The sequence below is a fragment of the Miniopterus natalensis genome, chromosome 19, assembly GCF_054644295.1.
Source record: "Miniopterus natalensis isolate mMinNat1 chromosome 19, mMinNat1.hap1, whole genome shotgun sequence".
Taxonomy (NCBI): domain Eukaryota; kingdom Metazoa; phylum Chordata; class Mammalia; order Chiroptera; family Miniopteridae; genus Miniopterus; species Miniopterus natalensis.
The window spans coordinates 21,358,844-21,474,629 of NC_142099.1; the positions used below are offsets into that span (position 1 = coordinate 21,358,844).

General features: G+C 44.0%; 5 protein-coding genes and 1 long non-coding RNA gene across 7 annotated transcripts; 3 read left to right on the forward strand and 3 right to left on the reverse strand.

Moving 5' to 3' along the window:
• Window positions 1-29,607: 29,607 nt before the first annotated feature.
• Window positions 29,608-38,798, reverse strand: GLUL (glutamate-ammonia ligase). 2 transcript variants are annotated; one of them, XM_087828322.1, is made up of 7 exons: window positions 38,639-38,798; window positions 35,866-36,044; window positions 34,400-34,561; window positions 32,797-32,943; window positions 32,277-32,404; window positions 31,879-32,078; window positions 29,608-31,310 (listed from the first exon to the last, which is right to left on the reverse strand). In XM_087828322.1, exons 2-7 carry the CDS (start codon window positions 36,029-36,031, stop codon window positions 30,992-30,994), a joined length of 1,122 nt encoding a protein of 373 aa, XP_087684448.1. In that variant the 5' UTR covers window positions 36,032-36,044; window positions 38,639-38,798; the 3' UTR covers window positions 29,608-30,991. The 2 variants fall into 2 exon arrangements, with proteins under 2 accessions (XP_087684448.1, XP_087684449.1); XM_087828323.1 differs by lacking the exon at window positions 38,639-38,798 and adding an exon at window positions 37,476-37,495.
• A 303-nt stretch (window positions 38,799-39,101) lies between these two features.
• LOC148090916 (uncharacterized) lies at window positions 39,102-45,904 on the forward strand. Its single transcript, XR_015716113.1, has 3 exons — window positions 39,102-39,156; window positions 44,748-44,869; window positions 45,605-45,904. It is a non-coding gene; the product is annotated as an uncharacterized LOC148090916 (long non-coding RNA).
• A 66-nt stretch (window positions 45,905-45,970) lies between these two features.
• Window positions 45,971-46,876, reverse strand: LOC107546290 (transmembrane epididymal protein 1-like). Its single transcript, XM_016224662.2, has one exon. The coding sequence runs from the start codon at window positions 46,874-46,876 to the stop codon at window positions 45,971-45,973; it is 906 nt and encodes a 301-aa protein (XP_016080148.2).
• A 9,579-nt stretch (window positions 46,877-56,455) lies between these two features.
• LOC107546291 (transmembrane epididymal protein 1-like) lies at window positions 56,456-57,361 on the reverse strand. The gene has a single exon (XM_016224663.2). It carries the CDS (start codon window positions 57,359-57,361, stop codon window positions 56,456-56,458), a length of 906 nt encoding a protein of 301 aa, XP_016080149.1.
• A 12,851-nt stretch (window positions 57,362-70,212) lies between these two features.
• Window positions 70,213-71,069, forward strand: LOC107546293 (transmembrane epididymal protein 1-like). Its single transcript, XM_016224664.2, has one exon. It carries the CDS (start codon window positions 70,213-70,215, stop codon window positions 70,984-70,986), a length of 774 nt encoding a protein of 257 aa, XP_016080150.2. The 3' UTR covers window positions 70,987-71,069.
• A 3,668-nt stretch (window positions 71,070-74,737) lies between these two features.
• Window positions 74,738-113,001, forward strand: RGSL1 (regulator of G protein signaling like 1). The gene is made up of 24 exons (XM_087828188.1): window positions 74,738-74,750; window positions 77,539-77,621; window positions 79,389-79,463; window positions 80,713-80,842; window positions 82,303-82,407; window positions 83,387-83,548; window positions 84,614-85,578; window positions 87,794-87,856; window positions 88,283-88,505; window positions 90,608-90,715; window positions 93,264-93,369; window positions 96,300-96,493; window positions 97,872-97,989; window positions 98,408-98,522; window positions 100,042-100,182; window positions 100,362-100,488; window positions 103,772-103,943; window positions 105,698-105,836; window positions 106,018-106,142; window positions 108,368-108,477; window positions 109,122-109,214; window positions 110,265-110,331; window positions 111,226-111,393; window positions 112,578-113,001. Exons 1-23 carry the CDS (start codon window positions 74,738-74,740, stop codon window positions 111,260-111,262), a joined length of 3,471 nt encoding a protein of 1,156 aa, XP_087684314.1. The 3' UTR covers window positions 111,263-111,393; window positions 112,578-113,001.
• The last annotated feature ends 2,785 nt before the right edge of the window (window positions 113,002-115,786 follow it).

Below are 115,786 nucleotides of genomic sequence, written 5' to 3' on the forward strand. Positions count from 1 at the left end.
CTGCAATTTCAGAAGTTTTAAGAGCTGTTAAATAGCCATTAATTTAAAAATTATAAAAACTTACAATTAAATAAATAATATTACAAACAAAAGTAATATTCATTGCTTTCTAATTACTTAACACTTTATTTTACTATTTACTACATTTTACTACTGTTTATGTTCTTATGATTACTTATGTGTATGGTACAAAAACTGTATGATGTTATGCTATGTGTATGTTTTTCTGACTCCTCATTCCAAAGTAGTTGAACCACTGCCAAGCAGTCTGCTAGAGATTTTATTATACTACATCCTTGTCATCACTTGCTATTGTCAGACTTTAAAAAATTTTTGCCCATCTGGTGGCTAAAAGATGACTTTCCAATACCAATCTAATTTGCTCTTTCTTTGTTTTTAATGAGGCTTGTTATTTAGTAAATTTTCCTAATGGCCCAGCTGTTCTGGCCCTGGTGTTTAAGGCAAAGAAAGGGAAATGAACCACCCCAGCTTTTCTCACTACAATAGAAATTGTGTGACTCACTTTATTATCCTGAGTTATGTGTTTGCCATGTCACTGGGTATCAAAAATACCTTGAAGTCCTAACCTGACTTCAGTTTCTAATCATCTAATACCGATCTTATGGGAGTCAGTTTGAATTGGGGACTCTCTTCAGATAGGGTGGGACTACCCTCAGTGGGTTTTCAGATTCTCTCTCTCACCCAAGGGAGAGAGAGAAGGTGATGTCATTACTTCATTTAGCATTTTCAGTATGTATCAGGCCCAGGGATTAATTAAGAACATGCCCCTACTTTTCTGGAATTTGCATTCTAGTGGCACAAAGTAGTAATTGATGGTTTACCCCAATTCCCTTCCCTATCTCTCCAAGTCGCTTGGCCCTTCATTCATTCAACCAGCGTTACTGAGCCTATGCTCTGGGCCCCGGCGCTGTGTGAAGTGTCAGGGCTATCACTGAGGAGTGTTGCCTCCAGAAAGCCTGTCTGACAGCTTGCCTTCAAGGTTCCATGAGGAATCAGCCCTTTAAGGGAGGAATTAACTGAATAACATTTTCGTAGTGACCGCTTTTAACAGCCATGTTTCCCAAACTGTAATTTACTTGAAATCAGAAGCACTCTTCAATGCTTGTTAAAAATGAAGATTCCTGGCCCCCAAGTCAATGAGCTACTGATTCAGCACTTTCACAAGGTCTTAGAAATTCTGATTCCCCACTGAAGTTTGAAAGCCACTGTCCCCCTAAAGTCACAATAGAGAATGTTAGAGCCAAAGGGGCAAAAGTAACAGATACAAAACTGCAGATCAGGCCCCATGCTTAGCAGGTGAAAACCCTGATACCGCGGCCCTCTGTCCAATGTTCCTGGCTCTAAGGAGACATGCCCAGAGGGAATGTGAAGCAGTGAGCCTCACTGTGCCCACTGTGCCCATTGTGCTGAGGTCAGTTGGTCAGTTCATGAATTTTGCTATTAGGATTCCCTGAGGGAGATGGCCTGCATGACCACTCTATATGTCTCCGGACATCTGTCCAGAAAGAACACACCTGCTGAAACATTCCAGCCCCTAGATGGCCCCTCTTGGTGGTAAACAACATTAACTTACAAACACAGCATGCTTGGAGCCCCAAAGGGATCTGGATGGAGAGCAAAACAAGCAAAATGGACTGTAGCCAACATGGCCAGGCTGGGAAAAGTGGCCTCTCCATAAGGCTAAGACAAGCAGGAGGGGCTCTTAATTCCCGAGTTCCTGAGAGGAGGATCCCTATCTCTTAGCAGGTGCTTCATAAATGCAAGATGGATGTTGAAAGAAGGGTGACAAAGAACTGAAGTATTTGGAGACACGAGACTGTGGGAGGAGAAGGGCCTCTCTGTATAAATTGGGTCGTCATGTCCTCAAGAACAGAACTCTTAGTCCACTGTCTTCCCACCACACCCTCCCACCAGGAGCCCCTGTGTTGGCCTCCTATGTGACTTAAATTATCCCAACACTGCTTTCCAGGCACTACCAGTTGTGTCAACTCCAGGCTCTGATCAAGGAATGTGGGGAAAAGGAACAGAGAATGAAGGCACTTTAACTCATGTTGAACTTGATATCTGTGTTGCACTAAGGGCTTCAAAAAGAATTTTTACTTTTGTTAGCCCATAATTCTGCTGAAAACTCTTCCCTGGTTGACAGCACTGGCTCTTTGGCAGCTTATAGGTGGAGGTTTTTAAATAAATATCACCTCCTCCAAGTTATTCTCTATTTCATCATTTTGTTTATCTCCCTCAGAACACTGATCACAATCAGTAATTGTCTTATCTTCCTGTTTTGTGTTTCTTCAGTCTAGAATGCAATTTCCATTAAGACAGGGATCATAACCATCTTGTTTAGCACTGTATCCCAACACTGGGAAAAGCAACACAATTTTTATTAATGAATAACAATTCTAAGGCAAGTGTCACTAGGGTACAGAGAAAGTGACCTGCCTAACCCTGAACACCTGGTTAGTGGCAAAGCCTGTATTAGAATCTGAGGTCTCAAGCTCCTAGACCAATAGTTAGCAGGATGCCAGGACTTACCCCTGTCCTGGAAAGAAAACTCAGTGACCTGCCTGCATGGGAGGGAAATGAGGGAGAGTCTGACAGAGGCCAAAAATCAGTCAGTCTGTCCTCTCTATAACCACTGTTCCCAATTGCTTATTCTGTGCTTGGGACCTGGGGTAGAGAAAACAGTTTGGGTCCAACCTGAGGCATACCCAAGGACCCATCCTCCTGCCCAGCATCACTTTCTGCCTGAGCCTTGCTAAAGCCCAGAGGTGAAGACTCAAGTCAGTGGGACTGTCTTAGTCAGCTTGGGCTACTATAACAAATACCATAGACTCTGTGTCAGCTTGGGCTACTATAACAAATACCATAGACTCTGTGGCTTAAACAACAGAAATTTATTTTCTCAAGTTCTGGAGTCTAGAAGTCTGAGATTAGGGTGCCAGCCTGATAGGGTTCTAGTGAGGACCCTCTTCCTGGCTTACAGATGGCCACCTTCCTGCTGTATCCTAACATGACAGAGAGAGGAGGGGGACTCTGGTCTCTTCCTCTTCTTATAAGGGCACTAATCCTATCATAGAGGCTCTACTTTGATAACTTCATCCAAACCTCTCAAGGGTTCTATCTCTTAACACGATCACATTGGGGGACTAGGGCTTCACCATATTAATTTGGGAGGGGACACAAATAACTCAGTTCACAACAGGGACCCAGAAAGTGGCAGCCTCAGGGCAAAGGAGAGCCAAATGTGAACCATCTGTGATCCGCAGCCAAAGGTGAGAAGAGGAGGAAGCAGGAAGCGAGCAGAGTGTTGAATTTCACCCATGGGTTACTCCACAGCAGCCCTTGGATGGTTCCCATGGGCGTCCCAGCCTTGCCAGACACCATGGGGAATGAAGATTGTTCAGCTGGACCCCATTAGCAGGCCTTGTTTTCCATTCCAGTTTGCCGCTGACCTGGCACCAGCTAGCATGCTGCCCCAGGCTGGGAAAGAGCAGGGCACCACCTCATGCTGAGTCACCAAGATCAGGGACCAGGAAACTTATATAACAAGGCAGATTCTATGTGTTTGTACAGTGGGCCCAAGCTCCAGGGACAGGAAAGAAGGAGGTGAGGCTGGTGCAGGGGAGACTGGCTGATTTTGTTCTTGTGTCTGGCTCTCCCTTGGGGCTGTGAGTCTATCTGTGCCCAGAGGTTGCTGTGGCCCCAGGTGACTATGAGAGGCCACACAATGTGGCAGGACTCCTAGGGGTTACAGATCCAGATTAAAGAGAACAACATGGAACTTGAGCTTTAAGTCAGCAGGGCACAGTTCCCCTGCAGCCTGTTCTCCAGGGCCTGGGGAATGTTAAGCCTGTCCAAAAAGAACACAGGTGGCAAATGAAGAAATTAATAAAAGTGTGAACTCCTCAACTGTCTGAGATGCCTTCAGGGTATTGTTACAGCCACAGGAGACTGGGCTGCAGTGACATAGAACTATGTTTGTTGGGTAGAGAAACAGCCTGTGGGCTAGAAAAATGCAAGTGGGCAGCTGTTTGAACTTCACTGCAAAGCTCCTTTCAGTCTCAGCCTTTACAGATGACAATTAGGAGACTGGCAATGGTAGGAGACACTTCTGAGAACTGGTGGAAAGGGAATGTTTTTCTCTGTAAGAGTATTTTTCCATCCTGGACCTTCAATTGCTTCTGAAATAACAGCCCCCCCAGCACCCCTCACACACACTCACACACACTCACACACTAGTAAGATGTGTCAAAGGCAATTTGTCTACAAATGAAGCAGTTCATCCTTTCCCACCAAAAACTAAGTGTATATTACTTCAGTGGGAGTTTTTTCCATGTGCACACAATTTCTTGGCGTCTGGCTACAGATGGAGTGACATTATGTTGTACTATTTCAGCTCTGTGTTGGGTGAGAGAAGAGCTACCTTCAGAATGAGAAAGACCTGAGTTGAATCCTACATCCCCCTTGGATTATCTGCCTGCCTCTCTGAGCCTCAGCTTCCTCTTCTGTAAGACACAGTGGTCATAGTACTTAGCCTCACAGGGTCTCTGTAAAGTCTTTTAAAGGACACTGAGAGCTTTGATCTTCTAAATCCCTGGGCAAATATTTGTAAGTGTTTTTTATTAGTATTTTTTGTTTATGTTTTTAATCCTCACCTGAGGAAATGCTTTGGGAGAGGAAGGAAGAGAGATACAGAGAGAGAAACATCGATCAGTTGCCTTCTGTATGCTCCCTGACTGGGGATCAAACCCACAACCCAGGTATGTGCCCTGACAGGGAATCAAACTGGCAACCTTTCAGTGCATGGGACAATGCTTAACCAATTGAGCCACTCTGGCTGGGCTTTTATTAGTATTTTTTATTGGTTAGAAAATTATGAGAGAAAGTAGCAGAAAGTGAGAAGGACATGTTTTACCATGTAGGGATAATAAAAGGAATAGTGAAAGGACAGTGTTTGTTTTTAGGAACAATTTTTGGTCCCACTCATACACACAAATAATCTGATTTTAAAAACAAAACACAACTATAGCCAAAATACCCAGAAAAAAATACACATTTATGAAGATTTTACACAATTTCAGGTTTATGGATACTCTGAGGACCAATATAAATCTCAAAATAAAAGCCCTATAACATAAAAGGATTAGTGCTCACAAGTTCTATACCTGCCTCTTGGGAATCCACAGGGGGCAAGGAGACACCATCACTGAAAATCTTCAGCCATACAAATACTGTCTCCTCTAGAGGTCAAATACCCTAGTACCCTTTTCTCCCATGTCTCAGAGGCCAAAAATGATTTCTGGGAACTGAACATTGGTTGTTTGCACGGTATAAGGCTGGAGCTGGAATGTGAGTGTCCACTGTCTGGACACACCTCTTCATCCATTGCCTGGAGGGTCTGTTAGGGTGGGTGCTGAGGAGTCCAGCTTTATGTACTACCTGGCTAAGAGAACTGAGGTTGGGTGCTAAAAAGGGAGTGGAGGAAAACACAGGCAATTTTTCCATCACCAAATGTTTCTTCTATCCCTCTCTGTGGGGTGATGCAGAGATTACAAGGGGCAGTGTATTCTCCTCACACACCCATGACTTTGAACCCTGGGCCCAGACTGGCCCTGAGAGGCAGTGACTAGACTCCCCAGATCACAGAACATGAGACTATGAGCCTCTACCCTGAAAACTCCTTCAGAAGTAAGACTCAGTGCTCCCTTCCTCCATCACTCTGTGCTACTTCCTCCATGCTCGATCACTCCACAAGGGTATAACAGCTCAGTGTACTGAGGCTGAGAGAAACAAAAGGGGTCTGGGTAAATGTTGTATGGGAGCAAATATTTCTGATGCATGTGGGGCATTCATCATGAGCTTATTCTTCAGGCAAGACTCAAGAGAGGCCTTTGGCAGAAAATCGAGCTTCCTTCATTGGCAAAGTGGTCCCGCTGCTTCTGCTAAGTATTTTCCCATCATGATTTACTTCTTTAAGTCATGGCTTAAAATGCATTTGTGAAAATCTGTGTGTTGGTCATGTCTAAACAGTTTCCCATCATGTTTCCATCATGATTTACTTCTTTAAGTCATGGCTTAAAATGCATTTGTGAAAATCTGTGTGTTGGTCATGTCTAAACAGTTCCTTAAACCATTAACATTATCTGATTCTATTTCATCTGTCAAATAAACTAGCAGGAAACAGGAAGCTTAAGAAAATGGAACAGGACAGATACAAACTGGGAATGAACTGGGCCGTATGATATCCAGAAGGGATGACCTGGATGGAGGTCTTAAGAGGCCTGGGGGTGTGAGCTGATGCCATACATTGTGGTTTTGAGGATTTGCTTCTATCCACTTTTATTTCAGGGTCTCTGAGGATATCTTGTCACCTAGTTTTGAGCTAAATGTCATCCAAGGGTTTTCAGTTTTCATTCTAGTTTCTCTGTTATGTGGGGATTCAGAAATATTCAAAAAGCACACTGCCCCTGTTCTAGTGATTTGAAACATCACATCATGCCGCTTCTCAAAAATCCTGAAGTGACTCCCTATTTCACTCAAAGTAAAAGTCAAGGTCTTTTTTTTTTTTTTTTTAATGAGTAAAGCTTCTATGTGGGGAAAATACATTGCCTTTTTTTTTTTTTTTTAATATATCTTTGATTTCAGAGAGAGGAAGGGAGAGGGAGATAGAAACATCAATGATGAGAGAGTCATTGATCTGCTGCCTCCTACATGCCTCCAACTGGGGATCAAGCCTGTGACCCGTGCACGTGCCCTGACCTGGATTAGAACTGCAGTCTCCTGGATCCTAGGTTGATGCTCAACCACGGAGCCACGCCTGGCCAGGCAAAGCCAAGATCTTTACAGTGGCTCTGTAGGATCAGCGCCTCCCCCAGTACTCACCACTGCTCTGACCCCTTCTCCCGTACTTCTTTGCTTTCTCTGCTCTAGCTACATTGACTTCTTGCTGTTCCTGGAACATGCCAGATATATTCCCACCTTTGAACCTTCCTATACCTTGATCACTCTTCCCTCAGATATGAGTTAAGTTAAACCTGTTAACCTCTTCCTTCAAATCTTTCAAATCTCCTTCTCAATGGCATCTAGTCTGACCGTTTTCCAATACTGCCAACTCCCACCAGCACTCCTGATCCCCTTTACTCTGTCTGCTGTTTTTTTCCATAGCATTTAACATCTAACATTAAACATTTTACTCATGCTCATGATTTATTGTCTACCTTCCCCTTGCTAGAACATGAAAGCAGAAATGTTAAGTCTGTTTTGTTCTCTTATGTATTGTCCACAAGCCTACTGAGTAAATGAGTACTGAGTGCGGCCAGGCAGAGTTTGTCCCTAAGCCTCATGGATTCTCAGAAGACAGTGTCAAACATTCTTTCTAGGACTTCTGAGTTCAGCCCAAACCAGAAATAGCACCCCAGCCATGTGCCTTCTAGCATTTCAGCACACTACCTCCTCATCGCCCTGGAAGAGCAGGGGAGCCTAGAGTGCTATAAACAGAGACAGTCTAGGCCTTGAGAAGGGGCTCAAAGGTAGGGAAGAAGAGGAGAGTGCTTGACGATCTCCCTACCCCTGGGCACCAGCCAAGGCCTCGCAGTGTGCTGGGCTGTTCCAAAAGCCTGTAACCTGAGTCGGTTGAGTCTTGTCCCTTTGTATGGAATCCGGGACTATTACCTTACATGGTGTTTTCAACTTAGTCTCAGAACAGACGTTACATTGCCCATCTTCTAGCTGTTCCAGCATAACTAGAAGCCAGGACTGATCAAGCAAGCACTGGTCTCAACAGTCTTACCTTCTAAGCAAACTAGTAGGTCTCAGGTGAGCAGGGCCCCCTCACTCCTTTCTCAAGACAAGGAAGCCTAAAGTAGAGTCCATTTTAACAGGGATACCCTGCACCAGTCTCTCCTATACTCAAACTAATCTTGAAAATGCTCTCTCAGCTTGGATGCCTGAAGGATCATTGTTGAATTAGGAGATTGCAAGACTATTGCCAGGGCCAAAAAAAATAGATAAAAGGTCAAAATTGAAGGCCTTTTCCAGCCCGAAGCTTGGGATCTCAGCTCTTTCTTTCAGATCTCTATATTCTGGTGGAAACTGCAAACACAGAAACCAAGATTAGATCCCATATTATCTCCACATTGTCACAAGGTAGGGTTGTGTCAGTGTCTCCTCCCAACCCTTCACTGTCCTATCCTCAGGGCAGTAAAAGAAACATGTTTTATAGCCCTTTCTTCTTTTTCCCTCCTCATTCCCAGCTGATGGATGGATATTCCTTAACTGGTAAAAATGAGTGGACTTCACTCCATCAACCAAGAGTGGGCCAAGAATCCTCAAATCACAGGAGCCTGAAGCTCAGATCACCTTACAGGGTTTCCAGCATTCTCTTGAACTTGGACCAAATATCCAGTGGTCTCCACCACCCCAACCAGCCTCCAGGGCCCCCAACCCAGCTGAAAAAGGGACTACTATGTACCATGCATAGTACATACAATATGTATTCTATGTAAGACCCTTGAGATAAACACCATGACAAAACTGATTTCATTGAGATTGAGTGGCATATCCAGGTCACGCTGCTTGGAAAAGGCCCCACCAATTTTTACTGCCTTAAGAGATTTTCCAGCCAGCCTGTGAAGATGTGGCCTCTGTGCTTAGGGATGTCAGAAACATTTGCCTCTAGGTTTCTGAAATGTTAGGAAAATAGGACTTCTAAAACAGGGAAACCATGCATCCTGGTTTTTCCAGAAGAGTTCTGATATCCCAATGTAATGATTAACAGTGCTCTCTCAAAATTGTCTTAGTTGGAACAAGTTACATAGTTACCCTATCAAAGATAGACCAGGAGCAAAGGAATGAAAGCAAACAAACAAACAAAAAAAACTACAAAAATAATTGCTCAAGAGGTCACAGAGCAGTAAGCATGAAAAAAGCTTAGTGTTTTGATGTTCTCAGGGTCTTACCCCCCCCCCCCCACTAACTTCTGCCGACTTTGCCTCAGATGCTCCCTTCCAAACTGCTCCTTGCACAATGCCAGGGCCATGACCTCCAGGACAGGAAGAAATGAGGTTGGAACATGCCAAAGCGTTCTTACTACCCCAGATCATCTTTCCAGTTGACCCCATGTTACTATGAACAAACTAATTCTCCAGGTAGGAGACCTATGTCCTTCCAACCCTAACAAGTAATGGATTCTCTCCTATCAAGAAGAAATCTGAGAGACTACCAAGGTTTTAAATGTCCTGCTAGGGAAGAATGAGAATGTCTTTGACCAAAGCTTTTACTCCACACTGGGGCTTCCCCAGAAACTCTCCTCTATCATATAGTGGAATGACACGGTGGGGGGAAAGCAGATATTTAGAGATCTGGGGTTTGTGTTTTGGTTTTTCTTTTTTTGTTGTTTTTTTTTTAAGTATATCTTTATTGATTTCAGAGAGAAGAAGGGAGAGGAAGAGAACAATAGAAACAGTGATGAGAGAGTCGTCATTGATCAATTGCCTCCTGCATGCCCCAACCCAGGATCAAGCCTGCAACCCGGGCATGTGCCCTGACAGAGAACGAACCATGATCTCCTGGATCCTAGGTCAATGCTCAACCACTGAGCCACACCCGACTGGGCTAGAGATCTGAGTTTATATTCTATTAGCTGGGAGACCTTGGGTAAATTTCTCAACCTCTCTAAGCTTCAGCTTTCTAACTCATCTGAAAAATGGGTATAAGAATGCCTACTTTGCAAAGTAATTGCAAAATCCAATGAGATTATGTGTAAAATTTCTGGCACATGACAGCCATTTATTAAGAGTGATGATGAGTTCTGGCCTGGTGGTGGGGCTCAGATGGTTGGAGCATTGTCCCATATATTGAAAGGTTGAGGGTTTGACCCCCGGTTGGGGCATGTATGGAAGGCAACCAATTGATGTTCTCGCACATCAATGTCTCTCTCTCTCTCCCTCTCTCTAAAAATCAATAAGCATATCCTCAGGTGAGGATTTTTAAAAAAGTGATGATGGTGGCTGTGAAAGTTATCTTTCACTGAATATAACAGTAATGTTTTTCTCTGGGCGTAGAAAGAATATTCCAAAGGTATAAACTCCAAAAGGAGTAAGCAAGAAATATTTCTCAAGCAGCCAGAAGGGTTGAGAGGAAAGGGTTCAATTATTTAACTGATTCAAACTAAACTGAGAATTATCTGCCAACTAGTATGAGCCAAGTAAGATAACAAATACTAGGGATTCTAGGGTTCATATAATGAATATATACATGGGTTCGTGCCTTTAAGATGCTCACAGCCAAGTGGAGGGGCCAGATTAAAGGGGGACATGTGTCCTCACTTTACCATACCAAGCAGAGTCGTAAAAAACACTGTTGGGGCAGAAGATGAGAAGAACCAGTTTTGCTTAGCAAGTATGTGCAGGAACCTCACTTGCCTAAGTGAACCGATCCTTGATAGCTAGGCAGAGTTTCTAGGCATCTGACAGCATGTTTAGCTTATATTTATAGCTATAGATACATATAGCAATTCCTTTTTATTAACACAATTATGCTATGAAAACTTAAATATCCATCAATGGAGGAATGTTAAAATAAATTGTGGTACATATCTTTATACCAGAGTTCCTGCATATCCATTAAAAATAATAAAGAAAAATGTGTATGGAAACATGCTGGCAGGGATTTGCTTTAAAATACTTTTCCATAATAGAGTCAAAAGTAATCATTGGGAAGCACTCTATGTTCTCATATGGAAATATCTTCAAGATATAATGTGAATTAAAAGAAGTGAGGAACAGTGGGAGGGCTACATAGTGGAAAAACATAATTTTTTTTTGGTTTACATATGCAAGTACTGGAATAAAGAAATCATTGAACGATACCCAAGAAATTAAAGTGGTTCCATGGGGGCATGAATAGAGGAGTCAGGAACTAAAAGGAGGAGGGATAAGGGTGGGAGCAAGACTTTTCATTGTGTACTTTTGAAACTTTAAGCCATGTGATTATATTACATATTCAAAAACTTAACACAAAATAAGGGTTCATCAGATAGAAAACTAATCTGTCCTAAAAAATTTAGAACATACTGTAGCCATACTTTCGTCCCAACCTTGAAAAGAACTCATACTACTTTCACAAAGATTATCTCATTTATCTGCACAAAAACCCTGAAAAATTTTAAATGGGCATGTGGGGGAGGAAGCAGGAATTTCAGTCCGATATAGGCTGGGCACATCTTATGAAACAGGAATTAGGTTTGTTTTCCCTGGCTCTTAAGGGGTAGAAAAGGCTCAAAGTATAACAGTAGAGAGAGAGCCTAATGAGACTCAACAGAAAGAATTTTCTAGCACAGAAAACAATCTAAGGAGGCCTCAGGATATAGCAAATCCCCTGTGTAAATCTTAGTGGAGTATACAATTTAACATTTTTCTAGCTTTGACCGGGCTAAGTCCAAAGGTAGACCTGAATTAAAGATTAAAAACAAAAATCCTCCACCACCACATTCTTAGATGCAGCTATCTCAGGGGGCATAGAGAGTTACTTGGCAATAGTTATAAAATTTTAAAATGCTCACATGCTAAAACCCAGAAATTGCATTTTATGGTGACTACACACACGAAAGAGGCATCTGCATAAGGATAACCATTGCATCATTGTTTTGCAATAGCCTAAATTGGAAGTCTGTGTGTTGTTGAAGAGGGGGTTAGCTAAATAGAGTATTATATATCTGTATTAGGAAATACCAGGAAGGAATTTGGAAAAAAATAAAAGACAACTGGGGAAAGCGACATCTAATCAAATAATAGATTGCCAACATATATGACTGAATTGGGGGGAAAAGGGAAATTGAAGGATGATCCATGCAATATGATACAAGTGTCATTTTTTTTTAAGAAAAAATTTCATATTTTCAATGAGTACACATATGAAACGTATAGGAAAAGTTTGAAGGAGAACAGAAGAGATAATAATGTTCACTTCCAGGGACTGGGAAAAGGGATGGTGAAGAGATGGGGCTGTCAAAGGGGACTTTAGCCTTCTCTGTAATGTTTTAAATTTTTGCAAGGCAAGTGGATTTATGGATCACTTCGTTAAAATAGTTGCTTTAATACTGAAAAGCAGTGAAGGAGAGAAGGCATCATCTTTGCTTAGAGAGTTCACAATCTTTTAAAAGATCGTTATAGATCATACTGAAATATATTCTATAGCAATCGAATAGTAACAGCTAACATCTGTTGAGTTCTTATTATGTACCATGGGCTATACCTTTATTAAATCATTTAATCCCGACAACCACAGAAGTAGAAATAATTACTATCCCTACTTTATAGGTGTGAAAACTGAGGCCCTGAGTGACTGGACCAAACCCAGAAAGCTAGTGAGTATAGAGCAGGGATTTGAACACATGTGTTTCTAATTCCGGAGTTTAGCCTCTTAGCTACTCTGCTGTATTGTCCAAGTATAGAGAGAGCATAGATGATCTACAGTGGTAGAGCTGGGACTTGGAAATATTCTGCTATGAGAATCCTGACTTGATGTTAGGTGTTGAACTCCCTCAGTTAAAACCCTCACAGCCTCTTTTGCACACAGGGACAGCTATGTGACATGGTGCTGGCCAATGAGATGCCAGCAGAGGATGTTTGCAGAAAAGCTTGTTAAAGGGGCCAACACAGCTGGTTAAGTGCCCCTTTGGCCTCTTGCCCTTCACCATTCATCCCTTTTTCTTGCCTAGAACACAGAAATTATGCTGGGAGATGCAAAAGCCGTCTTTAGACCACGAGAAGAGCCACTTACTAAAGACGGTGAAGCACCAACATTTAAGGTATTTGGTATATCCTGACATTGCTGTGTAGCCCTGGGTACTACCTCTGACTTCTTATCTTATGTGAGAAAAATAAACCTCTTTGGGGTTAAGCCCACAGTCACGTCCATACTGACAAAGGCAGTCTAACAAGCACAGTGGGGCCTAGAGAGGCTCATCCTTGGGAAAGGACCAAGATGCCTGAAAGGTCTTAGCCTATCCTGCCTTTGAAAATGTAAAAGAATTGTTGCTCTACTCCAAGTTCCCCTGGGACCACCAGCTACACCTGGCCATCGGGCAGAGCCCTCCAAGACACAGCAGAACATGGAATGGAGCCAAGGAGCTTAAGATCTCCCTTAAGCAAAAACATAGGGCAGAGCTGAGTATCTGCAACTTGACTCCAGTGCTGGGGGCTATAGATCCCATTCTACTTATAGCAACAGCAAGTGCAAGTGCAGCAGGGGGAGGGGCAGGGCTTTGGCAGCTGTTTGTTTTCAACCAGCCTGGGCAGCTCCCTAAACATTTGTTTCAAAAGTAGGCAAGGGAAGGGGACATTCTGGGGGTAGAAAAAGGAGTTTAGAAGAAGGGAAAAGAATGGCACACACCCTCAAAATGGATTATTGATGTCTAAACTCTCCCCGGGTTATATTTCCCAAGGCAATCTTGGTATTGTCAGGTGGACAAAATCTCCCCTATCCTGGCCCAGGAAAAGATCAAAATTCAAAGTACAAGTTCTAATGAATACCCATTGCTTTGCAACATCGTAGTAAAAAAATCTAAAAATATCATAATTATAAATACAAGTATAAATCTAAAAATACACGTACATTACCTCTTGAAGGCTCATTATCTACATCTGTTTAGTGAGAGTACCCTACCTCTCATGTAGAGAGGAGCTGTGGAAATCAGATGAAAACTAGCTGCATTTGAGTGCACACAGCTCAATCTTGGAATGTAGCTGGCCGGCCCTCAGACTGCTGGTCACATCTGAATTTAGGGAGGCATGCAGCCCTCTCAGGGAATGCCTGAGCAACAGCAAGACTCCCAGATAGAGGGTGTTAGTGGCAGTAGCTGGTTGAAAGAGAGGCCTGGGCTATTTGAGTTGACGCTATATTTCCACAGCAAGCACACTGTTTTTTGGTTTACTTTGAAATTTGTTTTGACTTAAAAATTCTATTTTGTCATACTATAAACCTTCTTGTTAAGAGATTTTAATTATAAAATGCATTCTCATTAAACATTTAGAAATGTTAGGAAAATCAACCATAACTCCATCATTTAATTTTAACATTTAATATAGTTGTCCAGGGTTTTCAGTGCGTGCTTTTCTTTGTTTTGACTTTGGTAAAAACTATTTAACTTAGGTTTTGTCTGCTCATAGGACAAAGCTGCAAATATAAGCCATATAGATATTATATAGAAAGAAAGAGAAACTGATTTTAAAAAATTGACTCATGATTGTGGAAGCTGGGTAAGTACAGAATCTGATGGGATAGGCCCGCAGGCTGGAGATTTAGGGAAGAGTGGCAGTTCGAGCCTTGCTCAGGGGAAGTCAATCTTTGTTTCAATTAAGGCCTTCAACAGATTGGATGAAGCCAACCTACATTATTAAGGGTAAACTGCTTTACTCCAAGTCCACCAATGTAAATGTTAATCTCATCCAAAAACACCTTCACAAAAACATCCAGAATCATATTTGATCGCATATCTGGGCACTATGGCCCAGCCTAGTTGGTACATGAAATTAACACTTGTAAAAAAAGCTTTAGAAAGGAGAGTTATAAGGATCAAAAGGAGCTCTGTATACGTTGTTTCTCATACATTAGCAACATTTGTGGAAAGCTTTTGGGAAACTACTTCATGTGTTCAACATTTTGCAAGTTAGCTTAACTCCAGGAGGAGTTTTCTGGTAGGCTGTAGCAGTATGTGTGAAGTGAGTTTACTCTCTCAGGTTAGCAAGCCACACTGCTTTTCTTTAGGTTATATAATGGAGTTGGGGGCAAGCAGAGTTGGAGACTGTGGTGAGGGGGTAAATTATATGACTTCCTTTGGTGGGTCACAGCTTGAAGGAAGCAGGCAGGACAGTGATATTCTATGCCTCCTAAGATAAAGATATATTTTTTTAAAGAATTCATTACTGATTTCAGAGAGGAAGGGAGAGGAGAGAGACAGAAACATCAACGGTGAGAGGGTAGATATTGATCGGCTGCCTCCTGCACGCCTCCAACTGGGGATCAAACCCACAACCCAGGCATGTGGATAATGAAATGTTCTTATGTGTTCCTTTAGACCATGACCTCTGGAAAGCATGCCAGCCCATCCCTGATGCTCTGACAAAGTCTCATCACCCTCAGGAGAGGGCTTGAGGTGGCCAAAGCAAAAAAGGAAATTAAAACTGTCAACAGTGGAGAAAGACTTCAGGGCAAGGAGAGGATGGAAGTTGGGGCCATGAGCCCTGCTATTTCTGTCTTCTGAGATTACCAGCATAGCTGGCAGGCATCTCTATCAAGAGAAATTTGCAGAGCTTGAGAGCCAGGTCACATGGATCTGATGAAGGCACAGCCCCACCCCTGCCCCACCTCCCAACACGTGTCATCAGCAACCTTAGTCATCCCCATCCAAGATAGAGGTGGCCTAGAAGGAAAGGTCAGTTGATTTAAATAGCTGTGGCATCCACAGCAACTTTCCTGGCCTAAGAAAGAAAACCCAAGCCATGAAAGATGACGTGCAGATGGTGCTACCTATGGCGAGGGGACAGAAAGGGAGACTAACAAGTATTTGTTAGACACCTGCTGTGTTCCCTACTCATGTGCTTTGACACGTCCACACAGTGGCCTTACCCAATCCTGAGGGCTGTACATCATTGTAATGTTATAGGTGATGAAAAATCTCAGCAAGATTAAGTGATTTGCCCACAGGTAATAGGATTAGATATTCTCCTTCACTGACTCAGTGCCATCGTAGATGTAGGGCCATCGTGCTAAAAAGTGTAGATTTTTTTAAAAGATCATAAATGCATGATTTTTTAAAAGCTCCAAACTGTAGAGAAAAACAATCACAAACAATTCTCTCCTATTCTTGTCTAGAGTAAGTTACTACCATCAGTACTTGTAGATCTTTCCAGGAATAGTCTATGAATACAGCCAGATAAGAATGGGTCTCTGAGTATGTGTGCTTATACACACAGGCAGACAGACACACACAGTAAAATACAATTATTTTTTTTGCACACCTTGCTTTTTTAACTTAACAATATAGCTCCAATTTCCCTATCAGTACATAGATCTACTTCATTATTGTTAGCAGCTGCATAATTCCTATGAATGGGCCTTATCTAACCCATTGGTTCTAATAGTTTGCTAATATAAACAATGGGGCAATGATCTTTCCTGTACATGTTTTTATGCACATATGCAAGAATATACATTCCTAGAACACTTTCTAGGACAAAAGGATACGTGCTTAGCAAATAATGATTTGCCAAATTGCCCTCCCAAAAGGATTCCCAATTTTTACTTCCTTTAGCATTGTCTGGTTGTCAGTGATTCCAGCCTGCCAGAAAGGTTTGGAACATCTTCTATGCTGTATCTGACAGAGCCAGTGCCCAGACCCAGGACTTCTGTTTTATTTTAATTTTATTGATTTCAGAGAGGAAGGGAGAGGGGGAGAACAAGTTGAAACATAAATTATGAGAGTCATTGATCTGCTATCTCCGCCCCCAGCTGGGTATCCAGCCAGCAACGGGGGCGTGTGCCCTGATTGGGAATCAAACCATGACCTCCTGGATCCTAGGTCAATGCTCAACTGCTGAGCCACGCCTGGCCGGGTGGGACTTCTGTTTCTAAGTCTAGTGTTTATTTTTCCTTTTATGCAAAAGTCACCTTCCACATAGTCATGGTCTAAAGGAGGTGGGAGAAAGTCAGATTTTAAATGAAACAGGAAGGATAATGTCTATCTTTGGAACTTAGCTCCTTAGGAGTAAGGAAAGCAATACAAATTTTGAACAAATCACTAAACAACCTGAGGTCCAATGGCCAGCCACATTTCTGAGCCTCGAAAGTTCAGTGCCTGTGTGGAGTTAATTTAAAATGTTACCTTGTCTCCACTGGATCTCCTTAATGTCCTCCCTGGGACTGTCTGACTGGCAATGTTTCCCTGAGTGGGTTCAACAAGCTTTGCCTGCCTTCCCTAAAGTTTGTTCTCCAAGAGTGAGGGGTCTTGTATCTGCCTGCTCAACTGGTTTGCAAGATGAAGGTACCCAGAGTATTGCTTTGATTCATGCCATAAAAATGGGGGGGTGGGGGGGGAGGGCTATAGGAAAAAACTTTCTACAGAGACTTTTTTTTTTTTTTAGTCTGAGAATATTTTTTAAAAGTTTTCAGGGTTAGCCGCTGTTTTGGTGCTGGTTCGTGGACATTTTGAGTAGCATGTTATCTAGATTTGAGAATATTAGTTCCTTGAAATACTTCAAGAAAGAAGAGTTCATTTCGGATGGTGTGGCTCTGTGCACCAAGAAGTAGCCAGTTTGATTCCTGATCAGGGCACATGTCCAGGTTGCAGGTTCAATCCCTGCTGGGGGCATGCAGCAGGCAGCTGATCCATGCTTGATGTTTCTCTTTCATTGAGAATTCTCTCCCCCTTCTCCCTTCTGCTCTCTAACATCCTTCTAAGAAGTGTAGAGCTTGTGAAATGGAAAACCTTTGGTTCTGCAGAGCATCATAATGGGTTTAGTGTGTAGGTTTGACCCAGACATTGTAGAGAATGGAGGAGCTCTACCCTTCACTCAGAGTTCTTTAGAAACGAGGAGTGCTTGCATTCTGAAACTAAGAATAACAATGAGAATATTGAAAAACATCAAATTGCACAACTCTTTTTCCAAAAGGAGACTTCTTAAATAATCCTTTAAATGATTTTACTTGGCATATAGTTTTGTGAGTGTGAACATCTTTAGAAATGTCATGCCCAATATGTATTAGCAGAAAAAAATGAAACAAAACTGGTTAGAGCTTTATGTATGTTATCTCATTAATCCTGACTACAAACTTTATATGCTATGTTAATCCCATTCTATTGGTGAGAAAAATAAGGCACAGAGAGAAAGTAAATTGCCAAGATCACATAATAGTAAGTAATGGGACCTAAAATTAACCTAGGCCTTCCATCTAATTCCACATCCCAAACTCTTTTTAGTACAACATATTGAAAATAATAATTGTAAGGAATATAGATAATAAACACAAATGAGCATGGTAATATTATGCTAATTATGATACTTGTGATGACAGAAATCCTAAGATTGATGTGATAGAATAAAACAAGAGGACAGAGTAGGGGGTTTAGGTAGAATAATTAGGAAAGGCTTCTCTGAGAAGGTGACAGTTGAATTGAGCCTTATGAGAATCTGACAGCTCTGCTTGGAACTTGAGGAAGGTCCTCTTCTGACTGAAGAAACAGCACCCGCAGAGGTCACAGGACATAGGATTGAGCACAGGAAGTAAGGCACTCAGGTCTGAGACAAAGTTATAAAAGTAGGAAGGGTCCAGATCAATTCTGGGCCTAATAAAAAATGGAGCTTGAATTTCATTACAACAATGGTTTTCCATTAAAAAGTTTAAGATGGGACACAATCTGGTTTAGGTTTTTAAAAGAATACTCTCCTTGCTGCTGTAAATACATTAATTAGAGTTGAAGGAGAAAGATAATTTGCAAGGCTAAACTAGAAATGAGAGATGATAGTGACTTGAACTAGGAATGCAATGGTGGAGGTGGATTAAAGTGGAAAGAGTCAAAATATAAGTAAAACACAGGATTTCCTGATGAACAAGATGGGAAGAAAGCATGCCCTCAAGGAGTTAGAGAATTCCCCTCTACCCTTCTTTAGGTCTTATGGCTGGACTAATTGGAAAATAATTTGACAAGACTAGATAAACAGGAGAAAAATCAAAATATGATGCTCAGATCATAAAGTGAGGCTCAAAGAAATTATCAATCTAGACACCTTTACATGCTTTTTAAAAAAGAAACAGTACATGTGTGAGAAATTGACAAGACAACAACAAAAGTTAGTGCTCATTATGAAGCAAGGTTTAGCTTAAGTAGTCAACTAGTAAAGGATTTTACAAGGTTTACACAGGCTTCTTTGACTCTGGGTTTGATAACTCTTGTGATAAAGGTTATCACTCAGCCCTCAGAAGCAAGGAGGGCACCGTTCACATGGAGATTTTGTGTTTGGAGAGAGGAGAGTCAAGAGAGTTCTTGCAGCATCTACTGCTTCTCAGATTTTAACTCAATAATCAATATGCCACGTGGGATATCTTGGGGCTGCCTGTTCTGGGCCACAACAATGCCCCAAATGAGGAGAGATATCAAAATGAATTGCTAGGTTTGAGGAACAGTGGATGGAGCTAGAGAAATGGGGAGGAAGAGTCTTAGAAAGGGTGCTCTGAAATAAAGGGCTCCATATTGGGCATATCTATTAGACACCCCTTGCGGTCAAGTACATAGTTTGCTCTAGAAGTCTAGGGCTCATGGGGGAGACCTGGGCTGGAGATAATAACAGAGACATAATAAACTGAGGGTTACCTGGGGAAAGATGTACATTAAAAAAGAGTCTAAGATGGAGCCCTGGACACTCTCCAAAATGTGAAGATTGGAGCCAGTCAAGAGAGGAGGAAGAGCCAGTGAAAGAGATTCAAAGGAGGGATCAGGTGAGATTTGGGAGGTACAGAGGAATTCAGAAACACCTGGGAATCCAAACGCTCTGGACTCATACCCAGCTGGCCCAGAAGAGAAAACTTTGCCATGAAGGTGCTGGTCAAGGCAATGAGATGGAAGTAATAAGTTAGGACAATAGAGAGTCTGCAGATTACAAGCCAGACTTCCAGAGAGCACAGTGGAGGGGTCAGGTATGGGAAAGGGAGGAATAAATTGGCCCACATTAAAGGATCTATGGAGCAGCATAGGTAGGTCTGTGCATAGGCATTACATAGCCTTATTACAAAGCAAGGTTTTGCCTGAGATTTGGAGCTCTGGCTGGATTGAGGAAAAACAGGGAGGGGTGCCTGATGGAATTAGTACTGGGTAATCATTCCATAGTTTGGTCCAGAATAGTCCTAATGCATGAGGGAGGAGGCTAGGCTTCGTAGCAACAAGCTCGCTCTTGCAGCTTGGGGTATTATGATCTGCACTCTCCAATTATAGAAAATTACTCTTGATGAGATTAAGTCGCTGCCAGGGGGAGAGTGAACCCAGGTCCTTAGAATGAAACATCAGGGCTTTGCTCAGTACTCTGAAGCAAATAGTTATTTCCTGAACTTGATTGAGAAGAATCATTTGAGGTGGTTCTTAAGAATACATACTTCCCTCTCTCTGTCCCTGGAGATTCTATAGTTAGGTTTACAGTGGGGTCCCCGCTTCTAATAGTTTTTCCCCTTACGGCAGTTGTGGAAAGAAAGCGTCAACTAGGCACACAGAACTCTTCGGTTAGTTTGGAATTTTAGAGGATCATCTTTTCCGTGGTTGTAATGTTTGAGGAAAAAGTGGAGAGGAGATGAAAAGTTAGTTCTAGCTTAGTCTAATGACTCCCCGCCAATTAAAAACAAATAGCATACAAATAAGTCCTTTGCTTTTCGAAAAGCAAAACTTACAGGGTCAAGGAATACACTGACTGTAGCAGTTGACACTTCCAGTTCTAGAAAGCATCTGAGAGACATCGTATTCGCTTCCATGTTCCTTTCCTTGAACCTCTTTCCCCCTGGCATTTAAGGACATCTTGATGCCGGAGGTTGCCTCCTAGCTCCTAGTACTTAGAAGTGGGAGGCCCAGGAAACAATCATGATGGAAAAATCAAGCTGTTTGTTTTCCTCCTTAATCCATCTGGTTCTTTTAGCCACTTTGGCAGCTCCTTCAGAATGTAATCCACTCATCGTCCTTCCATTGAAGTCTTTTCAGATCACAAAGAGAAGCTATCGGATCTGGCCTGTTTCCTTCGGGATCTTCCTCTTCTCCCCCCCCCCCCCCCCCCCCGTGCACCCCTACATAAAGTCGCTTCCCAATCAGTTTTAGTTAAATATGTAAAATGGGAAATTCCACTTTACAAGGGAGAAAACTGAGGCGCCAAGGAGCTGCCCGAGTGAGGTAGAGGGAAAGGGCTGTTCTGAGGTAGAAACGGCTTCCCCGAGGTGGAAGCCTGAGATGCAGGCAAAGGAGCAGGCAGCGAGAACACAAGTCCTAGGATAGAGCTGAGGCCCTGTCACAAAAAGTTAAAACAAAAGGACAGGCTCTGTTGGCCTTGTAAATCATACAGGAAAGCAGAGTCCCTACCAGGTGAAGCAGTTCACGAACGTACGCTTTACAGAGAGGAAGGGGAGGCCGCTTTTATCGCAGAAGTTCCCGCCCATCCAAATTTCCAATTGGTCCAATTTTATGCAAATATCGTTTCCAAATTCTTCCAGTTCTGATTGGTCATTACGGAGCAGTTCTGATTGGCTGGTTTAGATGCAAATAAGATACTGTTGTGCAGTTCTGATTGGACGTGGCAGGTCTCGGTCCAATGGTCGAAAGAAAATGAGGGCTTCCTTGCAGTGGTTGACTCAGACTAGGGCGACTAGCAGAGCTCGGCGCTGCAAGTTCCGTCTGACTAGGCCGACTAGTAGAGCTCGGCGCTGCAAGTTCCGTCTGACTAGGCCGACTAGCAGTGCTCGGCGCTGCAAGTTCCGTCTGACTGGGCCGACTAGCAGAGCTCGGCGCTGCAAGTTCCGCCTGACTGGGCCGACTAGCAGAGCTCGGCGCTGCAAGTTCCGTCTGACTAGCCTGACTAGCAGTGCTCGGCGCTGCAAGTTCCGTCTGACTGGGCCTGACTAGCAGTGCTCGGCGCTGCAAGTTCCGCCTGACTGGGCCGACTAGCAGTGCTCGGCGCTGCAAGTTCCGCCTGACTGGGCCGACTAGCAGTGCTCGGCGCTGCAAGTTCCGCCTGACTGGGCCGACTAGCAGTGCTCGGCGCTGCAAGTTCCGTCTGACTAGCCTGACTAGCAGTGCTCCGTGCTGCAAGTTCCGTCTGACTGGGCCGACTAGCAGTGCTCGGCGCTGCAAGTTCCGCCTGACTGGGCCGACTAGCAGTGCTCGGCGCTGCAAGTTCCGCCTGACTGGGCCGACTAGCAGTGCTCGGCGCTGCAAGTTCCGCCTGACTGGGCCGACTAGCAGTGCTCGGCGCTGCAAGTTCCGTCTGACTAGCCTGACTAGCAGTGCTCCGTGCTGCAAGTTCCGTCTGACTGGGCCGACTAGCAGTGCTCGGCGCTGCAAGTTCCGCCTGACTGGGCCGACTAGCAGTGCTCGGCGCTGCAAGTTCCGCCTGACTGGGCCGACTAGCAGTGCTCAGCGCTGCAAGTTCCGCCTGACTGGGCCGACTAGCAGTGCTCGGCGCTGCAAGTTCCGTCTGACTAGCCTGACTAGCAGTGCTCCGTGCTGCAAGTTCCGTCTGACTGGGCCGACTAGCAGTGCTCGGCGCTGCAAGTTCCGTCTGACTGGGCCGACTAGCAGTGCTCGGCGCTGCAAGTTCCGCCTGACTGGGCCGACTAGCAGTGCTCGGCGCTGCAAGTTCCGTCTGACTAGCCTGACTAGCAGTGCTCCGTGCTGCAAGTTCCGCCTGACTGGGCCGACTAGCAGTGCTCGGCGCTGCAAGTTCCGTCTGAGGTCCTTCCCTGCATAGAGCACAGGAGGAGTCCCTGCCAGCATGTGATCCCTACGCCCTTATTATTTATCAAATGTGGGCCTTCGGTTGACCATGAAGAGTCCATCTCAGCAGATAAATTCCTGCTCGAGGTTCACATCAAACGCTTCTTTCTTTCCGGGGTCCGCACGTTTTGCACCAGGAGGCACTCAGGAAGAGTCTGTCCAACCAAGAGCTGATTTCCAGCTGCTAGCACCAGAAAAGTGAAAGTCCTCCGTTGCTAGAGCGCTGGTTACTAGGGAACAAAGGACCCAGTGTTGCTTTGCTCTAAGTGTGAAGTAAGTCATGTCAGGATGTCATCATTCTACGTCTGCTGTCATTGATTAGCAGTCAGCAGCGCAGCTGTGGGGTCCGCTGGGGCCTTATCTGTAAGAACACATGGAAAAGCAACTACAGCGAGGGGACGTTTGGGCTATAAATACTGAGAGTTTGCGAGGGATATTTGAGACTTTCAGTTTGGGCCAGGCGACTCTTCGCTAACCTAAAAATTCTCCAAATACCCTTGGGGCATTCTTTGTTGCCTCAGCGAGACATCCTTCTGGATGGTGGCGATAAAGCCTCACCTGAAACCCCTAGAATCAGCCTTCCTACCAGCACTGGCGTCTTTGTTCCCTAGCAACGTGCTCTAGCAATAGAGAACTTCTGTTTTGCCCTGGCAGCTGGAAAAGAGCTCTTGGTTGGACACCGGCTTCCCTGAGTTCCTCCAGGTGTGAAAAGGTACACATCATATTACATTTGGACTTTATTTCTTCACCTCCCCTTGCCTAGAACAGTAATGTGGTTAATCTGTCATTTGTCTGGACTATGTTATTTCTTTATTTTGCTTATTAAGAAACATTTACCCTGTATGCCATTGGCTTGTGAAATTCCAACCTATACTAAATAAATTACTGGCAAATACAAACTCAGTGAGCATAACTTTTTCTGCCTCCCTCAAACAAAATAAAAACGAAACCCCTATCTTTGGCATCTGCTCTGGTGTCTATCCGATTTCCTGGGAAGTGGGCTACAGTGAGCTATCATCTTCTGAAATACAAAAAGAAGAAAAAGCCTTCCCTTTGGGGCTTCCTCCCTCACCGGCTCACGTAGTCAGCTCGGAGACTGGGTGAACGGAGACAATGTCATGCTTGTTTGTTTTCCACTAGGAACACTCAGTACTGCACCACGCCAGGCTGCTGCAGTCTCCAACAGGGACACCAGTGGGCCCTGGGGTGATGCCTGCAGGCAGCTGGCACTCAGCGAGTTCTTCTGCAGGGGGTGAACTAAAGGCTGCCCCCTTGCCCAGTTAAAATGAGGGGTAAAGAACTTTTCAGGTTCCACATCCTTTCACCGGAGACCGAGAACATATGAATAAGTAATACACGTTACATGCTCTCCCTGTCTTCGCTTCCTCTCCGTTGTTTCCTCTCCTTTCTCCTCCCTCTGGCTCTCTCCCCTTATTCTCTCTCCATTTCTTTGATGGTTCTTCCCCTCCCACTCTGTTATGACCTCTAAGTTGGCTCAGCATCACTGTTCAAGATCTCAGTTATATAATATGGCTTATGAAAGCAAAATAACTCTGTTGCCTGCCATGCCATGCTGGGCAAAACCCAGAGTGAAAAGAAAACACCTGGTGCTTGGCACCTCTCGGCTTCTTGGACTTTTTGCAAGACTGATCAGCAGGAGAGGGCTTACATGTTCCCAGGGCACCAAGTGTATCTAAGTCTCTCCTGAGACTAACTCAGTCAGGTCTTGGAGCTTTCCAATCTCTTCAAAGGCAAAGAACAAAATATGTCAGAGACAAGGGAAGGCGTGAGTGTTGGTAAAGAGAGACTCAACGGTTACATAATATTTTCAGAGTTCTAGAAGTGACTTATTTTAACATTGTCCCCCAGATGATGTCCTTGACTCCAGATCCTGATTGTTAAGGTAGAAATATTAATGTGGCCCCTGGGATTGCTGTGGCAAGAATATAGAAATCTTTGGGGGTTTCTGGGTTCATATTCTTTCTGCTGAGGTCTTGCCTGTTTTTCTTAAGTATCAGAAGGACTGATCGATCCATAGTCTTTTTTTTTTTTTTTTTTTGTCTTTTTTTTTTTTCAAGGATTAGAGAAAGTTTAGCCTAGGGAGAGGAGGGAATCGATCACTTTATGTGTGTATGTCTTCTCCAAACATTTTAATTCAGGCAAAATGTGGTTACAATGACTATCAAGGGCACCTCTGATGGGAGGGAGATATCTCACAGAGGAGCACGCAGGCTTGGACTTGTAGTGGGCTAATGTGAATGCAGATGTTGCAGCTGGCTGTGTTGGAATGCCTATAGGAGTCCAGTCTGAGAATCAACTCTATATGTATAAACACACACTTTGGGGCTTATTGGTCTCTGCAGATGTTGCCCTCTTCTTAACTGCTCCAGGCTCCCTGGATGGCTCCCAAAGCATCCTCCTGCTTTTTGGGCTAAAGAAAGGGAAAGAAGTAACCAACATTAGTCACTTTATGGTTAAATATTCTTATTACTACTCATACTAAAATGTTGCCTCATAAGTCTTTTTCCCCCAAAGAAATGTTGCATTGTTCACCCTCACCTGTTTGGCTCAGTGGTTAGAGCATCTTCTCAATTCAGGCCAAGGGCACATACCTTGGTTGCAGGCTCTGCCCCAGTCAGGACGAGGGCAGGAGGCAGCCAATGGGTGTGTCTCTCTCACATTTATGTTTCTCTCTCCCCCCCCCCACCCTTCTACTCTCTCGGAAAAGCAATGGAAAAAATATCCTTGGGTAAGGAAGAAAAAAGAAAAGATACAACTAGTTCCTTTCTTTCATACTTCTCCAACATACCTGACTTTCTGAACTCAGCTGTGACCTGGATGACAAATAAGCAATCATTAGTGGGAAGAGCTGTTTCATCCTTCTAGAAAGCAAATTCAACCCTGAACTGCTTCCGTTCACTGTCAGCCGTGACGGTTCACAACACGAACACAAATCTGGAAGGAATTTCAGAGCTGTGCATAGCTCACCTCAGGCTGCGGTCTGTAAGGATAACGTCAAGTTCTGTAAAGTAAATCATTCAATGCTAGCTGGTCTAAGTATGCTCCCAACTGTTTCCTCCTCAGGGAAGGGAGGAACTTGGAATAATCAACTGCTTTGCAGGTTATAACAATTGGGATGATCATCCCCAAAGGCCCTGCATTTGGGATGGGGAGAGGTGGTCATTTCTAGGCCAGGGAATTTTGACTTAACTGCAGGAGTGGGGCAGCTCATACACTAAGCATTAACACCTAAGATTAATGCTTGTGCATAAACTGGCCCTCCCCCATTTCCTTCAGCCAGTGATACTGGTAGTGACCTTTCTCTGACAATTTAATTCAACAAACATTTACTGAAGGCTTACTTGGTTAAGTGCCTTAATTGGGCTAGGCTATAATGTGTTTATATAAGAATGTTAATAGGCTGGCAGTTTCTGGATCCTAAGCCCACCTAGGAATGAGTCTGGTGGTAGGTTGTTTGGGGAAGAAAATTCCATTCATTTTGTGATCCTCTCTTGTGAGGAAGCCCTGGGGAAGTAGATTCTCCTACTGTACTGACTATCTCCTAAGGATAGCTCCTAATCTATTAAAAATTCCTTCCCAGAGAGAGACCAGACAAGCGTTCACTTCTATAAAAAACCTCCCCCTGCCCTCTACCAATCCGATATGGTTCTCTAGTACTATTTGAGTAGAGTTACCACAACAGCTCACATCATTTGAGGATAACTAGTTTGCAAAGCAATAGGACCTTTAGTCCCATAGTGCTTGCTGATGCCAATGATACTCTTAGCTACATGAAGAGGAAGAGAATTTCCATCCACTTGATACCTTCATTCTTATACTTGCACCAAAACACCAAAAATAGTGCATAGGTGGCCCCCATTTTTATTAAATTTGGAGTATCTTGAATGCTTCTTCCATGTAATGTCTACAGAGCAGTATAATAGCCACAAGGGAGCAGTTATTCTGAATTTTTATTGAAAGGCAAATGCAGAAAGGCTGCCATGCAGGTTTAGATTTAGTGTGTGCCCACTGGCCTGCTGACTAGGCCATATGGTGGAAGAGCTGAGCAAGCAGAGACAAGTTACACTCTCAAGACAATGCAAGTAACTCCATCTGAGACCCACGAGAAAGAGGACAACTTGCTGAGGTTCAAGGCCCTCTAAAAGCAATTCATCAAATAATAGGAAATGCATAGACACTTCCTCTGTAACATGGGATTAGGACATCACCCACCCCCTTATATCAGAGGGGCTCTGGGAAATGGATTATAGACAAATAGTTGACAGTGCCTAGGAAGCTCCTGTCTATAAAGCTCTGGAGAGGGCAGAATTAGAAAGGGTTGGCCGTAGAGCCACGCTTTAATGATAACAATAGCTTCTACGCCCTGCCTTCTTGCTCTTAGTGACAGCTTCTCAGCCCAATGAAATCTTTTTGTATAGAGCATTTGAAGAGATATTCCTAAGTTCCTTTCTCCTTTATAAGGTACTATATCTTTGGCAAAAGGTTCATGTAGGATACCTGTGTTGTGTATCTAATGTGTACATATATGCACACCTAAATATAGTATGTTAATATTGTGTATATTTATATGAGCATATATCTGAATACTATAAAATCAAGTATGACATTCTTTTAAATGAGTGGTAATTGAGCTAAAGGCTTTAAATGGCAGGGCTCTGATCAGCTCAGACTATTCACAGTAGCAGTTTACCTGATGCCTCTGGAATTACATGATGATTTGCCATTTTATGTTAGTTACAACTCATAAGGCAACACCAGACTCTTGACAGCCCACCTTCAGCCAGAATTAAACAAGCTAGCAGAGTCATTAAAAGCTCAGTAAACCAGAACTTTGCCTAGTGCCATGACTGGGGTTAAGACACAGCCAAACCACTAAGACTCCTGAGGGTTTGACACCACCCAATAGAGTTAGTTGTGGGCTTAGAGCTCACAAAACTGATACTGAAAAGTAATTCAATAAATAAGTACTGCAGGCACCATGGCAGATGTGGCTACAGTCCTGAGAAAGAAAAACAGGATCCCTGCCTTCATGAAGCTGTCAGAAAGTTCTATTGAATGATGAGCTTTCTTCAGGATAGCAAGTGACTTTGCACTTTATTGGTGTAAGGGCCAAGCAAGTAGATGGAATTATTTAAGTGCAGCCTTTGGTGAGACCGGTGAAGCCCCAGCACCACGTTTTTGCTTGGGAACTTCTTTCATCCACTAGCGTGCCATTCTACCCAGGAGCACAGATCTAACTTGTTACATGGCCCCCAGCAGTAACTACCCAAGGAGCTCCTTGGAGTCCTCTTTTTAGCTCCCTTAACATTCCTCTGTTAGCTTGTGCTGTCATCTTTTAGCTTTTATCCAATGACTGGCAGGATGAAATTAAGGAAACTCATGTTTAATATGGAGAGCTCCTTTTGTGAATATTGGCCTCTGTCTCTTTAAAGCTGACGGCTTGGCTGTTATTATTTAATCTCATTGATAACCCAGGGTCTGTTAAATGAGTTATAAAAAACACCTTTGAAATACAAGGGAATTGCACTGTGACCTGTAGGTCAAAACTAATTCTAGGCAATACCTTAGTTGTTACCACCTAAATCCTGATCATATTAACTTAGAATTCTTTTTCATGTAATCTTTGTCAGGGAATTGGTTACAATGAGCAAAAGCTCAAAGTGCTCAAGTCGTTGCCTCAATCTAGTGCTTGCCCTGTGCAGAATATACCCCACCAAGAACTGCAGGGTGACCCACGAAGGGAAGACAACTTCTGCCAGGGAGAAGACAAAGAGCTTCAACTGAAATAGGAACCGCCACATAATTTATCAGTAAAACCAGGAAAACACTGGTAGGGGGCATTCCTAATAATCATGCTGAGACAGTAGGTGCAAACTGGGACCATACCCAGCAAACTAATAGGTAAGATCATCCATCCTACTTTGAAAATCAAATTATGCCAGGAGCCAACCATCCTAGAAAAACCTGAAAAATACCTAAGACTAGAGCAAAGTATACACCTGCCCAAAGAAAACTGTCATTTGTTTGCTGCAACAGGCCCCAGTTACCTCCAAACTGACCGAGGACACCTTTTACGAACAGAAATACAACGTGGTGATTAAGGTGGGAGGTGGATGGGGAGATGGGGTAAATGGTGCTGGGGGGGGAAAAAAACAGGAATTACTATTCCCCACAATACCTGGCACGTTAGGTAAAAGTGTTGGATGAATAAGTGTTTTTGCTAGAAGTTATGCACACAACACTATGGAGGAGAGGGGAGCTCCTACCCTGCCTGGTGTATAAATAAACGAAGGCAAGAATAAGCCAGGATAAGGTGGAAGAACTTCCAGGTAAAGGGACAGAGGGCAAGGGGACAGAGGTGTCAACATGGAGCTTTTGGGGGGAATCATAAGCAGCACACTGGTCTAGTGCAAGGAAAGGCACACCCAGGGCGTATCTGGGCTGCCTGACCCTGAGCACACCCAGCCTCAGAGGGCTTTAACTAGGGTAGCAACGTGGTCAATATTTGCTATTTAGATGAATCACTGGCAGCTGGACAGAGGATGAAATAGAGACCAGTTAATAACAGAAATACTTCAGGCTGCTATAAAATTAAGGCAGAGGGGTGTTCAAAACAATATTACAGCATGGGGTCAAAGCCAAGCTCTGGAGCACAGGGGTGAAGGGTGGGTGTGGGAGTTCCTCTCTCTGCCTTAATCCAGAGATGCCAAATACCCGAAGTACAGGGAAGGGATGGTTGGCAATATGACTCAAGATTTTTAATTGCAAGAACAGGTAAACCTGAGCTTACTTTGCCTCTTAAAAACAACTCCCCATTTTTGGTAGGAGAATGAAATGGCACATAGGGATTTAAAAGAATCAAGTCAGAAGAGATCTTATAAATGTTAGGTTGATTTAGAGCTGCTCTGGGCAGTTAACAGTTTGTTTACGTCGAAGAGTTATCTAACTCTGAACATACTGTACATGGTAATGAGAAGTCGTCATAGCAAGAAAAAAAACCACAGGCCTGCCGCAGCCAACACAAAAACAGCCAGGAACAGTAGGGATGAAGGTGGGGTTTGTTTTTTTTATTATAAAAGAAAAAATAACTCCTCAGAATCTTAACGAACGAAAGGAATATTTCACACTCAGAACAGACACAGGATACAAAATTACAAGTGTTTAACCCCAGTCCTGTCCCCCTCTTCTCTAAGAGCAGATGGGAAGGAGACAGTTGAAGCAAAACAAGCAATTCTGTAAAACAGACTTCAAATCCCTACAAATATGATTAAAATCTAAACTTGTTTTGCTTTTTAAAAAATTTTAATATATCAAAAGGCCTGCTTTAGTGACATGCTAGTCCCCCAGAAAATAACCCAATACCCCCTTGTCAGTAACATACATGCTCAAGTTGACCAGCCAACTCATATTTCTAAACCCCTGTGCATACATGTGTCTTTAAACCAAAGCCACGGGGCCCAGGTGACTGCTGCTGCTATAATGTGCTTCCTCCTGTTAGTTGACCAGTGTCCACACCCTCCAGAAGGTGGGCAGGGTACAGAGAAACCCTTAAACGGTGGTGAGTGTTAACAGCGCCTAATAGCCAACTTTTCAAGCACCACCACCCTCACCCCCCACTCAAAAGGAGAGCCTTATTTCTAACCAGACTAATCACCTCAAACGTGGCTCCCAGTGACCAGAATGGTCTTTCACCTTTGAAAAAGCACACATATCTGCACACCCATATATATAATTTTTTTGTTTTTGCATTTAAATATAAAAATACTACTCTGATTTGTGTTATAAATGGAGGACCAAGCAACGAGAACTTTTTCTTATAAGGTAGGGCTGCCCATCTCATCCCTTTACGCTGAGCTTGTCTTCAAGTGAGGGCCTTTAGCCCCAGGCCAGGGAAGCACAGCAGGGTAAGAGGGCATCTTCCTGCCTGATCCCAACACTTTCCTAATTCTCACTTTAGTTAGGAAACTGGTTATAACCTTTTAAGAAATGGAACTTCCCACCAAGAGGGAATATCTAACCTAACCACAGAGCAAGCCCAGCGTCCCCACCCCCTTCAGCTACCTCGAAGGAAAAGGTCCTTCCCCTCCCTTCACAAATACTATGCTCACTGTCCAGATAGCTACGCCTGTTGGACAAACACCTGATTAAGTGAAGCAGTGGTTATGTTTCCCCGCCCCCCTCCCCACTAACACACTAGAAAGCTTCAGTGATAGGGGAAAAAAGGGGGGTGTGTCTGTGAAGAGATTAAGAACTTGACCCCTCTAACCTGGCCAAAGAAAGCAAGAGATATTAACTGGGCACAAGGACTAAAAAAAGACCTTGATATTCGGCCCTTAGAGTTACAGCTGTTATGACAATTGAGAGGGGCAAGAGTGGGAGCGGGATGAAGAATTAATTAGAAGGGGTTCGATGACTGCAAGTCTAGTCCACTTAGTTTTTGTACTGGAAGGGCTCATCGCCAGTTTCGTTGAGAAGACACGTGCGGATGAGAGCTTCTGTCACTGCGAAGGGGTCACAGTTGGCAGAGGGGCGCCGGTCTTCAAAGTAACCCTTCTTCTCCTGGCCGACAGTACGGGGAATGCGGATGCTAGCGCTACGGTTGGCCACGCCGGCAGAAAAGTCGTTGATGTTGGAGGTTTCGTTGAATCCAGTTAGGCGCCGGGCATTATCTCGGCCCCCCTTGGGATCGTAGGCTCGGATGTGGTACTGGTGCCGCTTGCTCAGCCGCTCGATGGACTCCTCAATGTACCTAGAGGAAACAGAAAAGGTGAGGGTCAGAACTGTCTCCCCAGGAAATCTGTCCTTCAAGGGCAGGAACAGGTCTGGATTCAAGAATGGAGTGACTTATCTATCAGAGACTTTTTCCAGTTTCTAATTCATCTCAACATGGCTCCAACAGAGCAAACACTGGCCTTGTTACTGGCGTGTCCCAGGGCTCAGAATAGTGTCAGGCATGCAGTAGATGACATTTGTTAAATGAAAAGATCCTGATCAAAAACTTTCTCTCACCCATAAGCATTAAGTTCATTCACATGCTTATACTGTTACTAATTTAGTTCTAATTGAAGATTTTCAAATGCCATTAATCTATGTCAACTTTTCCCTATCACCACCCTTGAATTTTATTCCTGGAGTATTTTTGGTACTTTTCAAATAGGACAGAGCGATAGGATCAAGAGAGGATTTTTGAAGCCAAGTGGCAAAACCTGAGGTCTGAATTGAGAAGTCTGGCTTACTACTCATCCCCAATACATTAAGTCCTTGGCAAGTACTCTTGCACAGAAAATAAGATGGCCCCAGCAGGAGAAGGCACTCACTTCAGACCGTTCTCCTCTCGCATGGCCTTGGTGCTGAAGTTGGTGTGGCAGCCCGCACCATTCCAGTTTCCAGGAATGGGCTTGGGATCAAAGGTTGCTATCACTCCAAAGTCTTCACACACTCGGTGCAAGATGAAACGGGCCACCCAGAGATGATCTCCCATGTCGATTCCTTCACAGGGTCCTATCTGGAATTCCCACTAGAGAACGAGAAGGTTGGCCTTAAAAATAAAGCCAACTGCTCACCCCAGTCCAAAGCTCTGAAACCCACTCTCATCTCATCTTGAGTCCATCCACCTCTTAGGTTTTGGGTAAAAGAGGGGTGCATCAGCAGCCCTTGCTACCAAAAGTCCCCACTTGCCTATTGGTGGGGAAAGCGACAGATGAGAGCCATTTACCTGGGCAGGCATGACCTCAGCATTTGTCCCTGAGATCTTGATACCGGCGTACAAGCAGGCCCGGTAGTGAGCCTCCACAATATCCCTGCCGTAGGCTCTGTCTGCTCCCACACCACAGTAGTATGGACCTGCAGAGGTATCAAGACGAAATGTCAAGAGAGGAAATTCAGAACATCCCTTTCCACCTAAGATGCATGGCCCAAGGTCAGCAGTCAGAAAGCTCTAATACTGGCTCTCTGGAATCGCTGTCCCTGCCTTTACCTGGAGGCGGGGCAGTAGGGCAGGGGGCTCCTCCGGGTCATAATTTCAGTGCAGCCAAAGGTTTTCCCTTAGTATCAATGGCTAAACATCTATGTTTGGATCTGGGTAACGTGAGGGCAAGTAGTATTCCAGCCAGTCTCAGGGACACTCTCATAGCTTTTTGATCCACAAGGAGTCACTGCTATCTCTGGGGAAATACTTTCCTCACCAATTAAGAAGCTGGGGAGGAACAAGTTCACCTCTCACCAAGGAAACTTACCTTGGGGCCCAGGGAAGCCATTTGAAGGCCAACCAAAAGGATGCCCATCTGTGCCCATGAGAGTATATTCCTGCTCCATTCCAAACCAGGGATGCTGATTGCTCACCATGTCCATTATCCGTTTACAGGTATATCTTAAATTGGTCTCTAGAAAAAAAGAGTCAAAAAGCCTTTAGAGACATATGGGCAAATACACTGAACCTCAGTGCTGATGGGGGAAAAAAGTTCTTCTGAATCCACGCAGCCAAAAAGTGTAGAGTAAAAGCTAAACTGACCCTGTGTAAACCTTCCTGGGTCCCATTTGCATAAAAGAGGAAAATGGAAGAAGCTATAATGAAACACTTATAGGGAGGTTCTTGAAAAACTTCAATTACAATCAAGTCACATGACAGTGGATCCAGGAAAGAGCCAAGTTTTCACCTTATCAACATGCTGGCTACCTCCTAGGTACCAAATGCCAGGCACTTAAACCTTCTATTCACAAGTCAGCTGCTTCTAGAGTCAGACTTACTCCTACTTTCTTGGGCATTTAGAGCCAAATCTACAACTTTTATTGAGGGAATCACTTGTGTATTGGGAGCCTTACATTCCAGGTGAGAAGATGAAGTGCTGAATTATACAGAATTGGCTAGTGCAAAAGAAAAACATTAAAATGAGATGAGCTCAACTGGAAACAATTTCTAAGCTAGATGGGAACTTTAAAATAAGTAAATACAGACTTATTACTGCCGGCTTAACTATGTCCCAGGACCCATTTTAAGAGATCTATATGAAACAAAACCTACAACTGAGCCTTCATAACAACCCTGAGAAGGGTATTATAAGTCTCCACTTTTACAAGTGAGAAAATGAGGCTCGGAGATGTTAGGTGGTTTGCCCAGGTTACAAGACTGGCAGCAGAGCCAGGAATCCCATGACTGTCTTGGCATCAGAGCTCACGTCCTTTACCATGATAGGATACTGCCTCTCAAAACAAAGGCAATGAAGGTCTAGAGTCACTATGTGATTTGCCAAAAAGTCTCACTGGCAAAGTGTACCAAGAGACTACCCAGAAGTGAGATTTCAGCTGGGTTTAAAAAGATGAATGGCTGAGAACCGGGAGCAATCGGCATGCCAGACAAAACCCAAAGGTTCAGTTACAGCAAACCTCAAGGCAAAAGTATGTTATCAATGAACCAAGGGGCTCATATTTTAGTCAGTGGACAGAGAAGAAAACAAGCTGTCTGGAATGAAGGAGCAACCAGTAGTTGATGTCAAACTGTTCTCAATTACTTGTACATATTAACTCATTTAATCCTCCAAACAATTTTATGAGATAGATTTTATTATTTTCCTCATTTTAAAATCAGGGAAATGAAGGATAGGGGATAAATAACTTGCCCAAGTTCATACCCAGTAAGTGGCAGATCCCGAATTCAAACGCAACATTCTAGTTTTAGAACCATGTTCTTAAAATCTACAGGCAGGCAGGAGGGCTATCTCACAGAGGACTCCACCAGCAAACAGATTTAAACAGTTTAGTCTTCCCATTACTAATTTTGCAATATCCTCTCCCTCTCCTTTAGAGCATTCATGAATTGGGGTGGGGGTATCCTATACACACCTGCAGGTTTGTGGTTGTACTTTAAGACTTCACAGAACACCAGCTTGTTGGGGTCCTTGCGGAAAGGGTCCCGAAACATGGCAACAGGGACAAGATACATGTCACTGTTGGAGCCTTCAGACTGTAAAGTACTAGAGCCATCAAAATTCCACTCAGGCAACTCTAGGATAAAAAGAGAGGAAAAAGTTAAAAAAAAAAAAGGCACAGCTATCCAGGCAGCACACAGCCCCTCCTCACCCAGCTACACCCTCTTTTCCAGAAAGTCAGTGATGCACGACTGCCACTATTAATATGCACACTCTGACATTTGCACTTAGCCCTACAGTCCTTTCTGAGTTCTAGTAAGACCCTTGCATCACTTCCTTAAAGAAGTAACAGTCACAAAAACAGCCTAAGAATGATGTTTCCTCCCTAAATAAGATTACTGGACACCAAGGAGACATCAGCAGTGAGTCAGTCATCATTTAAAATATTGAAATAGAAAAAACAAAATTCTCCAATCCCCCAGTAGACCATCTGTGTTGCTTCTTTCTCTAATTCATCCCTCACTGTGTCTATGGACTATCCTAGCTTAAGCTGTGCCCTTACTTTATAGATGAGGAAACGGACGACCAGGATGACTTATTCAAGAATGTTCCCACACCGCTTACCCACTTTTCCCACTGTTTTAAAGGCCGGTTTCTTCCTCTCTAGCTGACTGAGTTCTCTGAAGGCAGAGACGAAACTTTTACCTTGTATCCCCAGTGCCTGTCTAATACCTGCCACATAGCAGGGGAGCAATGTATGCTTTATATTCATTCACTCAAATGTGAAGTTGTCAGAAGACGAGGCTATCCTAAAGGTAGGTAAGAGGTGACAGTTTCTCTCCTCTGATCTCTTTCTAGAAGGACGAGGGCTATGGCTTCTCTAGACCAAAAAAGTGAAGGTTACCACTCATATAATGACTGCTGGTGGAACAAGTAATCAGATGATTTAAGAATTTCCAAAAGTGGCATCAACTAAAAACAAATGAATGGCTAGTCTTATTAAGAAACCACTTTAGGGTGTTTGCTTTGCATCTAGAACCCCAATGATATGAGTTCAAAACAGTATTCAAGGATTTGTAAAGTAGGTGTCTCAGTCAGGTTAGAGCAGTGATTAACAAACTAGGTTCCTGGGGGTGCCTTAAGCCAACTAAGTAAGGCTACCCAAGACAGCAAAGTCTCCAGCCCCCTTCTACCCTCTAAGCCAGACTTTTCAGCTTTTATCTTCTATATACTGAGTTACACCCAAGATTCCATTTAAATAAAGGGGTTCATCATTGCCTGCCATGCTTTGAGGCAGTGTAGGAGTTTAATGTTGACTGAAAGACGTCTGAAAAGCCCTGCCTTAGAAAAACTTTCCAACGTAGTGGCTGGGTCTCAGGTTGTTGCCCACCTTGATGTGGCTCCCACCCAGCATACACTCCCCACTCTGCCATCTCTCACCTTCTATACACTTGGGCTCACTGTCCAGGGTCCGGGTCTTGCATCGCAGCCCTTCTCCAGTACCGTCAATCCAGATATACATAGCTTGGACTTTATCCCCCTGAGGCAGGGACATGTACATCTGCTTGATGCCTTTGTTCAAGTGGGAACTTGCAGAGGTGGCCATGGTTGAAGATGCTCTGGTAAGAAAAGAAAAAACATTAAGAACACCAATTCCAAAATGATCCTCTGCAGGAATCACTCAATTAGGACAATGAAATCAAGAAGTCACAGTGAGAGTGGTGACCCCCTCTCCCTTTGGAAGTCACACACTCAAAAGCATATTTATTTACTCTGATTTCAGGGGGATTCAAGTTTTATATTAGACAAAAATCTCCTTATAAGCTTCCTCAAGCTAGACTCTTGAGGGCTAAGCTTTATTTTCTCACTGTAGCCAAGGCAGGGAATTGTTTTATTTATTTTTATACTAAGACACTGGGTGGGGGGGATATCCAAAACAAAAGATATAACAGTTCAGAAACATAAATTTACAGAACAGATATGGTGTTCCTATACAAGTAAAATCCAGCCACAGAATAGCTTGGCTGCTATGGTCTCTGGGTGAGTCTTCCCTTTGCCTGGCATCCTAGCGGGCGTGTCAATGAAAAACCCTTATTGAAGATTCCTCCAAATCCCCGAGAAAAAAACCTCACATTTAGATGGTAGGTAGAATAAAACAAGGGGGCTAGCTAGATTTAAAAGGCTGGTGGCTTCCTAAAAGAGCTGTAGTCATTATAGTCACCAAGATGTAAAAATAGCTGATCCAAGTTGGATTCTAAGATGCACACTGCCATAATTTCCAGCAGTCAGAGCCAAGCTTCTCGCTTCCAAAGTTAAGTTTGAGAATGACATTCTGAGATTCTACTAGAGAGCTTTCCAAGGAAGCAGGAAATTCCCACTTCTAAATGAAAAAGACGTGGAGTTTCAAGAGCCGAGGCATGCTAGAAACTGTAAGCCACCACCTCAAAATCTCGAAAAGAAAAGACACTCTGAAGCCACAAAACCTAAGAGGAATCGGTTCTGCCACTCCCTCCCCCCCGCAGTGGCCCAGGGTGGCTGGAAAGGGAACAAATTGTTCTCCTATGACTTGGGCGACTCTGAAGTACAATGACAAAGTTTCTATGGGCAACTGTCCATGTTTACCCGGCTGAAAACATGACCGCTTCTTCCAATATCTTCATCCTTCCCTTGGGGAAGAGGAACTCGCCTGTCCAGTCGCCCTTTGCCTACCAGGTCTAGAAGCCTTGGTGGGTCCAATCCCACCCTCACCCCCACACCTGCCTATTAAATCCAGAAGGAACAATCCCCTGATCCCTCCAGCTCCCAGTAAAAGCTACAACCCAGTCTCCAGCTTTCCTCCCACACATCAAGCCACACTTGCACCCACAGGCCTCGGCGCCAGATCTGCTTTTTACTCTGAGAAAAGTTGGTCGCCAACAGCCTAGCTGTTTAATGTATCAAGTGGTGCCACCGCGCGCCTAGATGGCCCGGTGGGGAGAAAAACGGGATTCTGAAGTTTTAAAGCTGTGTCTGCAGCTGCCGCCGGCTGGAGATCCTCCTGCCCGACTCACCCCATCCACAGAAGGTCAAGCGGATCGTAGGGGGGGTTGCTCTCCTTGGCCCTTCGCTTTTTGGAGTGGCGTTCGTGCCTGTCCTCCTTGTCCCTCTCTCGCTGGTGCACAGACCGGGGCTTTAGGGGCGACGGAGTGGGGCTTGGCGAGGGAACCGGACATGGCGAGGGAATGGAGCACCCGGAGGGAGAGGGGGAGCGCGAGGGGGTCAGGGCGCGATCGGGGTCGCATCGGAACGCGCCGGGATACGCAGACTGGTGGTTCAGGGTCTTAATCTTGACTCGAGATTTCTCTCCGGGGTTCACGGAGTAGGCGACAAAGCCAAAGCAGTTGGAGGGGGGCTCTGAGGAACGCGACTCCATGTCATCTTCGTTTTCGTTCGCTGTCTTCTTCAAGGATCTGCGGCTGGGGGAGGAGCCCCTCGTGCCACCCCCGTGGTAATTGGAATAATCCACTTTGAGAGCAGCCCTTTCCCACTGAAGAGTCTCGAAAGTTGGTGCCCCGGGGTGCCCCGCCCCTCAGGCCCCGGGCCAGATCTCAGGGCCTGGCCGAGGGGGCCATGCCCCCACGAGGGCCTAGACAGGGGGACCGCGGGGGCGTCGGCGGGAGGGACAGCGCGCCGCCGCCGCCGCCTCTACCGCCCAGGCCAGGCCTCTCCACTGGCCGCGCCCGCCGCCCCGCGGGAGCCCGGGGTCCCCATTGTTCAGTCACAGTGGCAGGCCCCCGGGACCGCGGGCGGGGATACCGCACCAACACGGCCACTCGCCTCAACGGAGGCCACGAGAAGATCATCAAGGCCACGACGATCGCCAAGGCCCGCCACCGCGGAGGCCGGGGGCGCGCTCTCGCGGGGCCGCCCCGCGACTCCATTCACCGTGCGCGCGACGCCGAGCGACCTCCAGGGGCGGCGCTCTGGGCCGCCAGCAGCCCGAGGAAGATCAAAACAAGTCCCCGCCCCCCTCCGAGCCCGGCGACAGGCGCGCCCCACCGCCGCCAGCCCAGACCCGCCGGAAGCCAGGGCGGCGCAAGCCCGCGAGACCGGCCCGCAGGCCAAGGAGCGGACTAGGGCCGGGCGGGGGGAAGGGGCCGAGCCCGCAGCCGGGCGGCGCTGCGCGGGGGGCGGCGCGCGTCCCCCAGGCCCCGGGGCCCCGCGCGCCGCTTACCTGGGGGCGAGCAGCCGGCGGGGCGGGCGGGCAGTGAGAGCGAGGTGCGGAGAGGAGAAGAGAGGAAGCTGGGGCGCTGCTCAGACGCAGGGTTCTTCTCCCATCCTCGGCTCTGCCGTCGGTCCGCCGCCCCGCACCATTTATCTGCGGCCCGGACCGTCCCCAGCGCCCTGATTGGCTCCCAGCGGCCGGCAGCCGGGGCGGATCGGCTGATGCTCGCCCGGGCACCGCGGCCATTGGGCGACGGGCGAGCGGGCGCCGCTGGGGAGGGGGCGAGCGCTCCCGGAGAGAAAGAAAGGAAAGCGCCGTGGGGGAGGAGCTCGAGAAGAGGGGAGGTGATCGCCGAGGAGAGGGGTGGTGCGGAAGGGGGGCCGGCTGCGTGACTAGGAGCGAGTTCCTGCGGGAAGGACCCTGCCCCCCCGGCCAGGGCCTGCCACCGCGGGACATCTGCGCAGCCCCCACCCAGCTCTGGAATCGCGCAGCAAACCGCCCGCAGCCTCCGCCCCTGCAGCCTTCAGGTTGGATCTTGTTGCAAGAGCCCTATCTTTCAGGAGGTCCTACTGCAGACCCTAGAGGTCCCTGAGGAAATTCTGACCCACCGGAACGTAAATTTGCCTTTTGTCGTTAGAGACACCTCCCCCCAGCCTCCTCGCGCTCATGTCAAGTTGAGGGGCGCAGGGCGCAGGGGCCGCAAAGCCCTGGGCCTGTGGAGAGCGTGGTGCAGAGAGGGGGTTGCCTCGGGTAGGCCTGGAAGAGCCCGCTCTCGGTGGGTTTGGGAAAGTAACCAGAACTCTGCGATCTCACATTTGTAGTCAACGTGCTGTGTGTACAGCACCATCCAGAGCGAGGACACTGAGGGCAGTAGAAACAAAGTCCAGAGACCCATCTGCCTGATTCCCCTTCTGTGACACGGAAAGCAAGTCTCTCAGCCTCTCTGGGCCCAAGTTTTTTTGTCTGCAAATAAAGGTTTTCAAGAGAGGACTTTTAGAGTTGCCCCCAGGGTTTGAAATTCTGTGTGCAAACTTCCCCAAGGGCAGCAGAAAGGACAGGGAAGGTCTTTGCATGCCCCCAGGGTAGGTAGAACATTTTGGATTCCTTAGACAAATCCTCCCTGGTTTTGCTTTTCAGGTAATTTATTGCACCTTCTTTTTAACCTGGAAAATGAGAACCAGTACCCTTCCTCCTCTCAGCCGTGCTGTGATCGTTGAGAAAATGTAGAGGCAAACACAACAGAGAAATGCATGCTTGTCAACAGAGGCACAATAGCTGTGTGTGTGTATACACACACTAATATATATACCAATTCTATTACTTAATCATTCTCTATTTTTATTCCCTGAAATCCACTTGATGGTATCTGGCCTTTATTGCATCTTTCAGGCACCCCAGTGTTTGAGACTTTGAGGTTTTTATGTTTGAAGACCAGGAAGTCATGTTTTCAGTGCCTTTGGAAGAGGAAAGGAAGAAGTTTGTTCTTCTGGTTATTTTTTGTACCACAAATATGGAAAAGAAATGTTGCCTGTGACCACACGCACACATAACTTGGCTTCTTTGGTCAACATCCCTCCCCTTTAAGAGTGTGTCTAACACTGTAGTGCTTTAAAATTACAGATGCAGCATTCATCTCAAAAGGGCTTTTGGTATGCTTCAGACAGGTGACATTCTGGACTGGGTAAAGTGCCTTGCAAGTATAAGGTATTCCATGTTAAGTCTAAGAGATTCCATGCTAAGTTTCAGTGCAGCATGTTGCAGTCTTACGTGGTTGTTGAAGGCTGGGGCCTGGGTTCGAGTCTGGGCTTTACTTCCTGCCAGCTTTGTGTTGGCTTAGCCACACGAAGCTTCAGTTTTCTTGCCTACAAAATATTGTAGGGATTAATTGTGACAGCATATGCAAGTAAATTAGGATAGTGCCTGGAACACAGTGTCTAGAAAAGTGATATGATTATTATAGGGTAAAATAATCTGAAAAGATTGGATTATTTCTTTCCCATAACAACCTATTATGCACAATTTTCTAACTCCCCAATGCTCCACTGCTAGTTTTATGAGAATGGGCTTAGATCTGGTAACAGTGAGCTGTCTTCAGTCCATTTCTTTCTGTTAAGTCTTGAATTTAAGTAGCTGAGGAGGGGGAGTGGCAGAAGTGAAAGGTGACGTTCTTGTTTTAAAAGATGTTGATTCCCAGATGCCAAACCACCTAAGCATAAACCAGAGCCTTCTGCTGTACTCCCCCACCTCCGTCCAGCACCGGAGGTGGGGATGGCAAGCATAATAGAAAATGGAAGAGTAGAAGCAAGTACAGGTTTTTTAGCCTATGGTGTATTTTGCCCTGTGAGTTCCTGCTTCCCTTGCTAGGTATCTTAACCTCCCTGAGTAGCTTATTCGTCCTGTGTCTCCCAGGAGCATCCAGGGTGCGTGTTCAATAAGTGATGCTTGTTGACCACACAGATATGACAGCGGCACCAAGAGGCCACGTGCTTTGAGCTGCTTTTCCAAGAATGGAAGTGGATTTGCTTTGGGCCACTCATGTGACAAGGGACATACTTTGTCAGGGCTAGCAACATAATACACGATTGCCGAGTCTTTCAGAAGGGAACAAGAGGCCTTGTCCTCTTTGCCCCTCCCTACACTTACTTAAACCACTGAAATAGGGCTCAAAGGAGTCCAAGAACTGATCAGGGAATCATAAAAGAGTATGAGGGAAGAAAAAGCAGTAAAAGGCCTCTTACTAACTAACTGATTTGCCCCCAGAAACCCTGACTGTACTTTTGGAGAAGTTAAAAGTAGAACAGCCTGTTTCACCCAGTTTGGGTTTGCTCTATCTGCTGCCCTTTGTTCTCCTTCCTCTTCTTCCCCAAATTGCCATCCACCCCTGTTCCCCGCCCCCTCTGTAAAAAGGGCATTAGAATGCTCGAACCCACGAACTCTTCCATCTCTTGGTACACTCAGTATCAAAACCGATGGGGCTCTGTTACATGTGCTTCGGAGTCAGGTTTTTGTCTCTTAGCATAGAGTCTCTATGTCTAAGGGGTGGGTGGAGTGGGAGACCACTATTGTAGGTAAAGATTTCGTTCCATATCTAAGAAATGGCCAGTGACTAAAAGCATTTCTTCAATGTCGCTCTGTTTTCTGAAATAAAGGCCTTGTCTCGGGTGGGTTTACCTGTGAGTTCACGTCTCAATTTCTATCTCTTTTGAGGGACTCATTCTCACTCTGCAGGTTAAAAGTCCTTAATCTGGCAGTTTGAGGTGCCTTCCCAGGGCCTGTGTGGTTGCCTTGCACTCCTTAGAGACAAGATTTGGGGTAGGGCTCAAACAGACCCAAACCTTCAGCCATACATATAGTTTGAGAAATGGAGTTTTCCCTGTACCTGAATGACTTCAACAGGCACTTGACAAAACCCTTTAATCAGGCTAAAGACATAGCTGAGACCCAAGCTTCAGAAACCCCCTGGAAACCCAACCCCAAATTGTCAACTATTTTTCTTTTTAAATGAAACAGTACCAATTCTTACCCGGCCAGTGTAGCTCAGCGGTTGAGCATTGACCAATGATCCAGGAGAGGGCAGTTTGATTCCCAGTCAGGGCACATGCTTGGGTTGCTGGCTTGATCCCCAGTAGGGGCTATGCAGGGGGCAGCCAATCAATGACTTTCCCATCATTAATGTTTCTATCTCTCTCTCTTCCTCTCCCTTCCTCTCTCTGAAATGAATAAAGACATTAAAAAAAATTATAAACAAAAACACAAAACAATACCAGTTCTTTTCAAAAGAGTAGACCATCATATAACCTTAAAACAAAAATCAAAAAGAAGAAAATAAACAGTCTTGGAAGTTAATGTCATTACCCTTAAACCAGATTTAGAGAAGAAGCTGCAGTTGGCCAAGCTTTCAAATTTTATTATACAATTAAAGGAGGAAAGACTAGGTTTCCCCTTAATTCAGTATCCAACACTGAACACAGAAAAATTGTTCTTTATATCCTTTCTGATTGTTTGATATTGTTAAGCTCAGGTTAGGAAATGAGAAGTTCAATCTCAGGTGTGTTTCTTTAGCCTGATTTTTGTTGAAGGCTCCTTGAAATCATTTGAATGCAGAGAAACCTCCATTTCCCAAACTGCACGTTATGGCTGAAGGTTTGGGTCTGTTTGAGCCCTACCCCAAATCTTGTCTCCAATAAGAAACTGCTTGGAGAGTTGGGAAGAATTAAATTCATCTCAGTTAACAACGGGAAAATAAGTCCTACTGAGAAAATTAAAGCCTTGCAATTCTGGAATTAGATCTTCACATTATTCTGTCTTAAGGGTGAGGAAACAGAGGCCGCAATAACTCATAGTAGCTTGCTGAAGTCACCTTCATGCAGTATTTCACAGCCTGTGTGCTTCCAAGGTACAACTCCCTTGAGAGCCTTATTGTCTTTCCCTTTCTGTAGTGTCAGGCTGTGGACAGTGCATGCCTGGACCACCACCTCCAAAACACTGAAATCTCTACTGTACCCACTGAGCAAAGTCCCAAGTGCAGGGACCAGTCAGTTTACCTCTTAAGGCCTACACTGTGGGTTTTAGTGCCTTCCATTCAGCAGACGTTCAGTATATTCTTTGCAAACAACTAGATTACCAGAAACAAAGATGCTTTATGGCAGGTTCTATTTAAAGGAATCTTTGGAGATCATATTTCATATTCAATAATTGGCCCCTGGTTTCAGTTTTGTGAATCTGGGATATTCACAGATAAAAACTGGTTCCTTATTCTCAGTGAATGTATGGATCTATCTTTTGTTCTCTAGATAGATGGGAGCACTGTTGAAGCTTATGAAAAAGTTTAGGAGATTCAGCATTGTGGTCAAAACATTACTCGGATTAGAGTGTGCCCGTTTTTAGTGGGTACTTTTCCCAAAGATGTCCTCATTAGAGTGTGCCTGTTTTTAGTGGGTACTTTTCCCAAAGATGTCCTCAACTGGGTCCAAGTCCTCCTTCCCTCATCCCTGTATTTCACATTCACATGCTAAATTTTCATGGGAAACAAACAGCCCCTGGGGTATGTTTTCTGGATGCTTGGGCAATACTAAGACTGGTTCTGTATTTTTCCTGACCTCCTCTATCCTTCCCCCACTTTTAAACCTGTTCTTGAGAGACTTGTTTACCAGACTGGAGAGCTAGAGACTTAGCTGGGGTGGTGTGAACATAGTGCCCTCTGGTGGAACTCTTGAGAATTATGTGTCTCCCTCCAAGCTATAGAGTGGGAAGTTGTTTTCTTGACTGGCCTTCAAGGGGAGGGCCTCTCCGTTGCATCTCAAATATAGTAAATTAATAGGTAACTTTATTGCCTATACTGGATATTTAAGAGGTATTATTTTGGGGGTATCAATTGATTACCAGAGGTGGCTTTGTGATTTAAAATTAAGCCTCAGGTGACTAGAAATGGTCAGCAAGCAGCACATGTGGTTTTTCGCCTTCTCGCATCAGTGCATACAAGAGTGAAGAGAAAAGGGGTACCCTCCAAGAAAGGTCATTGAAAAAAGTCTAGGAACCAATAGTGAAGGGGAAATGGCAAGAATCAGAAAACTTGGTCACAAATAAGTCTTATCCTCGGCCCTCACTCGGATTTGAGCCCAGAAATTTAAGACCCAGCCCGAAGCTGACAGTCAGCCAGACTCTCCCTCAAGGAAACCCTGGGGGTAGGGCTGGGGGGTGGACAGAAAGTGAGACATAGGCACACCTTTTAGGGGGTTCTAGAGTATTTACACTGTGCTGCTTGCTCTTTTTTCTCTTTCTCTTAACGATTTCATTTTGAGGATCACTCCGTTCTCCATTGCCATTAGCAAAATCACTGTGACCCAGAGGACATAGTCACTGGCTTGAGTCAGACACACCTGCACTTGAATTCCTGTCTTGGTCTACTAGCTGTAAGACTTGGGCAAGTCAACCTGTTGAGTTTCAGTTTTCTGGAGGTTCCTTGTAGAAATGCTTGTGAGAATTATAAAACACAGTAATTAACACAGTAAACAATTCGGAAACAGAATAGTGGATTTTGTTATCCCAAGAATGAAGAAGAGAGTGGGCCCATGACTAAGGAGATGACTTAGTCTTTAGGGTGATTGGTGTCTTCCAGAGTTTCACGGAACTTCAGACCTGTCTGGCAACACATTTAGAAGAAACGGGTCAGCAGAGATTTTGAAAGCAAATAAGCCTTTAATGAGCTTCACCTATGCTACACAGTCAGCTCATACATAGGTAAGTATGTAATTTGATATGGCAAAGTCTTTACCCTTTAGGAGCCTACATTTTAGGTGCTGAGGAAAGGCTTCCCCAAAGGGTAAGATTTCAGAAACAGAGCAAAGCAAAGTGTATCAGCTGTATGAGCAAATGAACAAGGTGGGTCTAGTATAGGTGCCTAAGAGTTTCCGGAACAAAGGGGTCAGAGTGGAGAAGGCCTCTTTGGGGGTGCTCCATGGTGTGAGGTTGAAGGTGGGTCTTATGCCGGGTTCCAAACAACATGATAAAAATGTGATTAATGTGATTCTGGGATGGCTTTCTGGGAGATAAGGGAATGAAATTTGCCAAAACTCATGGACAGAATCTAGTAAATTACATGTGCCAACGGGATGATGACGAACAAGGCAAGCTTTGGCTGGAATAGGAGTAACAAAATGTGAAGTTGGGGAAATATTCAACGTTTGGATTCTATAAAAATTTCAGTTTTACAAATTTAAAATGTTGCTATATTAAAGCATTAATAAAGTCTCACTTCATTAATTTGAATTTGGAATTAACCCAATCCTTAAAGAATTTGTGGGGTGGGGGCAAAAAAAGCACAAATTCAAGCTGTGTAAGCCCATTTAAATTCTGTTTATGCTATTTCCACGGATAGCGCCATTTTGGTGAGCAAACAGAAGTGCCCACTCTTCTTTATCAGGATAGACTTGAATGATTCTAGTTTTGAATTATAAAAAATCATTATTCCCTCAGGTGAAGGCAATCACTTGTGCCTGGAGAAGTAGCTGGTAGATGGAAGGACTGCTGGACTCTTCTCTTCAAAGGCCTCCCCTCTATTGCATTCTTTAACTCCCATGGCTTTTCTTGCACATTTATCTAGTTCCCTGGTCTTCTTTCCCCCACCTCACCAATCCCATCAGCATCCCTTTCTCAGCCCCCTCTCATTTCCTCAGCAATTAGAGCTTCAAGGACAGGAGATGTACCAGCAGATGGAGACCAACTGCTCTCTATCACGGCTATTACCTTCACTGGGGACCAAAGAGGCTACAACGCTCATGTCAGAGAACCTACAAGGAGGAAGAAGGGGTAGACAGTGTGCCAGGCATCCTAGGCCCTGTCTCAGGGCGAGCTCTCTGGAAGGAGAAGAGCTTGGTCATCTCTCTCCGGCTGCTCCACTTCCGGCAGTAATTTGTACATGAGTCCTTCAGTGCTCCCGTAATATGGTGCTTCTTTGCATCCTGTTAGCTTCAAGCTGGGAGCATAACAACGATGCCAAAAGAAAGAGATGCCATAGATTCCCAACAGGCACAAAGCATCGATCATCACATGCCAGCAGAAGAAGGTGGTGACGAACATGATGTCACTGATGTCATCATCCTGCCATGGATAGCCGGTGACTGGTTTGTACAGAATAAAACCTGCCTGCATCAGCCAGGAGCCCATCATCAGAAACAGGAAGGTCTCGATCATTGAGAGGTGAAATGCGTTGGGAGCCCACAGCTCCATGGTCAACACCAGCATCAGCAGGACCACCACCAAGATGAGTAGAGAATGAACCTGCAGCTCCACCCCTGTTGAATCTTGAACATGTGACATGAACAGCAGCAGGAGCACATAGAAGGTCAGGATCAGGGTACCTTTTTCTAGGAGTACACACCTCTGAGGCAGCAAGTTCTTGCTCGTGACATCTACGCAGCCACTGAGGGTGAGGAGGATGAACATGGTGAGGTGCTGCCACTCTTTGGGGTGCATAAATCTTGGTGGCATATCCCTGTTCATCAGTATCAACCCTCCTTTAACGCATCTGTTCTCATAAGCTATCAAGGTGGAGCCCGTCACTATTTTCAACAAACCTCGGTAGGATATTTCCCACAGCCTGGCCCATCTTCCCTTATTTCTTGGAGGACATGAAGGATTCAGGAGAGAGTCATTGAATATCACAGCTCTGGAGACCAGTATTGCCTGATACAGTCCGTATGAAAATAGAAACAGCCCCGGGTACACATGACCGATAAAGTTTCCCATTGAACTACAGATTGTTCTAACGAAGGAGAGAACAAAATTTGGGCACGTCCACAACTTCTGGGGCCACTCCAAGGTCTGGGCTTTGGAAAGAATTTGCCTTCCACCGTCTTTTATCATCTCACCCCACCCACTGCACCCCACAGAGAGGAAATGTTTCTTGAATCAAGCCTACACCTTTGGTGGCATAAAGCCTCTTTGTTCCATTCCATTCTGGTACATTGGCAACTGGCTTCTGCCAAAGAAGAAAGTTGATCAATGTGTTTTTAGGGGCTCCCCTCTATGGCCCTTGGGGTGCTTCAGGTCACACTTGTCCCTTTCTCCCATGGCTTCCTTCCCCTTGGGCGCCCAGCACTCAAAGCAGAAAGAGGAAGGACCACATGGGATGGAGGGTAGGGATTGCCGTGATATCCAGAGGAAGCCTATGCACTCACAAGCCCTTGAATATCCTTCAGTACCCCTCAGACATAAATTGGGTCCAATTGTAAGGTTTTCTTTCTGGACACATATTTATAAACATTTGGATATATAACCCTGTAATGCATACTTATCATCAACTGGCTTTTCTGTTCTCTTATAGACACATTCTTGAAAATGACCAAGCAAGCTCCCTTCACCTCCTCCCCTTACCTCTTCACATCTTTGCCCAACTCTTACCCCCACTTCGACACCTCTACTGGATCTAAAAAGCTTCCTTTTGATATGACTTTAGGAACAGTGGTGGTTTTGTAGTGAAGAAACCTAAGCTTGAGCTATGTTTCCCAGAATTCCCTTCCCTATATGGTCGCAGGTTGCACTGGCTATAAGAGAAGTTTTCCTGAGAATCTGAAGGTGGGAGTGAGGCAGCAACCTAAGCACACTTTGAAGCTGTAGGTCCCAGGCACCACTGTAGCTCATGCATTCGGTTAGTGGTCTGCTGGCTCGCCTTCTTGGCATGGCCGGAAGCCAGGCCTGTAGCTCCCTTAGCTTCTTTTAGTGTGAAGGGCACCAGCTGCTTCTGCAGGTCACCTGCCAGTGAAGTGTGAAGCGGTGAGAGGCAGACAGGCTCCATTTTGTCCTCATGGGTTTCAGTTTGTCCCTGCTCTTCCCTGCCTTCATGTCACATACTTCTTCCTGGCTGCTGCCACACTGACCTGAAATGATCTCAGGCCCATCATACAGCAGAGAGGCAACAGTTCCACAGACTTCTCCACTACAAATGCATAAGGTCTAGTAACCGTAAGACATCCATATTCCATATCACTGCTCCCATGATGCATCCCTAACTCATACAAGGAATTTAGGTATAATCCTTAAGATGCAGATACTGTTGAGAGGAGTGACTCCAGTGAGCTGGTGTCGGCCATTTGTATTTTAATGTGAATTAGCCCATTAGCTTCATTTATCCATTATTAGTGTCATGGACCTTGGAGTCCTAGGTATTGGCTAACAGCCAGATGAATATAAAGCAGAGGATGGTGGAAAACAAAGTACAGGGAATGTGAGGCATGCTCAGGGCCCACAAATGGTTCTGGGTGTATTTCAGGAAGCGCAGGGCATAAGAGTTTCTCTGGAGTACTGAGGCAAGAGGAAGTTTATCACTCAACATGAACCATGCTAACCGCAGTCTCCTGTAAAATCATCTATCCCCACAGTGCAAGCAATGCTGTGGAGCAGAGGGAGCACCTGCATGCTAACAGCGCCCCTGGTGGAGAGGAGGAGAATTCACACCCAGGTCACATAGCACTGCCTCTGAGCAAAATACCTACACTTTCTCAAGTCCACTTAATTCCAGAAAAATTAAATCTCTCTCTGCCCTTGAGTATGGCAATAATTCAGATTGCTTCTTCCTACTGAGGGATTTGGTGGGGATGGGGATTTGAGTGTGAAGGCAAGCAGGAAAAACAAAACTTAATTCTGCTTTCTGAAGGAATTTGCTTTTTATTTTAAATTTTAATTTTAGGTGATTTTATTCAATATATGTCATTGTAGAAAAAACATAAAATATCTAAGCGAAAAGAAGAATATTAAAAATCATCTGTTTTCAACAATAAAGATAAATTTTAAAAAAAAATCATCTGTAATCCCACAGTCTGGAGGTCACATTGTCGCCACTGAGGTATAGAAACAGTTTAGGAAGGCAGCGAGAGGAAGTGGAAAATGTGTCCACAGGGAGTCAGAAATCTGGGTTCTAAATCCAGTTCTCCCTTTGATTTACTAAATGTCATACCCCTTATCTGAAAAAACTGAGTGTTTAACTTTCTATTAAAGTGAAAACAAAAGGGCATGAATACTGCTATCCAGATGTGAGCATATTTATCTCCTGTCTGTTTTTCCCTTCTGGTGAATTTTCAAAACACGTGGAGAGCACTGTAGAGCTCAATGCTTAGAGAAAGGAGATCCAAAGTGACAGATTTTGTGAGTTGGGGAGGAGAGAATCCCGGGGGTTCTCTGTGGTTCTTAGATTTGCTCTGGGAGAAGCGTAGGGTCCATTGCTGCTCTAGGTATCAGCAGGTCTGTAGGCCTCAAGAGGGGCTGTACTTGGTCATTCTTAATGTTGCTTCTAGTACTTTGAGGCTGTGGTCCAAGTGAGGTGGGGGCAACAGAGCTTACCCCAGCTCCCACACTCATCTCCCCGGCTTTTCCTGGCTGCCATGAGCTGGTTGCCAGTGGCCAGAGGAGGAGAGAGAAGAGCAGCACTGACCCAACAGTGATGACCCAACAGTCGAAAATGGCCTGAATGAGGACAAGTAGCCCCACTTAAGGTCCCATCTGGGATGCTCAGGCCCCCTCCTTGGCCACACACCAACACTACATGTTCATTGAAACATGAACATCCTGATCTCGACTTTGAAGATAAGAATCGCCCATCCCAAGCCAGACACTGCCCACAAGTAGCCGAGAAGGAAGCCAAAGGGGGTGAATGATTAGCAGAACTGGCAGACAGTCCTGAGTCTGTGGGCACTGAGTTCCTGGGAAGCTGTTTCCTAAGAAAAGCTCAGCTTGACCACAGGAGGTCCTCCATGGCCTGGCTCCTCCACGGTGAGGCTCCCTCAGATCTTCCTCCCCCAGCTGCTTCCCCACATTCTTGAGGGGTCCCAGGCACAGCCACCACTAGTCTGGCATGAAATGCTAGAATGAGCAAGAAGGTCCTCAGGAATTTAGGAAACATGAATTTACTCCTGTGAATTCTGAGTACAGCAGGGCATATAAAAAGTATATCACATAGCTCTTATCCTCAAAGAGCTTGCAATTTAGTTGAAGGCACACACTTCTACATATGCTCACACACACACACACACATACAACACAGATATTAAAACACTATTTAGACTACCTCTCTTCTATAGAAATCAAGTGTCACATCTGTCATTTCAAATTTTCTAACAGCAACTTTAAAAAAGCATAAAAAGGTGAAATTAATTTTAATGAGATATTATATTTAACCCAGTGTATCTAAAATGTTATTTCAACATGTTATAAAAACTATAAATGGAGTATTTTATATTCCTTATTTCATACTAAGTCTTCAAACTGGCATGTATTTTATACTTACAGCACATCTCAATTCAGACAAGCCAAATTACGAGGGCTCCGTAGCTGTGTGAGGTTAGTGGCTGCTATATTGGATCGCGACGATTTAGACAGTGTTGAGTGAATTTCACAGTCTTAGTGAAAAAAACAGTTCATGTAGGATGTAGAAGAGAGAGAGCCACAATATAGACTTCTCATCGAGAAGAGCCACAATATAGACTTCTCAATGGCTGGGGGACTTCAGTATAGTGCTGTCTAAAAGCACCTTTTAATTTACCTCCTTTCTGTTTAGGAAGGCCTTCCTCATCACCATGTTCAGAAAATGATTGCAACTCACCTTGCTGCAAGGCAGAAATACATCATAGGAGGAGAGAAAGCCAGAGGCTAGGGGCTTGAGCAGAACCACACAGGGAGTGCGTCCATGGAAATCGGCAAAGGTCAGAGACAACAGGTATGTCCATGCACCAGACTTTCATCTTATTTCAAGTAAGGGTTACTAAGCCTTGGGGTTTGCCACTGATGCACCAAAACAAGGCTCAGGAGAGATGGAAAATAGCATTCTAATTTCTTAGCTTTAAAGGACGTATATGCTTTATTTCTCCTGGTGTACCAGCTCATAATTTTCCTCTTTGAAATTTTCTAATACTGTGAAATTTTCTATACTTCACTGCATAACCATGACTTAGGTTTCACTGTTTATATAACTGATTTCAAGTACCTTTCAACAATCACATCTCAATGGCTGCAAATTTCCTTTTCTTCTGGAAATTTTTGGCAAGGTGGAAGCGCATTCTTACCTTACCTCTGTTATATTTATTTCTTCCCTTATGACTAGGCTGAAGACAGAACTTAAGGACCCTGAGTCTGTTTTTCCATAGTTCTCTCCTCTTCCAAATCAGAATATGCGTCCCCAAATAAGGAGTTAGCTTTCACTCCCTCTTGTCCAGGATGCTTAATTCTGCAACTTAGGTATCCCACCGTGAATCTCAAAATTCCCCGTGGGAGATAAAACTGTCTGATCACTGTATTCTTGCTTCCCTCCCACAATGTAGAGGGTTGCTGGGAAGTTACTGCCTAGCCAGAGACCACATTTCCCAGCTGCTTAGAGAGTTTGGGCCAGTTGAACCTGTGTGGAAGCGATGTACATCACTTTAGGATGTGGCCCTTAGAAACCTCCCTCCTATTGCTCATCCTGAACGGGTACAGAGGACTATGAGGCCCAGAGAAGAACCAAGTCACAAGATGGGAGGACTTTGATGTCTAAAAGACCAGGTAGAAGTCTGCTTACTAACTAGAAATACTGGCATTTGACTTTATGAGTGCCAGAGAAATACCATTCTATTTTGTTAAGCCAATAAGATTTAAGGGTTTATCTGTTTTTAAATCAGTTAATTAATATACATTGTCTACCAACCCCCCAAGAGGCCCACTGAAAGCTCATGTAAATTCAATTCCTGACTATGAATTTTGATGCGACAAACATCCAAAGGGTTACATTGATTATTCCCACCCAGCCTCCTCCTCTGCCTTAGTATCTCAAAGTCTAGAATTCTCCTGTACTCTGCCCAAGCCACGGTTTCTGGGGCCCAAGAAACTAAATTCACAAAGGCTGCCTTATGATTATAGACACAGAGCATAAGACCTCGATGGACCTGAAGCTCCTCATTCTCATTAGGATCTCTGCTTCATTTTGGATACAATCTTCCAGTGACAGGGCCACACATCTTAATGAATGCAGTGTTTCTCATCCCCGAACCATGCTGGATAAACCTTCACTCAAAATTAATACAACCTGCATTAGCTTTCCATCGCTGCATAACAAATTAACTTAAATATAGGAGTTTAAGCAACACATGTATTATCTCATGGTTTCCATGGGTCAGGAATCCAATATGGGTTGGCTGGACCCCCTGTTCAGAATCTCACAGAGCTGAAATCAAGGTGTTGACTGGGGCTGTGATTCTCATCTGAGGCTCAGGATCCTCTTGCAAGCTCACTGGATGTTGGCAAAATTCAGCTCCTTGCAGTTCTAGGATTCAAGCTCCCATTTGCTCTGGTCTTCTGTGCGATTACTCTACTAGTATTTCAGAGAGGGTCCCAATAGGAAATAGATGGCAACCCAAATTGGGATAGTTCAAGGAGACCTTAAAAAGGTACTTCTAACATAGATGTGGGCTGAGTGTAAGGCAACCACAGGAATAGCTGACTAACAGTTGGAGCTGTGATTTCCTCTACGCTCCAAGGAACATGGGACAGAAGTTCCTGGTATGGGCAAGGACAGTGTGGTGGGTTGAGTGGGGGACTCTAAAAAGATATTTCTAAATCTTAACCCTGGAACATACGAATGTGACCTTATTTGGCACAAGGGTCTTTGCAGATATAATTAACTTAAAGATCTCAAGGTGAGATCATTTTGGCTTTAGGGTGGGCTCTAAATCCAATGACATGTGACTTCATAAGAGAAAGGCAGAGGGAGACTTGAGACACAGGCGCAGAGAGGGGAAGACAATGTGAAGATGGAGGCAGAGATTGGAGAGATGCATCTACAAGCCAAGGAGTGTTGGATATTGCCAACAGTTATCAGAAGCTGGGAGAGAAACACAGAACAGATTCTACCTGAGAGCTTCTAGAAGGAACTAATGCTGTCCACACCTTGATTTTGGGCTTCTGGCTTCCATAACTGTGAGAGAATAAGTTTCTGTTGTTTTAAGCCACAAAATTTGTGGTGACTTGTTAGGGCAGCCTAGGAAACTAATAACGATGGTGTCATGGTATTGGGGTACTGCCAGCCGAGGTGACCCCAGAGATTGGAGCTAAGAGAATGAAAACCCTAAATTCCTTCTCTTCTCCATCCTCGTGCTGGGGCTCATCATTGGCTTAGCATTGCCTGAAGCCGGAGGGTAAGGAAGCCAAATGATGTGCTACTGACCAGGGTGGTCTCCTGGGCGAGAGAGCAGGATGGTGGTGGAAGACGAATTTGGGGGACAAACTAAAAACATACAGCATGTCTTTTTTAGGCCAGAGGTAGGGTACTCTAAGTCCCAATTTGTCTGGAGCAGTTTGATTTTTACCTCGCATCCAGGTGCAAGAATTAATTTTGCCTCTCAGGTTTCCAAGTTTGAATGCTAAATTATATGGTCGCATTGGTTATAGGTTAAAATCCAACTGCATCATTATTCAGATGGAGACAGAGTTTGTTGTAGGGTATGTGAAGTGAAACAAGTCACTACACTCATCAATATATCCTCTCTCCTTGTTACCCTATGGTCCTAACAGGTGTAAGGAGAAAACTTGACAGATGTAAGGAGAAAACTTAAGACCTTATGAAGTTAACAAGAACACACCTACCTCCAAAACCTGGATCCTATATGCCCTATATTTTGTGCATTTCTCACTTCATTGTGAAGCTCTTTTCATGTCAGGACATACAGATCTCCCCTGTTCCTTTAAACTTCTGCATAGCACTCCATAATTTATTTAACCTTTCCTCTATTGACAAGCATTTCTTATTTAGAGTTCTTTATGGAAACAATGCTTCAGTGACCATTCTTGTACATGGTCTTTGTGTAGATGTATGAGTATTTCTAGGATATATACTATGTTAGAGTTCTTGGCTATGGACAACAAGACTTCATTCTGGCTAGTTTAAGAGAAAGGACTGTATTAAAATAAATGGGTTCGTTCACAGAATCATTAGGGGCTGGAGAAAGAGATTCCATTTTAAATTTGAAGGATCAGTGCCCAGAACTTCATTGTCAAAATGGGCTTAGATTGCTGCTTCTGGCACCAACCCCAGAACTATGGGGCAAACCAGCTTAATGCTGAAAAACAGGGGTTGACATCATTGCCAGTACTCTTGCTTCAGAACAGAAACCCCAGGCAGAGCTCATTTCTTTGCATTGCTCACTTTCTGAGTTGAAGTCCTAAGTGGGCATGTCTAATTGGCAACATGCCTGTACCCCAGCTAGCTCCAAGGGAGGCCAGAGGTTAAAAACAAAAATCTACCAGGAAGGCAAGCCTGGTAATATGGAAACTGATCAAAATGTTTAGAGGCTGTTTCAAAGGTGTAGTTAGGCTCACATGGCAGATGTCCACTGCAGGTAGCAAGAAGTGGAATTGTTTGCTGGAAGGATATATGCATTTAAATTGCGGCACACTCTGCCAAACTGGCTTCAAGAAAATGTAGACCAATTTACATTGCCACCTGCAGAGTGTGATAACCCTTTCCCTACATCTTCTCTGGCAATGGATAATATCATTTATTTAATACTTATGATAATTTTTGACAACCTGATAGTGAAAAAAGATCCTAATTTACTTAATTCTGCTTTTTTCTCAAAAAAACAACCACCAAAATTTTTTTTTTATTAGCCATTTGCTCTTTTTCTGAGCCCTAGACACTTATATCTTCTGCCCATTTTTATATTAGGTTGCATTTTGTTTGTCAATGTTAAAACATCTCTATATAGGGGGTACTGATTTTTTTTTCTTTTTTTGTCTGTTACATGTGTTGAAAATATTCTTCACAGTGTCCCTTTTATTTTTTTCTTGTGTCTTTTAGTTCTGGGAAAGCTCAATAAAATGGGTAATATTTTTAGAATTTTTTCTTGCTCAAGAAAGTTTTTTATGTCTTTTATTATAAAATATCTTCCTTTATATCCTTTAAAATATTTTGATAGTCTTGTTGTTCATATTTAACTTTTCAATCCATCTATAATTCTTTCCTCTGTGTTATCTGAGGTAGAAACTAAGGGCTCCCCCTACCCCCCAAATGGAAAGCCAGTTATTCCTCACATTAATTGAGGAGCCCTTTCTTAACATGTATTTAATCCTCACACGATATTTCTGTTTCTGGACTGCCTATTACACTATGTTGGTTTACGGGCCAATGGTACTTGCTTGCTCCTATACCAAAGCTTTAATTATTGAATATTTATAATGTATTATGAGAGTTGGTTAAAGCAATTTAATCCTTAAGTGTAGAGGGCAGCATTATAGTCCTCTGGAACATGCAGAGCAAATGAGGTGAGTAGGATATGACAGATTTCTGCTCTTAAGGAGACTGCCTTTAGTGGGTAAGGCAAAACCTCCCCATGAGAGACAATGTGAGAAACAGGACAAAGAATGTGTCGGCAGCATGGCAGAAATAACAAGGCAGATTTATATGAGGTGCTGATGAGTTCAGATCAAAAGAGCATATGAGAATTTTCTGGAGAAAGCATTGTTGGTGGTAGTAGTTTAAGATTTAATGCCAGGTATAAAACAACACTATAGTAAATATGTGACTGGTGATGGCTTTTTCCAAGCTGTACAATGTCTCTGGCACAGGCACAAGTGTAGGATAGAGTAAATTAGGGCCTCGGAAATTGCTGGTGGGGCTGGTGGTAGTTAAACAAGTAGCTAAGCCCTTGCTTTGGCTGGATTGGAAGTCAAGAATAAGAAACGTGGTAGCATTTAATGGAAATTTGGTCTACAGGAACTTGAAAAACTGTGATATGAAAGTACTAATTCTTACTGCAAAATGTGAAACAATGCTTATCTACCCAAATTTTAAAAATGTATAGATGAGATTCTTCTTAACTGCATCCAGGTGGGAGAAGTGAATTAGATGATATCTGTTTCTACAAGATAGTGTCACTTTAGCTGGCAAACAGAAACACCTACTACTGCAGTTTTGATTTATGAGAAAGAAGTCTTTATTCCTCGAATAAAAGCCCAGAGAAGCAGCTGGTGACAGCATGACTGCTGGACTCCGTTTTCCTCCATTCAGAGGCCAATCTTGGGTTGCATTCTGTAACTCCCATGGCTTTTCTTGCACATTTATCTAGTTCCCTGGTCCTCTTTCCCCCACCTCACGAATCCCATCAGCATCCCTTTCTCAGCCCCCTCTCATTTCCTCAGCAATTAGAGGTTCAAGGACAGGAGATGTACCAGCAGATGGAGACCAACTGCTCTCTATCACGGCCATTACCTTCACTGGGGACCAAAGAGGCTACAACGCTCATGTCTGAGAGAACCTACAAGGAGGAAGAAGGGGTGGACAGTGTGCCAGGCATCCTAGGCCCTGTCTCAGGGTGAGCTCTCTGGAAGGAGAAGAGCTTGGTCATCTTTCTCCGGCTGCTCCACTTCCAGCAGTAATTTGTGCATGAGTCCTTCAGTGCTCCCGTAATATGGTGCTTCTTTGCATCCTGTTAGCTTCAAGCTGGGACTGTAACAATGATGCCAAAAGGAAGACACTCCATAGATTCCCAACAGGCACAAAGCATTGATCATCGCATGCCAGCAGAAGAAGGTGGTGACGAACATGATGTCACTGATGTCATCATCCTGCCATGGATAGCCGGTGACTGGTTTGTACAGAATAAAACCTGCCTGCATCAGCCAGGAGCCCATCATCAGAAACAGAAAGATCTCCATCAATGAGAGGTGAAACACTCTGGGAGCCCACAGCTCCATGGTCAACACCAGCACCAGCAGGACCACCACCAAGATGAGTAGAGAATGAACCTGCAGCTCCACCCCTGTTGAATCTTGAACATGTGACACCAACAGCAGCAAGAGCACATAGAAGGTCAGGGTCAGGGTACCTTTTTCTAGGAGCACACACCTCTGAGGCAGCAAGTTCTTGCTCGTGACATCTACGCAGCCACTGAGGGTGAGGAGGATGAACATGGTGAGGTGTTGCCACTCTTTGGGGTACATAAATCTTGGTGGTATTTCCCTGTTCATCAGCACCATCCCATCATCAAGACAGAAGACCACATAAAGCGTTAAGATGGAACCCGTCACTATTTTCAACAAACTTTGGTAGGATATTTCCCACAACCTGGCCCATATTCCCTTATTTCTTGGAGAACATGAAGGATACAGGAGAGAATCATTGACTATCATGGCCTTAAAGACCACTGTTGCCTGATACAGTCCATAAGAGAAAAGATATAGCCCTGGGTATAAATGACCATTGAACTTTCCCATGAAAGTTCCCAATGATCTTTCTGACTAAGGAGTGAAGAAGAGAATTCAGAACTTCTCTGTCCTCTCTCTTGAGGACCCCCTCAAGTTTTGGGCTGCATATAAAGAGCTAACTTCTCCCTACTTTTATTATCTCTCTCTGCCCACTGCTCCCAGGCAGAATGGAAAGTTCTGGACAGAAGCCTACACTTTTGGTGAGGTGGGTCTCATTACTACATTCCATTCTAGTACACTGGGAACTAACTGACTTCTGTCAAAGAAGGAAGATGAATATTTCCTGGTGTGTACCTGTGAGAATGTGTGTTCTCATGAGCTCCGTGTTTGGGCATTTGAGATGTCTTTGGTCGTAGTTGTCCTTCTCTCCCATGGCTTAGTTTTCTCTGCTCTGCTCCAGTGCTTAGAGGAGCAGTGGAGAGGTGTGTGAACATGGAGATTATCCAGATAAAGCCTGGGTTCCCTATAAATATTTATACATCTGTTAAGACTCCTCACTGATATCTTTGTTCATATATTGTAAGCCAATATATTGTTTCTGAACAGAAAAGTTTATAAACATTTGGAGGTGAGCTCACACATATACATATTAAGCCTTACCTGACCTCTTCATTCTTCTGTAACAGATTTGGGGAACCACCAGGAAAGCCCCTCACCTGCCTCCAAATCTATCTCCACTGGACAATAGTTGGACCTGAAAAGCCACCTTTGGGATCAATTTTGGGATGTTAAAGTGTAATTTCTTATTAAAATATAGAGATATTGAGACAAGTACATTTATTGATCTACTTGTATTTAATGTGAATTAGCTCATCAGCGTTATTTTCTCTTAAATTATCATTTGCCATTGTAGAAAGTGTTCTAAGCACTAGATGACTACTGAAAAATTAATACATTGCCTTTGCAGAAACATTTGGAAAAATTCATAAGCAAAAAATTAGAGAAAAACAAGCACCTGCAATTCCAAGCCTGACGATAGTCACTGTGAACATTCTGCTGTAGAACCTCAGCTTTAGGAAGGCATGGTTGTGAAATGAAAAAAATAATGGCTGGCAATTGAGAGACCAGGATTCCAGTCCAAATTCCCCCCTGATTAGTTGAGTTTCGATTTCTCTGTTACAGAAAAGGAAGAGCTTTGGCATCTGTGTTGTTCTCTAAAGAGAGGAGTGAAGGGAGGAGGAGGAGGAGAAGAGTGGGTGGAGCAGGAGGAAGAGAAGAAAACGTGGGGCTATTGCATAGAAAGGAGTGACTTTGTTAGCCCCAATTTTTCCCTTTTTAGCTAGAACATCCAGAAAACTTCAATGAGTTGAATGCTTAGGGAGAGGAGTTATAGTGGGAAGCTGCGAGTACGACCCTGTGGTGGAGTAGACCATGGAGCAGAAAGCTCTGCTCTTCTCTTTGGTTCTTGTCTTTGTTCTCGGAAATCACTGAGCTGCTCTGAGGAGACATGGCCCTCTGTGCAGCAAAGTCCATTGCTCTGCTAACTATTTATCATCACGAAGAACCCCTACATGTTTCTGAGTAGCCCAGTTCTACCTAGAATGAACTGAAGGTGTCAGAAGTGGCTGTTTTGGGTCACTAGTAGTGTTATTTCCAAACATCATAGCTGTGGGTCTAAGGGACATAGTGGACATTGAGGGACAAGCAGATAGCATTCACTTCCTGACCGCCACATTTGTCTCCACTTGACCATTCCTGGCATCTGTGAGCCAGTGGCCAGAAGAGGAGAGAAAACAGCAGCACTGACCCAACAGTGATGACCCAACAGTCAAAAGTGGCCTGAATGAGGACAAGTAGCCCCACTTAAGGTCCCATCTGGGATGCTCAGGCCCCCTCCTTGGCCACACACCAACACTACATGTTCATTGAAACATGAACATCCTGATCTCGACTTTGAAGATAAGAATCGCCCATCCCAAGCCAGACACTGCCCACAAGTAGCCAAGAAGGAAGCCAAAGGGGGTGAATGATTAGCAGAACTGGCAGACAGTCCTGAGTCTGTGGGCACTGAGTTCCTGGGAAGCTGTTTCCTAAGGAAATCTCAGCTTGACCACAGGACAGGGAAACAGGTGAGGCTGAGAACTCTGAACTCCCCAATTCTATAGAACCTCCTTTTCTGATAGAAGAAAAAAACCTCTCCTCTCAGCTGAGAGATAAAGTCTTCCTCTGTAGAAATACCTTTCAATGATTGCACCTGGGAGAGCTCTGTTACCTGGGGACACCAGTCTTTGTAGGGCTCACTCCCACCACCCTTATTACTTCCATGTTCATAGCAAGAGTAGATCCCAATAATAGCCCAGGCAAGGATGTACAAGACCTGAGGCGGGAAGGGAAATCGATACACCAAAAGAATTGCAAGACCTCACCAATCAGTATCGGCAAGAATGTGGGGAGAATGGATGTGAATAAATTCAAAAAGTGTTTTACCACTAAAGTGAAGTGGAAGAGTTGATTGAGCCCCATTTATCAATTTGAGTTTACCTCCCTGAGATTCTAGGCTTTGTATTTGGCTTGAGCATCTGGGGATGGTGTAAATAGTCTACAAGGTTGGTCCATTGAAACCTGGACCCGGTGCAGTCTATAGTCAATGAAGTTGACCCACTGGAATTTCCCTGGCAAAGTCTGGATTAGCACTGTCAAACAGAACTTTCTGCAAAGATGGGAATTTTGTATAATTTGTGCTGTCCAATACAGAAACTTCTGGCCACTTGTGGCTACTGAGCATTTGAAATATGGGCAGTGCAAGTAGGAAACTGAATTCTTAATTTTAACAAATTTAAATTTAACCAGCCATGGAGACAGTGGCCATTGCATCGGATGGGGCAGCTCTAGAGTAAGGAGTCTGGAAGCTCAGGGAATGGCAAGGAGTCGTCCTTCATCCAAGTCTGCTCCGTCTGCCTCCTCAGGTTTTGATGCATAGAGTGCTTTCATTATCATTCGTTATCATTCACTTTTGAATAATTTTTCCACTTCTGTTTTTACTTTTCTTTTTATCTCCAAAATTATCTAGAACATCTGTTAATTTCCAAATAAATTTTATTCTTTTTTCTTTTATTATCCTTTTTATGTTGGTATTTTTTTCTGTTTTTTAAAAAACATAGTGCTTTTCTTCATAAATGTTCCATGAGAAGTATTCAAATATTCTACATTCCTATTAATGTTTATATAATATGATGATTTCTGAGGTGGGTGTCTTATGTTCTTTGACTATGACTCTGATATTTATTTCTCTTTTTATTTCTATTAGCTTTTATTCTACACAGATAGATGCCACTGTGTTAATGCATTAAAATTTATAATTGTTTTATCTTCTTGATGAATTGAATATAATAGAAAGAAGAAAATATATTTGTCCCTGTTCATTGTTAATGATTCTTATCTTTAGCTTTCTTTTGCATGATATTAGCACTATAATATCTGCTTTCTTTTATAAATTTACTAGAATTAAAATTTCCACTGAAACAAAGAAATGTCCATTAGAATTGAAGGTTATGGGAACTTAAGGTTGGTGACCCATTACTGTGTTTCTGTGTTCTCCAGCTTTTCTTACCCCTATGGCTCTAGCTTTGTAAAACTTTACAAGCAATCCTGCTAAATCTTGGCACCTTGACATCCACATAGGCATGTCACATAAGCTAAGCTGTCCTCGGGTTCTCATAGCTCCAATAGTTTATGTGACAACATCTATTCTTTTGTTCCTCAAGTAAGTTAATTTTTATATCTGAAAGTTAATAAAAATCACTGTTACCTCATTCAGAGCAGCACCATCTAACACAGCTGTTAGTGGTCAGTGTGTCTTCTTCCTGCTAAGAAAGACTAGGATATTTCGAGGTGTCCTAAGAAACAACAGGGTGAGGTGGTTAGTAGTATGGACTCTAGCAATACTCAGCCATGGACAGAATCTTAGCTTCGTCATCAGTTTTCTGGTTGAAGAAGAAACTTGCCAAGAAAGTTTAAGATCTCAGGAGCTTAAGAATTCATCAAATAGGTTTTTTTTCTTAACAGAGTTGGTCTTCTGGACTTGTCTCAAGAGTGGTGTACCTCATTTGGGGCCATATATTGTCATTTTTCATTTTTGGTATTCAATTCAACAAATGTTTGTAACAGGATCTTAACTGTAACTCATCCTTTGCTCTCTGAGTAGCAGCAGAGGCTTCAACGGCTAGTAGTAAAAGGGTTGGTGGCAAACCCCTGTGTCATTCCAAGGTGGTGGTGGGGTGGGGGCTGGAACTTCTGTGTAAGACTTCCAAAGGGAAGGCCTGGAGTTGTGCTTGGTTCATCACCCAGCTCTAGCCCATGGAGAAGTTGCAGTTGACAAGAGATTGGAAACTGAGGATTTCTTTGAAGAGACTTGTCAGTACCTGTGTGCTCTCTGTTCTCCATCCCCACTGGCTTATGGGAGGCATGAAGGTGCACTCCCCTCACCTCGAGCCAGGTGAGACGGGCTTCAAGGGTGCTATGTGGAAAGCAGGACACATGTTCTCTGGAGGGATGGAGAGGCTGTGTCTGGCTCTCCCCTGGGAGTCCAGCAGCAAGAGGCATTCATGGGGCCGCACCTGCCTGGTGCAGAGTGGGAGAGGCGGCCCCATTAGAGGGAGGTGCAGGCCCACCGAAGGAGACAATGGCTGTTGTGTCCAGGGTCTGCGTATGAACCCTGTGGAAGGCAGCAGGACAGAGCCTCTCCAAAGGTTCTTCCCCCAGGGGAACCTCTCGAGGAGTGAAGGAGTCTAAGGGGGCTGAGAGGAGGGGTCGAACGTGGCCATCTGGAGGAGTGGCATTGTCAACATGGAGGTGACCTCAGTTGACTCAAAAGAGGGTGAGAGGACAGGAGTTGAGACAGGAGTATAAACAACTTTTTTGAGATTTCTAATAAAGGGAAGCAGAGCGCTAGGGTGGTATGCGAAACACTTAGCACAGAGCCAAGCACATAAAAAAGGCTCAGTAGATGTTGGTCGAAGAAGGGCTTGATGACTTATGGGGGTGCTCAGTACATGTCTGTCTACTGAATACGTGCTAACAAAAAGAAATAGAGGCCTAGAGACTGCTCAGGAAGGGCTTATTGGCATCTTTTCTTTTGAGTCCTAAATGACGGCGTTAGAGGAGGAGCATAGGGGTGAGAGCGTGTTTCAGGCATGAGCCAAGGCACCAAGATGGGGAGGTGTTGGGGGAGGGGCGGCCTGCCTGCCAAGTCCCAGAACTTTTGGGGGAGCAACCAGACTTGAATAGAGACAGCTGGCAACAAGGCTGACAGAAGACCTTGAGTGCCAGACTGTGGCATTTATTTTGGGTCTGATGAATCAGTAGGGAGCCAGAGATCTTGAGCCATCAGGGACATAATGGGAATATAGCATTAATTTCTTTTTCAGACGACGTACTGTGTTTCTATTTCAAGGGTTGAAGTTAGGCAGGTTATAACTCGTGCTCCAGACAATCTAATGAGAAACACATGTTTTTATACTAACTCCAACCTTCAGTTTCTTCCCTGAGTGAGGATAATCCTGGGAATAAAATTCTGGGGATAAAGATTAATAGGAAATTGGAACTCATATTAGGGGCTTAAGGAAGGGCAGGGAGGAGGGGGTCCTCCTGAGCCTATGCATTGGATGCTGGCTTGAAAACAGGCTTTCTGCAGAAATCCAGGCATGGCTCTCCTAGCTGGCTATTAAGAGCAAGCTCTCCTAACTCAGGCAGGGACCTGTAAGTCTTAACAACCCCTCTTTCGTTTCCACAAATGAGGGTGACAAATGGTCACTTGGCTGGGTATTTAGAGTTAGGGTGATTCATCTGGTCACATATGGTACTGAGATTCTGACCAGTCTGGCTACCCAGGAGAATGAGTAGTGAGTATGGGTCTGAGAGGGCAAGTACCAGGCTTTGGGACTGCATTTAAATTCCAATCTTTCACCTCCAGGCTATGTGACCTTTGACAAGTCCCCGAACCTTGATTACTTATCCATCAAATGGGGATGATGCTTATTGTGAGGATTCCCTGGCTACAGAGTTTGTTGCATGAGAAGGATGTCTTTTACTGCCATTCATTTCTTTAAATGCCATCCAGTTCTGGCTAGTCGATAAATGCTAGGTAAATGGAGAACTATGGGAGAGAAGCAGCTGTACATTCTGGCAAGAACTTGACAGTTCAGCTAGCTAAGCCCCCTTAGCCCCAGATTATAGTCCACTCTTTGGCAATCCTATTTTGGTCACGTGTTCCAGTTTATAAGGAAAGCTCTAACTGGAGATTGCCATTTCTGAATTCTTTCCATTATTAGATTATGTCTCAATATCTTTTGATCCTGGGGCTATTTACACAGAGCAGTTAGGAGGGTGTGTAGCTGGAGGGAATGAGTAGGCAATGAAAATGTTTGTTAACCAGTGACTTTGGGCCCCATTTTTACTCAAAACTGTAGACTTCTATTAGGTTATCAACTGCTGGCTGAATGATGGAGACACCAGGTATGTTTCCATGGGTGTCAGGGCCTTGCTTGCCCTACTTCAGCATGGAAAAGATTCTGAGCCAGACACACATGGGCAGTCGTAGAAATTCAACATGGCCCAGGATGGGGGAGGGTCTGACCAGGAATGAAAGGTATTGTCCTAATTACACTGCCAGGGTGGCCAATAGGCCTTTTGTTCCAGAAGTTTGGATCTGCCTTATCTCTCAGGAGGGTGGACAGCTATGTTCTGAAAATGCAGACCCTGCCTGGTGGTGCACAAACTATTGAAGCAGAAGGGGTCAGGTTGGACCCTTTCTGTAGGAAACTAAAGAGCCAGCAGCAACCCGGCCTTGGAGGAAATCCCAGGGGTTGAGACAAGCATGAGACTTGGGGTTTGGCTGGAAGTAGATGCAACCACTCCTCTGAGCAGGACCTCAGAGGGGACATCAGGAGTCTGAGATACGGTCCTGGGGCCCATGCAAGGGGGACGTGTCTGAAGTTGCCGAGAGTGACTGTGGTGGTAGCTTAGAGTGGCCTCCTGAAGCCCCTGCTGGCTAGAACAGGGACTAGGCTGCATCCCTTGGGCTGCAGCACCAGAGATGGACCATCACCCCCCCTCGGAAGCTAGAGGAGAGGGGCATCATTGTTTTATCAACAGCAAGAGCTCTCTGTCATGTCTGTCTCCTTTATGAGTGGCTTGAGCAGAAATTTATTGTCTGACAGTTCTGGGGGCGAGGAGTCTGAGATCAGGGGGTCAGGGTGGTTCCTTCTGAGGCTGTAAGGGAGTCTGTTCTATGCCTCTCTCCAAACTTCTGGTGGTTGGTTGGCTATAAATCCTTGGCATTCCTTGGCTTCCAGAAGCATCACAAATCTCTGCCTTCATCTTCACGTGGTGTTCTCCCTATGTCTGTGCCCAGATTTCCTCTTTTTAGGACATCAGTCATATTGGATTATGAGCCCACCCTACTTCACCCACTGTGACCTTATCTTAACTTAGATAATTACATCGATAATGCTCCTGTTTCAAATAAGGTCACATTCTGAGGCACTGGAGGTTAGGACTTCAACATATGGAATGGGGAGCACAATTCAACCCATATCAGGGACAATCCACACAAGCAGGGTCAGCGGACACACTGGTGAGAGAGTAGCACCCCCAAGAATGTACTACAGAGTGTAATAGAGGAATCTAAAGAGACAAGGCTCTTTACCTCGCTCAGACTCAGTTTCCCCAGCCGTCACAGGGAGGGAGCCTCCTTTGCCTGACATGGCTGTTGTGAAGGTCGGACGAGATAATGTAGAGACAGCTTGGGAAACTGTGAAAATGTGAGCTTTCATTTTTATTACATTATTTCACTTTATTTCATTAATTAAAAACAATAACCCCACTTATTGAAGGCTGTGCTAAACTCCATTGCACTCAGTTCTCACCATCCCCGTGTGTGGTGGATTTCCTCATTTTATGGGTAAGGAGACAAAGGCTTATATAGATTCAGTCATTTGACTGAAGTCACATGGCTCTTAAGCGGCAAAGCTGGAATGAAACGCTGGGCTGTCAGGGTCCAAAGTCTGAATTACTTATTCTGAATATTTCCTGGTACTGCAGCTGAGTTCTGGGCAGTCGTGAGGCCAAGAAGGCGGTGAAAGAAAGAAAATATGCTTTATACCTAGGAGGAAGCGCCAGGCGAATGAGGACAGGAGATGGAGGTTTATCGTAAAAGCAAGCAAGCGTGGCGTTAGGGTGGGGGGAAAGAGAAATAAAAAGATGGATAAAACCTAGCCCATGCCCTGGAGGAGGCGGGAGAGCAGCTAACAGATGTGGAGGGAAAGAAGTCTCTGACCCCAGGGAGAAACTGCTTGGGGCGGGGGTCAGGAAGGGAGGAGAGGCTGCAGGGAGCAAGTGACTTTGATCTGCCTTGGAATGTGCCCCAGGCCATGGGCTCTGTTTTGAATACAAACTCTGCCAAGCTATGTGACCTTGAGCAAGTTACTTACATTCCGGAAACCTCCGTTTTTTAAACTGTAAAATGGAAATAATTGTTTGCCTTCTTAACAGCCACCTGCCTCTTCTTTCTCCCTAAAGAACCCTGCGCTTTGTTTTGCTAGTTACCCTCCCTCTCCTGTGTATCAGAGGGGGTGGGTCTGGCCACCAGCCAGGGTTGCAGGGACCGAAGCAGGCTGAGCTTATATATATTATATATATAAAACAAAGCTCTCTTTTCTGCCCCTGGACATTCTGTAAGGAATGTAGTATCTGGAACTGTGGCAGTATCTCAAAACCGTGACGGATGCCAATCTGAGGACAAGGCTAATGAGAAAGGCAAAGAGAAAAACTGCAAATAACCTGGATCCTCGATGACTTCATTCAGCCACTGTACAGCCAGCTCTAGGGCTGCACTAGCTCTGGAGTTCTCGTTAAGTTAGAGAATAAATTTCTTACTGTTTAAGCCAGTGGAATCAGAGTTTTCTCTTTGTAGCCAAAAACATCCGAAGTGATTTATTACCTGATAGATTTGTGTAGAATAAATGACACATTCCTATAAAGGGTTTAGCACTGTGAAATGTTAACAATTATCATTAATAGGACACTTTAATATGGAATTATATACAGCTTTCTTCTTTACTTATGTATGTCATGTTTCTCCAAATATACATGAGAACATTTTTGGCCAGAACCCAAGCTTCTGCTTCTTTGGTGCTCAACTCAGTTGTCAAGAAAAATGCATAGTAGATATTTAATATCTACTTCGTTTTATATATATTCCTACCATAAATGTAACTCTGATGGACAGTCTAACCCAGGTGTCCTTATGAGTTGGGTGGAGACTGTATCCCCAAGAATAAGTTTTATTTTGCCACTGAAAGTGAATTCCAAGATAATTTAATCTAAGTAGTTTGAAAGGGGGAAAAAATGGCAGACCTTTCTAAAACTGGAAGTCTCCAGAATCCCAGGCTGTCAGGGCTGGAAAGGACCTGTGGGCCATGTGGTCCATCTTCTTCATTCCACAGCTGAGGCCCAGAGACTGCCTCATGGTCACACAGCTAGAGGCCAGGCCAGGCCTGGAACACAGCCTCAGACTCCTGTGTCAATCACTTTCCTTTATTTGTCATTACTTTCTTGACTTTCTCCAGAGTCATCTTCCCTTACAACCTGGGTAAGGGGAAAACCCCTCTTCCCAGAAGTTGGGCTTTGGGGAATCCATGGGAATTTGTGGGAATCTGTGCATCCACTTCTTGCCGAGGTCACTCTGCAGAGTTACTGCCAGGGACCAGGTGGCCTGGCATGCGATCTGAAACTCTGCACCCTTTGTTGACTGTAAACATCATCCCTGAAGGGTCACTAAGGGCCAGGTGCTGGGAAGAGGCCTCTCCCTGTCCAAGCACTGATTAGTATCTAGTGTGGAGGGCTGGTAAAAGGGTACCATCTAGGTCAATGCAAAGGAGGGCATAGCACCTATGGGCTGAATGGCACTGTCCATCTCAGGGTGAGATTTGGAAGTTCTTGAAAGATTTTCTTCCAGTCTGTTCTAGGCTAGGCTGGCTCTGCACATGGCCTACCCTCACCCTCACCTACCCCATACACCACATTCACAACTTTGATAACACCATTTTCCATACCTGAATGCTCCTACCTTCTCTCATCTGCTCCCCACCCCCAAGTTGTTGACCAGTATTAGGAAACTGTTGTAGCTGGTACAGCAGAAAGTGAGGTGGTGTAGGACTTGGGGCTCACAGGAAGGCAGGATAAATCCTGAGCTGGACCAAGACCTCAGCTTTACAGATCCAGAAACTCAATTTTATCAGCCTGTTTGGGTTCTGAAGGACTGATTGGCACTAATACATAAACCAGAAGGCCAATTTATTCATTAATGTTAAAGGACATGTCTTTCCAGTGACTGAATTACTCATGAATGCTAATGAGAAACCCCCCACCAGCCATCAATGCTCTCCAACTAGTGCTCCACCCCCGCCCTTTTCCCTGGGATCAAAGGAGCTAGGGATAACTCAGCTCAGAACATTGACTCAGAGCACAGATGACCAATGAAAGTGTGGGAAAAATAAAGCAGGTAAAGGAAAAACTTGAGAAATTGTCCCTGTTACAAAAGGATTTCAATTCTATAATAGAGAACTTATTTTCTCCCAATGGTCTTTCTCCTTGGTTAGCACTGGAGAAAGACAGATAAAGTTTGTGTTTCTGGACTCCATATAGACCAGCCATTCCCCTTTCAGCCAACACATCCTTCCACCAGGAAGCCCAGCTTCAAAATAACTTATTTGCTCACAGCTCTTTCCAGCAGCATCTAGTCTTGAGGATACATCGAAGTGGGCATTTTAATGGCAGGTGGCGTGTGTGTGGCAACTAGTATCTCTTAGTGTGGGAGACTTCTGCAGAGACTATTTTATTTGATGATGACTCTGCTTGTCTCCCAATTCTGGGGAACCCTCATTTGGCCTCTTCTCACTACCACTGAAGCATTGAGCAGAGTGGGACAGATCGAGATCCAGCCAGTGGGCAGGCCAGAAAGCTGGGTGCTCCTGCAGTCCGGGGGCCCATCAGCCTAGGGGCCAGCTGTGAAGGGGGTTCACAGCCTTGGCCCACTCACACGTTTGCCTCATGCTGAGCTGGAGTTCTCGTGGACAGCCAGCTTGTGACTGTCTCAGCATATGCTTTGCTACCAACTAAGCCACTAACCATATGACATCCTGTGACTCACTTCTCTCTGGACTTCAGTTTCAGATAGGCTCTATGGTCTCCTCCAGCCCTAAGATGACCAACTTAAGTAATTTATATTTATAACCTGCTTTAAAATACATTTTATGGAATCCCGCAACTCCACACTTATCTCTGAGGAGAATGCGTCTTAGAGGAGGTAAGCACCTCGTCTTGAAACATCCACCTAGCAAATGGCAAACTAGGTCTCAAACACAGATCGGACTCCTCATTTTCTCAATCAATGACTGATAACGCCTCCTGGGACCCAGACAAGGAGGAATTTTTACTCATCTGGGTCCTTTGCTTTCCCCTTTCCTTGCCTCTCCCATCTCAGGGCCTGCACTGCTCTCACCCTCTTTGTCTTCTGTCTTCTTTCTGCTGAGATCTCCGTGTTCTCTCTCAACCTTCTCAATCTCTCTCCCCTCCACCTTTCCTTCCTTCTTCCTGCCCTATTGATCCCTTTCTGAGCCTCCTCCCTCCCTTGCCCTCTTTTCCTCCTGCATGCCAGCCTTTCTTGGCAAACATTGCTGGGTTCTGCTTTTGTAAAAATGTCGCCCCACACTCCTGGGTGAATCTGTGGGCTGGTGAGGGCAGAAAGATGGTGTCCAGGTAACTATTTGTCTGAACTTTATTTATAGTTCCACATATGTGTTCCCATCGTTCAGTTTTGTGTTTTTGAACTTCGACATTCTTCTTTCAGTTAACGTTATATATTTGAGGTTCCATGTTTGTATTAGTCAGAGTTCTGCAGAGGAACAGAGCGAATAGATCTATGTAAAGCAGATTTATTATGAGGAAGTGGCTCATGTGGTTATGGAGACAGAGAAGTCCCACCATCTGTTCTCTCCAGCTGGAGACCTGCTGGTGTCATTGCAGCCTGAGTCTAAAGACCGGAGAACCAGGGGTGCTGATGGTATAAATCCCAGTGCAAGGGCAGGAGAAGTCCTATGTCCCAGCTCAGTAGACAGGTGGGAAAAAAGGGGCAAATTTCCTTCTCTGACTTTTGTTCTATTCAGGCCCTCAACAGATTGGATGAAACCCCCCATATTGGTGCAGGTAATCTACTTTACTAAATCCACTGATTCAAATGTAAATCCTATAGATATACCTAGAAACAATGTTTAATCTGGGCTTCTCAGGAGTGAGTATTTTCTTGGCAATTCTCAAGTAATTGGGCACTAAGTGTGTTTACTTGCAGCTCTCAAGACTCTTTATACCCAGGGGAATCCATTTGTACTTAGTGTTTGTATGAGGTTATATGAGAGGCCTCTTAAGGGATGTGCTGTACAGTGTGTGTTTTCCGTGCTTCCTCTGAGCACTTCCTCACGTTCTGTGAATTTGGGAGGGAAGTAAGGAAGGTGGCATTGACATCAAGGACAAGTGGGAGGAGGCGCAAGAGGGCCTCATAGCATAGTCTCTGAGAAGGGCAGATGCCCAAGCATTGTGCTGGAGAATATGCTTATATCATTGTTTGGCAATGGTTGGTTAGTTATCAACGAACCAGAGCAGAAGACCGACGGAAACCATCACACCCACCCCACCATAAGTTTGGGTTTCCTCCAAAACCATTTCCCTTCTGAATGTGGATGCAGTGAGCTGGATAGAGGATATAAGTTGACTTCAGGAAGCTCTCTCCACACTCTACAGCCTAAGGAGGTAGGTCATTGCCGAGCCTCTCGCCTCTGCCTTTGGTCTGACCTGCCTTCAGTTCTATGGGAAACTTTGAGGGTCATCTGTACCCAGGGCTGTGTTTCTTCTTCTATGGACTTTATTACGCACGACTCGCTTTCAGGGCCTTGATATGCAACTGCCCCGTTCAGTGTCTGCCAAGCCGTCCTTGGAGCAAAGGGAGATGGGCCAAGCTGCAGCAAGTATACTATGTTGGGTTGGTGAAGATACTGAGCACCTGCATTTTAGTAGCCCAAGAGCTGCATAGCATTCCTCTACAGTTTGTACTTATCACCAACATGTATCATCAGAAGAATTTTTTGTACCGCAAGCCATGGCAGCACCTCACTATGTATATGTCCTTCTTCCTGAGCGGGTGTGTGGATGTGGTGAGCCAGAACCTGCTGCCCCAGAGGTGTGCTGCTCTGGAGCAAGGTGCCCAAGCCCTGAGCGTGTTTCTGCTTGCGCCCATGATGGTGTCTCACATACAGGACCTAGATGGAGTGGAGCTGCGGGCTCACATCCTGCTCACCCAGGCCATCTTCCTGCTGATGCTCGTGGTCATTGCGGAGCTCTGGGCTCCCAACGTGCTGCAGCTCTGGGTGATGAAGGCCTTTCTGTATATGATCGTTGGCTCTTGGCTGATACAGCTCGGCTTTATGCTGTACAAGCCAATCTCAGGCTATAAGTGGATGGACGATGACAAAAACGACATTCTGTTTGTCACCACCTTCTTCTGTTGGCATGTGGTTTTCATTGCCATTTTGATGATCTGGATCTATGGCTTCTCCTTTTGGTGGTATTGTTACATCTGTTGATGTCTGAACCTGAGAGAACCCAGAATGGTTCCTGTCACCTGCACGTTCTGGAACACCTGGCTGAGAAACTGAGGGAAGTGGAGCTGGCAGAGAGGAGGACCAGGCGTCCTTCCTTCAGAGGTCCCACCCGATGCAGCAGACTCTGCTAGGACAGGCATGCCCCCTTCGTGCCTTCTGGCTTCTCTCTGTCTCATTTGCTGAGCAGTGTGCCGAGGGAAGGTGAATGACACACAAGAGGCACGTGACTATGGCCTTCACTCTCAGCTCCCTTAGTATTTCCCCTACCTCCCCTCACTCTCCTCAGCTCCAGCCAAGGTGGTCTGCTCACCCTGCTCCCCTCTGCACTCCTCACTCGGCTCCAGGAGAATGTAAAAGTAAATGTACTAAATCCCGCCTTTGGGTCTGAATAAATGCCCCTCACCCACCACATAGAATACCAACTAGTCACATTTAGTACATCACAATAATTTACATACTGTATTACATCATAATAATTTGCCTCTCATAATAACCATCCCCTCAGCCCTCCTCTTTCTGGGCCTCTTTAATACTTATACTAAATTGGAACTGCCATTTTGAATATACAGAACTCTTAGAATTGTTACTGAGTTCTTTGTTTTGATTACTTTATAATTTGTCAAAAGGAAAGTCAGATACTTTTTTTTCAGCTTTGTTGAAGTATACTTAATATTTTAAAAACCACACATATTTAATGTATACATTTTGGTGATTTTTGGACCTATGTGATACCATGATAGCATCACCATGATCCTTAGAGTCAATGTCCTCTGCAGGGTCTAGCAGAACCGAGTAACACCCGGCACCCAGTGAGGCTCAAAGGGCTCATTTGTTTCCAGGATTTCTCTGTCTGTTTTCCCAAATGTAGTCTGTAAGATATTCCTATCTGTGCAGACCAGCCCTTTGCCCTGTACACACTTCAATCAATTTCCAAGTAGTAGACTCACTGGGCCCACTTCTTTTTGGTTTTCATGTATAATACAATCCAATGGCTTGTTTATTTCACATACTCTTTAATCCTACAACTACCCTATCAGGTTGGTTTATAAATGATAATATAAAATTCAAAGTAACTAGCTTAAGGTAGCTAGTCACTTTGCTATGTCACATAATGCCATAGCTAAGTGTCAAGGAGGGTTGGAGTGCTGAAGAGTAGAGTTAAATTATTGGGGACTTGCAAAACAGTGTCTTTATGTCACCATTCTTCTTCTGTCCTTGCTGTCCCCAGGAGATGGAGCATCTGTCAAATATTCCTCAGGTTCCCACCCTGGCAAGGTAGTCCAGATTTCTCCAGGCTTCCAGGCCTGTGGAGTTCCAAGCCTTCATTCAGCTTCTGCGCTTCTTCTTGGTCTTGGCGACCAGTGGAGCTCAGCAATTTCCCCTGTAGGTTCTGCTGTGTTCCTGGTTGATCCCTCTGGTCCCATCTCCTTGTTTCTCCCCCACAAGCTTGGGGATCTTTCCAGGCCTTGCCCATCCTTGCAGCTTCTCCTTCCTATAGCCTAGTTGAACCTCCTCTAGTGACCTGAAGTTGGGATGGCAGGGAATCTGCTATATTCTTTCCTAGTAATATGGTAAAACTCTGTTTCCTACTTTGTTTGGGCCTCATTTTTTTTAAACTGAGATTTTATCTCTCTTTTATACATATATGTTTTATTGATTTCAGAGAGAGGAAGGAGAGGGAGAGAGAGAGATAGAAACATCAATGGTGAGAGAGTCATTGATCAGCTGCCTCCTGCACTCCCCCCATTGGGGATCGAGCCCGCAACCCAGGCATGCACCCTGATGGGAAATCGAACCACGACCTCCTGGATCCTAGGTCATTGCTCAACCGCTGAGCGACATCAGCCAGGCAGGCCTCCTCTTTTTGATATTAAGAGCATATTTTAACCTAAAAAGTGATACTTTTTTGCTGTTATAATCAGACCTCATCTTGAGGCAATATCTTTCACTAATTAGGGGAAGTTATATACAAGGAGAGAAAAACAAAGCCCATGTATTGATATTTCAAGATATTATCACTGTGGAAAGGTAAACGTTGAAGAGATACTAAAGCTACTAGTTGACAAATCTATCCCATTTCTGAGGACTTTTGAGGTCCTGTTAGATACTGATGAGCTCATTTTTGTAGTAAATTAATGCTTAGAAATATTATGTCTCACAATATGTATCTTTCAAGTAAAATAATAAATATTAGCAGGGGCCTACAGAGCCATGAAGGATTATTAATGGGACCTGATATAATGGTGGAATGGACAGACTTCCTGTTTGGATGATAAGGGCCTTTCTGTGTTCCTATAGCACAGTACGTATGAGCACGTTGACAGTGATCCTAAACTGAAATGTACAACCAACTGAAGATAAATTTGGGGAAGAACAAAACCAAAAAAACCAAATAGGGCTTTGGAGAGAAAGGTGTCATCTTCACCATCATCCACCAGAGGGCACTATCTTTACATGAGCCCATAAAGGCACTTGCTCTCCATTTGGTATTGAACTATCCATTTAATAGAAATGAAAGAGGGAAGAAAAATACAGAAACAAGTGTTATCTAAGAATCCATTAATATAATGAAGGCCTTTTTGTTTCCTGTTAAACTTAGATGTGTGGACATGAATAAATACAGTTTTAATCAACAGATACAGATTATATTTATAGATCTATAAACATAAATACATATATAGATATCTATACATACATAGATATATACATATGTGTGTATCTCAAAAACACAACAGTGTCAACATATCCATTCAGCTAAAATGGCTACTTTTGAGCAATCTTATGAAAATCATCAAAATGCTCTTTTTTAGCTTACCACATAATAAGCATGCAATAAATAATTGGTGAATGTGTAAATAAAGAATCTGGTACAGTAGCATAGATGAAATGTCAGTTTAATTCTGATCTTGGTTTTGAAGGATAAGTAGGAGTTTGTTTGAGGAGTTCAGGCAAGCATTCTGAGGTCTTGTAAGTTCCTGGACTCAGACACCTAACTTGGCATTGCAGTTCCAGTGATAGGATTTCATTGCCCGGTGGTTTCAGAGAAAAATATTGAGTTTCTGCCCCCTAGGAAGGGTGGCCAAGCAAGAGGCACATGAAATTGTTTTATGGAAAGTTTGAGAATTTGCTTTTGAATTAATCTCTACTTTACAGGGCTGAGAATTAAATGAAGACAAAGTATAAACCCCAAGCCTAACTTCTTCATGGAAGGCATTTAGTTAATGTTTATTGTCTCCCTTTTCAAAGCCAATGGAAAGTGAAGTAACCCACAGCCAACCAGAGGAAACTATCTAGGAAGGAGGGGAAAGGATGGTAAATAAAACTTGGATCTCAGGTTGAATTTTCCAGCTTATATGAGAGACAAGTCATTACATATTCATTGAGTACCTGTTAAATTTCTAGAAGGATATTACATCCAAAAGACACATTAGAAATAAATGAAGAGATCCTTGCTTTCCCAAAGCATAAAGTCAAGTTAGAGATAGAACTTAAACTCAGGACTTAAACTATAATTGGACAACAATGACAAAGAACCTGTCAATGCACACAAAGGCCTGAGTATAGGAAGAGTCTGAGTCATTCAAGGGGATCCAGGAGATTGGGTCACATAAAGACTTATAGAATCTAGAACCCCTTAGAACAGGTGTCACTGTGCATTCTCAAAGAGCCAGGTTCTGTTGATGGGGCTAATTCTGCCCCTAATCAATCACAGCGGCAGGAAGAGCATGGCAACATGAGCAATGCTGGTGAGTCTCTGAGAGGGAGGGCTCTGAGGCTTTGAACCCCCAAATAAGGAAAATCGCTCACCTTCCCACTCACTAACAGATCTGAGTCATTTGGGGACACCATATGTGGCTCTTATTCCCCACCTCCACCCCCCACCTTATGCCATCACACTTTGAGCATAGGCCAGGACCCCCTTCATATGACAACTAAGGCAACTAAGAGGGAGGAAGTAAAATGTGAATCAGGCCATCATGTGTCATATTTCTTCCAGGTAGAAGGCTAGTATGAGGTTTAGGATTATCCAATGATTTCTTTTATTCCCAAATTAGTATTATTATTGTGTAGGATGAGTGTTGAAAGCCTTCACAATTTATTAGGAAGTTTGGAGACAGAACAGGTGAGAATGGAAAAACAAGAATGAAGAAATCATAGGATGAGTAAGGAGAAGTTGTGGAGAGCCTTATTACTAAACCCCATTAAGACAGTTCTGTTAATAGCAAGCCCTGTCATAGTCAAGCCCCTTGTCACCAGCCGTGTGTGTAGTTATGGAACAATCAATTGGGAAATTTCTGCCAAAATCCACTTTCCTGTACTCAAATGTCTTAATAATCTCATTAAACAAATTGATGCCAGGCTTTGTGACTGATAAACAAACAAAAGTCCAAAAGATTGAAGATCTTCTCTTGAAAGAACAATTCATTCAGCATTTATAGAACTCAGACATCGTGCAAACCTTTTAAATGCCTATGGGAAGAAAGATGGAGAGGCAAGGTCCCTATTCTCATAGTGTTCAGTCTAGTGAGGAATACAGATACATGAATGGATGAAAGCAATGACTTGTTCATTGTAATGATGGGGGGATGTACATGATAGTGCAGGACAGGGGCGATCAATTTTACCTTTGTAGTAGATTCTACCATGCTTGGTTCACCACGAAGATGCTACGTGGACCAGTTCTTGATAGATGACTAGAAATGTGTGAAGCAGACTTGGGCTGATAGGACATTTCAGGCAATGGGAATGCACCAACAAAGATATGGAGGTTGGAAGTGAGAGTACAGAGCATATGTAACAAAGAATGTCTTGGTTGGTCAACAGGAGGCAACATGGGTGTTGAAAGCCTTTAATAGCTTCTTTCCATGTAGATATTGTTTACTTCCTCTTTTATAATATCTGTGGGAAAGAAAGTCTAATTGAACATATGAGGATACACACAAGAAGTGGTGGGAGGAATTATATAGAAAAGCAGATCATTGAGCAGAAGTCCAAGGGATTTAATTTTAAGGGGTGGTGGGAGATGAGGCTGGGAGGGAACCTAAAAGCCAGATCTGGTGAAGCCTCAGATACTGTACTAAGGAGTTTAAACTTTACTTTGTGGCACATTGAGGAGTCTTTGAAGGGTTTTTAACAATAATATCAAAAGATTGTGGTGGCAGTGTGTGGAGTGTGCTTGGAAAGGAAAGAGACCGTAGCTAGGGAGTCCATTTTCAGAAACTGATGCAGCAGTCTGAGAGATATAGGGGCTTGACATAAGGGGGTGACTTTATGGATGGAGAAGAGAGGACAGGTTCCAGGCATATGTAGGAGAAACCACGTGGCATGGCCCTCAATTGCATGTGGGAGTGTTTGGGGATGGGGGAACAGAGAGCAAGAGAAGAAACAAAGGTGATTTTAAGGTTTCTGGTTTAGATTATTGGTGAGTTGTGTTTCTGGTAATGGAGATCAGGAATACAGGAAAAGGAGCAGGTTGGAAAGAAATAAAAGGTCAGATCAACTTTGAAAATATTGAGATGAAACTGCTGGTGGATATCTATGTAGAGATGTCCCATTGCTCACTGAGCATTTATAACCAGAGCCAAGGAAAGAAATCTGGACTGAAAACACAGATTTTGGAATTATCCACCTGGCACAAAATAAATAACTCAGGGAATGCTTATAAAAAGACCACCTGTAGTCTCCATGCTTGACTTTGTGACAGTAAACACTCATCTCCTCAGATGAATTTGGTTGGACAATGCAACAATCAAGCCTGTCAAGCCTGAGGGGAATCAAAATACTTTGTACAACCAGATCAATATTCAGAAAAGCTCTTTTTGGGTTTAATGTTGGGCCCAACCCAACAAGTTGTGATTTGACTGGAATAAATGTAGATTCCTGCCCTTGGTTTCTGAAAAGTGACTGGATAAATAAAGGATGGTGGAGTTGATAGTGTAATGAGAGAGCACCAAAGCTAACCCCACCTCCAGCCACACTAATACAACATACAATATGGGCAACAGTTGTTTATGCTCTTCCCTGGTAAGAGTGCAGAGTTGTGGGTGACACTCTATCCAACAAAAGAGGAACCAGATGGCAAGGGGGCCATGCAAGGGACAGTTGAAGATTTGCTTAGTGACTAGCCAGTGGGGTTGGAGATAAGCAGAAGGCAGTGATAGCTTCATAAACTTGGGAGCACTGTCCCACTTAAGATGGGATGAATTCTGTGATGCTTCAGAGGGCAGGATTTCTGTATGTGGAAAGAAGATAAAGGAAGGCAGTTCATAGTAGGAAGAGCCTTCCTAACCATTTTCTCTTTTCATAAATGGAGTGGCAGCCCTGTGAGGTAGCAAGCCCCCCACAGCTGGGGGTGGTGAAACCGAATGATAGTGCAGAGGAGAGTCCTGGAAATGGGGAGACATTGAGTTAGATGACCCCACATGCCATGGTTACCTGAGGTTTGGCCATGTGAAATGCCCTGTTCAGTTGCTTTCTTTTCCCATCCTGAGTGCAATCCTGGCTCATGAGGGTGTGCTTTTCCTCCCCATATAGAGATAATCGGTTCTACAAATCTCGTAATTCTGCTGGAGAATGAAATCTTTGCCGATTTTTTCAACACGTTTCTTTCTCTCCCGGTAAGTGTTCTCACTCAGACTTAAATACACGGGTTTCATCAACAGACAAGCAGTGAATCTCACTGAGCTTGTGTGCCTTTAAAAAAAAAAAAACTTCCCAAATCAAAACTATTTCAATTTGAGCAAGTAAATATGAATTCGAATTTCCTCTAAAATCCATAATCAAATTCCAAATCCCCAGCCTCCTTAATTGCCTTTGCCTGCCCATCACACCCTCTGCTGGTACCCAGTGGTCTACCCTCAGGAGCACACTTGGCATTCTCCCTCCTCTGCACCTTTCTTGGGCTCTGTTAGTTTCCGTAGTTCCACCTACCAAAGTCTTCACCATTTTTCAAATCTCTGCTTAAATCCTGGTCTCCTTAAGGAATTCCTAGGTTCTTCCAATGGGACTTATATTTCCCTGCCTCTGTGCCCCTTAGCACTTTGCAACTCTGTGCTTTACATGTGGGTCTCCCCCACTGGATGGTGAGGTTGTGACTTCCTGCAGGACAAGGACTGTGGGTTATTCATTGTGCTCCACTCCCCTCACCAGGTGTTCAGCACACAAAAATGACTGAGTTGTTCACAGGAACCGAACCTATATATTTTCTCAATCTATGCAACTGAAATGAATGCCAAATGTCAAAATATTCTTAAACCCAACCCTAGCCTAGTTTCACATCTCTTTTGGTTGACATCTTTGGTTACATCCTAATACGGGTGCCTTATAAAAATCCTGGCTCATCTCAGTACACCCTTTCCTGTGAATGCCACCCACTAAAAGGTGAGATTTTATATAACAGGGAAAAAACACTGTGTTATTCCACAAACACTTCTTGGGTGGTCACTTTGTGCCACTCACGAGGCTTAGCACTGGGACATAGATAATTAATGATATCACCTCTGTCCTCAAGGACTTCCATCTAATGTAATTTAAGGTGAGCGACATGGTAGAAGTTTCTAGGAGGTAGTGGGGTACAAGAGAGAGGCCACGCCCACTTGGAAGAGTAAGGAAAAGCTTCAGTGAAGAGGTGACACAAGCCAAGACTTGAAGGAAGACGAGGTATTTGAGAATTGGGGAGAGGGTGATGGATAAAGAAGTAGAAGGAAAAGACTGAGGGGTTGAGTAGCAAGGGACGTGAAGGCATTACAGACAGAATGGGGTGAGTTAAGGCACCAAGGAACAGCAGGCATTACAGACAGAATGCCCTCTGTCAAATATACTTTGTGACACTTTGAGACATTTTTGGTGCCTGTGGTGAGAAGCCCTTCCCCATCTGTCTCAGATCTGGTTGCCTAGGTCATAGTCCCTGCTCCATGACAAAAGAGAACAGTGGGCTAGAATTACTTATCAATTTTGGACACTCTTAATGCCCCCTAATTTTCATATATTTGGTCCTCTCTACTTTCTCCAGCTCAAGAGTTTAGGCAAATCCAAAGCCATTTCTCTTCATGAAAGGGTTTAGGTCTTTGCTTTAGCCAATGAATATACAAGATATACAAAAGTCAACACCATTTAACAGGATGGGCTTTGGCCTTTGCACACAGGTGAGATAACTCCCAGGCTGAGGCAGGGCTGAGCCAAAAGATGAACAAATCTTGTAATTTAGTCTACTTTAGGTATTTTTGTGCAAGGCAAGTTGATTCAGTGGAGTACATTCAAGAATTAATGTCCCCTGAAATAGGAAAGCAATGGAACCTCTTTTCCCCTGTGGCTGCAGACGGACCATGACATGTTCATGAAGAGGAGCTCTACCTCTTTGGCTGTTTCCTAGCTTTCTTTTGCAGGTCTTTGGCCAGACACCATTTTACACAGTTGAAAATGCAGAGTGGAGCTTGTGGCCAGAAATACCTCATGACTTGGTGAGTAAGGGTCTTTCTTTAATGGCCGAGGTCTTGGGATGGGGGGGAAAGAGGGAGCTGAATTGGAAGCGTGGTTGGGAGAGGGAGAGGGAGAAACCATAAAGCAGGTGAGTAGAGCAAACAGTATCAAGCTAAATAGACATTTCTCCTCTGTGCATTCTTACCACTTGGGCAAGAGGCGCTGGTGAGCCCTTTCCTTTCTATTCTAATCCTTGGTTAGCAAGTGGGACTTATCTCTCATGCTCACTTTGACTGTTGGGTAGTAGGTGCTTGAAGCACTGTGCTGAGAAGAACTCTGAGGCCACACCTAAACCAGAAGGAGTCTGGGAATTGATTGGCAGTGCCTGCCATGGGTGAGGGACAGGAGGTCACAGCCCATGGGCCACATGGCAACTATTTGCACTATAAGGTGTAGCTCAAGGTAAGATGCCACTCTGCAATGCCTGATGACTACTCCACCACTCTCCTCCAGAGATTGTCTCACTCTTCCTTCCTCATGCCCTTTTTCCTGGTCTTCGTCTATTAGCTTTCTCTTGTCTTTCTCCCCCTTCCTGTTACCCTTTTCCACTAGGTTGATGTTAGACTTACCCATGGCTTCCACATGCCCTACCAGCAGCAGGTGGGATCAGAAAGATCACGCTAAGCCCTGCTCACAGCAAGGTTTTGTTTTCCTCCAGGACCTGGAGAGTTAGGACACTCTACTCTGATTCTTGCATGTGGTGTTCCTGGAGAATTCCAAAACTTAAAACTTTCAGTTTTTTCCTCCCTTCTCTGGTGGTCCAGTCTCTCAGGGGTCCATCCTGGACTCTAAATGATGTTATGTGTGAGTCTCTGTGTGTTTTTGTATACGTTGTGCAGTTGATATGGGCTGGGAGCCTGCAAAAAATTATAAATGTGCTTACAAAGAAGCACATTGAATAGAGTTATGACCCAAACGCCACAGACCAAAGTCTCTTCTGCTTCCCTCCTATCAAGCAGGACTTAGATCTTTTTTTAAAACAACTTCACTCAGGGATAAGGAAGATTTTTTGATGAAAGATCAAGGCTTTTCTTGCCAACCAACCTATTCACTCCTTTGGGAGCCTCAGTCCAAGTCTCCAGTCCCCTTCGGTTCTATTTTTAATCAACACGTCTCTCCTCTGGGCCAGATACAGCAAGTGTGAGGTTATGTGTTGCCCTTTGCTAAGCTGCATTTCTTAACAGTTCAGTTCCATTTCTCTTTTCTGTTCCTATTTTGTCTGGACTCTAGATTCCAAAGTACAAAGGATTATTGACCTGGTTGGGAAAATACCGGTTACCTTTCTTCTGTAAAACCAACTTGTGTTTCCATTACATTCTCTGTCAAGAGCTCATCAGTTTCATTAATTCCCAAGAAGGAGGTAAGCATGGGGGTATAAGTGTGGAGAAATATGGAAAGCCAGGATACATAGCAATCCTGTGCCTTTAGTCCTACAGTGAAGTACAGATAGGGGCCACCTTTGCAGCCTTAGACATGCAGGTGGCTTAGCTTGTGTTGTGGCAATAGGTGAAATCTTAGGCTGGTAAATTGGTACCTAAATCAACAAGCAGAAGTCAGTTGGCTTGGCTATTTGTCTTAGTGCATCCATAAATGAGAGAGTTAGTGGTGGCCACAGGACATCAAAAATTATCTAAAATATATCCATAATCAAACATACCTCACGACCTTCATTGCTACCACCTGGCCTAAGCCACCATCATTTCTCACCCGGCCACTGAAATCATTTTAGACTCCTTCGTTTTGCTCTTGTTCTTCTGCTCATAGCAGACAGAATAAGCCTTTAGGCATTTAATTCAGATCATGTCCTTCCTCTGCTCAAGGTGAAACCCAATGCCCCTACAATGGCCTTCAAGGTCCTAGAGACCTGGCTTCATTTCCTTTCTGATCTCATCTCCTTCCACTCCATTTCTACGACATTGGCCTCCTTGCAGTTCCTCAAGCATACTGGACAGATTCCCATTTCAAGGCTTTGCACTGGCTGTTTACTCTGCCTGGAATGCTCTTCCCCCCCTTCCACACTGGATCCCTCTCTCGTCTCCTCAAATCTCTGTGAAGATCTCACCTACTCCATGAAGACCGTAATGCCCACTCATCCAACCCCTGCCCTAGCACTCCCAACCAACTCCATTTACCCTCCTCTACCTTTACATTTTTCCCCATAGTGCTTATAACCTTCAACTTTTCTAGATAATGTACTCATTACACTGACTGTTCATTGTCTGTCGTGTTCACTAGACTATAGGCTGGAGGGCAGGGATTTTTGTTCTGTTTGCTGATGTATCCCAAACACCTAGAATGGCACTTGGTACTTAGTAGACATGTAATAAATATTCGTTGAAAAAAATGAATGAATAAAATCTCCATTTAGAATTGAATTGGTAACTTTACTCTCAGTTCAACTAACCAAAAGAAACTAAATATGTCCCACCCAGGGAAGGTTAAGATTCAGGAAATCCCCATTGAGTAAAATGTTGTAACAAATCACCGCTATACACTCTTTTCCCTACAATATACATATTGGGGAAATTGAATTGGCAGAATCACTGTCACGTGGGGACTGTAGAAGACAAGGGGCCTTGGTTGGAGTGTGTTTTTGATCTTGGATTGTACACATGCTTGTGGGTCCCTCGCATGTCACTTGATGCATGTCACTAGAGGGTCTGGTGCCTAGTTTCAAAAGCACCGCATAATCAGGACCCAACTCATCTAACGGGCCACCATTTCTCCTCACTCATACTGAGCAAATGGGGGTCTGACCATGTGCAAGGCTGAGAGGAGCCAGGGACAGAACTCACTCTCACCATGGACTTTTCCTGGCAGCAAAGATGATGAGATGGAAAAAGGCAGACCAGTGGCTACTCCAGAAATGCATTGGCGGGGTCAGAAGGATGTGGCGCTTCTGTACCTACCTCAAAGGCAGTGCAGGTGGGTTTTTGGAGTTCTTTCTGGGGTCTTTGCAAGTTCTTAACAGCTTCCAGGGTGCCCCGGAGCACTTACTGACAGTTATGTATGTCTATGGTAAATATAAAATTGATTTATAATGCAGTTTGGGTAAAGTCTTTGAAAACTGAGACCCATAGTGTAGGTTAGGGCAAACACAACCAGAGTCCCTTTCACTCATTCATTTGTTCATTCATTCATTCATTCATTCAACAACGGTTATTGAGCACCACTCTGTGGCAGCCACTCTGCTGGTATGTGGGTATACAAAGGAGAACGAGAGCCATAAATCCCCACTTCATAAAGCTGCCACGACGGTGGGGAGACAGACAAGGAACAAGTAAATAAGTAAATCCCTGTAGCAAGTGTTGGGACGCACTGCTTTCTGCTTGATCGGATCCAGTATTTGGTGAGTCTGGGAGACCGACAGCCTGTACTGGCTGACAGTCCAGTTCAGTAACGTTAAGTTTTGTCCATGGACAAGCCCTAGGTTAAGGGTGAAATCCTGGATCTCCAGGGAACAGGGAGGGAAGAACTAGACACTAGACAGGCTATTGCTCAGTTTGTCAAAAGGACTTCAGCCCTGGCAAAGTTGTGAAACGGGGAACATAGTCTTTGGTACATTTTGGCCCCAGTGTCCTTCTGCTGGCTACTCTTAGACCAAACTCAAAAGTCTCATGATCCATCCTCAGAGTCTTGCAGTTTTCCCTAAAGTGACAGTTTTTCTAACAATAAGAAGTCACAAAAGATCCCTATCCATTAAGTCCCTTCTCCCCATGACTCCCATGTGCCCCCATATTAGGACATTTCTGGAGATGGTGCCTTAACCCAAAGGAGTGATGTTGGTGATGTTGGAAGCAATAGAGCAGGCTGGTGGTGGGGGCATCAGCTGCCACGCTCAGATGCAACCGCTGAAGGGGCAAGATTGTGGTGCAGCTCTGTGCCTCTCCTGTCTGATCTGTAGGTGAAGAGCTGATGGACTTCTGGATCCTTGCTGAGAAGATCCTGAGCATAGATGAGATGGACCTGGAATTGAGAGACCACTACCTATCTCTCCTCCTTGTGCTGAAGGCCACCCACCTTCAGGAGGGCTCACGGGTAGTGACGCTCTGCAACATGAACATCAGTAAGAACTATAAAGTGTATCTGAAGTGAAATCCTTGAGAAATGAAACCAAGAAATCAATCCAGTGCCTGATAGCCCTCAGCCCTGCCACTCTTTCCATCTTCTATGCATCATTAGTGATGCCGGTGGGAAACCTAACCCTTAACAGGAGAGAGATGAGAGAGACTAATTGTCATTAGGCTTGTAGGGCCTCTTCTTGAGATATTACTTGCCAGCGATCGTTGGTTGGATGGAGTGGAGAGAAATTGGAGCAAGGTAATCGCACAACTCCTCCACCTTCTGAGCCTGCAGGACTTGTCTTTTTTTTAAATTGGGATTCTCTAGAACAAACTACAGCCCACAGGCCAAATGAAGCACATGTGGCCTATGAGCTAAGAATGTTTTCATATTTTTAAAGGGTTAAAGAGGACAAGTGTGTAACAGAGACTGTAGGTGGCCCACAAAACCTATAAACTATTTACTAGCTGCCCTTCACAGAAAAAGTCTGCAAGACTCTTCTCTAGTACATCAGATTCATCTTTATTTATTTATTTATTTATGTATTCACTTATTTATTTGTTTAGTGAGGAGGCATTGCTAACCCAAACACAAATGTGTTCCAGAAGATTTGCTCTTTGGGATTACTCACACTACTCCTTATTCATAGAGATAACTGAGAATTGATGAGATTAAAATCAGGGCTAGTAAAGACTCCTTCAAATTATTCAGTCCAAAGCCCTCTCTCCTGTCAGATCTAACCCTGAGAAATCCCATTCAAAGCTACATGTCTCTCGTTCTTAAACATGTTTTCATGTGACTTTTGCTTTTCTTTACAATAACATTCAATAGTCTAAAAAGTAACTTGAAGAATCCCATAGAATGACTTATTCATCTGGGGAAGAAGGAAGGTAATCAGAGAAAGGGGTCACCATGCTGAACATACCTAAACATGTATCCACCATGTTTGACCTGTTCATACCCCTGGATTACGTGAGGAACAAATGAAATTCTGTTCAAAAACATTTGGAAAAATTTAACAACCTCACCATCACCACATTGTTTTCATCATTCATCTCTCTGTCTTCAGAGTCTCTCCTGAACCTCTCTATCTGGCATCCCAACCAGTCAACCACCAGGAGGGAGATCTTGAGCAACATGCAGAAAGTGGCTCTGTTCAAACTCCAGAGCTATTGGCTTCCCAACTTTTTCACCCATGCCAAGACCATCATAGCTAAGGAGGAATCATGTCATGGTCTGATGCAAGAATATGAGACTCGCCTGTACAGTATTTGCTGTACCCATGTAGGAGGGCTCCCTCTGAACATGAGTGTCAAGAAGTCCCATCACTCCCAGAAGCAGTACTCGAGCAGGAAGACCAAGCTGAAGATGTGGCAGTTGATAGACCATGACTCTTGGTCTCTAGAATTGGATACCAACTCAGACACCAATTCCATGGCGTGCCACGAGACCTGTCCTCAGGAGAAGGTGGTCATACAAATGCCTTCCCTGAAAAAGGCCTCTTCAAGGGAGAGAATAACCAGTTCCCTGGAAAAGGATAGCCTCTGTGCCAGGAAGTCCAACAAGAAGAAATCCAAGAGCCACCTCCACATGGAGGGCCTCTTTGAGACAAAGTTCTCTACCCACCTGAGGACTGCCACCCCCATCATCCGTCACTCCCCCCATATGACAATCAAGAATGCCATAAAGCAAAGACTCTCTTTGGGGTACACCCACTGGGCCTTGTGTGCCGATGCTTATGCAGGGAATCCCTTCCGGGACCACCTGAAGAAGCTGAATTTGAAAGTGGAGATCCAACTCCTGGACCTCTGGCAGGACCTGCACCATTTCCTCAGTGTACTGATAAGTAATAGGAAGACTGGGAATGGCGTCTTTTGGCACATGCTGGGCAACCGGATCTGTGAGCTCTACCTGAATGAACAGATTGGCCCATGCCTACCACTCAAATCCCAAACTATTAAAGGTCTGAAGGAGCTGCTGCCTTCTGGGAATATGAACCCCTGGATACCCAGAGCCCAGGAAGAGATCTGCCAGGTTAGTTACACCTTACAGAAATGGGTTAGTATCTGGAAAATTAGGTCAAGACCTGAAATTCTATCTAGTCATCTATACCAAGTTAATGATATAATTAGCCATATAACCCTGCACCTATCGAAGAGTTGATTAATCTTTTAGGAATAGGCTGTACAAATTCCTAAGAAGCATTCAAAACTCCAAAGTATTCCTTCTTCAATTCTCCCTTATGTGGACTCTCCCAAAGCCATGAACCTCAGAGTGTTCCACTGAGGAAAGTTTTAATAACACTATTCTAAACATTATATATTGAAATACAGGGTCTTTCTTTCCTAAAACAGCTGTCAAGAAAATGGCCAATTGAAAAGAGTTTATTCTTATCCTAAAACATTAGATAAAAGCAGGAGACCATCCTAAAGACTCACAGGAAGTAAGGCCCATTGCTTGACTATTGTATCAAGATCTTGGGAGAAAACAAATTGCAGAGTCAGTTGGGAAACAGATGAGCATCCAGGAAAAGGGACTAATTACAAGGGAGTGAGCACAAGGGTAGGGAAATCACAAAGGATAGTGCAATACTCCAGGGCCAGTAGGGGTGGGCACCTTTATCACTCTTAGGCCTGAAGAGTTGAGGAGACGGAGTAGTTACCAGAACCAGGAGAGAAAGAGCTGTATGGAGTGGAACACTCAACAGAAGCTGTAATTGTCAGGAATAGAGGGATGTAGCCAGTCCACAGTGATCTGGCTAGGAAGGAGTAGGGAAAATAGATACCCCAAACTCACTCTACTCTTGCTTTCCCATCTCCTGTCAGGACTCCTGACTGGATATGTCTAACCAGAGGTCATGGGAGCCTGTTGATGTGGTCCATACAGGTTAATTTCCCAAGGCACAAGCCAAGATCTGGAGGAGCAAGTGGATATAAGTAGCAACTTATTTAGTGCATTATAATGTATTTACCTTATAAAGCACATTACCTCCTTGAGGCTTCCTAACACCTCCAAGAGGCAGACAAGGTAGTATTGTTGTCACTTGTACAGTAAGGAAAATGAGACTCAGAGTGTAAGTGGATTAGCCCAAGGCACACAGCAGACTAGTGGAGGAACCAGGGGCAGAACCCAGAAGTTCTTGGTTGGAAGTCCAACACAATTTCCAGCACACCATAATTATCCAGGGTCGCACATCTGGGTAGTGTAGGACCAGATCAGTCCAGTGGATCCACAGCCAAAGCTCTTCTGTGCACAGTTCTTCAGTACTAGAAGTCCAGGGACCTTCTGCCCTTTGTGAAATGCGTTCCCTCCTCTCTGTTCCCAAAGAACTTTGCTCATACCTCTGTGGTGGCATGTGTCATACTGCTGTTCATCATGCTAGAAGGTGAGCTCCTTGAGGACCCAGCTTGTAGCATATTGATTTGTATATTCTCAGCAATGGGCACAGTGTCTGGCACATGGGAGACACTCAGAAAGTATTCATCAAATAAATAAATGAATGAATGTGAGAGTACAAATATATAAACCTAGCTAAGCACTAACTCAAAGGTTTTTATTGTTGTTATTGTTGGGTTTTGTTTGTTTATTTTAATGTAATGAAATATTCTTCACAAGTGGGTAAGGCATTCAAGTGGGAGATATTAAGAGTAGACACATCAAAAGGAGATGGTTGGTTTCAGGACCATTTTGAGAATCAGATGAGATCATACTTTGGAAAGGAACAAAGATGTACAAGATGTCAAATATTTGTCCTTCAGTAAACTATTTGTTGTATCTCTTCTTTTTTACTTCTTTTTTTTATTTTTTAAATTGGTTTTTAGAGAGAGAGGAAGGGAGAGGGATAGAGAGATAAAAACATCGATGAGGAAGAAACATCATCAATCAGCTGCCTCCTGCACTGGGGATCAAGCCCACAACCTGGGCATGTGCCCTGACCAGGAATCGAACCTTGACCACTTGGTTCCTGGGTCGATGCTCAATCACCGAGCCACACCTGGCTGGGCTTCTGTATTTCTTCTTAAATAAATATTGGTTACTATCCTCTGAGATTCAGAGAGGGGCTGCCATATTTAGAAAGGCAAAGACTTGCCCCCTGGTGGGTCATGGCTAATGTTTGCTATTCCATTGTATCTCCAAGTTAGAGAATCCAGAGTCTGCAGCCCACTCCTCTCCCAGGTGAACACTAGCAGGCGAGATGCAGCAAGCTGAGCACTACCTCCTAACACTTAGGTCCGTGTTTCAATTGCAGATACTCAGCCACTGGTATGATGAATTTCTGGATGAAGAGGACTACTGGTTTCTCACGTTTTCAGTAGGAGGGGCTTTGAGCTGGGGAGGAATCATGAGGTTGAGGGAAGAAAAGAGAGTAACTGCTCTTTTAGAAGCCTTATTTGTTAAAGTAAATGAAAGGCTGATTTTTTTTCCTAGAGGCAACTGGGGTGGGGATTGACATGGTCCCTAATATTCTAAACATAAACCTCTCAAGGAAAAAGACTCAAGTGTATGAGCTGACTTTGAAGGAGTCACATTCATATAGAATTTCTCCCTTATAGAAAGTGGTTTGATTAGAAAAGGGAGGGGGTTGGTGTGTCAAGGAGCAATGGTTCTGAACAAATTGAAAAGCGTCAGCCTAAGTCTGCATGACAGGGAGACGCAGGAGGACTGGGCTCTTACAAAAGTCTTGCTTCTGCTCTAGTTCCTGTAGAAAATGTTGTCTGCCCCCTCCCCCTTCTCTTAGACTCAGAGCAAGTTCATCAGCACCGGGAGGCATAAAAGAGACTTACTAAACAAAAAAGAGAACATTCTTCTATATAAGAGGTTTGAGGAATCCCTGGCATTAAGCCAGGGTTTGGCTAACATGGAGGAAATGGATTCTATGCAGTGGCAAAAACTAGCTACTGAGGACCTGAGACAAGGCGGGTCTCTCCAGGTAGAACTGAAGTCTCCAGTGTTTCTGGCAGGTGAGGGCAGTCACCATAATTTTTTTGACACTGACATATAAGCAACACTGACATATAGGCAATGCAAAGATGACCTCATTTGCTCTTCAAAATAACCTGAGATAAGTATTGAGTAATTGAGGCACAGAGGGGGGTCAGTGACCACCCCAGGGTCACACAAGGGGTGGCAGAGAGGATCTGAATCCAGACTGACTGACTGCAGAAGCTCCTACTGGCTGTGAAGGGGGCCAGAGCACTAGAGTGCGGCCAGACTCATGCCCACCACAGCGTCGCTGCAGTTGAACTGAACACTTCATCTCATGCATCTGATAAGCACCTTCTACCTCACTGCCCCTTCTCCAGAATCCAATCCAAAGCATTTCTGTGCATTTATTTTTAACAGCTACCCTCCTTCCCCAACATAACACCCCAGCCCACCCCGGCAGTGGAGAGAATTGTAGAGGAGCACAAGGCTCTGCTCTCCTACAGTCCTGGGGTCACATCTGAGCTCCACTAATGACTCTGGAAGCTTGAGCAATGCATTTAACCTCTCTTTAAACCTCAGTTTTCTCATCTGTAAGTGGGGAATAATAACAGGCTTGTTGTGAAGATGACCTGAGATCATCTATGAAAGCTATTAGCACAATGTTTGGCAATAGTACAAGTCCAATAAATGTTAGCCATTGTTATTCAAATCGAACAAATTGTTTTAATTGTCTATGTTGAGGCAGTCAGGATAATGCAGTATTTCTCACACTTTGATCCGCAATAAATATATTTGACTTCAGGGGACATATACTTATATATCTATATGTGTGTGCATATAGATACAAAAATATTTTCACAAACCAATGATGTACTCTAATAATCTCTATCCTATTCTATTTTGTTTTGTAAATGCCAGAAATGATTCAATTTATTTTTTTGACATACTGTTGAGTTGTGTGAACTACACTTTGAAAAACAGATAGAACAAGAGTGAGCCAAGGCTTTGAAAAATCAGTTCTACCATTCCCTCACTCATGAGCCTAGGGAAGCTACCTCATCTCTCTGAACCTCGTTTCCTCATCTGTGGAATGGGGCTGATGGCCCCTACTTTGCAGGGCTGTTGAGGGTGTTGGAGGTAATGCATTTACACAGCAAACAGGTGCTCAACAAGTAGTACTTGTTAGATTACATGTGACACACTCTCAAAATCAATTAAAAAATCTTTAAAAAAAAAATCTATCATGAACAGGCCTTCTGTTTCACCTCAGAGTTTCACCTTCTCTCTAAATCCTGAACATTCCAGAACCTATCCCAGAAATCTAGAGAGAAGTGGGAGAAAGGGTAGCTGGTAAATTTCACCACACATATACAGGGCAACAGGCGTTTAGTGGCCATGGATTGTCTGGGATGGCCAGGAGAGGGAACCACCCTCTCTCTCTCCCAGCACACATGATTACTTCACCCACCACTCCTGTTTTGGAGCACAGGTTTGACCTGACAAGGGCCTCCTGTGCATTTGCCCATCTTGGGGCCCTGACTGCCCGGTAGATTGATGCCTCCACTCAGGCTGCACCATAAACTCTCAGAGCACCAGAACCAGAATATTCTCAACTTTCACACAGAGAAAATTAGTCCTAGAAAAGCAAAAAGGTTGCCCAAGTTTGCTCAGCAAGGGAGAACTAGAAACCTGGGTCCACTGCAGAAATAACCCACCGCTCTTACAATTACAGCCAGATACCCCATTTTGAGAGACGATAATGACGACAGTGACAATTGACATAAGGCCAACTGACTTCTGTGAGTCCACACTCTCCAATTCCTTCTGGACTCCACCAGTATGACTCAGAAAGTACTTGACTGCCTTGGGGAGTTCCAGCTGTGCGTGACTGGGCAGAAAGTCTCCATGGGTCAGGGGTCTCCAGGAAGGGCAGAATCTTCCCACCCTGGAGGGGAGGCTGTATTTCCTTGCTTCTAATTTGTCCTAGGGAACTTGTATTCCTTGTGTATAAACATTCCATTAAAGCACTTGTTGTACTTAAATAACATTTTAAAGACAATACTTTTAACAAAAGTATATGAATCTTTGACCCCAAAGTGGTCAACTAGGCTCCCCCCTGTTTTTCTCTACTTGATAGACATAGAAAACATGTCCTTTGAGGAACTCTGCTATAAGTATCCAAAGGTGGCCATAGAGAAGATCAGTGATGACTACAAAATATATTGTGAAAAAGCACCTAAAATGGGTAAGTGTTTAAACCCACAGATAGATTTGAGACAGCCAGGTAGGAAAGCATCCCCAAACTCGATAGGCCACAAGCCAAAAGAGGAACCATGCTTTGTTTGAAATGAGAGCTGATCAGACCTGCCCCCCCCCCCGCCCCCTCCAGCCCCAAGGCCACAGAAGGACATCATGGAAATGAGATTCGATTATAAAGGCCTGAGTACAGGGATGAAAACATTCCTTCCTTCCTCCCTGCCTAGTTCTCATTCTGGGGTTTTAAATAATGCAGATTGGTCTTCTGCGAAGTTCCCTGGAGTCAGAGATTTGTGGAAGGAGTTTGTTGGGCGTGTTCTTGGAGATGACTCCTGTAGGGAGTGAGGAACGCAGGTCTGGGCAGAGGTAGGTGCTGGACTGTGAGGCAGTCAGAGTAGACCTAGCAGATCCCCTAGGAAGCTCGGAAGCCGAGCTTTGTCCCCGACTGAGTCAAGGGACTTTTATGCATCTACATTGACTCATCTGGGGTGTGGCTGCCCCTCGGGCAGATATGACCTTGGGTCTGGCTGTGCCCTTTGGTGGAGGCAACTCCCCGAAGGAGATTGAGTTTCAAGACCTCTTGCATTTCTGACTTGATGTCTTTTGTCAGTTTTAGGAAAATTCCAGTTATTCTCTCTTCAAGTATTTGACGTGCTTCATTCTATTTCCTTCATCCTTCTGCTTATCTTATCATATATATTTTCATCATTTTAGCCACATGCCCTATGTTCCATATGCCCTATTCTGTATTTTTTTTACTTTTTCTCTCTATGTTTCAGTCCGGTATCTTCTTTTGATCTTACTCCTAGTTCAACAATTCTCACTTCAGCTATCTAAAATTTGTCATCCTACCTATTTCTTAATTCTCAATTTTCTACATTTCAATCATTAACCTTTTTCTTTTTAGAATTTATTTTTTTTCTTTTTGTGGTATTCGGTCTATGTTGATTTTTTTTCTCTTTTGAATTACTTAAACTAAATGGATGATAGTTATTTTAAAGTGCATATTTGGATTTCCCATGTCTATTTCAAATGCCATCTTTTTTCTCCTTGGTTTTGGAGAATCTTTTTAAATACCTTGTCACTTCTGCTTTATTTGTGAACATTGTTATAAAAATTTGCATAGATAACTTGAGGCTCTAGGCGATGGCATTTTCCTTTATTTCTGACACATACTGAACGAGCACAGCCAGGTAACCTTTATCCATGGAGGGATAGCATTGATTCAGAGCTAGCTTTCATTCCTTTTGATGAATGAGCTTGCTCTGGTTTTCCTTACTTTTGGGGGTCCCAGCTGAAAGCCTTGGGTGCTTTTCAGGGCCCCTTCTCCTTTGTTGTTTTACTCTCTCTGCCCTGAGAGTCTGCCAAAAAGCTCTGCTGTATTTCTCAGGAGCAATCGTCATAACTGTCCCATGCCTTGAAAGTAAAAGCAGTGGCAAAAGGTTTTTTTGCCCGTTTTCTAAGGCCTGTGGCTTTGCCTTCTGTGCCATTGGGGCTTTAACACTGCAGATGCCCCTGAGACAGGTGAACTCTTGGTATCAGCCTAGCCTTCTGGTTTCTAACCTTCTCTTTCCTTTAATCTCCCTGTTTGTATTTATTTTGTATTAATTTTTTACAAGCTTACTTACGAGTTTAAAAGTGTGTTATTCTTTTATCCAGCATCTCTAGGTGTTTTTTATTGGCAGGTTTCTTTCTTTCCTTCCTTCCTTCCTTCTTTCTTCTTTTGATATCTGGTCTTACATAGTCTGGATTGTACTTAATGCCAATAAAAAAAGTCTGCATTACTTTCTACAATATTAACAACCTCAAAGGGCTCTTTGAATGCTAAAATGCTTGGCGTCTGTCATTATGTAATAGTAGTGTTTTAACATAGTTTTGAAATAACAGTTTCTAAGTGGCAACAGGGCACCCGACACCCACTCCAAGTTGTGTATGGTGTGACAGAACACCACTTGAGAAGCTTGCTATGGAAGCTTGTCCTCACAAGGATCTGGTGTCCTTCACAAGGAAAGGGAATGGTCTCTGTTAAAGCAAGAAGGTGGAAGGAACTCTTAATGAAGAGGTCAAGCAAGAACCTGTGAGTTTGCTGATTAGGAAGCAGGAGTTCCAAGGGACACGTGGAAGGGTTTAGGATGGCACAGCAGAGGTGTCCAAGGAGACTGGCATGTGGGGTATGGCTCAGTGAAAACGGCTGATTGGGGGAAGGATGCCGCTTGGTGTTGAAATGATAAGGAGAAGTTGACAGACTGGGTCTCAGCGGCCTTCTGAGGAAGGTGGGCTCTAGGTCTAATAGCCAACGGACTTAAATAACACAGGCTGAACCGCTATTAGTGTGAGGGGTTAAAATCTTCCTGAAATCTCTTATGCACTAAAGGCCTATGCATCCCTAGCACCAGTGGCCTGAGATGGCAGCAGTTGCGGGCCTGTGGTTTTCCACGTGCCCTCGATGTCTGGGAAATGTTCTTGCTGCTCTGTCCCCCCTTCTCTGCAGTGTTCTTTAGAGCATGGTGTTATCCAACTTTGTGACTTCTTATTAGATTTTACAGTGAAAATTTTCAGAGAACCAAGGATATGTTCATCCACAAATAGGAAACCATCCTTTAAAAAGATTACTGTTGTCAGGAGGCCTTCGATGAGACCCAGGTAAGACAAAGGATCTGGTTACACCAGTGTCTCCAGGCACAGGCCTGGAGTTCAGCATGAACTTATTTCTCTGTGTGTTAGTTTCTAGACTCTTTCTCAACTACCACACACACATGCACAGGCATACTAAGTATTTTAAATCATCATTCATTTTCTAAACCTGGCACCATACAATATATATTATACAATAAGTTTTTCAACATAACAAACTCTATGGACATCCTTTGATGTCAGTATAGGAGGTTTAGGCCTACCTCCTTCCATAGTGTGAATGTAGCATGATTTATTTAACTATATGTTTTTCATGGATATTTACATTATCTTCAGTTTTTGTATTGCTATCAGTAGCACCATAATAAACACCTTTGTACATGTGTTAATATACCTCTATCCTTTATAGAATTTAATGATCTTATGATTATATGATTTAGAAAAGACTTCTGTGATATTCATATTCATAGTCTTTATTCATATAGCATAGTCCTTACTGTTAATCTAATACATAACTAAATAAACTTTAGTTCATTGGCCTTAAAAATGTTATGATAAAATATGGACTAATTAGTATGAGAGCATAATGGAAGAAGAAAATTTTGACTGAGGCTTAGGAAAACTTAAGAGTATCAAAAGGGGCCCTCATCTGCATGGAGGAATTAAATTGCAAAGAAATGGGTGTATTTTGTGGGTAGGGCTAAACCTTCCAAGCCAAAGAAATGACACAAAGAGATAAATTCAAAAACGTGAAAGTGGTATTCAAAGACTTGAAAATAGTCCAGTGGTGTTAAAGCACAGAATGCATGGGGAGAATGAACATAAAATATAAAATTAGAAAGCTAGATTGAGACTAAAATAACTGAAAGAAGGTCTTGAGTGAATTATTAAGGAATTTATATTGATTAAATGGCAATAAGGATTCATGGGGGTTTATTGGAACAAGAGTAGCAAAAAAACAAAAACACCTAGTATATGGGTTTTAAAAATATTACCCTGGTAGACATAGTGATAATAGTATGAGGAATCAGAGACTCAGACTGAAGGCAGGACTAATAGTTGGAAGGTTGTTGCAGTTGTTTGGGCGAGTGATATTAAAAACCTGAAGTTAATAGTGGGAGTAGAGATACAAAGGAAGATACAGATTAAAAAACAAACACTGAAGATGAGGAATTAGACTTCTGGAATGGTAGAGCAAGAACCTCAAAAAATTGTCTCTCCATAAAAACAATGGTAAAACTGGACAAACCTGTCAAAAAATTTTAGAACTTTATAAATTATATCATCCAAAGTCTCAGTTTTAAAAAAATTATGATACATACCTCCCACCCTACACCCTGAAAATACTCACAGGAAAGTATGGCTCAAACACAGAGTGGGGAAAGCAGTCATTAGAAACTATCTCTGAGATGATTCAGATATTGGACTTTCTAAAGACTTCCAAGCAATATGTTCAATGAACTAAAGAAAACCATATTTAAAAAAATTAAAGTATGACGACAATGACTCATTAAATGAAAATATCAATGACTCATCAAATGAAAATATCAGGTGAGGGTAAGATAAAAATTATAAAATAGAACCAAATAGCCCTAGCTGGTTTGGCTCAGTGGTTACAGTGTTGGCCCATGGACTGAAGGGTCGAGGGTTCGATCCCCAGCCCAGTTAGGGCGAGTGTAAGAGGCAACCAATGAATGTGTTTCTCTCACATCCATGTTTCTCTCTCTCTCCCCCCCACCCCTCCACTCTCTCTCTCAAAAAGTCAATGGGCCCGGCCAGGTGTGGCTCAGCGGTTGAGCATCGACCTAGGATCCAGGAGATCGGGGTTCGATTCCCAGTCAGGGCACATGGCCAGGTTGTGGGCTAGGCAGCCGATCAATGACTCTCTCATCATTGATGTTTCTATATCTCTCTCTCTCCCCCTCCTTTCCTCTCTCTGAAATCAATAAAGATATGTTTTAAAAAAAAAAAATCAATGGAAAAAATATCCTCAGGTGAGGGTTAACAACAACAGCAAAAAATAGAACCAAATAAAACTCTGGAGTTGGAAAGTACAATAACTGAAATGAAAAATTCACTAGAAAGAATCAATAGCAGGTTTGAATTGGCAGAAGAATTAGTGAGTTTGAAATTAGCTCAGCATACATTATCCAGTCTGAAAGCATCAAAAAATAAACATCAACAAAACCTCAGAGGCCTGTGAGGCACCATCGAGAACACCAAGATACAAATAATGGAAGTCTAGGAGAGAGATAAAGGGGCAGGAAAAATATTTGAATATGTAATTGTTGAATACTTAGTCAAAACATACTAGAAGCTTAAGGAATTCCAAATAGGATAAACTTAAAAAGATTCACACCTAGACACATCATAGTTAACTATTGAATGACAGAAAGACTAGAAACGTAGTTTCACCATATCAATGATAATTGAAACCACTTCCTCATATCAATGAAAACTGAAGCCACAGAGGAGGCAGATTACCCAGGGGGGAAATCATAAGGCAAAACTCAAGAGGATTGAGGATGAAACATTAGGGGCACCTATGTTTAAGGAACAGTGAAAAAGAGATCAGCAAAGGAAATTTAGAAATATTGATCAGTAACTGCTGATTACTCATGCTCTACCTCACTGAAATGACTGCCAGTTAGGGGTTGTTTTGAATCCATAATGTAGAAAGAAGGTTTCCTTGAAAAGAAATTATCCCCTTTAAAATACTTTTCCTCTTCATTGGGGTTGTCAAATGATTGCACCAAACTTAAGATGGACACATAAAAATGTATCTCCGAGGAAACAGAGTAAGCAATTCATTCACCCTGGTCTTCACACATACTTAAAGGCCCCACAGCCTGGGAGAAGACCTTCCCCATTCCCTAACTAGAGCAGAATTCAGGGTCACCATCCCATTCTTTCCACCAATGATGCTTTCTTGTTTCCAGAAACCTGACAGAAGTCCTCCTAAATGCAAACCACTTGGAGTACTTCATGGAGTTCCTCAAAGAACAGAAGGCGGATAGCGCATTGCAATTCCTGATAGCCATACAGAAGATCAGTAATGAGCCAAATGAAAAGATCTGCAAGTCTCTTATTGAAAATACAGTCAAGACTTTCTTCCATGGCACACTCTCTCCTGGTATGCAGCCTCTTCTCCTTATACTGTCTGCTTCTTTCTTTAGCATCTTAGAAGAGTCTGGAAAAGAGCCTGTCTTAAGAGAGCCTAACAGAGTAGGGGTCACATGGGACAGTATTGAGACAAAGATTAAGAGACAAAGAGTGAAAGCAGAGAACCACCAATAAATCCAAAGTAAATTACTAGTAAAAGAAGCCAAGTGTAAGACGCAGCTCTGAAAATAGGATTTTATTTAATCCCTATAAGGTAGGGATAAATAGTTCTACTTGACTAATGAAGAAGGCCAAACAGAGGAGCTAACTAACTTACCCAATTGATGGAACTTGAATTCAAACTCAAGTTGCTTGACCTTCAAGTCAACTAGATTGGAATTAGATAGAAAAGAGATTAAGCTGTATGCAAAGTTGGAGTGTGTACCACTCATAGATTATAAAGGTAGTTGTGCCAGGAAGCAGAACTGTCTCTTTCAAAAATCCTCATAAATTTTGTCTTGTTTTCTTGCCTGAGGTGGGAGGGTAAATCTCACCCACGTAAATTCATTTGGCCAGAAGCAGAAGTTGCATGTAAAGTATTGACCTGTAAGTCTGGAGGCAAACAAAAGGGGGTGAGCTTGGTTCCATCTTGGAGGTAAACAAGCAAAGTAAGGAAGATGAAGTCTCTTATTTTAACACAGATGAACTGATGGTGTGTGTGTGTGTTTTGCTTGTGGTAAACCAAGATAAGGTTATAGATTTTATAAAAATAGAAAAAGAGGTAAAATTGGCAGATCTTATAAGAAATAGGTATTTGTTAAGTCTTGAGATATCAATTTCTGTACATTGTTTTGAATGAGCTAGAAGAGAAGAAAAGTAAGCAGATCCTGTCCTTGGTAAGTTTTCAAGTCTTATTAATGAACACTGTAGTCTTTGAACAAAAATCGTATTGCCCTTACACTACTTATGTGTAATCTTGGATTTCCCATCTGCTCCAGCAATTAACTTTAATCCTTTATCTTTCTGCTCCCTTCCTAAACCTAAAACTTCAAACTAGCTGCAGAAATGAATCTTTTAAACATTTATTCCCCTTACACACTTATCTGAGATTTGAGTGGAACTAAACTAGAATAGGACAGTATTTGCTCTACAAACACACCATCACATAACATCCCAAAGATACGCTTGAGATTTTCAAACTGTGGAGAGCTCAGAGTCTAACCAGATTGAGAATAAGGGGCTATAAGACTAAAATGAAAGAAGCACCAACTACGTCAGAAATGGTAGACAAGAGACGATGGCCTCTCTCTCTCTCTGTCTCTCTCTCTCTCCTCTCTCCTCTCTCCCCTTCTCCTTCCTTTTTTCCTCCCTCTTCCTCTCCCTCCCTCCCTCCCTATTCCATTTTCTAGAAGAAATGCTGCAGTGCAATGCCCCTATCGTCAAAGAAATCTCTCAGATGCGCCGTGTCAGCACAACCTCACTGTTAGCACTCCAGAGCTTTGTCATGAAATCTCTGGAAGACACGTGGTGAGTATTGCTTGGTGAAGGCAGTGAACCTTTCCAGAGCTGCTCCCTGGCTCCTGAAAGCCACATGACTCAAAAAGTCTCATAATCCACTCACAAAGTTCATTGTCAGTGCCTCCTTACAAAGGGAAAGCCCAACTTATCTTGAACCCTCTTACCTACCTGCACACACACACACACACACACACACACACACACACACGCACACACACTTCTGTTTGTTTTCCTGAAAAAGGAACAATATAGTATTTATTGGGAAGGATAGGCTAACATTAGCAAAGGATTGAAATTTTAAGAATATTTTTTAATATCTTGATGTTCCCCAATTTCCACTTTGGCTTCCTCCAAAAGCAGAGATAGGTTTGCCTTTTGGTATGTCAGGCTTTGGCCTTCTTTGACATTCTCGGCCTCCTTCTGGCAGGTTTAAAGATTACCAAGAGCTGTTCCCAGCTATTCCTCAGGAACCACAAACTCAAGTACGAACTTTGCCTAGGAAGCCCTCTAAGAATCCAGCAACTCACCTACAGGAATCCCAGGTCAGTGAGGAAGCCAACGAAGACAAGACACCAGGGACAAGAAAACCACTGGCTAGGCATTGCCAACCATACGAACGAGTTTCACTGTTAGCTACCAAAACAACTACCCTTTGGGGTAGGTTTCTAAAACCCCACTTTACGAAGGAGGAATCTGAGTCTCAGAGAAACCGTTAGAGTGGAATTTAAGGAAGTCCCTGTCTTTACTATCTTTGTGACAGGCACAGGGACTCGTGGAGATCAAAATGTCAGGTTTGTTTTTTATTGCTGAAAGCTACTTTCAAGGACATGGGATGACCGTGAAGCCAAAAGGGTTTGATAATCCTCTCTCTGCACCCAAATTACATTTGCATGTCCATCCACTATAGCATAATGGAACAACTCAGGCCTCCTCTTACCCAGGTGAACCCCTTACTGTCCTAGGAAGGGCAGGCCTGAACTTGGGTCCTGGAGACAAACACCTCCCAGAGGGGGAATGCAAAGGGCCACGAGCAGACCACACCCACTTCCTTCTTCCAGACTCACCAGTCATCTAACTCATCCTTTCTCCCACTGGAGGAGATAAAAAGGGAAGAAAGAGAACACAGGTATGTCATTCAGGAGAGTCTTCATACGGCTTGAGGAAAAAATTAAAATAATCTTAAATGGTCTCTTGATAATTATCATTTCTTCAATGGACTATAGAATTAGTTCATATCAGAAAAATTTGAGCCCAGCTCTGACTCCAAAGATCATGCCCAGGTATTTCTGAAAATCATGCCTATGCCCATTGATCCAGTACTCCAGAGGTGCAAATGGGCCTCCCTTGCCTTTCTTCTTTTTATTTCCTCCATACATGAATTAACTCCATGTCAGGGTACCAAGAATGATCAGGTAGGACGTTGGAAGGAATGCTGCACCCAGAACCAGGACGCTTTGTTTTAATTTCATGTCTTCCCGTTGCTCTTAGATAAGAAAAGATAAACAGAAAACCAACATGTACACACGCCTACTTTGTGCTAAGCACTGTATTAGGGTTTCCATATGTCATCACTAACCCACACCGCAACCATGAAGGCTGTTGTTTCGATCTTACGTGCGGAGACATGGACGCACAGGTTAAGTAAGTTGACCCAAACGACACAATCGGGGTGAGGTAGGCTCCAGACTCAAAGTTTCTGATCCTAAGTCCAGTGGTTTTTGAACTTCACCATTGGCTCTCTGAAGCCATGCTTCTACTGAGGTGCCAGCCTGTAGGATGAGACAACTAAACTAGATCAGCAAGATGCTTTCTGGCTCTCAGCACCAATTTCTTAAGGGGTAAACCAACTGGAGAAGGGTCACTCGGTATCCACGAAGAAATGGGTGAAGAAACTTACCAAATAAATTTGTGCATGTGCATCTAATTATTTTTCCTTTTTTTAATGCTTAGAAATGGTTTTGCTCGTTTCCTAATTTTTTCAACATTTCAAAATCTGCCTGAGCCATATCCCCTTCTTGTGAGTCGTACTTACCTCTGTCCTCTGTTTCTTCCTGTTTTTAGCTCTCACACCTCTTGTCCCAATCACGGCATCTTAAATCTTCACTGTTGAAAGACACTGGTAGAAAGAGCGTTGTCACTGGCCCCAGACACGCCTGGTTGAAGCCGGAATCTTCCACTCAACAGCTGCTTAATCTGGGGAAGGTTATACAAGTTCTCTGACCCAAGTTTCCTGGGCTTTAAACTGGAGCTTAAAATTCTTCCTTTTAAAGGAGGTGTTGTGAGGATTGCATGTAAAGAATGTCAAGTCCCGGCCCATAGTTGACTCTCAGTGCATAGCAGCTGTACTAATGAATATGTCATACCCCTCTCTCTTTCCCCAGAAGAGAGGCTGGCCGAAAATGGTGAGTTTTATCAGAAGCTTTTGCAAATGCCGCAGATATTTGTCCAATGTCAACATGCGCCAGGAATTTGAAGAATATCTTCACCTGGAAATAAACAACAAAGAAAGTAAGTCACGTCTCTACTTCTCCCCACCTTCCCTGTTGATTTCAGCAGCAGGGCTGGCCCAGAGAAGAAGCTGCAGAGCTATGGCTCTGTGTCATTCCTGCCTGCGTCAGCCCGGGGTCCAGCAAGAAGCCCAGGTCCTGGGTGCAAAGCCAAGCCCAGGCCAGCCTGGAGAGGATGGGAGTCCAGTGGCTTCTGCTCAGGGAGCCAGAGGGGGGAGAATGACTAGTCTAAAGCAGTGTGAGATCTCACATTTTACAAAACTATTTTCTTAACATTGTTTCTTTGTAGTAGAGATTTATTAAATAGTTTTGGTTCATTCATTCAACACGCTTTTTGAGAATGTGGCAGGCACTTTGCAGGGTGCTGGGGATACGGTAGTGAACATGCAGCATGGGCTCTGCCCTCAAGGTACCTCCAGTTTTGAGGGCAAGGCAGAAAATAAGAGCCACAGATGTTGGAGCCAGATTTCCTGGGTTTGAATCTGGCACTTTCTAACGGAAGGACCTTGTGAAAGTGACTTTGTGCCTCAGTTTCCTCATCTGTAGAATGGAAATAATTGTGCCTATCTCAGAGAGTTACAGTGAGGATTAAGCGAGTTAATATATATAAAGCGTCTTAGAACTACTCCTGGCAATAGTAAGTGCTATAAAAGGGCTAGCCAGTATTCTTGCTATTATTATATAATTGTGATGTGTGGTCCCAATGATGATTGCAGGGAGACCCTAATTAGTCATGGGGGAGAATCAGGAGAGAGTTCTCCCAGAAAATGACATGGAGTTGAGTTTTCAGGGATGAGCAAGTTAGGCATGCAAAATAGGAGGGAGTGATTTCTAGGGCTGCGTAGAATCCTAAAATAGGAAAGAGGATGGTGCAGTTCAGGAACTTTAATTTAAGGCCAGTTGGACTAGAGATTAATGAGATGGGAAAAGTGTCTGAGATGAGACTGGAGGGATTGATAGTGACAAATCGTGTCTCTCTCTTGAAGACTTTTGAGTTGTTCCAAATCTCACTTTAGCAAACAATGCTGCAAAACTTGCATACTTTGCAATTGTCTTTCTGTGAAATAAAAAAATGGAAGTAATGGGTAAATGGTTAAAAATAGTTTGATTGCAGCCCTCTAAAACCATTGCAATAATTAAACTCTCACCAACAGTATAAAATAAGGGCTGCATTGTCACCAACACAGGCTGTTATACATTTTTTTTTAAAACTGCCAATCTGGTAGATGAAGAACAATGTACCATCCTTGTGGTATTTGAGCACCTTTATTTATTGGTCACTTGTATTCTTTTTGAACTGTTTATGTCCTTTGTGTATTTTTGTATTGGAATTTTAATATTATTATTTTTATTTTCTAACTTGCAAAAAGGTTTTGTATGTATTTTTATGGACTGCTTCACAACCAAACATTTAGGATTAAAGAATAGTTCTAGCCCTGGCTGGCATGGCTCAGTTGGATGAGTGTCAACCCATGCACCGAAAGGTTACCAGTTCAATTCCTTGTCCTGGCACATGCTTGGGCTTCAGGCTCAATCCCCAGTAGGGGGCATGTAGGAGACAGCAGGTCCATGTTTCTCTCCCACACTGATGTTTCTCTCTCTCTCACTCCCTTTCTCTCTCTCTCGAAATACAATAAAAACACACTTTCAAAAAGAGAATAGTTCTAGCTCTTTGGTTTCTTCTTTTAAGTAAAATCAACTGAACCCCTTATGCTCAGGATGTAGAAAGTCTAATTTCACCGTCCTTTGACCTTCTACATCTCCAGCATTGTATATAAGCCTAAGAACAAGGGTACTTCTAAAGCTCCATGGGAGATCTACTGGATCAGTGGTCTGCTTCCCATCACTATACTCTTTTCCTGGATTGTTATGTCCTCCAGTGAGTTGACTCAGTTATCATTGTGAAAGGACTTTCTTCATCCTTAGTGATATTCTTTTTTCTGGAATGTACTTTGTCTGATATTAAAATAGCCACTGCAACTTCTCTTTTATTAGTGTTAGCATATATAACTTTTCCCATTCCTTTCCTTATAACCTATTTAGAGCCTTACATTTAAAGTGCTTTTCCTGTATCCAGCATATATAATTGGGTCTTGCTTTCAAAACACACACACACACACACACACACAAAATGCACCCTGATGACCTTAGCCCAACTGAGAGTCAATTGTTAAACATTTAGGTACTTTGTGAGTCAGTTGACAAACCATCAATAGATTAAAATCAATCACGGTGGGAGCATTTGCTATAGAAATGGGCAAATAATACAAATCATGTCTTCCATGCCCCTACCAGAGAAGATTTATAATCATACCACTGCATCCAGATTTCTTGGGTGGATTTAGCACCCTCTTTCCTAAAATCCATGACTATCATATCAATATTCACTATTATTCAGACTTTTTTCCCCTTCAAACTCAAATCTCAGAGATAAAGAGAGACTGTAAGATAGTTGGGAGAGACCTTATGCTTTGTAACCCTAGGACCCAGCACAGTGCCTGGGACACAACAGGTGCTAGGTATTTATTGACTGTTGTTATAGTTACCCTCCCATCAAAAAGAATCCCACTAGACAGTTTCTTAAACCCAGCCAAGTAATGAACTAGGGTCTACCTGTCAGTTCCAGCCCCAAAATGTTCTCTTCTCAGCCCTAAATCCTTATGAGTTGATTTCTTTGAATATATCCTAGTCAAGAAACTTTCTAAAATAACTCTCTTAGTTTTCTGAGACACAACCCAAACCTTCTAGAGTCTTCTGCGCTCTCCTTTACTCATTCCTGTCTTATTTCTACTCTAGCTTCCTACCCTCTGTTTCTTAATTATTTTCTTTACTCTCCCTGTTTTGTCTTTTTCTTTGTGCTGCTTTCCCAGTTTACTTCTAAACTACTTCCCTGATAAACCTTGAAGAAGCATCATCAGAACCACACACTCTATTTTGAAGGTCACTTCTGCATATTTTGTTTCTGCAGAAATGTTAGGAATTGGCATAACTACAGTGTGCTTCTATCTCTATTAGACAAAAGCCAGGAAGACAGCTTTCAATACTCAGCGGATCTTTTTTTTTTGGTACGTATGTTGTCATACCATCTGAGCGGATGGCTTTTCCAGCAGCAGTCCTTCACGTCCAAATGAAAGACTGAGCCGAATGACAGGGAGTCACTATTTCAGTAGGCCCTAAGGTGGATCCATAGTTTCTTTCATTTTAGTGATGCCCAGATTGAAGGCTTCAGGCTTAAGAGAGACTTGCTCAAGTTAGATGTTAATTCCTTCCTCTTTCTTTTTCAGATTTCCCTGCATCACCAAATGTATCAGGACGCCCATCCCCACATCACTCAAATGTCAAGAGTGGAGAGGAGAATGGAGATGTAATCCTTATGAAGCGTCGTATATTTAGCCACAGGGTTGTCACTGTCAACTTTGCCCTCAATGACTTATATTTCTTTTCTGAAATGGAGAAGTAAGTTTCCCATCTTGCCTTTCCCTTATGGTTTTCCATGCTTAGTACCTCCTGGCAAAGACGGGAGTGGCCTGTAAGTGGCACAGTGATTTCTGAAAATCTCACTGAATGCTGTCACTGTATCACTTTCCACCATTTTTTCCTTTGGGCCCTAAGATCTCTTCAGTGTTCTCGAGTTTCCAATATTGAATGCACTTACTTATACCCAGGATGTGGAACCCTTTCGTATTATTATTTATTAATATGATATAAATCCTCTTATGTAGCACCATTTGACCAATAGTTCTTTTTTTAAAAAAAATTATTGATTAGAGAGGGAGAGAGAGAAACAGCAATTTGTTGTTCCACTTATTTATGCATTTATTGGTTGCTTTTTGTATGTGCCCTGATCAGAGATCAAATCTGCATCCTTGGCCTATAAGGACAACGCAATAACCAGCTGAGCTACTCGGCCAGGACTGGACCAATAGTTAAAGCAAGGAATTATAATAATTAAGGTTGTGTGTGTGTGTGTGTATGTACATGATATTAAGCAGACATTTTTTAAGTTAAAACATATTAATGTACACTCACCTGTCAAACTTTTGATGTAAAGCCAAAACCATTCCACTAATTGGGGGTCCACATATTTTTCTTGTATATATTATCCCTATAATGCTATCTACTAATTCTATCTACCTGCATCTGGCAGCTCACCTCCTATTACTTGCCACTTGTCCCAGGCTCCAGCTCTGAGGCTCTGCACTCTGCTCCTTCCTGCCCACTGAGCTGGCTTCAAATAACTGTCTTTTTCTTTCTCCTTGTTTGAGTCTCAGTGCCTGCTCCCTTCCCAATTACATCATGCCATTTGGTTGTCTTCATAGCCTCTACTGGATATTTAATTATTCACCTATTTACTTATGCATCTTCTTTGTGAGCTCCTGGAAAACCGAACTTTGTTTACTTTGTTCACTGCTGAATCTCTGCTCCTGGAACTGTGCCTGGCACAGAGTAAACACTTAATAAAAAATGTTCATTGACTGAATACATGAATGGATATGAGAAAACCTGGTGTTCTGCTATTAGGATGGCTTTAAATTGTTAAAATTTTAACTGGCCTGGATACTTAAATCAAGATAAGATATAACTGACAGATATTTCACAGTCCCTAAAAGAATAGGAGACAGAAAGTAGAGTGGCGGCTGCCAGAGGCTGGGGGAGGTGGGGAATGGGACTTAGTGTTTAATGGGTATAGAGTGTCAATTTGGGAAGATGAAAGAGTTCTGGAGAATGTGGTGGTAAAGATCACACAACAATGTGGATGTACTTAATGCCACTTCAAAAGTTAAACTGGTAAATTTTATGTTATATATATTTAACAATTGTAAAAAAAATTTAATAATTTAATAAAAGGAATATGTTGCTTCAAAGACTGGTAGTAATTGGGAGAGGGTCAGCAGAGGAGGGGAAAGAAAGAGCAAGATAGCGCTTAGCCCTCGAAGCAGTCAGAGGTCCGGATGGGTAAGGGAGGGAGGATGGGATAAATAGGGGAGTTGGTGATGAAGAAATACACTTGGAGAAGCACTTAGCATATTATCTGACACGCGGTTCGCACTCAGTTAGCATTTGCCATAGATGAATCGTGACCGAATGAAGTCACAACCTGGCCAGGATTTGGCCCTGTCTTTTTTAGGCAAGCAATTGGTCTGGGCTGGCTGCCCTAATTAGCCACTGCTTTCCTCTTTGCTGATTTCCTACTTGCTGCCTCTTTTTAGGTTTAACGATTTGGTGAGTTCAGCTCATGTGCTACAAGTCAACCGGGCCTACAATGAAAATGATGTGATCCTAATGAAGTCCAAGATTAGCATCATCCTGAAGCTCTTCCTGCAATCGGATGTCCCTCCAAAGCTGAGGGTAAGGGGACTCCCACTCCTCCCAAAAGCTGTCGGCCACCTCCTAAGTCCTTTACCCAGCAGCCCCAGGAAAAGCGTCTGCCTTCTGGGGAGGGGGTTGTCTTAAGGGTTGTGGGGACCAAGAGAGGTTTTCTGCCTTCCCTGGAGCCTCTGCCAGTGACGGGCTCCCACTCTGCGGGCAGGTGAACATCTCTGAGTCCCAGAAGGAGGCCATCCTTGCTGCCATTGCAGACGGCCGTCTTGATCGGAGCATCTTCCACGGGGCTATCATGTCTCTCTTCCCTGTCATTATATACTTCTGGAAAAGGTAACTATCTCCCCTCCCTCACCAGGTCCGGAAAACACCACCTTTGACTTTCTAGAGAGCCTTCTGTCGTCCTGTAGCTCTCTGTTCTGGTTTCCTGATCCATGGGAACCGAGATGGTGTATTCTCGTACGCACTACACTTCTACACATCTTCCCTTACACGCTCACACTGAGCACTGATTCAGGGGGTGGAAGGCTAAGTGAGACTGGGGACCAGAATGCCTGGCTCCCAGCTCTCCCTCCGTTTGCTTGAAGCAAGGATGTTAGATTGTGTTAGGCGTAGGTTCCTCACCCAAGAGTGACGGTGGCCCACAGCTACTTGGGAGCAATCTTTCAAGGCTGACACAACTGTCCCCATGCTTAAGGAGCCTCAAGGGGGCAGTTAGCCAAGAGAGTTCTGCTCTGTTATGCCCACATCCCATAATTACCAGTACGGCACAGTTGCTAGATATTTCAATTTACAAGAGAAGCTAGAAATTCAGGTTCTTATGTCATATCTCCCAAGGTTAAAGTAGGAAATGTGGCAACCAATTCAAACCTAAAACAGGGGGAGGAAATTGTGAAGGCCGGAAACGGAAGTGAAACAAAGAAAATATCTGCAGGACAAACGCTACGGGGCCCACTGGTTCCTAACCTGTCCTGTCAAGGTTTGGGCTGAGAGACTCACCTATGTTCTCCCAACTGGTTATTCACATGTGTGGTCCACTGTGGCCCCAGTTCACGCCATCCACCTGGTGAATGGCAGTGCCCTGGGTGATACTGGCCACAGGACAACTGGCTGAAACGTTTCCAGACCGAGCTAGCTGGGATGTTTAGATTATTATTGTGATTCCAGTTCTCAGAGGTTTCCCTCTCCCACACAAAAAAAGTTACTTTCTTAAAATAGAAGTGTAAAGGTTGCTCACCAATCACCAACCTTTTTTTAAAAATCCCTAAGGTAAATTATTTAGTACAGGATTGAAAGAAATTTTTTTTCAAAATCTACGTTCAAAATAACCAGTTGAGCCTTTTGAACACCAATTGTTACCTAGCACTTAAGTCTAGACTTGATTCTACTTCTGCTAACCACGACTAAATAGAAATTTGTCCTGAAACTTTCAGGGGATTATAAAGCTCTTGGAAATATATGCTGCTTCTGGCTTGAGTCAGTGCTCAGTTCCCCCCATCCCTGTTTAGGAAGTATAGGGTAGCCTCTGGAGGCTGTGAGTCGTAGTCCTCATGCAGTTGGTTCTTTACTTGCTTTCCTCTACACTTATGAAGAGTTTTATATGATGCGAACCCTGTCCACATCTATTATCTCAGGTGAACCACTCAACAACCCTGTGAGGTGGGTGGTGCAAAGTATTGTTATCCCTGTTTTATAGATGAGGAAACCGAGGTTCAGAGTGGTTAAGGGACTTGCCTAGGTAAGTGGTGCCACTTGGTAAGTGGATTAGAAACCAGGTCTCTCGGTCTCTCAGGCACCCATAAAGAATGCATCCTTGGCATATTGGGAGGTCCATGACTGGAGGGGAGACCCAGTGTAGCAAGTAAATTGAGAGAAACCAACAGTCATTGGGTGGAGTGTCCCTAGGGGAGGAGGAAGGAGGGCAGCAGTCAAGACCACCAGAGCCAAGGGAGAATAGAAAAGAAAGGCAAGAGAAACCCCCAAGGGGATCGATCTCAGGACAGGCGAGGGGATAGCAAAGGGTTAGGGCTAAGAAGGAAGACATGGAGAGCGTTGTGAGGGCTTCTAGGGAGGACCGTACTCGGGTTGGAGTGAGTATGAGAGTGAGTTCTTTCAAGGACCCAGGTTTTACTCTAGGGAAAGGACTGTTAGGAATGAGGTGAGAGGGTCAGGGCCCTCAGTAAGGGACAGGATGGGAACCAGGGTTGTTGGGACCTACGGGAGGCCAGTCAGATGTTCTGTCTGCACCAGATGGGGTTAGATGGGATCTCAGAGTCTGATGTTCAAGGGAGCAATGCAGCAGGGTGGGGCACACCGGGGTGGGGTACGGCAGATCCTTACAGACTCCATTCACTGGAGGTTCCAGAAGGAACTCCCAAAGTACTGTCCATCCCGGCCCCGTGCTGGAACCAGGCAGTACGGGGCGGCAGACGCTGTCCTCTTGTCTGTAGGACCCCGCTCTGTGTGAGGACTGGTCCCGACCCGGTTTTCCTGTGCTGTGTCGCAGTCCCCTCAACAGCTGGTTTTCTCCCTGTGACCAGAAGCCATTCTTCTCACAGGTTTTGTTCCTGGAAGGCAATCCGCTCTTACTTACAGTTCAGGGGGAAGAAGTTCAAGGACAGCAAAGCTCCTTCTAAATCTACGTACAAGTACCCTCCTTGGAATGGAGGTAAGCGGCACCATGACCCACAGACCCATTCTCTAGCAAACAAGGCTCAAGTAGGGAAAGCGAGGGCTGGAAGGACCAACAGGGAGACCTCACAGAGAGTGTTTGCTGGTGGGATGGGCATCGCATTACTTGGCCCTCAGAGGAGCATTAAAGTATATTTTATCTGTGGCTATCCGTGCTGGCAAAAAGCCCCCCCAACCACCACCCCATGGGTAGCTCGCCAGCATTACCTCCCAGGACGCCTCTGGGCACGCGGGTCACAGTCTCTGTGGTGGGGACATGGAGGAGGTGGCCTGCTTTACTACTGTTTAAGAAGCCTCCTCTCCAACTAGCTCCATAAACTATGTTACAGTGTTAAAGAAAAGTTAAGGGCAGCAGGCCCTGAATTAAGGGGTGAGGCCACTTGGGTTCTAAGCCAGGAGAGTCATCCCATATGAACTGAGGTATTTTGAAAATCTTGCTTCCCTCTTATGGTCTCAGACCCCTGATCTAAGATACAGACATTTGGATTTGGAAAATGTTCTATCATTAACATCCTGTAATCCAAGGAGTGTTAAACAGGAGCTTTCTTGCTTTCTTGGAATGATTTCTTTCATTGGGTGTTGCTATAAAGGCTTTTAATGCTCCGCCTCTTCTCTCCCCAGGAGACCACGCCATCTTAAGGTTCTCCCTACTCAGAGGGGTTGAATGGTCGCGGCCTCAGCAGCGAGATGTAATAGCAAGTTCAGTGCAGAACTGTGAGTTGGAGTTAGAATTCCGCTGATTTCAAAAGTCCACTACTCAATGAGAGGGTGACCCTAAGCCAGCTTGGCCAGTCTCCTTGACCAGGAAGAGACTGAAATCCCCCAAATATGAAGTAATTTGTTCAGGATCACACAGCTTGTGAGTGCAGGGATGGGGTGAGAAGCAGGTTTCCTGACTGTCTTTCCAGGGCCCTGTGCCCAGCTCTCATTAGAATAATCATATCTTCTTGAGTCTTTTATAATACCTTGAAGACAGGTAGCTTAAGCTTCTCCATATTTCTGCTGGCTCCTCTCCCCATTTCCAGGCACGATGTGTCATCTTTATTAAGAAACAGTGATGACATCCCACTTGTTACTTTCCTCTCCCACGGAGGACACCTGTTGCTTCAAATGGAACTTCATCCCATGCCTCCTGCTTCCTGGAGGCTCCTGCAACTGGTCCTCTTATCCCTGTAGTGGACACTCTGGTCCTAGCCTTCCATATTGGGTCCATGTTGTATCCTTTCTCTTCCCCATCTTTAGCCACTAGGAGTTCATCCCATTCCCAAACACGAAAGCTGCCTTGGTTTCCTCATAGTTTCTTCCAACAAACCTTTCCTTTCTGTCCATTGTCAGCTTCTACTTCCACGTTGGAGATACTGCTTCTCTGAAATACCCGCTTACCCGGCCTCCCCATTTGCATATGTCCCCCCATTGCTTAATGGGGAAGCCATTATGGAACACTGCCCATGATCCATGGGGTTCCAAACAGCCCTCAAGTCTGGTGTTCCTGGTGCTCATCTGGCCTCATCTCCTTATTTGACTTCCCTGGATCAGTGGGGTTGGCATCATGACGTGTGCATCCAAATGAAATATCCCCTAGGCCAAAAAAAGATTGCAGCATCCAACCCAGATCTCCTAACTGTCCCTGGAGCATTGCTGCTTCATCTTCACTCACCCAGCTCCTCTGGTGGCTGTCCTGGGATGGCCTCCCCGGCTGGAGGGCAGCCAGGGAGGGTCCGTGCCCTGAGTTCCGATGCAGTTTTTCTCTGTATTTGTCTTTAGCTTCATCGAGCAACCTGACCCAGCTAGGATATACGCCCTCCACCGTGCAGCTGTATCCTGTCCCAGGGTAGGCACGAGCCGGAAGCCCTCTTCTTCAGTGCTGAGCTGCTTTGTCCAAGTGCACGAGGGGAGACGGGGGAGAGGTTTCCCAGAGGCCTACCTCCACCTCCTGACACTCCTTGGCAAATAGAACCAAGAAGTTGAGCTGGCTGCTTCCAGAAAAGCCTGTGGGTGTCCTCATACAGCTCCAGTAGGACAGGCACTTTAGGAGGTTGAAGGCCCCGAGCCACCTTCCAGGGGAACACCATTGCTGGAGGAAGAACATCCCGGGTGGTCTCTTAGTGTCTGCCTCCCTAACGCTCTAGCGCTCCCGGGTAAGGTGTGTGAGATGGGGAAGAAAGAGGAGCCGTCCTGCTGCTTGGCAGGGTATTGACGGTAAGGATAGAAAGGATTTGAGCCTGTTGAGGTCTGAATCACCCTCACTTCTGTAAGGGCGTCAGAGTGGAGCTGATACTAAGTTAAGGCTCTGGGAGAATCCCCAGTGAGCCATAGAAACCAGCGCCAAAGAGCTGCTTGAAGGTCAAGGTTACAGACAACAGGCTCTATGAATGGTGGGCCTGGTTTCCTCAGCAGCCATCCCACCTTCTCAGACCTGCTGCAAGTCCAGCGGGGGGGGGAGGGCAGGGGGCTTGGAGCTTCCCAGGTATCACTGGCCAGTGCTGGTGCCTGGAACACGAGCCGGGTACTTTGGAGCTCTTTGCTGGGAAAGGCGTTGTATATCCTCAGAGGCTACAAGCCCTTGGGGAGGAAGGTGAGAATAAGTGGGCGGGGCCCTATCCTGAAGGCAAAGGGTTTGGGGTTTTAGACCTGTTGCCATTCCTAAAGGGAATGACAGCAACAGACTAGCAGAGAGTAAAACCTTATCGCCATCGTGATGACCAGCCATTCTCTCTTCCTTCAGACAAAAATTCTCCATCGTCAAAAAGGAGAAGAAATAATCGAGTCAGGTCTCCAACAGAGGTGCATCATTTTTCAGAAGCCTCTGGACACTGACAGAGCCTTTTTTGGTCAGAAATGAAATGCCCTGGCACCATCTGCCCCCGAAAAATCAATGGGGTGACAGCAGTAGGTAAGATGTGGGCAGAGAATGTGAGCAGAATCACCTCTGCACCCCCACCTCCATCCTGGCGGTCCTGGCAGAGATGGCCTCTCCACAGTGGACATGTAACAGAACACCCTACTCTTGGGGCCAGGAGACCTAGGTTTTAGTCTCACTCTGCAGCCGCATGGCCTTGAGAATCCCTGACTCCAGGTTGTTGAAGAATCCTGAGACAAATGTATGTAGGAAGCAAGGTGCTGTTGTTATTAGCAGTGACAGATGGAGCCTTTTAATGCTAGGATCTCAGAACCCTGTGAGTAACCATGTCAGAAATCATTACTTTTTAAGCAGCTGAAGAAACTGACACACACAGGAGGTAAGTGACTTTCCCAAGATCACTAGGCAGAAATGCAGAGTCCGGACTAGAACACCCCACTGCTGCTTCTCATTCAGTGGTCACCATCTATGCAACTTCTCATGCACAAAAGGGATCATTTTCCCCTGGAGTTCTGTTCATTTGCCAATTAATAGATAAAGCGGCTCTGGAAAAATTTTGACCTAAAGGCCTAGCATATTATCATAGTTTAGAATGACTAGCCCATTTTCTATCCTTTGAAGAAAATCAGGAGTAAAACGATAGTCAGAATGTCATAAACGAGCTCACCCAGTCTAGGTTTCCAGGTTCATCTCTTACCTCTCCCACTCACGCATTCCATCCTGCAGCAACGCGGTTGTCAAAATGCCCTGCCCTTTCTTCTCCAGCTGGTGATAAGAGATATCACATCAATGACACCTCCTGGCTCTCTCCTCTCTCCTCTCATCGTCTCCTCTCTGTCTCTGCAACATATTTTTTCCCTCTTTGGAGACACCTGTTTGTGTATGTGCGTCACCTACTAGACTGTACTTTTGTGGGGCAGAGACCACATCCCATTTTGCTTTGTACCTTCAACACTGACCACAGTGACATGCAGATGAGAGTCGCCCCATAAATACACAGTGAAGGCACGAGTAAATGAACTGTGCTTGGTGCTGGGGATGTGGGGAAAACAACCTGTGATTTATGTCTGCACTGACTGTACAGTCAGTTACCCTGACTTCACAGTCATTAGACAGTGTGAATTGCTAGAAAATCAAATCAGCAATCAATTACCGTTGTGACTAGCATAAGAAAGAAGAAATATCAGATTGTCCTTATGAAATTTTTTTCGTTTCAGTCATTCTCGATACTCAAAGAACTTTCTGGTTTTTTATGAAGCTCATACAACCCATTCAGACTAAAGAGTAACAGAAAAAGTCTGAGGAAAACAAGCGAAGAGAGACTGGGTGAGACCTGCCTTCCATCTTCAGGAGCCTTTTCAGATACATGTGTCAGGGAATGACATGAAATCACCCCTCTTTCTACAGAAGTATGAAAAGAGGTCTGTGCCTCATTTTGAGTGCCTCCAACTGATACAAGTGTCACCACAGAGGAGGGGGTGGCTCATGTGCAGCACCTTGGGATGCCCATCCCCACCCCTACACCTCAACCAAGGCTGCAGATCATTAACCAGAATAAAGGATGTCCACATTCACAATCTGTGGGCTTCCTGTCCTCTTCTTTAACATAAGGGCACAGGAAACAATATGCTGCTCCCAAGAGGGATCCAAAGGTCATTTTCAATTTAAGAGATTAGCGGAAATACTTACTTCCCCTCCTGGGTGAAAACCAAGGGCCAGTTGGTCTCATTCAGAGACTTTGACACATGGACCCTCCCCTGACCAAGAGAGTCCAGGCCAGGAGGCCCTGCTGCCTTTCCTTCAGAGCCAAGTTTCCATGCGGCAGGTTGGTGTTAAATTTCATCTTCACTCCTTAGTAACTTTGTGATCATCAGCAAATTACTTAACCTCCCTGAGTCCAAACACCCTTGTGTGTGAAATGGAGATGAAAATATCTACCTCATAGGGTTGTTTGGAGACCAGAGAGATAACATAGGCCAAGTGCGCAGTACAAGACCAGGCACAGAGTTGGGGGCAGGGACATTAGTTGCTGCCCTTCTTTCCACCTTTTCCCTAAACTTCCCAGAGCATGAAGAAAGTGCTAAACCAGTAGGGGTATAGTTGAATAGTTAATTCCTGGGGAAATTCTGAATGCATTTCCTCCAATAAGATACATGATTCATGGGGGGTTGAGTGGCCAGGATAGCCACAAATGTATTTAATTCCTGATATCCAAATGTATATGTTATCATTTGGAAGAGTTATGTATTTGTGATTAATGGGAGGTAAAAAGATTTCTGACTGTGTCATTACATGGACTCCCTGATCCCTAACAGATGCTTTAAAATATTCGTGACCCCTATTGAGCACTTAGTATGTGACAGAAGAGAGAGGAATTGTAAGGCTTGTTTTCAGGTGAGCTAATGGAGGTGTAGAGAGGTCAGGTCTCCTCCTCTTGCTTGCATGGTTTCTGAGAAGTCAAATCTAATTCCAATTTGTGCTTCTCTATAGATGAGGCATTTTGTTCCTCTGGCTTTTTTCAAGATCTGTTCTTTATCTTTGACGTTGCGCAGTTTGAGTATGATGTGGCAGTTATTCTTCTTGGTGTTCTCTAAGCTTCCTGGATCTGTGGTTTGGTTTCTAGCATTAATTTGGGGGAAATTCTCAGTCATCATTGCTTCAAAGATTTCTTTTCATTCCTTTCTTCTCTTTCTGGTTTCCCCAATCATTAATAACCTTCCAAAACAGAATTCATCAGGCCCAGATGGGTTCCCTGCTGAATTCTACCCAACATAACAGTTCTCTACAATCTCTTTCAGAGGATGGAAGCAGAAGGAATGCTTTTAACTCCTTCTATGAGGCTAGAATTACCCGAACACCAAACCCAGACAAAGACATTGTAAGAAAAGAAAACCACATTCCTTAAATGTTTGGTAGAATTCATCAGGGAACCCATCTGGGCCTGGTGATTTGTTTTGGAAAGTTATGAACTGTTGATTGAATTTCTTTATCAGATATAGGCCTATTTAGATTGCCTATTTTCTCTTGTGTGAATACTGGAAAATTGTGTCTTTCAAGGAATTGGTCCATTTCATCTAGGTTATCAAATCTGTGGCATAGAGCTATGCATAGTATTCCTTTATTATCTTTTTAATGTCCATAGGATCTGTACTAATGTCCCCTCTTTCATTTTTGGTATTAATAACTTGTGTTCTCTCTCTATTTTTCTTAGTAGCCTGACTAGAGGCTTATTGATATCATGGATCTTTTCAAAGAACCAGTTTTTGGTTTCATTGATTTTCTCTGTTTACTTTCTGTTTTCAATTTCATTGATTTCTGCTCTGATTCTTATTATTTATATTGTTCTGCTTGCTTTGGATTTAATTTGTTCTTTTTCTAGTTTTCTATTTACTATTACTAATTTTATATACATATATATAAATACATATACATATATATATATATATATGTAAATCCCAATGATTATTAAGGTAACTATGTCATGAATATGCATCTTTAAAAACCAGAAGTTTAACAGCAGTTATTCTAAGTGTTAGGATTACACGATGGACGGCATTTATTTTCTTTTTCTCTAAAATTAACTTTCCAGCAATGAATTAAAATGAAATATACACACAAATACAAATCTCACATATTTCAACTACCAACCATAATTTTTTTTTATAAAAGAATGAAGTATACCCTTAAAGTAGCTCCTTGGATAGTTATTCATATTACTAAGAGGAAGCAAACTAAAAATAACCAAAAAAGAAACATGTAAACAATCTTTGATATCTTAACTTGATAGAGCATTATACAGTCATTTAAAATAATTACAATATGTTTTTAATATAATAAGTAAAAAAGCAGCATCAGAATGAAATAACACATTAGAGTGTCAATTATGCAAAACTCTCCTGTGCATGTAAACAAGGTCTGAGATGGAATATGGAAATTAATGGGAGTATAGCTCTTTTTTATTTCTGATGCTCCCGTAGTATTACTTATCAAACAATATAAATTATATCTTTTAACAAGACATTACTATCAATCTTCTTATAATAAATTTTATTACTCTTATTCAACAATTGGTTTATGTCTTAAAGTTCAAGTTTATGTTGATTCTGGTTATTTTTGACCCACCTCTTTTATTTTAAAAAAATGAACACCCTACAAGCTTTGTTTTGCTTTTGATTGACTTTTTGCCCAATAATATACAAGAATCTTAGCTGAAGTGTGGAAGGACCCTGGTTTCGTCATTGGCTGGTAGCACAGGCCAGTCACTGAACACGTCTGAAATCTGTGCTGCATCTGTGAATGGGCATTACACACCTGACTTGGGGGGAGGGGCAGGATGGGTGTTAGTCTTACCTTGGGGCTAGTAGAACTTCACCGTGGGGGACCATGATTTAGTTTCTCCCATAATATAATATAATAGTATAGTATA

Bases quoted from the DNA above. Each gene is read 5' to 3' on its own strand.
- LOC107546291 (XM_016224663.2), bottom strand. From the start codon at position 57,361: ATGGGAAAGTTCAATGGTCATTTATACCCAGGGCTATATCTTTTCTCT.
- LOC107546290 (XM_016224662.2), bottom strand. From the start codon at position 46,876: ATGGGAAACTTTATCGGTCATGTGTACCCGGGGCTGTTTCTATTTTCA.
- LOC107546293 (XM_016224664.2), top strand. From the start codon at position 70,213: ATGGGAAACTTTGAGGGTCATCTGTACCCAGGGCTGTGTTTCTTCTTC.
- GLUL (XM_087828323.1), bottom strand. The intron at 34,562-35,865 runs GTGAGAGATGGC...TTTTTATCCTAG, and splicing joins TGAGCCCAAGTGTATAGAAG to AGTTGCCTGAGTGGAATTTT. The intron at 32,079-32,276 runs GTAAATGGCTCT...CTCGTTCTCTAG, and splicing joins CTGAGGTCATGCCTGCCCAG to TGGGAATTCCAGATAGGACC.
- RGSL1 (XM_087828188.1), top strand. The intron at 109,215-110,264 runs GTGAGTTGGAGT...ATTTGTCTTTAG, and splicing joins AGCAAGTTCAGTGCAGAACT to CTTCATCGAGCAACCTGACC. The intron at 110,332-111,225 runs GTAGGCACGAGC...CTCTTCCTTCAG, and splicing joins CAGCTGTATCCTGTCCCAGG to ACAAAAATTCTCCATCGTCA.